This window comes from Urocitellus parryii, chromosome Y (genome assembly GCF_045843805.1).
Source record: "Urocitellus parryii isolate mUroPar1 chromosome Y, mUroPar1.hap1, whole genome shotgun sequence".
Classification (NCBI taxonomy): domain Eukaryota; kingdom Metazoa; phylum Chordata; class Mammalia; order Rodentia; family Sciuridae; genus Urocitellus; species Urocitellus parryii.
The window spans coordinates 20,625,894-20,770,072 of record NC_135548.1 but is presented as its reverse complement, the minus strand read 5'-3'; the positions used below and the strand labels follow the sequence as shown (position 1 = coordinate 20,770,072).

The following is a 144,179-nucleotide window of genomic DNA, read 5'->3' as shown; positions in this document are numbered from 1 at the left end:
GTTCCTTAGATATGATCTCTAAATAGATATAAATACATAAATACACACATTAGGTTTTCCTGATGTTGATAACAACCCCTTAATTAATTCATGATGGACACCTGTCATTGTTTTAGCTACCTAATACCTAATGCCCCTTTCCTGTGTCTGGGGAATTTTCCACATTCTAAGTTTTGAGGGAAGCCAACCTAACTATAACTACACATTGAAAATGTTTTTGTTCCAGCAACCCTGCCAGTTACAGCATGAGCATGTCTATTGGCCATTTCCACAAGAGATTTTAATTTTGGAGCTACTGGCACAAAAATAAGGAAAATTCTTTGTGTTGGCAGTAGCAGTTTTTTGCTTCCTTCTGGGCAGCAAACTCTTCAGAGTCACTGCAAAGGTCAGCCAGCATCTAGGCCACCTTCAATGGCAGAAATGGTTAGGATGCTATTTGTCAAGTGCCTCAGAAACGTGATTTTTATCCATGATTTCAACTTAGAGTCTCCCTTTGTGTCTGTCCACTTGAGCCTGGTTCCTCTGGATGCTTAGTGATTGTGTGAACTATCTGCTATTCTCTCACAAACTTCTTTTCATCCTCCTCTACACACTCCTTCTCCTCTCTCTCTTCCTCTTCTCTTCCTCCTCTTTTCTCAAATAAGCCAGAAGTTAATTTCTGTTGCTTGCAAATAATATCCCTGGCTGATACACCATTCTATTTATCTGCTTTATTCTCATGCCAGGCTCATCAAGAAATCTTCTGGTTAGTATTTCAAAAGCTTAAAACTAGGGCAGAAGGATGATAAACAAAGGGTGGATAAAAATATTGCAGTTTCAGCATTTAGAACATGATGGTCCCCACAATCAATCAATAGGTGCCTATTCTAGTTAAAATGTCTATTATGGCTGGGCACAGTGGTGAACACCTGTAATCCCAGCAGCTCAGGAGGTTGAGACAGGAGGATTGCAAGTTCAAGGCCAGCCTCAGCAACTTAGCAAGGTTCTCAGCAACTCAGCTAGACCCTGTCTCAAAATATAAAATAAAAAGGGCTGGAAATGTCACCCAGTTGTTAAGCACCCCTGCATTCAATCTCCAGTATAAAAAATAAAAATAAAATAACCTGTTATGAGTTTAATTCAAGTGTCGAGTAGAATTGTCCCTAAAAGACCATATATGGGTGCTCTAAAGGAATCTGGTCAATACCCAAAACACTAAGGACAGGACCCTGGAGACTGTGAAGACCAAGAAAGGTGACCCTAAGAAGGCTTTCCTACAACAATGAGAAATTGGCACTTCCAGACCACAATCCTCTCTAACCAGGGAACCTTCCTATGGGGCTTCACCTTCATGAGTACATCTCTGTCTTGTCTCTCACAGTATTAATTCATTGAAAAATGACTTTGACATTTGTATTCATTCATCCTTTTCAGACAAAAAATCATTTTGTAAGGTGTGGTTTTCTAGATCTATAAAATTGAGAGAAGTGAGAAGACTTACTAGAATTATCCATTAATTATTCCACTTCATATCCATTCCATCTCATATCTGCTAGTAATAATTTACCTATTACCTGATTCCAGAAAAACCAGCAGCAATTTACTGTGTCCTGGTCATGTAGATGTGTGCTGCATATTATACCCTCTGATATTTAATCCTAGAGACTAGAATACAAAACATTGAATCTAGAAAGTATATTCTTGAATGACTTGAATCCTAACCCCCACAGCCCTAGTGGCTTCTGGACAGAAAATTTCATTTTCTTAGGACAGCCATGAAAATAAATTAATTAGAAAACAATAAAAAACAAAGACATCTACATGTATATCTTAACTAAAGAGTATTAATTAAGCCAAGAACTCAGTGAGAATTAACCATCTTTGAGTCCCACATTTATATAGCTAATTTTAGCCATCCATATCAATACATCTGTATCCTTTCCTCAGACCCACTAGTGCATAATGTCTTTAGTCCTTCCCTCCTAGAGAGCAATGTTAGATCCCTGCTCTCAAGTGATCTAACATGAATTATTGACCAGGCAGATCCTTTGTGACAACTTAGGCATGACTCACAGTATAAACATGCATTGTAGTTGTACTAAAACCTGCTATATACTTCAGAACCCTCTAAACTAGCATTTTTAATTAATAGGAATAGAAAACTAGAACTCGTCTAGGAGGTATTAAAGTTATTAGAAGAATTGTTGTTAAAGTATGAATCATATAAATTGGTCAATAGTGAATTTCAGCAGAGGATGGCAGCATGAGGATTTTGTGATTTATATCTAGCCAATGTTCTATAAAGCAGTGGTTCTCAGCACTTGGATGTAAATTAGAATCATCTGAGTAATTCTTTAAAGTTCTAATGCCCAGTAGTTCCCAAGACCTATTAAATGAGAATTTTTGAGGATGAGATTTCAATTTGCAACCAAAGTTAAGAACATGTAGTCTAGATGAGGCATTGCTAAACTTTCAGCATGATGGCTAACTTGGACAGACATATTAAATTATATATTGTCAAAATTGCCTGGACACACCTCTTCCCATGAGGAATGAGGGCTCATCTCCTACCTCTACCTTATAGGATTTGGTATTGTGGCTTTGTGTGAATTGAATGCTATCTGGGTTACCTAAAAGTTTTTATTTCAGGTCAGCACTAGCTTTACAAGAAATAATGCAAAAGATCCCACTCTTCTTGTTAAGCATCATTCATAAAGAAATCATAGTCTGACAGCATCTCTGTGGTTTGGGTTTGGGAAATTTGAAAATTATATTTAATTCAAGCAGTCATTACTTGTTGCTTTATCATATTATCCCCTGTTCCTTCAACAGCAAAGACAACTTATATTTCATTTCCCTTAGTTTTAACTACATATTAAATAATTTCACCAGTGAAACAAATTTGCCCAAACACTCATTAATAGTTCAGGAAGAGCCAAGTGAGAGAGAGGGGTGAATGACCCCTCAGTCAAAAGTTCTTAGTAAGGTAAATCTGCTGAAAAGTTATGCTTGTATGTGTGAATCCAATGCCCTCCAGAGACATGAATAAATTATCCTTAGAGCTACAATAACATTCTATCTTGATTGATCTTTCATTTTCCTCCACTGGCATCAATAATCAATGGTTAAGCTATACTTGATAACTTACTTTTATAAATGTACCTTTTTTATACAATGGGCCCATTCTTAAGCATTTTTGTCCAAATTATATTTTATATGTATACTTTGTATCTTACATTTTAAAATGTTATTTTTAGATAATTGTAAATTTGTATACAGTTCCAGGATATAATACAGAAAAACCCCATGTATCCTTTACCTGGTACATAAATATTCAGTCACACAATGTGTGGTCACAAATATGTATATTCTTTACCCAGGGTCTTCCAATGGTTGCATCTTGCACAACTATAGTATTTCATCACAGCTAGGATATTTATGTAGGTAATAGTCAAGATATAGGACATTTTTATCACTAAGGATTCCTCATGTTGCCTTTATTCAGGCCTACTCACTTCCCTCTTGTTTCTTATCCCTATCCTTAGCCACTGACAACCACTTACCTATTTTCCATCCGCCCCCCTTTTTTTGTACTGGGTATTGAACCCAGGAATGCTTTACTACTAAGCCACATCCACAACCCTTTATATTTTTTATTTTGAGATATGGTCTCCCTAAATTTCTAGGGCTGGTCTCAAACTTGCAATCCTCCTGCCTCAGCCTATTGAATTGCTGTGAAAACAGGGTGTGCTACTGCATCAGGCTTAACCTGTTCTCCATTTCTATAATTTTGTGCACATGTCTTCAGAAAACCAGGTTCCAGTTCTCCTGGGTAAATAAGACTGAAATTGCTGAGTCATATAATAAGTGTATGTTTCGTTTTAAAATAAACTCTGAAACTTTACATTTCCACCAGCAATCCTCATAGATTTCTCAGCAGAACTGTCAAATTATATTTTATTTGTTTGCTTTGTTTATTTGCAGTACTAAGGATTAAGGATCTCACCAGTGCTAGGTGACCACTCTACCACTGAAGTACATCCCCAGGCAATCAGTTTTTATTTTAATTTTCATCTTAGAGGGTATATAGTAGTGTCTCATTGTGAGTATTAACTTGCCCTTCTCTGATGACTAATGATGTTGAGGATCTTTTTGTGTGATTTTTGACCATGTGCAACTGTTTTCTATTTGGTGGATTTTTTCTTTTTTCTTCTTTTTGGCTTCAGTGGAACAGTTCATATGGTTCCATTTTATCTCCTCTCTAGACATATCACTTATATATATTTTTTAAATTTTTTAGTGTTTGCCATAGGGTTTACAATATACATTTAAAAACAATCTAAGTCCACTGCCAAATAACACTGTAGTGCAGGTACCTTTTAAGTGAATACTCTCCATTCCTCCCACCCTTCCCTATTTACACAGCTGCCATTCATTTCACTTTTCCATATGCTATTATCAACCAATACGTAGTTACTATTTTGCTTTAAACAATTATCTTTTAGAGCAACAAAAAATAGTAATAGAGTTAATTTTACCTTCAGTTATTCTTTCTCTAATGCGCTTTTTAAAATGTAGACCTCAAATTCTGACCTATCTAATTTTCCTTCTGCTTGAACAACTGCTTTTAACATTTCTTGCAGGGGAAGTCTGTTGATGATGAATCTCCCAGGTTTTATCTAAGAAAGTCTGTATTCCACCTTCACTTTTTTTTTTTTTGGTGCTTCAGCAGCATTATTTTTTTAAGACCATGCATGTAATGAGAAAATTTCAAAGCAGCATTTTAAAAGAAAACAACCATGAATTCACTGTAAACAGCATTTAATTTCCTAAGGGAGGATAATCACTCAAACATGATAATTACCTAAAACATTGAAAAAAAATTAGCAATCACTAAAGGTCTCAAATAGATGGACAGGATCTAAATAGCATTAGAAATAATGAAAAACTTTCATAGTTGACATAACATTTTTATTATATAAATATTTCAAAATTCCACAAAAGGTTATAAAAATCAAAATGACAAATTATAAATACATAAACCTTAAAAGCATAAAAATACTTATCCATAATAATGATAATGGGAATGAAAAAATTTATACAATTTTCACTCAATATTTTTTGTTTTCTGGTCTATATATATTATCAAAATCAGAATAAATGAAGTCAAAAGCATTTCTGACCATTACCAAGAATCACATTAGGATTCCCACTTATTGCTTTCATTTCAAGTAAAAAGAATCTTGTATTTCTTCAATTCTACAGATCATTCTCAATCACATATTCTTTCTTCCCTTTGGAAGTTTAATTTCACTGGATGTAGAACTCAAGGATGATGGGTTTTGTTTTTTTCCAACACTTTAGAGATTTCACTTTGCACTCTCTTGCTTGCATGGTTTCTAATAAATCCACTATAATTCTTTTTAAAATTAGTTTTTAGATGTTGATGGACCTTTATTTTATTCATTTTATTTTTATGTGGTGCTGAGAATTAAACCCAGTGCCTCATACATGCTAGGCAAGCGCTCTACCTATCACTGAGCCACAACCACAGCCCCAAGTCCAATAATATTCTTATTTTTGTTCTTCTATAAAGTTTTTCTCCCACCACCCCTGGGCTTCCTTCAAGATCTTCACTTTGTCTTTGATTTTCTTCAGTTGGAATATGGCATTACTAGGTGTATTTTTGTTTTGTTTTGTTTTGGTTTGGTTGGGTTGGGTATTTATCTTGCTTGGTATTGTTGGAGATTCCTGGATCTGTGGTTTTGTGACTGTTATATTAATGATAAAATATTTGAAAAATTCATGACCATTATTACTTAAATATTTCTTCTGCCTATAACAGGTGTGTAGAGAAGCTGTCTTTGCCCAAAGCAGTGTCTCTTTACTTAGGCCTGCAGATTCCCCTTGGGTAACTAACTATAGGATAAAGCTTGGCATCTCTGCCTTCATTTTGTATCTGTCTCCTCTATTACCTCAAACTCTGTGACCTGCTCAGCCCTGCATATACACATGTTAGTCATTTAAGGAGTATTGATCTAAAAGTGGGTAATACGAGGTTTATTAGCCCAAAATTTACCTAACTTATCTTGGCCCTCTTCAAGTCTGAGGCAAAATTTGCAGGGATATTTACAACATCCTGTTTCAGCCCCCTGAAGTGGTACTTAGAAATTTCTAGTCATTGCTCTACCCCTTCCAGGAACAGCAAAGCCTTGCAGGCACATTACCACACACTGAGACTGCCCCCTTAAGCAGGAGCATATAGATTGTTCCTGCATCACTATTTTATTTTTATATTTAGTTCTGGTAAAGTATACATTAAAAATTACCATTATGTCCATTTTTTATTTTATTTTGAGACAGATCTTGCTAAGTTGCTTAGGTCCTCACTAAATTGCTGAGGTTGGCCTTGAACTTGCAATCTTTCTGCCTCAGTCTCCCAAGTTGCTGGGATTACAGGTCTGCATCACTGTGCCAGGCTCCTCATGACCAATTTTAAGTACAAAGTTCAATGGCATTAAGTAAGTTCACATTGTTATGCAACCAATCTCCAGAACTCTTTTCCTCTTACAAAACAGAAATTGTATACCCATTAAACCACAATTCCCCATTCCTCCTCTTCCCAAACCCTGGCAATTACCAGTCTACCTTCTATGTATAAATGTGATTATTCTAGGAACCCTATGTATTTATCTTTTCAGTTAGCCTTATATTCTGAAGGTTGATTCATGTTGTAGCATATGTCAGAATTTTCTATCCTTTTTAAGGTTGAATAATATTCCATTGAATGTATATACCACATTGTTTATCCATTCATCCATCAATAGACACTTCAGTTGCTCTTGGTTAATGTGAATAATGCTGCTATTAATAGCACCATTCTTCAAAAAGGCAATATTTTTACCCTGGAATTACTTTGACACTTTAGTTGAAAATAACAACACCACATACACATATGAGTCTATGTCTGGATTTTCTATTTTATTCAACTTATCTCTGTTTATACTAATGGCAATACCACACTGTCTACTGAAGCTTTACATAAGTTTTAAAATCAGAGAGTCTGAGTTTTCAACCCTGTTCTTCTTGTCAAAATTATTTTGGCTAATCTAGGGTTTTACATTTTCATATAATTTTTGGAATAAGCCCATTTATCCCAAAACACTTGCAGGGATTTTGACTGGGATTATATTAAATTTGTAGACTAATTTGGGGATGCCTCAGTCAATTGGGGCTGCTTATGACAAAATTCCTTAGACTGAGTAATTTATAAACAGAATTTTATGTCTCATAGTACCAGAGACTGGGAAGTCTAAGATCAAGGCACATGCAGATTTGATATCTGGTAAGGGTCTGTCCCTCATAGATGGCATAGGACATCTGAGTGTGTTCCTCTTATTATCACAAATGGATGCAGTTGCATTGTCTGGAGACAGGGACATTCAGAGGTAGAGAAATTCTTAGAAATTCTTTAATTGATAGCCTCTCCCACAAAACAACTTCGGGAATTACAATTAAAGTTAAAGACTTTCTTTTGCCTTGGCAAGTCAGAGAATGGAGAAGAGGGGAGGAAGGGGAGAAAGATATGAGCCAGCCTCTTGGATCAAGCACAGAAACCTTGCATCACACAAGGGCTAACTGAAAAATAGCAAAAAGCCATGAGAAAGATGTGGAGGCAATCCCAAAATGTATCATGTCCATTTTTTTTCTCCAAATAAGTCCCACATTAAGTAGACAACTTTTCTAATGGTGAAAAATGTCTGCAAAACCTAAGTGATCCATTAAAATAATTGTTATTATGTGAGGAAAGGGGAAAAAAATCTGAATTACTTTGATTATCCCTCTAACAGCTTAGAGAAATATTGTTAATGGCCTAATGGATCAACAAACTTGGAAAACATCCATTTGCTTGGAGTTGAGTTGTTTTACCTAGTTGCTATACTGAAACTACTGTGTCCCTAAAATGAAAGTTAATAAATTTCACAGGTCTTTTCACTGTACAATTTCTCAATATTTATGTTTTTCTTTGGCATCAATGATTTTCCAGAACCTAACACCATTCCTCAGCATTATTAATATACCTCCAGTTCTTTCAGGAGAAGAAATTACTGACACTGTCAAATCAGATTGCTTTTCCTTTGCCCTGTTCTCCTATCCACCTAAATCCATATTGTACCAGAGGAAAATAATATCAACACCAAATTATGTTCATTAAAAAATGTTTATTCAGCACTTAACACATATAAGAAACTGGTCTAGGCACAGGAGATGTCATCATTGAAGCAAAGTTTCTGTGCTTCAATTCTGCTGGAAAATAAAAAAAAAAAACAATAAACATAATATATGCCTTGATGGTGGGTATTATGAAGTAAACCAAAGCAGGGTAAAGGGAAACAGAGTGATGACTTGAGGGTTATAAAATTGATTATTTAAGTCAGGGGACTATTCTTCTTAGTAGCATTCATATACTAATTAATAATTCCATGAAAGCTGATACTGTCACAATTATCTTCATTTTCATAAATATAGAGAGAAGATCAGTGAAGTAGAAGTAGGAGAACAAGAGGGATGGAGTGAAGGAAAGGGAAAGAAATATGGAATGACTCTAACAAAATCATGTTATATATGTATATAAATGTACCAAAGTAAAATTCACCTTTTTGTATATGTAGAAAGTACCAATCAAAAATGAAAAGTAAAGGAGTGAAAGGAAGATCAGCAGAGGAGGGAGAAAAGGGGGAAGGGAGAAAAGGGGGAAGGGAGAAAAGGGGAAGGAAGAAGGGAAGAAAGCAGGGGATGGGGATCCAAATCAGATTCCTTGTATATATAAATTTATCAAAAGGAACCCAAATATTATGTATGATTATAATGCTCTAATTAAAAAATAAATTGAAAAAAAGTTGTCTTCAATTTTCACCTTGTTCCTGGCTTAGCACAAGATTCACAATGAATTCAACAGAAACAGTAGTATGCAAATATACTTACCTTCTACTCTTAAAAAAATTGTAGTTATAAATAGACAGAATGCCTTTATTTTATTTGTTTATTTTTATGTGGTGCTAAGGATCAAACCCAGTGCCTCACACATGCTAGGCAAGTGCTCTGCCACTGAGCTCCAGCCATTACCTTCTACTCTTGAATTTGGACATATGTTGACATCATGAGGATAGATTATGATTCTAGTCCAGATTTTGGAAGTGCAAAGTCCATACTTCACATTCCTTATTCAGAACTATTGATAGCTAATTATACATCAGGTAAAGCAAAGAATTAGGGGTGATGATCACAGGCAATCACTTTTCTTTAGGACCAAGCAGGCTACCATCTCCTCATCTGTTCCCTGGATTCATCTCAGGATTACATCAATCCAAAGCAACCCTGGATGTAGTCATCAATCACAGGGTTTCCACACCCAAGTTAACCAACAAATGCATGGCAAATGATGAGGGGCATGTACAAAATATTGCAGGGACTCATGTATTTTTAATAATCATTTTAAAGCAACTACTATTGTACCAAGAACTATTCAAGGGGTGGATTATTTCCCCTCAGTTCAAAATTTCTCAGCTACTTAAGATTTGGACAATCATATTGCTTACATATTTAGAGATAATCAGACTTTTGATGACAAACCACTTCACTGCAGCAGAATCACACATCCCTAGGCACAAGGGGTTGTTGAGCAGGGACTTTTAGCAGAGGGATTGAACAACAACAACAAAAATCCTGGCTATCTAGGCTGGTGCTATCCTGTGGTGTAGGATAGATAAAGGGTTCTGTATCCTCCCCTCCCTACTTTTCCAGCAAGGAATTCCAAGTCACTTGCCCTCCTAAGTCAATTTCAAGGTATATTTGTGGAGTTATGAAGATGGAATACACATACACACACATGTACAATCTGTTAGCATGATTTTGAAGTTTTAAATATCTAGACCCAGGATATATCAGCCTCCATTTATACTTTTGCTTTGACCTCACAAATGTCAGATGTAGGCCCAGATAGAGACATTCTGAATCATTGTAGAAAGGAATGAATTGGCATTTTTCTGCCCCCATTCCATTTTCTTTATAGTCATAATTAATCAGAATCTATCTGCTCACCTCTCTCATGCTCCCAAGGAAAAAAAAATCACCTACTATAACCAGGAATTAACCAAGAGAATAGATTGGCCAGGATTCTTCTTTTGGATGTGAGACAGGAAACATGGAAATATGATCAAACACACTGTGATTCTAAGAGATGACAACAGGAGGCAATTTCAAAACAAGCCTCTGTTGTTGAACCTTTGGGCCTCGATGACACAAGAGTGTTTTCCATTACTGAGAAGAGAAAACCAATGCAAATACAGTTGGCTCCCTATATTCACTTGTTCTGCATTCATGGATTCAACCAGCTGTGGATGGAAAATGTAATTATGCCTACAAGGCTTGTGTCTGTACTCAACATGTACAGACATTTTAGTTGTCATTATTCCCTAAACAATACAGTATAACAACTATTTACATATCATTTACATTGTATTAGAAATTATAAGTCATCTAGAGATGGTTTAAAGTTAATTGGAGAATGTACATAGGTTATGTGCAAATACTACACCATTTTACTTGAAGGACTTGAGCATCTGTAGATTTTGGAATCTGAGGAGGTCCTGGAACAATCCCCCATAGACACTGAAGGACAACTTAAAGGTGGATGATTTTTCCTGATGACTGAACCAGGCTTCGGTTAGTTTCAGAGAAACTTAATTTGAGTTGATTTATCTTTGCTGTGTGGAGCTGGTTTATCATTTGAATGGATCCAGTAGATCACTCTGGAGAAAATAATGTACCTAGGAGTTAGGCCTTTTTAGTTGACTATCTAGGATCCACCCTGGTATGTGGCTTACCTCTAAAGGCCAATCCTACCTCTCTAGGGGATAAGAATGAGGATGAAAAGCCACAGGAGGGAAGAAGGAAAAAAGTATCTGCTTATATCTGAAAATGGGGAAGAGCTATAGAGAACTGTGAGGAGAGATTTCATTCAAATAGAACATCCATTTCCTTGGACTACTCCATGTTTTTAAATTCAAGATCCATCAGGTTTCCTTCCTATTGCTCTCTCTACTCTCCCTCCCAGCCCCTGCTTAAGGATTATCTCCTAATAGTCCTTGTATTATTTGGAAGACTATGTGTATCAGTCCAAGTTCCAACATGGAAGCACAATGAACTGTGGAAGAAGGGATTTATCATAGGAATTAGTCCTGGAAAGAGGGGTGGGGGAATGGAGGGCCAGAAGGGAGTTGGAGGATAGGAGAAGCCACCCACCATTAGAAGCTCATAGCATCCAGCTACCCAAGTGGAAGAGGAAACCTGTAGGGAGACCTGTGGAGAGTTGCTCCTACTTCTAAGCCTGCAGCTAACTGTCCAGTGGTGGGCCTATGGCTGCTATTGGTCAAGAGGATCAGCAACTGGAAAGAAAATCTGGACACAGAATAAGAATAAGGACAAGCTGGGACTCAGTGTCACTTAGACCTCTGTTTGTCACCACACCTTACTACATAAACCTTGGGGAAGTAAGGACTCCTGCTTTCCCCTTCAGTACATGCAACTAACACAGGGCTTTAAGGGAAGGGGAGCCTGGGAAATGTGATTCCAGCTTACCAAGTTGGCACACTACATTCTACCACACTAGGAAACTCATAATGTATCTGCTAACAGAACTACCCTAGCAACTGGCATGGCACCTAGACAAAGATGGCACATGATGAATGGATAGACAGAAAGCCTAAAAAGTATCCATCAACTGATCAGAGCATATTTTATTATCCTGGATATTAGAATATAGGAGAAAATTACTAATAGTTTTCCCACTGGGATGAGGCCAAGGAAATCTTCACTTAGCTAAGATAAATTTAGATAGGTAGATGTCTTCATTCTCAGCTGAGGTAACAGTCAGCAACCAAAGTTCCCATAGCACTTTGGTGCAGCTAGATTTTTTTTAACCATCTTCATTTGGCTTTATTTTGTAACTCTAGAACCAGGCAACACTTCATTTCATCAAATAGAATATGTGTTCTATGGGTTGAGCTGTGGAGGTTGGTTTTATAGACAAGGAACTAGTATGCACAAAGTCCTCAGCACTGAAAAAAGAATATCCAAGCTGGGTTGGGTGGCATGTAAACCAAACTACTCTGGAATCTGTGGTAGGAGAATCACAAGTTCAAGGCCAGCCTGAGCAATACAGGGAGGTCGGTTTCAGAGGTCGATAGAGGGCTCCATTCCTTTGGGCTGGAGGTGAGGCAGGATATCATGGCTAGACAGTGTGGCAGAGGAAAGTAGATCATATCATGGTGAATAGGAGGCAGAGAGTGGTATAGCTAGATTTTAAAAGAATCTTTTTCTCAGAAAGGCTGCAGCACATGCATATTTAAAGAGTTCTTTTTCACATACCCAGAGTTATCTGAGGGGACATTACCTTAACAGAAATTATGAAGATTCCACATTGTTAAAATGCACAAATTCATTATCAGTGGTGCTTAGAATAACTCCTTGGAAGGAATAAAAATGTTTATTAGAATCAAAGTACATTTGAGTGATTTATTTTCTCCATCTTTATTTTCCTATTTAAAGAAAGTGCTGATTTGTATATTAACACTTCAAGGTTTTGACTACTTTCTTATCTTGGAAAAAAAAGAAAATGTTTGTCATTCCGAGAGCATAATCAATTGAGCCGGCACACAATGACATAGTTAATTCACCAACGGAATTTGTTGCCATAGCTCCAGCGAGGGACAGGGTAAATTAAACAATGGCCTTTTTCACAACTGCAGCTTTCACCACAACCTGCCTGTCCCCACACAACAGGCCATCATAGCGCCAGTCCAGAGCACAGCAATTGTCAATGAACAACAGTCCAGTGAGGACAAGAGGAGGCTTGTGGTAAATAAAGGAAGAGTGTCGGGCAACTTGAATCCCTGCTTATTCAATAACTGGACACTCCTAGTTCCTCCAAGCTCATCTTTAAGCACTGGGCATAGAGCGCTGGCTTGACCTTTGGTCAAGTGTTCCTGTCTAGAACAACAAAAATTTCACTTAGGGATTCATAAGATCTTGAAAGGGAAGAGGATCCTAGTGAAAAGGGAAAGAGATCAGAGGTAGACATGGTGGGCCACCAGGAATGCACCATGGAGGAGGACACCAAGAACAATTGCACTCCCAAACTCTGGTGCAAGGTAATAAATATGTAACCAATTTCTTATTGATTTTTGCCTTTGACATCAAAGTTAGTTCAAAGAGTAAAGTCTTCTGTATCTGCTAATATAACAGACCTGTACTAATTAATAGAGTCCCACTAAAAATGGAAATATATCCATCTTATTAAGGTGATAAAAAAGAAATACAAAATGTGGCTAATATTTCTTTATCCCCTTATGGAATGTGTAAGCTCCTTGTATAGAGTTAGGCAATAGGAGCCGACTCACTTTCTTAAAAAAATCAGGGGCTGGGAGTGTAGCTCAGTGGTAGAGTGTATGCTTAGCATATATGAGACCCTGGGTTTAATCCCAGCGCCAAAGCCAAAAATAAAGTCAATTTATCAATTAAATATGAAGAAATATAGGTAGCCCAAGGCAAAGAATGATGATGTGGGAGCCTGAGGACATTGGAGAAATGTTTTAACAAAATGTCCATTGTCTTATAAAATGAGGAATTCTCCTAATAAAAATGTTCCATTTTTTTTTAATTTTGTTTATTCTTTTTAATTATACATGACAGTTCCATGCTGTGTGACTATCACATAAATGAGTTTATCTTATGTGGTCTTTAATTTTGGGGATTGTCCAGAGGAATGTGTGTTTGAAGGGTAGCTTTGTTAAATGAAATAAGTTCTAGATGGAGAAAGTTTGGGCAGTGGGACAAAGTTTTAAGGAGAATCTAGATAATGTGAAGAAGAAATTTAAGGGGCTGGGGATGTGGCTCAAGCGGTAGTGTGCTCACCTGGCATGCGTGCGGCCCGGGTTCGATCCTCAGCACCACATACAAACAAAGATGTTGTGTCTGCCAAAAACTAAATAATAAATATTTGAAAAAAAAATAGATTTGAAATGGTATCAAAAAAACTAAATTCAGTTCTTCACTAGTGCAGATATAATCAATATGTTCTTTCCATGTTGGAATCATGTAGAATCAAATCTGTGCAAATACCACTTTGTACTCTCATACTGTTTATGAACTCAAAAATAGACAAAGGCCTCCAATTTCATGGTCACCCAATAGCATCACTTATCATAATAATGACTGGCATTTTTGGTCCTTAGGTGGCATGCCCTGTTCTAAGTACATTCTATGCCTTGCTTCATGTGATTACGTTCACTGAAAGGGCTCAAGCTCCTAGCCACTGGTCTATTTTGCTAATTTGTGCCTGAGTTCCTCCCTGATAAATGGAATGGGTTTATTTATCCTCCATGGGCAATCAAAATGGATTACATTGTTAATTGTAACAATATTAAAGGAGGGATTATATTAGCATTTTTATCATGTTTCTCAGTTCTCAATGTACTGTACTTTTCTCACACAGGTGATATCAACTTTTATAAAGTTAACTTTCTGTCAGGGTTTTTGTACACCATGCACTGTTATCCCACACTAACACATGACCATTTCTGGTTATTGCTAACGGTGTGGCTTATCAGCCAATAGTTACAAGCATCATTAAATATTGTATCTGAAAAGTGAGGATAACTATGAATTTAATAGTATTTTAGAGCTTTCTGAGAATGGAAACTCCCTTTAAGTGATAAAGTTGGTTATTTACATCCCACATATTTAAATTTGGTTAGCACTTATTTGGAAATAGGAGAATGCCCAAACATTATTCCAATTCCTCTTGCCCCAAATCCTGTGAAGTTGATATTATTCATAATCTCATTTTCAAGTGACAAAATTGGAGCTCATAGAAGTTAATTGTCCAAGGTAGTGCTGAAATTCAGGTTCCTCAAATTCAATTTCAATTTTTCTTTAAACCTGTGTTGTCAAATAAGGTGGACACTACCACATATGGCTATTGGGCACTACCACATATGGCTATTTAAATTTAAACAAAATTTGAAATTCTTTTCCTCAGTCACACTAGCCACATTTCAAGTGCTCAACAGCTACACATGACTAGTAACTACCTCATTTGGACAGTGCAATTACAGAATATTCCATAATCATGGAAATTTCTTTTAAACAATATTGCTCAAAATCATAATGTCTCTTTTAGATATGTTGACAAATGTCCTCAAAATATATTTAAGTTTTGTAACAAATAATATAGATTTAAAATCTTACATTAAAATCTCATTCATTTAAAATCTCCTCATTTGCATAGTACAAGTTAACTTTGGTCTGCAAATTAATAATATACATAAGAGTCAAGGAGACTGTTAAATGCATTTCAGAGACCAAAGATTTTTAAGCACCATCAAATAACTCCAGAAGCACTCACTTAGATGCAAGCAATTGATATGATAATTACACATCATTTTTATTTATTCATTAAAACAGGGATCCCCTAAGGTGACCTTGTAGGAAATAATGTGGCTACCCTACTTATTTCTAGTAACCCTTTTGCTATTTCTAAATTCTCTGTAAGATCGCTTTATGCTATTGATTTACCTTCCTCTCTTCCTTTGGATCATACAGTAAATTGGTAGCACAACATACTTCCACACTGAAATTTTGACTAGCTCAAGATCTAATTCCAAAACCTTCACTTCTCCCCCTATATTCTGTGATTCCTTGGAAGAGGTGCTCCTGTGGACCCAGTATAGTGCTTGGAACATAGTAGGATTGGCTAAATATCTGTTGATTGACAGTTCTTCCAAGATACTATTTACTGAAGTGGACTCGGATTTTCTACAGAGAATACATGAATCAAATGGAAAAATATCTTCTGTTTTTTTTTTTTCTTCCTCCTTTACCAGTCTTTGTTCCCAAGTCTTCATGGTAAGATAAGGACTTCCCATCTGTGAGAAAGAGATGACTTCTGGGCATTCAGGTGGGAAGGGAGGGGCATGTGATCTGGCCTATGGATTTGGAAACTACATCTGCCAGCTTTTTCAGAGGGGAGAGTGGGCATCAAATATGTTGCCTTCCCAAGGCACTAGTCATCAGTTAGCTCCATTAGTCCTAAAACACCATGTTGATTGCATTTGCTGGTACTGTGCTGGTTCTAGGTAATGAACATGATAGAAGAGAGAATTTCGACTTGTTTAGAGAAGAATGAAAGTGGGGCATGTAGCTCAGTTGGTAGAGTGCTTACCTCAAATGTACAAGGCCCTGGATTCAATCCCCAGCACCAAAAAAAAAAAAAAAAGATAGGAATGATACTTGTGGTTTTATTTGTTTCCAGTGCTGGGATCAAACCCAGGATCTTGGGTATAGTAGGTAAGCACTTTACCACTGAGCTACACCTCCAAACTGAAACTTACTTGTATGTCTAAATCCTTAGCTGAGGTGATTTCTTACAGCCTATTGAGATCCATCATACCAAACATTAATGCATTTTTAGCAAAAATAAAACCCAATTCCTCAGTTTAGTTATAAGTTTCAAAGAACATGATTTGTTGCTTTCTTGTCTTCCATAAGGAAAACTTCTAGCCTACAGGCCATAATCAGAGAAAGAAAAATTCATAGAAACAATGTAAATACACATTAAATATTTAAGATTTTATTTGAACAACTTAGAATGCTCAGATTTATGAAGCTGAGCATTTTTAAGCCACCTAAAGGAAAAGTAGTTGCATTTTTACTTTTTGTTCCAAAACATCATTAAACCTTCTTTCCTCTCATCTCTAATTCCTGACCATGAACCCTAATATTACAGGAACAGGCTTCTATTTGTACAGCCTTCACCTAACTCAACATAGTCTTTGTGTCCTTCTAAAGGATCACAAATCCTCTTAATTCAATTAGCAAATATATGATCACTGCCAGAGGTTTCTCTTCTGACACTTCTCCCCTCTGAATATGGACAGGTGGACACGACCTGCCCCAGGTTTTAGAACATTTTAAAATTCTGTGTCTTTCCATGAATGACAAATCACCCCACCCCCATATACCTGAGAGAGAAAGAGATAAAGAATTTTAAAAATTGGAAAGTATGGTCCAGGACCAAGAGAAACATAATATCTGTTTCAAATATGTTTTCCTTAGTTCCATTGATTCAAGTCATAAATAAAAGCACAGAGTAATTTACATGATAATTTCTTTTGAAAACAATGACCAACATACCTCGCATATATTTTTTATTTAATTTTTTTCATTGGTGTATACTTTGCTTTTGTTTTGAGGATGGAACTCAAGCCTTCCTGGATGCTAAACATGTGTTGTACAACTGAGCTACATCTGCTACCCTAAAGCAATCTTTTAAAAGTTTGTTCTACATATATATTCTTGTTCTAGATGTTCTTTTTTTTGAGAGAGAGAGAGAGAAAGAGAGAGAGAGAGAATGAGAATATGAATCTTTTTTGTAGATGGACACAACACAATGCCTTTATTTTTATGTGGTGCTGAGAATTGAACCCGGGTCCCGCCCGTCCTAGGGGAGCACTCTACCTCTGAGCCACAATTCCAGGCCCTCTAGATGTTCTTAAGAGTGGAAACTATCTCATTCATCTTGGATGCATGGCTCCTGGGGACGCTTAGTAAATGTTTTTTGAGTGAGTGAAAGGAATTTAAATCACTATTTATTCTGTATCTTTCTTGTCCAGGGAATCCTGATTTTGTCCATCTAGGATTACCTCCAGGTCATCTAGGAGAATGAATGAGTTTCAGTCTAGCCTTTGAAGCATGATTCAATGTTAGGTGGACCAACTTCAACTTGACTCCAGACTCTAAATTGATTAACATTGCCATTACCACTATAACAAAGATGTTGTGGTCACCATTTACAAGGCTCTCTTATTCAATCCCTGCCGGTCTTCTAGGATTGCTATAGGTTTGTGATATTTAATGACTGGGAAGGACTGGCTCAGAGATACAATAGATGGCAGGTTTACCTTTTACAACTGTTTTTCAGCTTATCCAGAGGGGCAGGAGCTGGACCCATCAAAGAGAGAAGGTTAGGACTTATACGTATTATCTGAATTCTTTCTCATGTGGCTACTACACCTTTATCTAAGGGTAAATTTAAGTACTAAGAGTGTCAATTTAATTACTTTCTTAAATATTACAAATAATTCAAGATAAAAAATGGAGAACTGGGCACAATAGTGCACACCTGTGATCCCAACAGCCTGGAAGGCTGAGTCAGAAGGATCACAAGTTCAAAGTCAGCCTCAGCAATGTAGTGAGACTTCAATCTTAAAATAATAAATAAAAAAGGCTGATGATGTGGCTCAGTGGTTGAGTGCCTGTAGGTTCAATCCCTAATACCAAAAATGGAGAATTAATAAAAGCTTTGTAATATTTTCTCTGTTGTTCATTGAAAAATAGAATTATTATAATAGAAATTCAATTAAAAATGATAAATACTACATTAAACATCTTATTTAAATATAAAATATATTACTAATTTGACAGTCCTTTGATTGGGGGCTACTGATTAGAGCTCTGTGTTATCTCTTTTCCTTTTCTTTTTTTTTTCTAGTACTGGGGATTGAACCCAGGACCTTGTGCATGATAGACAAACATTCTACCAATGAGCTACACCCCTAACTTTATTCATTAGGCATACAGAAACATATTGCCTATTAGTTCTGGTTTTATTCTAATTGGAATGAAAACTTAAGATACTTTCAAAACACTCTGCCTATAGAAGCCTAGATTTTTTTCCAGTTTAGTCTCCTAGCTTTTACAGTTGTCTTGACCTCAAAAAGCAATTCAACAGCAATTTTTGAAGGTCAAATAATTACATATTCTCTTTCTAAAACAATTTAGCTTCGTAAAACAAGACACATTTGAAAGACACAATTCACATTTAAGGTATACAAGTCAATATTTTTAGTGTATTCATGGGGTTATACAAATATCACCATGATTTTAGAATAGACTACTGTCATCATCCCATAGAAGAAACCTCATACCCACTACCAGTCACTCCCCACATACCTCCTCCTATGCTCCCAGCAGTAGGTAAACCACTAATCTACTTTCTGTTATAGGTATTTACCCATTCTGGATGTTTTGAAATCAAGGGAAAACCAGAATAAACCCTCTAGGCTAAACTTATTTGACCTGCTCTTTGTTAACTTCCAGTCACCTTTCATCATGCCTCAGAATATAAATATCCACAAGGCCAGATCTTGGTGGGTAGATTTGAGACTTGGGTCTCTTGTCTCTTCACAATTGGTTGCCTTGTGAATTAACTTTCTTTTTTGCAAATCTCTTTGTTTCATAGATTGGTATATTTCATGGTGAGTAAAATGACCTGGTTCAGTAACAATTTCATATAAGTACAATTATATAACATGTAGTCTTTTGTATTTGGCTTCTTTGACTTAGCATATGATTTTAATATTCATACATGTTGAGGCATGTATCAGTACTTGGTTCCCATTTATGGCCAAATAACATTCCATTGTGTTGATATATCACAATTTGTTTCCCCATTCATTAGTTGATGGACATTTTCCACTATTTACTTATCATGAATAATGCTTCTTACGATATTCACATACAAGTCTTGTTTGGGAACATATGTTCTTAATTCTCCTGGTGTAAAGCTAGGAATGGAATTAGTAGGTCTAATGGTAAATCTATTTTTTAACTTTTTGAGGAAGTGCCAAACTGCTTTCCAAAAAGGCTGCACTATTTTACATTCCCCTCCAGCAATCCATGAGAGTTCCAACTTTTCAATTCTCACCAATACTTGTTATTTTCCAGGGTTTGTTTGTTTTTGTACAGGGAATTGTACATAAGGGGTACTCTGCCACTGAGCAACATCTCCAGCCCTTTTTATTTTTTGAAACAGGATCTTTACAAGTTGCTTAGGGCCTTGCTAAATTGCTGAGGCTGACCTCGAACTTGTGATCCTCCTGCCTTAGCCTCATGAGTTGCTAGGATTGTGGGCATAAGCCATGGTGCCCAGCTACTTTCCAGATTTTAAAAATGTCCTAGTGGGGGCTGAGGTTGTAGCTCAGTGGTAAAGCACTTAAGCATGTATAAGGCATTTGGTTCAATCCTTTCCACTGCATAAAATTAAATTTAAAAATAAAGGTATGTGTCCATCTACAACTAATAAAATATTATTTTTTTTAAATGTCCTAGTGGGTGTGAAGTGATGTGTTATTGTGGTTTTGATTTGCATTTCCCTAATGGCTAATGATGAGCATTTTCATGTGGTTAATGGCCATTTGTACATCTTCTTTGGAGAAATGTCTACTTAAATCCTTTGCCTAGAGGGGTGCAATGGTACATGCCTGTAATCCCAGTGGCTCAGGAGGCAGATGAGTGCAGTGGTACATGCCTGTAATCTGAGTGGCTCAGGAGGCTGAGGCAGGGGGATCGCAAGTTCAAAGCCAGCCTCAGTAATGGCGAGGTGCTAAGCAATTCAGTGAGACCCTATCTCCAAATAGAAAGCAAAATAAAGCTATGGATGTGGCTCAGTGGCTGAGTGCCTCTGAGTTCAATCCCTGGTACCCCCTGCAAAAAAAAAATCCTTTAACTATTTTGACTTGTGTCATTTATCCCAAAGATCCATCTTGGTCCTAAAGCAGGATTTTTAAACCTCATCATTATTGATATTTTTAGTTGGACAATTCCTTGTGGAGGCTGGCTTGAGCAATGTAGGATGTTAAGTAGCATCCCTGGCCTCTATTCACCAGATGCTAGTAGCAATACCCACATAGTAATCAAATTATCTCCAGACATTGCAAAATAACTCTTGTGGTGTTTGTGGGGAAATCTTCTGTAATCAAGAACCACTGCTATAAATGATCCTTTTGAAAAACTTAGAAACATAACTCAGTTTTAGTTGAATAGTAGAGATAGAAGCCAGTCTGAGTGAGTTGGAGATGATTTAAAATGTAAAAAAGTGAATAGATCCTATGAATATGAACTGCCCTTCCCAAATCTGATTGTTCATGAGTTAACTAACCATATAAGAGATAAATATCAAGGCACAAATGAGAATAAGTTGATATTATAAAATAAACAATAGTTTAACACAACAAAATAAAGGAGTTATAACACAATATATGAAACAATCTAGAATGATATGGTTTCTAAGAAGGAAAATTCACTGTGAGCTGATCTTTGGGGGAGAACTTAACCCTCCCATGCATGAAGTACAAATAACTGTTAGGCAAGCTCTTGGTTTCATTTATCATGTTAGTCTCATCTCTTATTGGACACATCTGTATATCTATCTTAGACACAGATTTCATAGTTTCAAGGAATGGCACTCACTAAGTTAGCTCTTTCAGAAGGGTGATTTCCGGGGTGGAGAATGCAAAGGATTATCTTATAAAATCCACAGAAAGCTGAAAAGCATGCCTCCGCAAAAACAAGAATCAGGGCAGCTTTGAGAAGCCCTCAGAAGGGACATTCACTCCATTTATTCTAATACTCTGCCTACAGCTCAGCTCTTGACCCATTTAGCGTCCATCTGTTCTTCTTATTCTTTTTGTGTGTATGTGATACTGGGGACTAAATCCAGGAACATTCCACCTCCAAGCTATATCCCAGTCCATTTTTAAAAAAATTTATTTTGACATAGAGTCTCACTAAGTTGCCCAAGCTGGCCTCAAACTTGAGATCCTCTTGCTTCAGCTTCCTGAGTTGCTGGTATGCACCACTGCACCCCACTCTTATTCTTATTCATGAATGAAGAAATATGAAGATATTAGAAACCACTGAAAAAGCAATGACTTGGTGCTCTCCCTCTTTTGAGACCAGGTTTCACTATGTTGCCCAGGCAACATAGTGGTCTTAAACTGGTCTTAAACTCCTAGACTCAAGCAATCTTTTGACTTCAGCCTCCCAAGTAGCTGGGACTACAGGGACATGCCACAATGTCCAGGTTGACTCCCTTAATCAGGTGTCCCAACACAATTTTCCTGGGCTGTGGGGTAAAGCAGTTTTCATAAAAGGGGTATGGTGTGATGACAGAGAAATAAAGAAATAGGGCCATATCATAGATCCTTAAGAAATTCTAATTCCATAGAGATTTTCTCCATTCCCCACCCCCACCATTATCTTCTAAAATATTTATTTTACTGCCCCCCAAAACACACAAAACACCTCACAAAACACCTATGGTTTGCCATCTGAATACACAGTTATCACCATGAATCTCTTTCCTTCAGTCCACGTAGCACTGTGGGTTTTTATGTTTGTTTTGTTTTGTTTTTGGATACTGGGAATTGAATCCAGGACTCTACACATGCTAGGTAGGTGTTCTGTAACTGAACTATATCCCCAGCCCAACAGCACTGTGTTTTTGACTTCAAGTTCCCTGACTTCAGAAACAGGATGGAGGACAAATTGCACATAGTTGTTTCTATTTAATACTGATAGTAGGCAGACATCATCTAAATGGAGATGGGCTATTTTAATAAGAGAAATATAATCCATATGGGGAGTAGTGTCTGAATCTGCTTTATCCTAATCCTCCCCATAGTTGGGAACAAAGACTATATAGAGTTGTCAGGAGATGATACTTTTCACTAGTTAATAAAGAGATGCCCTGCCTTCGCAGTCTATTAATTAAGAAGATAATCAGTGCAAGCTTGGAGTTTGGTATTTGAAACTCAAAGGCAATAAGATCAGAACACTACTCAGTTTTTTTTTTTTCTTCATAAAGAAATGAATAACAAATTAGGGCCTCAGAATTAGAGTAATCACATTTTTGAATGATTTCTCCTGAGCATGCTTTTAATAACCTGTATGTGTTAGGTAAGAAGAACAAAGAAAGGCAAAGTTAATTACTCAGGAAAAACTTCATCAAGGAATTTTGGTCACCTTACCCTAGGGTTTCTCAACCTTGCTACTACTGATATTTTGGATTAGACAATTTTTTGTTGTAGGATTGTCCTGTGCATGGTAGGATGCTTAACAGCATTCTGGTCTCTAACCATTAGATACCAGTAGTGCCCCTCCAAGTTGTGACAAGCAAAAATGTCTCCAGACACTTAAAAATGTCCCCTGTGGGGAAAAATCACCATTATTGTAAACTACTGAATTAAATACTACCTTCCTTCTCACTCCCTAGCCTCTAGGGCCTTCTAGGTTTTGCTGTTTGAAACCCTCAGAACAAACCAGGTGAGATGGCACACACCTATAATCCCAGTAACCTGGGAGGCTGAGACAGGACAATTGCAAGTTTGAGACCAGCCTCAGCAAATTAGCAAGGCCCTCAGCATCTTAGTGAGACCCTGTCTCAACATTTAAAAAAAAAATAAAAAGGTGGCCGGGATGTAGCTCAGTGGCAAAGTGCCCCATGTTTAATCCCAGTACCTAAAATAAAATAAAATAAATCCTCAGAACAAAACATCTCATACTAATGCCCCCTATATTTTTCAGGGAATTATTTGAAAACAAATTGAGTGGATCAAAATTATTTATCTGGATAACAGAAGGGTCTCATTGCCTTTCTGTATTGAAAAGTAGTAGACAACAAGAACAAAGGAAGATCTAATGAAAGTATTTATTTGAGGCAAACATTTGACTTATATTTAATGTCCACAAAATCTTTAGGTGCATTATTAGCCTTATTTTATTATGGAGAAAACTGAGGCTAAAAGAGGTCAAAACATTTGCTCAAGAACACGGTTTTTTAATTTTGTGGTGGAGGTAGAAGCCTGACATCATGCATTTACACATATTGTCTGAGTTTAGGTACTTAAAGTGCCAGATGCCAAATAAACCAAGGTGACCACTTTTTTAAAAAAATATAATTTCTGGGGCTGGGGCTGTAGCTCAGTGGCAGAGCATTTGCCTAACATGTGTGAGGCACTGGGTTCAATCCTTAGCACCACATAAAAATGAAACAAATAAAGTAAAAGCATGCTGTCCATCTACAACCACAAAAAAATTATATATATATATATATATATATATATATATATATATATATATATATATATATTTTTTTTTTTTTTTTTTTTTTTTTTTTTCAGGGGTTGGGGTTGTGGCTCAGTGGTAGAGCACTGGCATGTGTGAGGCATTGGGTTCAATCCTCAGCACTACACAGAAATAAATAAAGGTATTGTGACTATATAAAACTAAAATAAATTTTTTTAAATATATAATTTTTCTTTTTTATAAATATAATTTTTCTTATGGAGAGTTTCAGACTGATACAAAATTAGACAAAATCATACATTGCCATTTGAACTACTCACATAACAACTCATGACCAATGTTGCCTCAACATTACTGACATTTGGGGTGGGATAATTTTTTGTTGTGACATGCACACACACAAGGCCAGGCCAGGCCAAGGTCTGACTGATTCGACTGGCAAAAGTACAACAAGTCACTTTTAGATTCAGACAGTTTATTACTTACATAGACAGCAAAAGAAACAGTAGCTAATGCTGCCAGTTTCTCATAGTCTTATCTTCACACATTGAAAAAGATAACACTGAAACAAAATGGGCCAGATGAGTCCCACACCCATCGCTCCGGGGCCCGCTATAGGCCACAAGTAAGTGGATTTCTATCTATAACTGTATACTGAGAGGAGCAGGGTAGGTACCCGCCTCTCCCAACAGAATAGAATTGGTGATTAGAAACTACCTCATAACAGCATTTCAAGGGAAATAAGGAAGGGTGTGAGAGATGGCCCTGGAACAACAGCTCACAGGCCTCCCATTCTTTCCTGTGCCAGGAGGATCACATTCTCCAGTACTCATATGAACTGTACCTCAAGCCTCTGCCTGCATGACCCAAAGTTGTCAGAGGACCAGGCAGGGCCATCCCCCTCTAGTGGAGGAGTGCCTTGTGCATTATAGGATGCTTAGCTGTGGCCTTCACTCACTAGATGCCTGGAGCACCATCCTCCAAGTTGTAAAAAACAAAAAATGTCTCCAGATATTACTAAATTTATTTTGAGGAAAAGTTGGACCCAATTGAGAATCACTGATCTAGAGCTATATCCACTGCCCACATCCAAACAATATATTTCATGTGCAAATACTACAGTATATACTTTTTTTTTCCAGTACTGGTGATTGAACCAAGGGATAGTCTACCAATGAGCTACATCCCTGGTCCTTTTAGTTTTTATTTATTTATTTATTTTGGTATGGGCTTGAATCCAGGGGTGCTTAACCACTGAGCCAAATCCCTAACATTTTTATTTTTTTAGTTTGAGACAGAGTCTCACTAAGTTACTGAGGCTGGTCCTGAACTTGAAATCCTTCTGCCTCTGTCTCCCGAGTCACTGGGATTACAGGTTTGTACCACTGTGCCTAACTACAGTATATACTTCTAAAAATTGAAAAATATAAACATAATACCATTATTATACCCCCAAATTAACAATTTATTCATGTATTCAGAAATTGTTCAGATTCTAATTGCCTCACAAATGATGTTTTTATACTGTTTGAAATGGGATACTAATAACATACCCACACATTATGACTAATTGATGGTTTTTAAATCTCAATCCACAGGTTTATTGCACTTTTTTTTTTTTTGGTTGAAGAAAAACAAAGTTTTTCCTATGGAGCTTCTCACAACTTTGATTTTACTGATTGCTTCCCCATTGTGTTAAAATATGTTTTATTCCTTCTGTATTTTTTGTAATTTAGTCTCAGATCAAGAGGTGGGATCAAAGCCAGGTTCTATTTACTTGAAAGGCATATTTCATACATAGTACAGAAGTCCAAAATATTTAGGGTGGTCTTTTTGTCATCTTATCAGTGGTTAATGCTCAGAGCATAGATCTAATCATTCATTGGGGGGTTAGGAAGCAGGGATAATTCATTTCATTCTTCATTATTTTCTTATCTTCTTCATTACTCATTCTGAGATACTCCTATTTAGACAGTTTGTATAGGAAAGGTAAGATGAATGTCTGATTCCTTCTCTGTAGTTTCCAGTTTTCAAAGTAATGCATTTGTTTTCTAGAACCCACCAAAATTTTAGGGGTTCTCCCCCACCTATAGTACTGTGAACTCATGGGCTTAAATATATATAATGGGTTTCAGTCCATTGCAGTTCTTATCCTTATTAATACCTAAACTTTCCATCTTTCACAGGAATCTCTTCAAGATGTCTCATAATTTTGACAATTTCTATCATTTTAAAAAAGTATATATATACACACACACACAAAATATTGTTATATCCACAGTCTTACTTGGTAAACCCCTGTACTTACTATAGTTTTATAATTTCTTTACAACGATATTAAAGCGTGAACCTCAGGCAACATCTGCCAACTTGATCAAAATTCATATTGAGGGACCTTACTTGACCTACTGAGTTAGATCCTCTGGGCCCCAGAAAACTATGGTTAACAAATGCTACAGGTGGTTTCTATGAACATTAAAGCTCTAAAACCTTTGCTCTACAATAATTTACTTCTGAGCCTAATTTTGGGTATCTAATGCTTTCCACTTTAAGACAGGGTCACAGGGATTATCTCATCCCCTTTAAGAATCTCCCACCACAATAGGCCACTCTCTGTTCTTATTGGCTATCACTAGTAGCATAATCATCTTGGAAGGAAGTGTTTCTGATATTTTTGAAACAACTATAAGTCAATGAATGTTTGACATGTTTATGACAAATCTAAATTATACCTAAAATTTAGATATGAGTATATAATAACTGGTTCTCAGTTATTGATTAGTTGTCATGATGGAAATTTCAAAAGACTTATTCCAAATGGTTTTTTGTTTGTTTGTTTGGTGGGGGAGAACCTGGGATTGAACTCAAGGGCACTCGACCACTGAGACACATCCCCAGCCCTATTTTGTATTTAGAGACAAGGTGTCACTGAGTTGCTTAGCACCTTGCTTTTGCAGAGGCTGACTTTGAACTCTCAATCCTCCCATCTCAGCCTCCCGAGCCACTGGGATTACAGGCACCTGGCCCAAATGTGTTTTGAACAATGATGATATTACATGTGCTAGGGACTGCTATGGTTCACTGTCATGGTTTTACTCCTTTTGAGTTTTTATGGTTGAGTGGTAGTATAAGTTTATTCAAACCATTTTGAATAAAGTATTATTTTTATTTGAAGCTGTGCTTATCTCATGCTGTCTTGATTACTTAGGAGAATATTTTACTATAAAAGGATGGTTTCTGTGGAGGCCCATTGGCTACATTACTCTCAAGCACCTGTGGGTGAGCCATTTGACATAGTCTCTCACCTGACACTTTAGTAGTAGACTAGGTGTGTAAAAGGATTGTATTTGGACATATTGAAGGTTTTTACCTAGCCAGTTTCTTGAGACACATACACGAATAAGGCTTCTCTTGATGCAAACAAAATTGTCTTGAAAAAAAGCATTATTTTGGGATCAAAATCCATATGTTAATAAAGCCTCTCATCTGTGCTTTACCACAGTGGTTCTGAACTTTTAAAAGTCCTGATGCTGAACCCCAGGTCAATCAGACCAGAATCTGTAGGGTGTAGAAACCAGGACTCAGCGATATTGAACTCACCAGGTAATTCTAATATACAATCAAGGTTGAGAAACGTAAGGAGTGAAGACAATAAGATCCTTCATTAAGACATACCAGACCCCCAAAGTATTAGATTCTCTTTTTTTCTAAAATAGGATATTTAGGCCTGGCCCAGTGTGGAATGTGCCTATAATCCCAGCTAATTGGGGGAGCTGAGGCAGGAGGATCTCAAATTGAGACCAGTTTGGACAACTTATTGAGACACTGTCTCCAAACGAAATTTAAAAGGCTGGAGATATAGCTCAGTGATAGAGTGCTTGACTAGCATGTGCCAGGACCTGGATTCAATCCCCAGCACCACATACAAAAATATGGTATTTGGTATACTTGTGGGCTTTTGGAAACATCATTTCTTGCCCGCATCACCCATTATTATTCAGAGATGTACATGTCACTCACAGAGAAGCAAACACAGTGAATCCAGTTCTGGTTACATTGCAGAGGAAGAATCCATCAATGCTACTTTTTGAAAGATTAAAGAATGTGAAAGCATTTGTTTTCTTCTGTTAGGGATGGAACCCAGGGCCTCAGGCATGCTAGATAAGCACTCCACCAATGTTCTACATCCCCAGCCGTGGCATCTTCTTAAGTGTGTTTTGTAATGACATTCTGCTTTGGCATCTACTGATTGAGTCAAATATTAAATTTATAGGGGCTTAATAAAAGCTTTTATCTAGCTAGGTTGTATCATTAAATGTCAAACAAACTAAATGAAAAGCTTTCAACATGAAGGCTATCCAGAGAGCAAAATGATTAGAGCATTGCAAATGTTGAGATACCAAAGCAGCAGGCAATGTACCTGGGCTTTGAAGTCCCACAGCCCTGAATTGGAAACTTGGCTGTTACTAACCATCTCTGTGACCTTGGGCAAATTATTTAACGTCTCTAAGTACCACTTGTTATCTGCAAATTGGGCATGATGCCTATATCTGACAAGGAGTAGGGATTCATAAATTACTAAGTATTAAAATCATAATCCACTTTTTGTTCAGAATATCTGGAGGTCCAGCTCATGCTAAGAAAGGTGTGGTAGGTTGAATAACAACCTCTCAAAGATGTCTGTTAATGGTCCCAAAGTTGTCTTTACATAGCTAAAGTGACTTTACAGACGTGATTCAGTTAAAGATCTTGAGGTGAGAGCAAGTGTCCTGGTGGGCCTAATGTAATCACAAGGGTCCTTTTAAGTGAAAAGAGGGAAACAGACAACTTAGAAGATGAGACTGTGAAAGATGGAAACAGACAACTTAGAAGATTAAGACTGTTGTAGCAAAGGCTAGAATGATGCAATTGCTGGTTTTGAAAATGGAAGAAAGTGGGACATGAGCCAAGTAATGTAGGCAGCCTCTAGAAGCTGGAAGGGAAATGGATTCTCCCTTAGAGCCTCCAGAAGAAATGCAATTGTGCCAATACATTGATTTTAGCTCACTGAGACCCATTTCAGACTTCTGACCCTGGTCCACACTTATGATAATAAACCTATGTTGCTTTTAGACACTGTTTGTAATAAATGGTTGCAGCAGCCATATGGACCTAATACAGAAGATTAAACCAAATCTTTCTGTGCATTCAAAGATTCTGAGTGCAGGTTTACAAGATGAAGAGTCACTTTGGAGACCAAATCTTCAAAATCTATTAGTACAAATCTAAGGATTATAATAATAGTTTAATTGTGAATAAATGTATCCATCCTGGCATTAGATAGTCTTCATTATTCAACTAGCCAGTTGAACTCATTGGTGTCACATTTGAAGGCTACAGACAAAATCCTTAGGATCCTGCAGTATTTGCTACAGTGCTAGGAAAGTGAGCCTAGTGGTTCAGCAAGAAGGAATAAAAGTGGATATGGCAGATCAATAACCAAGAAAGAAAACTGTTTAACAGTATATGAACAGGTGTAAATGTGATTAACATTCTGGAAGACATTTGATAATAGTATCAAAAAGCATGTACCAAAAGCTTTAAAAAGGCAAGTACTCTGAGTCAGCAACTCATAAGAAAATTCATCCTAGGGGAAAAACCTGGATTAATATGCATATCATTCACTTACTTAAAAAAATCCTTTCATGGTTCCTGTAATTGCTTATAGATTAACACCTGGGGATACTAAAGGGCAACAGCAGTATATCCATTTATGTTGAATAATTAAGACTGGCAGGTGTTCATAACCATAATAGCTTTGTATGGACTTGAACCTGGTTAGATTATTAACCTCTGAAGGTCCCTCAACCACTTTTGGTACATTTGGTCTTTTTTCATTAAAATCACTGTAAGAGTGATTGTTACTATCTGTTTCACTGTTAACTTGGTGCCTGGCCTTGTACTTTTATCACCCAATTTTGTGAGTTAAGTAAATTAATTTTTAATATATGTGTGAAATCAAGTCATTGTTAAAAATCACCTACAGTCTTACTTATCCACTGACATCAGATAGTATATTTGGCATGTTGTGAATTCAAAGAATGCTCAAAGACAAGTAAGAATCTTTATCCATTTTTTTTTCGGTTGCATTACGGGTTTGTCATATGTCTGGACCCAAACCCCAAGGAGGAGGAACCAAAATTTATACAGCATTCTTGAGTATGATGGCGGCTGCATTTGGAGTTTTGATTAAACTGTACTACATGTGTGATTATTACTTGTAAACAGATGATTAGATATTAATTAGACAATAAGTGATTGTAAAGCACTTAGAAAATAAAAGTGTTTATAAATACCACCAAGTAATAGCAACAATAATTCTTTACTGACTACACAGCTGCTAATGTCAGTTACACTGATTTATTCCAGCTAAGGGCAACTTTATTTTATGCCATCATATCTGTTTTGATACAGCAAAACAAAATATATTTATAACCATTTTATCATCAACATTTAGATAAATACATCTCATTTTGATTAGAAAAACATCTTTAAATACCTTTTCAAACACAGGTACAACCATTATAGTATGGTGTCCTTGAGTACTAAGAATTCGGGACCTCCTTATTGCTTGTCTTTCTTACGTCAAATATTTTAAATATTAGATGTAAAAATTTATTTTCATTTATGCAGTAAGTTTTTCATGTTGGGTCTGTTCAGTTTCTCCCCAGAACATTACAACTGTGCTTGGAATTGATAAATTTTGGTCAAATGGATGAGTGAAGGTCATTTTTATTTTGGCTATTATAAAAGTGGAAAAAGAATAAAATACATTTAAGAATGAAACAAAAACAGTTTCCATTTTGTCATTTTTTCCAAAAAAAAGTTTTGAAGCTCTATTATATCTCACCATTAATTTTTCTCCTAATGGCCATTATGGGTCATAGCTCTGTATACATCCAGTTCTTAATCCAGTGATGAATCCGGCAATGCTGCCTTGTTAATTTTTAAGTCATAAGTAAATGCAGGCACCTACAATGAATCCAGATGCTTGTATGCATGCACAGATTTGAAATGAACTAAATGAATAAAAGTGAAGAGTTCTTAATGTTTCATGCATTCAGAAGAAAAGAGGGGAGGGGTTATACTGAATGATGAGAAGTATATGAGTTAATAACCATGTTAATAAAGCAAACCTAACTACATTAAACAGTAGGGAGTGTAATATGGTGGAAAACTGTTCAACTTTGATTCGGGAGGCCTGGATCAGGTGATACTTCTATCACTCACTGTATGACATTGCCATGTCATTTTATATGAATTGGTTTATTCATCTGAAAATTTTTAGTATTAAAATTTGGCAATCTCAGTGTGCTAATCTGATATAATTTAATATGTAAAAGTGCCACATAAGAGGTGAAATTGTTTCCACTGCAAAATATTTTTTATTACCATGACTTTCCCAGAGTGAATGGAAAAGACATATGCACAAGTTTCATTACTTGGTATAATGGGGATTTTTCCAGACCATCAGGATTTCTTTTTCTTTAGATGGGATCTTGCTATATTGCTCAGGCTGGTCTTTAACTCTTGGGCTCAAGTGATCTTCTTGCCTCAGCCTCCCAAGGAGCTGAACTACAGGTTACAGGTGCACATCATCATGCCCAGCACACATTGTCAGGTCTTAGGCCCTAACTTTAAGCCACATCTGGAGAATGGGAGATGTGGCTCAAAAAATAAAAATTTGGGGCTCTGTATGTGGTTCAAGTGGTAGCGTGTTCACCTAGCATGCATGAGGTACAGGGTTCGATTCTTTTTTTTTTTTTATGGGGGAGAGAGGAGAGGGAGAGAGAGAGAGAGAGAAAGAGAGAGAGAGAGAGAGAGAGAGAGAGAGAGAGAGAATTTTAATATTTATTTATTCTTTTTTTTTTTTTTTTTTTTTTTTAGTTTTCGGCAGACACAACATCTTTGTTTGTATGTGGTGCTGAGGATCTAACCCGGGCTGCACGCATGCCAGGTGAGCATGCTACCGCTTGATCCACATCCCCAGCCCCAGGGTTCGATTCTTAGCACCACATAAAAATAAAGATATTGTATCCACCTAAAACTAAAAATTAAATATTTTTTTTTAAATAAAAATAAAATTTGGGGCTGGGGTTGTGGCTCAGTGGAAGAATGCTCACCAAGTATGTGTGAGGCCATGGGTTGGATCCTCAGCACCACATAAAGATAAATAAAGGTATTGTGTCCATGTATAACTAAAAAGTATTTAAAAAATAAAAATAAAAATTTTAAAAGATGAAAAAATAATGAAATTCCATAAGAGGTAATACTGGTTTCTGGAAATCTTAATTTCTTCTGTCAATTTTACCCTCTATTTTCCATCTTCCTCCCTTCTTTGTAATAAATTCCTTGTTTGGTAAACTTGAGACTGTGAGAAAAAAATGAAAAGTGGAAGAATAGTGGAATCAGGAGTGATGGTATTAGGGAAAGATTTGGAATAAATGTTTTACATGTGGCCTTAGTGATAAATTTTAAGAGCAGTATGGCATCTGGAATGGCATAAAGATCATAGCTAAATAATTTTAAATATTTGGTAGAATTGTCCTAACATTTTAAAACAATGTATGTAAAATCCCCAGCCTCATTACTAAAGATTGGAAAATAGAAAAGAATTAAAAAAAAAAAAACTTAAAATTAATGCATTTTAAAAGGCTAAAATATATTTATTAATTACCTTATGATTTGCTTTTATCCACAAGTGATGAGGATGTGAAAGGTATTTTACCATTAAAAATATTAAAGCCAGGTGCTGTGGTGTACTGTTTCATGCCGGTAATCCCAGTGACTTGGAGGCTGAGACAGGAAGATCATAAGTTCAAGGCCAGCCTCAACAATTTATCAAGATCCTAAGCAACTTAGTGAGACTCTGTCTCAAAAAATAAAGAGGGCCAGGGATGGTAAAGCACCCCTGGGTTAAATCCTCGGAACCCACCCCCCAAAAAAAAATTAGAACTTTACGATGGGGCACTGAAGTATCCTCTTAGTCTGAGAGGACCCAAAGGTAGACCCCAAGGGAAGGATTCAAGTTTACGTAGTTTATTTTGTAGGCAATCCCAGGAAACACCCACAGGAATGTGGGCAAGTGAGGCAAGGAAATACCCCTAAGAAGAGTCTTGTGTAAAGATGCTATCAGTCATTCACACCCTAGGATAAATTGCTGTATTCAGGCAATTCACGTTTATTACAGGCCTTCTGAGGGTCTGTGCCAGGCCTAGTGACAGTAGACACGCCTCTGAAGGGAATTAGACCTTTGTCATCACTTCCCTGGGCAACGCTGGACATGTTGACTCCTTTGGGGCTCGAGCTCCTATCTGCAAAAGGAAGACAGAGTCAGAGGGATGCTGTTTGGTCTCAGGATTTCATTCAGTGGGAATCATTTTCCACTGTGCTCTGTAGAAGCCATAAATCATTAGATAAGCAACTGCAAGATACCTTTGTTAAAGTCATTGGTAGAAATTATTGACCTGAGAAGGGCCAAGGTTGTATGTTTTGTGTCACCTCAAAAATGACCCTCCTTGGCAAGAGACAGACAAGAACCACCCCACCACTGTGCATGCTGCGTTCAACCAGAATTGAAGGATTTTCAGCTTCCCCTCTGAAAGGAGAAAGGGCTCTACCTACAGCAGCTCTTGACTGACTTCTGTGTATATTTGGCTTTCTGCAATTTTGCTTTTGAAGAAAAGTTTTCCAGCTTGAATAAGTGACCTGACGAGAAGATTTTAGAATATCTATGAACCTATCAGCTCTGATGGCTTTTAGTGTCTTGCAGTTTTCCCTGTTTTCTGTAGGTGCCTGGGCATGTTCCCAGGGACAGAGAGGTCTAGGCACAGGACTCTGGACCAAGGTGTTTCCATGAGCTGATCAGCCAGGCCTGGGCTGCTGTGTCCCAGCACCAGTGTGGTAGTGGAGGAGGTTCTGCGGAAGCATAGGGGCTGTTCCTCCAGTTTTCCCAGGGCTACTCCTAGGCTGATCAGAGCCTGTCCTACCTACTTGGTGGGAGAAAGCTTCCCCAGAAATGTAACCATCGTCCCTCCAGAATTATATTGTAAGAAGTGCATTCCTGGCCACTGTGCAGAAAGAGGTTCGGGGCTGCAGTAATTCCTCTGGTATCGCAGTGAAGCAAGCAAAATGTAGTTGAAAAAAGAAACCAAAGAGGAAGGGCCCGTCTGCACAGTGATCTCATTGATGTGAAGAAACTCTGAATATAAAACATCTGATGCCCTGTCACTTGCCCCCAGCCCCGAGTTGGAGCTGTTTCTGGGGTTGTTCCAAAACAAGTTTCTTAACAACGTCGAAAGAAATGTTAGGGCACACTCTCAACCTGCTTTCAGATACCAGGAAGTGCTAAAGTCACCAAGTGACTTGAGCTGACTGAGAGGGGGACAGCCTGCTGCTGGGCATCAGGGATGCTCAGACCCCACCTCCTCTTGGGGGGCGTGGGAATGGAGGGTGGGAGGCCGGCTGGAATGGTTTATGGAAGGCCACAGGCTTGAGAGCAAACACCCGCCCAGTCCTTTAAGCTCTGCACACTTAGGATCCCAAGATCTGGCAGGCACTTTTCCAAAGGCCACCAAGCAGCCACCACACAGGTGGGAAGCAGGGGTGGCCCTGGGCCTGGGACTCAGCATCTGCACGTGGTCCTGACTGCAGCAGAATATGGGCTTTGGGACTGAGACGTGACATGCTGGGAACACAGGGAGATCCGTAAAGCAGAAGGGCATTTCCTCTCAGCCTGGAGGGATGGAGGCAAAGCAGAGGTCAGTGAGCAGTGACGGTCAGGTGGCCACTAAGGCACAGTGCAGAGGAATTGGCCAGGGCCACGCCTTAGTGAGCTTTAAGACATCTCAGCTTGTGTGAGACTCTGGCCAAGCACAAGCTTAAATCTGAGGCACGTGGTAGGTATCAACCTCATTCACTGCCATTGTAACTGGGAGAAGAATACAAAGGAAATCAAGAGAATCCAGTGTCCAGGGAGTCCTAATTAGATAGATTGTGTTCCAACTGGGAGGATGAGGACAGACATGGTGTGAGGGACTTGGTTGGAGTGGCAGGTGGGCAGGACCAAGAAAGTCTTGTGGTGGTGACCAGGCTACCCAGCCGAGGCCACTGTGTCTCTTTGGTCTGTTATCCTGTGGCAGGTTCTAAACAGGCTCAGGCGTGGTCCTCTGCAGTGTCTAGGTGGTGTGTTTGCTGCTGCTTGGTGAGGAAGCTCAGAGGGTCTGCAGTGGGTAAGTGTTGGGGATTTATAATAGTTGCCATTCTGACCAGAGTGAGAGGAGATCTTAGAATGGTTTTGATTTGCATTTCTCTAATTGCTAGCGATGGTGAACATTTTTTCATTTATTTGTTGATTGATTGTACATCATCATCTGAGAAGTGTCTGTTAAGGTCCTTGGCCCATTTATTGACTGGGTTATTTGTTTTTTTTGTGTGTGAGTTTAGCTTTTAGAGTTCTTTATATACCCTAGAGATTAGTGCTCTGATGTGTGAGGGGTCAGAATGGCAGCTATTATGAATACAAACAACAATTAGTGTTGGCAAGGATGTGGGGGAAAAGGTACACTCATACATTGCTGGTAGGGCTGCAAACTGGTGCAGCCAATATGGAAAGTAGTATAGAGATTCCTTGGAAAACTGGGAATGGAACCACTATTTGACCCAGCTATACCCAAAGGACTTAAACAACATACTACAGGGACACAGCCACATCAGTGTTTATAGCAGCATAATTCACAATAGCTAAACTGAGGAGCCAACCTAGTTGCCCTTCAGTAGATGAATGGATAAAAAAATGTGGCGTATGTACATAATGGAATATTACTTGGCAATAAAAGAGAATAAAATCATGGCATTTCCAGGTAAATGGATGGAGTTAGAGAAGATAATGCTAAGTAAAGTTAGCCAATCCCAAAAAACCAAATGCTGAATGTTTTCTCTGATATAAGGAAGCTGATTCATGGTGGGGTAGGGAGGAGGGAGGTAGCATGGGAGGAACAGATGAACTTTAGATAGGGCAGAGGGGTAGGAGGGGTTAGAAATGATGGTGGAATATGATGGACATTACTATCCAAAGTACATGTATAAAGACACAAATTGGTGTGAATATACTTTGTATACAACCAGAGATATGAAAAATTGTGCTGTATATGTGCAGTAAGAATTGTAATGCATTCTGCTGTCATGTATAAATAATTTTTTTAAAGTGTTGGGAATTTCCCCCCAATGAGCCTACCAATTCTATCAGTTTAACTCTCTCTTTGTTGCTTGTTTCGAACAGGTAGAGCATGATGTTGCCTGGAAACTTTGGAATTTCTAAGGAAGCAGGCAATATTATTATAGGAACAAAGACAAGATCATGTTTATATTTTTTAAAGAGAGAGAGAGAGAGAGAATTTTTAATATTTATTTTTTAGTTTTCAGTGGACACAACATCTTTATTTTATTTTTATGTGGTGCTGAGGATCGAACCCAGAGCCCGGCACATGCCATGTGAGTGCGCTACCACTTGAGCCACATCCCCAGCCCAATGTGTTTATGTTTTCTAAATAATGCAGCATTTCACGGCAGTCGAGGCCTCTGGGCTGCCTCTGGTGGGGCTGTTTTAGATTCAGTTGCAGATGGTGAAGGAGCCCAGCCTGTGCCCTCCTGCAGAACAGGGAGGATGGCTGATCTCATGCCCTGTGGTTCCAGCACAGCTGCAGTGGGATCTCCCATCAAGGAAGCCTCAAGGGGAGCTCAGTTGGAACATTTTTTATTAACTTAGAAGATGCTAGATAAGAAAGATTTCAGAACACAGGACAGGTTTAATCAAAGCCAGAGAAGCCTGCACTGTGGGTTCAGAGGGAAGGAAGCATGGGGAGACTCTCGAATATCTTACCTGCTGCTCTGATGCTGGCCTCTGCTCAGGAAAACTGTGGGTCTCCAAAGTGAAGACAATCAAGCTGATCAGGGATCTGCCTGAGCAGGACGGACTCTGACCTGGGGAGAGCATCCACCCTCTAGGGAGCCTTGCCATGTCCTCTGTGTACATTGCATGACTAATATTGATTATAGAGCCATGTGATGGAATGGTGAGCAAAGGTGGCCACTGGTTACCTTGTGCCCGTCGCCATGGGACACTCCTCCTGTAGAATGTGATAGGGCTGGTCACCCTCAGAAGCCTGGGCATGCAGAGCCACAGCTTGTTGCATACAGTACACACTTACCTGGGCAAAAGGAGTCTCCCAATACTCTGCGCCACTCTGACTGCCTTCAATGGCTGCCAGGGAGGCCATGCCACTGTTTGCTGCTGTGAGTGAGGTCATGCCTCTGTTTGTTGTTCCTGGCATAGGCAGGGACCCAGTGTGACGCTGAGTGTCCACATTGAGTTGGGGTAACTGGAGGATCTCTACCCACAGATCTCGAGCCATGTTGCCCCATTTACTAGGATGGGGCAACTCAGTTAAGCACAACATTAACCACATGTTCTTGGTTATTTACAACTTTTGCTATGTGTATCCTTGCTTCCTCTTGGATTATCTGTATAAGTTTAGTAATTTGAGCCCTACTGATAACAAGCTGGGTTTTTCCACAAACAGGACAATCTCCTGGGCACAACGGGAAAAGAAATTTGCAGACAAAAATTCTGCCTTGACAAAGTTCTAAGACAGGTAGGATTTATTTACAATGGAAAGATGAATTGCCAGGTCTCTGTGGTTCATTTCCACGAAGCAGAAAATGGAAAGAAGATATGTGACTAGGCTGCCTTAGAGAAAGCATGAGCACATCCATGAGTTTAGAGCACATCACATGTCTTTCTGTGTTTCTAGAGAGGTGGAGAATGCCTACCACAGAAGTTATTTTTAAGTTTTTGTTTTTCTTTTTAAAATGATTACCCACTGCTCTACATAAGACATATATTTCAGAAATTTAGTTGCATGGTAAAATAAAAGTTGATTTTCCTGGATTAATAAATAAGGGGGCCTATTTATTTACCATAAGTTAATAGGAAATACTTATTTACCATAAGGTAATAGGAAATACTAAAGTAAGTTAGGTCCATAGGGATAGCAGCAGCTCTCCTTCCCTTTAGACCTCCTGGAAATACCATCCTGGCCGCAGTGGAGGCCAGGTTGATGGGGCCTGGCAGCAAGCAGGCCATGTAGGAGGGTATGGTGCTAATCCAAGTCAGAAGGGTGAGGGGTCCGATAGGGTGACATGATGCTCACCTTGATGGCTAGCTAGGAATAGGCGGAGGGATAGGAAAAGCTGAGGGTCTCTTTCTGAGTCTGAGTTTGGATCTTTGGTTAACATACAGCATATGAGAGGATGAACAGTTTTTCAAGGCAGACTGTGAGTTCGGCTAAGGTGACTGGGCAGTCAGATGGGAGAACCTCACTGGTGCTCATCAGACCAAGTCAGGGGCTGGTGGAGATGTGGCTGCTGACTCCACAGCAACTCTTCCTCTCCTCTCTGTGTGACTTGGGAAACTGACCTCATCTCAAGGTATGTCTGGTTGATTTTAAAGGAATAGGCATGTGCTCCTCTCCTAAAGGAGAGGCAATAAGATATTGGGGAGCCTTCTGGGAAAGGCAGGGTCCTCTTCTCTCCTTGAATTCAGGTGAAGAAGCCCCCAGTCACGGTGTGGAGGCCACAGGAGGAGGCCAACAGTGTGGCCTGCAGTGGAGAGCAAGAACCTGCTTCCTCGTGACACTGAGCTTGTGCATCACCATCACGGAAGCGAGGTACCTCTAGGCTGCCTCTTTTTTTTTTAAAGAGAGAGTGAGAGAGGAGAGAGAGAGAGAGAGAGAGAGAGAATTTTTAATATTTATTTATTTTTTTAGTTTTCAGTGGACACAACATCTTTGTTGGTATGTGGTGCTGAGGATCGAACCCGGGCCCCACACATGCCTGGCGAGCGTGCTACCGCTTGAGCCACATCCCCAGCCCCTCTTTTTTTTTTTTTTGAGAGAGAGAGAATTTTTTTTTTAGTATTTATTTTTTTTAGTTCTCGGCAGACACAACATCTTTTTTTTTGTATGTGGTGCTGAGGATCGAACCGGGCCGCACGCATGCCAGGAGAGCGCTCTACCACTTGAGCCACATCCCAGCCCCAAGGCTGCCTCTTATGTGAGCATTTCTGCACCCCTTATCATCTCGGGTAAAGATCTTGCAATTGTTGAAAGCATCCTAACTAAGACAGCCAGGAGGTTGCCAACCCAAGGGTGGCTGCTGAAGCCAGGAGGGAGAAGTTGCTTGGGAACAGAATTCTGGCAACTGTACACTTGTGATTGCTTCCAAGTCTGAAGCCTAAAATATGATGTTTTTAGGTCAACCTGAATCTCTCCAAGTCTATCCTTCAAAAGCAGCCTCTCAGCTCTACATATTTACAAGGCACTCGGCTGTTCTGTTTCCATGGTCTCAGTGGTGTGTGGTGGTGCATATCAGGCAATCTACATACATGCAGGTTTGGTGAACCTATTTGTATATGCACAAGGCACATATAATTGTGGGAGATCCTCTTAAAAATTGGGGAGAGAAGAGATAAATAAAAGGCCCTACAACCTCAATGAACATCCCCCTCTGTTTAACTTGGAGATTATAGTGTGGAGTGAATGAGATAAAGCATGTAGTGTGCTTGGCACATAGTAACTCTTCAAGAAAGTTTTGTTGGCATGATGGTGAATAATTTAATTCATAAATTATATATGAATAATAAATAATTTAACCATAAAGTCATGTATCAAGACATAATATCTGGTTGTGGAACTAGGCCAACCCTGTGCTGGTAAGTTCTTCCATCACTGGTGTTAGCTCAGCCCCTCCCTGATGAGAGGAATGCTCTTCCCTCCTGTGCTCACTCTGCCAAGGCCACCAACCAAGGGGCACAGTGGGACCTGAGCCTTGGACTTGTAGCATGTCCAGGAGCATATGAAAATGTTTTCATTTCCTTTAAAATCAGGAGTAAAAATATATACTTGCAGAATGAAGGTGTGTTCATCTTGGTTTCAATGCAGTCATAAAATCCAATTTTTAATATTTTTAATGGATGAATTGACCCACAAGGCAAAGGTGGCTAAGGCCCAGAAGTCAGAACGCAGCCCTGCTGTTCTGTCTCCCCTTTGAGTTGCTTTTTTTCTTTTCCCATCATTTCTCCATCTCCCTCTTCTCCAGACGTCCCTTCACCCTGGGACTCGTTCTCACTAACGTACTTGCAGCCTTTACCAGCCTGTACCCATAGGACTCTCTCATGACACGAGAAAAGAAAAACAAACCCGGTAGCAAAACTCTGGCGTTTTCCTGTATGAGCATCTTTTCCTGCCCCAGCTGCTTGGATCCTGGGGGCTCCAGTTTTGAAGGGAGACCCACGATCCCCTTTAGAAGGCGACACTCAGAACAGAGAGCCTTCAACATTCCTCCTGAAACACAGCCTCTGGGGGACTCTCAGCAAAGAGCATTGCCACTCCGCATTTTCCACAGTGAAGGAAGGGGACATTAATCAGGATTACTGCGCACAGAGGCTGGCTGAGCTGTGAGCACTCAGAAGAACGCCGCTTCACTTTTTGGATGCAATTCTGCAAGTGTGCATTGATTCTTGGGCTCAAGCCAAGTCACTTTGGATTGAGATGCAATCTATTCTTCTTAGGTCCTAGTAAGTAGGGGTATGGGCTATTATTTTAGGTTGGTGGTGGGTTTGGCTAATTTTAGATGATCAAGTTTCTTATTATGAACCTTCTTGAAAAACTAATGGGGAAACGTTATCATTTATAGCTGATGCTCATGGGACACTTAATGCTGAAGCACTGCTGGACCCAAGGAGACTGCATGCTTGGGTGATTTGGGGGGTTATATTGTTTCCCCATCTACTTGCCTGAGAATCCCTACTGCTTCTTAAATTTCACAAATAAACCAGTTAAAGGAAAAAAAAAAAGCACTCACACCAAAAGCAAACCAATACTAAACTTCCTCTTCCAGCAATCTCACTGTCCCCAGAGAGATGAACACAAAGTAAGAAATAAAGTGGCAAGGTTCCTTCTTCACAAAAGCCGTGGATGCCAATGATTTCTTCAAGGTGGATTTAAAACAAAGACTCCTCTGAATAATGTACAGAGCATCAAGACTGTGGTCTCTGAGGTCAAGCATGTAAGTCAGGCCTCTGACTTGCCATAAGAACTCACACTGACTCTCCAGGATGGTTTCCAGATGCTTACTCTCTGCATGTAATTAAATTTTGGTAGAAATTATAACTTATTCACCTGTTTTTTTTTTTTTTTTTTTTTAAGAATAGCTCTCAACAGATACTCTACGGTTTTCCCTGAGTTGTTTTGCTCTCATGGGAAGTGTGCCTCTCATGAAAGAAATCTCCTCCTTCCAAAATCTCATCCTTACTCAAGCCCAGTCCAAAGTTGAATCAGGGGAGAGAGAGTGGAGGTGAGAGCTGTGATGGACTAGTCAGGTCAAACCCAGGATCTGGGAGGAAATTGCCCCAGAATTTGCACAACAGGGTAGAAAATTGATACAAATCAAATCATTGTGACTGAGTTCACAGGCCTGAAAAGGAACAAGAAAAAGACTACAACCGGTAGTAAATTAAATCTTCCGGGAGAAACAATATATCTCAGTAAAACAGGATCCAAGCATCGCCTTCTTATGTGTTAGAAATTGAAATGATAAGTTTGTGAAAATATGTGTATCCAACGTGCATCCACTGGGACGCGGGAGCTGGAGAAGAGGCAGGTACCACAAGATGAGGAAGGGAACAAAGTTAGGGTCACAAGACCAGAGCACAGAGACGCCAACTGAGCAGAAATCATTAAAATACATTAGCAGAAGGAGATGGTAAAACAATCAAACATGGGGTGATAAAGCAGAGGGGAACCCCGAGGAGGGAGGAATGATTTGACAAAGGGGACGGGACGAGAGTTAGAAGGAGAGCAAGCGGTTCCACAGTGACCTGTTCCTCATGAAAAATGCATTGTCCTCAGAGGGGTTCTTTGATTTGTGTCTACAGCTCACCCAGCCCACTGGGACGCCTCGATGGGTTCAAAGCCTCCAGGATGATCAACCAGAGACTGGCATCCGGCAGACGCCTAAGGCAGCACATCATTAAGTTCCAGGGCAAGGCAACCTCCTCCTTGGGGGCACTCTCAGGTGACAAGTGTGTGGCATTCTTGCAGAAGTGGAGTTCTCAACAGGGAAGCAGAAACCCGAATTGAACCAGATGATGACCTGGTGAGATGGGCTCGGAAGGGACCAAGGCCACCAAGCCTGGAAGTCCTCCGTTTTTGGAACAATGGATTTTTTTTTTTTTTTTTTGCAAATCTGATAGAAGCCCCAGATCTCTAAGGAGGAAACCAAATGTTGGTGTATACAAATGAAATTCTGCTTTAGTCAAGAGGTTTGTGGGTCCCCTGAGGTTCAACTGTGGACCCTCAGCTTAAGACCTTAGATTGAGCATTGAATTGAATGGAGATGTGTTTTTGTTTTTTTTTTTTTTTTTTTTTATAGGCACAGTTACAACCTCATGAATTACTGGAACTATTGAATTTAACTCAAGAGTGGGGAATAGAAGTTTTCCTTCCGGGAAATCTTTAATAAACCTCCGATGGAGTTTAAGTTTTTGGTTAGTTTACATATATAACTTGCAATGCTCTAGAAAAAAATGCATATAATACAAAAATAAATATTTGAGGGAGTCAGACTGAAAAGAAAATATTGGTTAAAAAGCCCAATTCCAGAGACAAAACCGAGAAGACCCTATCGTGTCATGGTAGACAAGTCACAACTTTGTAACTTGGCCACAGATAAGAAGGTGCCGGCTTAATTACAAGACTCATAACACTCCATAAAATAAAGATGAATTGAAGTTTGGACTCCGTAGGCTGCGGGTAATGGACAGCCAGCAGGAGTGGGCTGTGTGGCTGGTGGTTGCTCCCACAGGGAGAAGGTCAGGGGGTTGGCATGGCCAGGCCTTCTCCACCTGTCTTCCGCGCTGTCTTCGGGGCCTGGCTCTCATCACATCTGCAGCTCTGTGGCCTCAGGTGAGTGACTGTGACTCCCAGCCTTGCATCTCTGGTGGAGGCAGGGTGGGGACAGAAGGCACTGGAGGCGCATCTCCATCTGTATCTTTACCAGGTTGTGGTTGCCAACCTAGAAGCTCCCTCATAGGATCCAAGGGCCACCTCTTGCTCAGGAGACCAGACAACTGAGTCTCTGCCTTTGGGGCCTTCTGAGAGAGGGGCGAAGGATAACCTTGGAAATGGCTGTGGCTGAGTGTCTTCCACTTATGAATGGCTCTTCCTCATGTCAAGTGACCGTACCTTTAGGTGTCCTCAAAATGAGGCTACTGTGCCCTGAATGTCAACCCTCCTGCACCCACAGAAGTGAGTTCCAGCTCACGTCCCCTCTGTAGGCAGATGGCTCGGGCTGAGATGCAGCTGTGGAAAAGAGAGGTCCACAAGAATGTAAGCAGTCCACTCAAGTCCACAGCCCCGTCACAATCTGGTTTAATTTGAAGGTGACATTTAGCTTATCTAGAGTAATGTGTGGATAGCAATACACAAGAACCACCCATCTGTACAGCTGTCCCTCACAACTGGAATGGGAATCTGGGACAAGAATAGGACCACATGGAACTAGAGGCTGAACACATCTGGACCACATGGCCTGCCCTGCTGGTGTGGACAGACTATGCTTTGGCGGCCAGCCAGGGCTCCTGATAAAAATTCAAAAGCATAATCAAGACAAGTGCCCCATGGATGACCCTTTCTTGACTGGTGTTTGAGCCTCAAGAAATCACTGTTCTTTTTGCTCTAGTCCCCCCTACATTTCTTCTGTTTCAGTGACCGTGTGTATAGCCCACAGCTCCGTGGTTTCATTGCTGGACGAACCTGCTCATTTTGTGGCCTCAGATTCTCTTGGACAACAGACGTAGATCTGACTAGAAATCTTCAGAGAACATTTCTTCTTTTTTTAAATATTTATTTTTTAATTAAAAATGGACACAATAACTTTATTTTATTTTATGTGGTAATAAGGATTGAACCCAGTGCCTCATGCACGCCAGGTGAGCGCTCTGCCTCTGAGCCACAGCCCTATTCAGTGGTGGGTATAGAGGCTCAGGTGGTCTCTGGAGGGACAGCTTCACACAGTGAAATCAATGACAACTTCTTTCATGCTACTTTCAGTTGTAATTGCTTGGAATCAAGATATTAAGCTTTAGAGTCCCCGCTGCTTGAGGACCCGTGTAGTGGAGGCAATAGACTGAGCACTAGAGGACAAAGGCTCAAGGGAAGGAGGACAGGTGCACCCCACTGAAGAAGCTGGGGACCGGTGGGGAAGGGGCACAGGGAACACGGAGAAAGGAAAGCAGAGCGTTTTAAACATCCTGGTCTTAATAGGCTTAGATGGGGTAAAGCCCACATCTGCAAGGAAAGTTACAATTTAATTATAATTTTTTTTGTCTAATTCTGTTTAAGGTCTTTTGCTTTGATGAAAAGAACTAAGGCCTAGGACTTGTTTTATAATGAGAAGTGTTAATAGATGAAGGATCTGGTGAATGCAAAATTTTAATATATACCTGAGTATATTCTCCATCACCTGTGAGTATATTCTCCATCACTGACCCAACTTCTATACTCATGGTTGGTTTAAATACAACTTACTAATTGTTGTTTTTATTGCTAGAGGCATAAGGAGGTTTCCCCGTCTTATTTACAATTTAGTAACAAATGAAAATGAGTATGATACACATTACACACTTATTTGCAAGAATAACAGAAAATGAAAGTTTAACAAGATGTGGGGAGAACCACCCCCCAAAACTTACTGTCACAGAAAGTTAAAGAATTAAGAGATGGGATGTCAGTCATCTGGGTAGAATGAAATTCTGGACAAAGAATTCTAGATAGTCTATGCTAAGAAACAGAGAGTGAAGATGCTCCTTTTATTCCTGCTATTCAATTATAAATTCACTGAGGGTAAAAACTATTTTCCAATTTTACATCTATTCATTCAATCAACACTACTGTCTCCAGGCAATGCCACTCCCTGGGAGCAAGGCCCTGGCCCCAGCTCCTTACCTAAACAGGTGGAGATGCTTTTCAGGGAAATCTTAAGCTTACCCTGGTTCAGTTTAACAGCTGATCTCTGTGAGTGCTCCAGTACACAGAGGGTCTTCTGGACCCGCAGTGGGTAGTGTGGGTCGCTGTATCGAGCAACATTCAAATCTCAGTGGCTTCAAACCAAAAAGGTTGATTTCTTGCCTCTGCTACTTGTCCCATGATGCAGTTGAGGCCCCAGACCGAGTGAGGGTCCCATTTTAGTCATTTCCTGCATCTCTGTGGCCAAAATACCTGACGAGAACCACTTGGAGGAGGGCAAGTTTATCTGGGCCCATGATTTCAGACTGTTCAGTCCACAGAAGGCCACTCCATGGCTCTGAGCCACAGGGAGGCAGCACGTCATGAGCAAGGACCCACAGAACACAGCTGCTCAGCCCACAGGGGTATCGGACGCGGGGGTTGGTAGGGAGGTCTCCACTGGACAGGTGCACCAGTGACCCCTCTCCTCCAGCCACCCACACCCCTCCAATCACCACCCAGAGAGTCCATTCAACTGGACAGACTGAATAGGTTCCATCTCACCATCTGAGCCTTTCGCCTCTCAACCTCTTTGTGCTTCAGAGGAAATGGCTTTCATTATGGTTTCGCTCCTAATTATTCTGGAATCCTCTCAAATTGTTCCTGCTTCAAAGTGAAATGTTCCGACAGCCCTGGTGCCAAGACCCAGGTGGCCTCCCTTCCTTGTGAACGTATTCCTCTTAGCACTTGGTTGTCCTTGGGAGTCTGCCCCCGCCCTCTGCCAGCCCAGCCCCCATCTCTGGGGGGGGGATGGCTTGCCTCACTTCTCAGTGGTGGCAGCGGCCGGACACCTGGTGGCTTGACAGGAATGGCTTCCGGCCTGCCAGAGGCACAGAGCAATGTCCAGCCAGACCTCCCCTCACAGGGAGCTGCGGCTCCCTGCCCCGTGCAGCCTGCTCAGGGCTCCACAGGCCCAAGGGCCCCTGGTGTCCTCGCCAGCTGCTTTATGCACGGGACACTCCTGTTCTCTGACACCTGGTGCTCAGGGCACTCCGTGTCTGGGCTCAACTCCTTGAACACAGCAGAAGGCCGAGTGCCTAAAACGTCAGTGATTAGGAAAATCCACAAGAAACATTTGTTCTCAGCTCGATCTGAGTAAGAGGACAGATGCTGCACCTGCTCCAGATCCCTGAGAAGGCCCAGGAAAAAGCACAAGGAGGAAAACTTACCCAGGAAGAGGGCAGGGTGTGCAGGAGCAGCGGGGGACTTTGGCACTGTGGCTGTGATGGCCACTGGCTTCTGGGCGCTTCTAGCTCTGCCTCAGGATCAGCGTTGGAATTCGCATTCTGTGGCTTTAAGGAAGAAGAAACTTCTGCTTTGCAAGAAGGTGAGGAAAAGGTGGAATGGGGTCCGGCTGGGTGGATGGGTGGGGGGACGGGTATAGAAACTGGAGAAAAGTGGTCAAGCTTCCGTTCAGACCCTGGAAAAGTGTCCGGGAAGGTAGGGCCAGCAGCACTGCAGCCTGTGGCTAGAGGGCAGTGTCAAGTGTGGGGAGGGCCAGCAGGGGCTCAGTCTCCCCAAGTCATTGTGTTGAGTTCAAGAGAATGGACAGTGAGGAGATGGCAGGGGCCTGGTCGAGCCGTGGCAGACCAGGTCTCAAGTGGGCTGTGGGGTCTGGCACTCTGCAAGGCAGGACCTGTGGGCAGGTGGGCAGCATCCCCAAGCACTGCAGGAGTGGTGTGGTGACTTCAGCCCTTTGACTGAGGTCTTCCACTGCAGCCAACCCTCTACACTTCCCAGCATGGGAGTGACCAGGGGAAGAGACCACAGGGCCCAGGCAAGGCAGAAGGCTCATGTTGGGGGATGGGGAACACTCGGTGACTTCTTGCTTTCCAAGCACATGGTGTGCTAAACCCAGGGCCAGTGGGGAGAGCTCAGGCATCCCAGGAGGGGGACACAGGACACCTATGGACTCTCACCGACCCTACGGCAAGGTTCACAGCACGTAGACTTTGTTGCTCGCAGAGCTGCAGGTTCCTGGACTGCACTGGCTATGGCAGAGGTCTGGAAATACCTTTGCCTTCATCACCGCTTGGCAGTCATGGTAGTTTTTAAGGTCTGTCCCTACACTTTGTTGTCTAGCGGTGTTCACAGTCTTCATAGGAGCACATGTTACTAGGCCACAGATTTTAATAGATGTTTTGAGAGCAATATGTTAATAATTGGATTTTATGATCCTATGCATTTTATTTTACAGTTAATGGCACTGCTCTGAGAAGGGTTTTATAGACTTTATCTACTATCAATGGGGTCCCTGCAGCAGGAAAGTTCATGAGCATTGGGTTGCTGATGGCTTCCATGTCACCAGGTCCTGTGTCCCTGTCCCATGCCCTATGGGTTCAGAATGACAGAGCTGCTCACTATCATTCTGGGTGAGACAGCTGCAAAATTTCTTGCCACAGTCTGTTCTGGTAATCCCAGGGTGCATCAGCCTTTGAAAGCTGGCGATATTACAAAATGTGACAGGAAGGATCTGTCGCTTGGCTTCGTTATTAAAATGCAGACTGATGGGGAGTTTGTGACATTTCTCTTAAGAGGGACATCTTCATGTGTCTCCTGCAACTTGACACTCCTCAGGGATCTGGCACTCCATGCAAAAGGAAATCAGTTTCTTCAAGCTGACTTGGCAAATAAATGTTCACACTTACCATCAAGCAAAAAAAAAAAAATGAAGTTTGAAAACATGAAGTCACCAGACTGTACTTCTCCAATAAGCCAAAGCTTTTAAAGATGATCATGTCAAGATTGGTCAGATACAATGAAACAGATATTTTGTTTTTTCTTCTGTTGGTTGTGTGTGTGTTTCTGGGAATGGAACCCAGGGGTACTCTACCACTGAGCTACATCCTCAGCTGCTTTTTGTTTTTTAATTTTGAGACAAGGTCTCACTAAGTTGCCCAGACTGCCCGTGAAGTCATGCTTCTTGCTTCAGCCTCCTGAGTTGCTGGGATTACAGGCGTGTGCCATTGTGCCTGGCTTAAATAAATATTTTCATAAGCTTCCCACAAGGTCAAGACCTGGAACAACTTCTCTAGATGGAGTTCTGGGCTTTAAGTTTTGAGTGTTTTTCACCCAGTAATTTCACTTCTAGGAATTTATCTCACAGGCAGAATTACAAGGGTATTATTTCCAGGATATTCTTCTAAAATTATTTGCAACAGTAAAAAAAAATTAGAGACAACACAGATGCCAAAAAAAAAAAATACCTGCAAAAATTTGGTAAAATATGTTATGCTACCTCTTTTTGAATGAACTGTTATGTAGCTAATTAAAAAGAAAAAAGGTATTCTGAGAATATGTAATGATAAAGAAATGCATAATGTTGGAACTGAAACGCAGGACATAAAACTACATGCTTAAAACCATTATGTTTTTAGTTTTAAATTATTGGTTGCACTTCCTTGTAATCTTATCCACATACCATGCATGTCCAGGAAAGCAACTGGAAGGAGGTATGCAAGCATCAGTACTGGCAGTCTTTGGATAGAGGTATTGTAATGGTTCTTAGTTACTGCTTTGAATGGGTTTGTTCTTCTAACATTAGATGAGCAATATGACATTGCTTTAAAAAGATGAGCTGGAGCCACAGGAGCCCTTGCCTGTTCCTGTTGCTGTAGACAGAAATTCGTTTTTCTGGTTGCTACTGGGAATCACTTTTCTCCTGACCTTTGCTCTCCTCATCGCTCTTGGCTTCCAGATGTCTGGGTGAGCCAGGCCCAGGGTACTCAGCTCTCGGGCATTCTCCCCTCTGCTGGAACAGAAAACTCAGCATCAGCAGGAGGCTGTTCATGTGATGTCCAGCAACCTGGCTGTCCACCCAGCTTCTTGGCATCAGGAAAAAGAGCTCAGGGGGAATTTGAGGCTTTTGTAGTCAAAATTGGGGGCTGAAATTGAATCAGGAGAAAATTTGAAAAGGCATCAGGCCCCCTTCTTTCTCCACCTGGGCTTCTGGTTGGCCCTTGTGGGTCCCCAGAGCAGATGGCAATGAGAACTCACTCTAGAACCACTTAACCTTCACTGACATTAGATTGAAAGTCATGAATTTCCAACTTTCAGCAATTATTCAGAATAAGGTATATAATTGGATGGGAAAAGAACTCTGTTTGTATAGATGAAAACACATTTTCTATTGATTTTACCTTGAAAGTGACTACTAGGAAGGCAGCCTTTTCTGTTTGTGAATTTTGTTTTAAGGTTCTGTTACTCGTACTGCCATTTAGGATTTTGGAAACACTGGCATCTGTGTATCATTTCTGCTCCCTTTCTTAAACTTGGATCAATTTTCTCCTGGGTGAAGTTTAAAATAATAAAAACTGGGAAACCATTTTCTCAATGTCTCCTGTTGCATGGCAATCCAAACAAACAGGCCCCTTTCCTCTGTAAGAACTTCCAATAAAACAAATAACAAAGGTTATGTTTAAAAATATGATTTCCAAACAACATTTATTTCCCTTTAACTTGCTAAAAAAAAAAAAAAAACTCAATGGACTTTTCATGACTCACTTCTCAGCTGCTGCAGGGTTAGGAAATCTAACTTCTGGGGAGGCCCAAGGAGCAGAGCTGGACATGGAACGCAAAGCCAGTCAGGGCCGGAGGACAATGGACAAGAGTCACCAGCAAGCCCCGGGCTGCCCAGCGTCTCCTCTCCCTGCATTTTCCCTTCTGGGAGACCTTCCCCTCACCCCAGCCCTCTGCCCTTTTCGGCCCTCTCCCTGCCCAGGGAAGGTTGTCCCTGTGGACTGCAGACAACGGCTCCCTTGCCCAGGGGCACTGGCCGCAGAGCAGAGGGAAGGGGCTAGGCGGGTGTTCATCTTCCTGGCTCCCTCCCTGTTGGTCACTGGGAGGCCCCTGTGTCCCTTCATCAGCAGTTTCAGAGCTTCCCGCCCCTCCCCAGACAGCTGCCCTCCCTGGGCTCCAGAATTGCTCCTGTCCCTTCAGCCTGGAGGTGGAAACAGCGCCCTGCTATCTCCCACTGCACAGCCAAGTGAACTCCCACAGTCACGTCAGCTTGTTAGGAAACCTGACGGCATGGCTTTGCCCCATGCCCTCTCCTGTCTCAGAGACATTATTTATATTTTAACTTATTTGTCTTTTCAGAATCATGGGCTTCAGCACTAAATAGTCTGGGTCTTGACTGCAAACTGTCAACATCGAAAACTTGGACAAATTATTAATTGGGCAGAAAATCCTTGTATCAAAACATGGAAGCCTATATGCCAGCCTCCAGAGGAATCATGACAACTTGGTTAATGCACAAAAAGGCAAGGCCTCACAGAGGCGTGTCCACCTACTCCTCTCTCCTTTTTCCTTGTGCCAAGTGAACCCAGCTGACTTTACCTGTGTGCTCATTATGCAGGTAAGTATTTTACGTGCACTTTATCTCTTTATACGAGCCAATTACTGTTATTCTCCTTGTTTTGCAGGTGAAATAACTGCAGTATCCAGAGGGTGAGAGGGTTGCTGGGGTCTGCCGGACTGAAGCTGCAGCGCTCAGGACCAATGGGGACTGTCAGGCAAAGACCCACCACATACCACATCCGTCCTGTTTTTCACAGGGCCTACCAAATTGTCAGCCATACAGTAGGTGTTCAGTAAATGCTGACTTGGTTCCCAGAGTGCAGCACTTCCGCCGGTGTTGCAACACGCAGGCGGCCAGGAGGTCCACGTGGTGCAGGCAACCGCTGCCCGTGAGCCTCAGTGACAAGGAGGAGGCTGCTGGAAGGGCAGCCCGAGGGGCAAGGAGGGCAGCACGAGCTTGAGCTGGGAGGCCAGTGGCAGAGGACAGCTGGGCACAGAAGCCTGGACTCCTTCTCTGCCACCTGCTGGCCAGGAGGGTCTCCTCCAGCCTGCGGTGGAGCAGCCCCACATTGAGGTGCCCTTTCCTGGGGCCTTTTGCACCTGGCCAGGAACCTTGGTGTTTGCTGGGGTTTATGTTAAAACCCGAGGTCCCAGGGAACCCTTTCCCCCAACACAACTGTCACTCTACCAAGCGAGGGACGTGTGACAAAGCATCTGGGAGGGCCCATTGGCCAGGAGGGCTGGCAGGTGGTAAGGGATCCATGATTTCACAGTGCCCTCCAATCCTCTTGGCGAAGGACAACACAGTACCTGCAGCACTTGAAGCAGCTTCAGTGGGCCAGAGCCCACCCCGAGGTGCTCATTGCCATTCCCTGAAGGTCCCTCTAACACCCTGGGCCGTCAGGCACACAGACGGCGCTGCAGACTCAAACCAGTGCCCGGCTGTCCCCATTCTTCACTGAAACTGAAGGTGACCTACCCTGACTGATGGCCTCCCACCCACCTGGGTTTCCCAGGCTCCAGGAGAGCGAGAGGGCCGGGCAGCTCTGAGTCGGACTTGGCTCTGGAGGAGTAGTTTCTGGTAGACTCTGCAGAGGAGGGCCGCCTTGGTGTCAGCCTCTCTCCCAAGTCCCCTTGCTCCTGGAGCTCACCAACTCAGCAATTCCCCAGAGCCACTGGGAGTTTGCTGCTGTTTTTTTTTAAAACATGAGTTTACCAAGATGTTACTGAAGAATCTAAAGCTTTCAACTTCTAAAAATTACGTTGACTTGGCCAGCTGGGATCAATCCAAGGGAATTATTCATAATTTTATTAGAGATCTTATTCCAGGGAAATTTTTTTGTATCTGATTATCACCATGACGGAAATTGAAAGTTTCTACCAAGAATTCAACCTCTGCATGTGACTTTTGCCCCCTGAAAAAATAGAATATGTAAAGCTGTTCCCAGCAGACACCATGGATGTCCACAGTTCCCAAAGTCCGCAATTACAACAGGAATTCCTCATCTAATTTAGGGTCCCAGTAGGAGGAAAACCCTGTCTAAGTGCCTGTAAATCAGATTTCATAGTGATACACGTCCACCACAACTTATATGGATCATAAATGTGACACCACTATAAACAATCCAGTTTCTTTGAGGATGTATTTGAGGATTCTTTTATTAGCTTTGAGAAGTCACAGAACCACCATCAGAAAAGTTTTTCATCGGCTGTTATAGTTTATTGCCTGTCTTTTCTGTAGTTTATACAAAATGTCTATTTTTTCCTCTTCTAACATTTGCCTGGGCTAGCCAAGTACAAGTCCATGCTCTCCCTGGGCTGGGGTATCACAACCCAGGTGAAGACTCAGGCTGCCTCCCCCCACTCCACTCCACAGCCCAGACTTCTCATGCCACTGAAATTTCTTTCTTTCCTTTTTTTTTTTTTTTGCCCACAAGTAAAGTCCTCTCTCTCCCTGATTCTCTCAAAGTTACCCATTCCTGAATTTTACTCTTTACCACAGTGGAGGGTGGGAGGAGCTGAGGTCAGGAAATATGGAGAGAATGTTAACAATTTACCACTAAAACATACACTAAGAATATTTTGGGTGAGTGTAATCTCCACGTTGAACTTCTAAACCCAGGGTTCTCTCATCATGTGACCACCTTCACATTACCCGCACCCCTCTCAGCCTCTCTCCTCCCTTCCTAAATGAACTCTCTGTGAAAGGTTGGCCTGAAGAAAAGCTGACAATCAGGTTTCCTGTCCCTGTCACATCACCTTCGGCCACACTGATGACAAACACTGAAGGCAAATCACAAGCCATTCCACCACACAGGTTCATTAACAAAAGAGAGCTTTACTCCAAGGTCTTCTTTCTTGTATTTAATAAATCACTTGGTTTTCGAAGCTTAATGCCCAAAGCTAAATAATATATAGAGAAAAGTTGAAGAAGACAGTGACCTTCAAGTTACTGTAGTAAGTCACTGAAAAAAGGGGCACAGAGAAAAGGGGAGGAAATAGGCCTAAGGGATGTTCACTGATGAAGAAATAATATATCGAGGTCATCATAACAAGAAGCCGGTGTGGGGTGTGGCCAAGGACATCATTATCACCTTCCATGCCTCAACCCCAAGGTAGCTTCAGCTGCAGAGAGGGACCCAGAACTCCATGCCCACCACAGAGAATCTGCCCTGAAGTCTAAGCCTCAGTCTTGTCGCTGATTAGCCAAAGCAGAGCAGCTGAGAAGCACAGCGGCATTCAGCAGGCCACGGCTCGGAAGGGCTGCCATACAGCAGGCCACGGCTGGGCAGGGCCACCAGGGGGGTTCTGAGAGGCAGCCACACAGCAGGCCAGGCTGGGCAGGGCAGCCACACAGCAGGCCACAGCTAAGCAGGGCCGCCAGGGGGGCTCTGAGAGGTGGCCACACAACAGGCCACCACTGGGCAGAGCTGCCAGGGGGGCTCTTGATGGATGGACATCTGGAAATCCCACTGGTGGCAGATTTAGCCCAGTGTGTACATCTGGGAGGCACAGGCCTGAGCCCTGGGAGACGTGCATCCATCTTGGACCACGACGGCCACTTTATGCCAACTTGAGACACGACAAAGGAAGAATGGACAAAGATAGGCGGTTACCAGCTGTCCCCCTGCCCCAGGGTAGGGGGCAAAGAAGTAGGACATTTGCCAGAAGACACAAACGTAGTCCTTGGAGGGGCTCTAATTTGATGTTTGGATTGGGAACCTAGTGCCTACATTTGAATCCTGCCTTTACCACTTTACTTCAGGCAAGTTACTTCCTCTCTGTGCCTCAGTTTATTATCTATCTGCAAATGGGAATGACACATCCCTGCACTGGTACAAGATCTTAACAAGGTAATGCATATACACTGGCATAGCAATTATTGTGTGTCCATAGGAAGTGAGGCAACTAGGTAAAGGACCCAGGCCCCTCTAAGTGCACCAGCCCATTCTCCATTGCTGTAATAAAGTGCCTGAGGCTGGGTAATTTACAGAGAAAAATTTATTCAACTCCAGAGTTTGGAAGTTGAAAGTCTTAAGTCAGACTGCCATGTTGGTTCGGCCTCCAGAAAAACCCTCCTGACAGATGTGACCACAACGGTGGGTGTGTCCAAGAGAGAGAGGTCCTGGGGGCAGAGAGAGTGGAGAGGCCACTCTTGACTTTTCATACCAACCCTCTGTGGGATCTAACCAGAGCCCCTCAGAGCTACCTCAGTCCCTTGCCAGGGCAGAGTCTCCAGTGACCTAACCACCTCCGTGATGCCCACTTCTTCCAGCTCCCGCCACCCTCTTTTCCTCTCAGATGCTGTATTTTTGTTTATCTTTAAGAGCATATAGTTCCTGCTCCTGCTCGTGGGAGTTGGTGTGGTATTGCCACACATGCCTGCAGAACACAGCGGCCACACCCGGGCACGCTGGTGCCCTCACAACCCCACCCTGCCCAGCCCCTTTCGGTACCTCGTGCTCACCACTCTGCTCTCAGGCTGACTTTTCCTCCCAGGTGACAGAGAACATGGTAACTGTCTTGCTGTGTCTGGCTTTCTTCTCATATCACCATGTCCTTGGGTCCCCATGGTGCCCACTGAGGACCACGTCTCAGCACACGAACCCTGGGGACACACGCACAGCACATGCAAACTGTGGCACTGATGCCCACCTTGTGTGACGGTCTTTAACCGTCCAAGGCAGGGTCCTTCTATTCCTATTGTTCTTACACCATCTAGACGTTTAGCCCTTAGGTCGCTATTGGCAGATTGAAGGCATCACCTGTGCATGGACATGCTCGTCTGTTTGCCTGCCTGTTAAAATCCCTGGTGGTATTTATGTGCTGGCCTGTGGGAAGGAGAGGATTCTAACCTCACCCTTCAGTGTTTGTCATCAGTGTGGCCGAAGGTGATGTGACAGGGACAGGAAACCTGATTGTCAGCTTTTCTTCAGGCCAACCTTTCACAGAGAGTTCATTTAGGAAGGGAGGAGAGAGGCTGAGAGGGGTGCAGGTAATGTGAAGGTGGTCACATGATGAGAGAACCCTGGGTTTAGAAGCTCAACGTGGAGATTACACTCACCCAAAATATTCTTAGTGTATGTTTTAGTGGTAAATTGTTAACATTCTCTCCATATTTCCTGACCTCAGCTCCTCCCACCCTCCACTGTGGTAAAGGGATCCATTATACCCAGCTTCCTCCTGGATTTGCCCTCATGGTGTGAGATCTTAGAAGTAAGTCCAAATACCTCCTTCCCACTCCAGAAGCTGGGGGGAAAAGTCCTTGTCCCATGGGGTTGTCACGTACATTCACTGAGTTAATTCAGAAGCAGTGCCTGGAGCTCATGGTGGCTGCTCGGATCACCTCTTCTACTTGCTCTTATCCTTCAACCAGTCCCTGTTTGCCTTCTGGTTTCATTATTGCTCTCAGTATTCCTCTCTGTTGACAGCCAGACACAGGGACATTTGGCTTGAACTTGGACCCTCAGACTCTTTCTTCTGGTGTATCAAATGTTGTATGTTTGGTACAAGGACAGAAGTTTCTTTTTAAAAAATTGTGAACTATAACCACACTAAGTGTGCATAAAACTACATGAAAGATTTATAAATAATTGAAAGCACGTGCCCATGTCACACCATTGTTGAGATTATTACCGACCCCCTCCCCCTCCCCCCCACGTTTCCTGAGTGCCCTTCACCAGTAGAAACCCTCCCCAATCCTCAGAGACAGCATCATGGGCCTGTGACCTGTGCAGTTGCAACGGGGTTCTATCCTCAGAGGCCCCGTTTTGTTTAAGAGGCTGTAATCACCTTTTGGAACTCTTATAACTTTTGAATTAGTGGGCCTGCATTTCAATTTTGCTCCGAAGCCCACAAATTCTATAGCTAATCCAACTTTCACTTTGAAGATGACCACCATCATGACTGTTCTGATTATGAGCTTCTTGCTTCTCTTTATAATTTTGCTGCTCATGCATGAATCTGGAGCTCTTTCTTCTCAATGGTGTGCTCTGACCTACTGTTCCTGCAATAAGCCCTCTCAGTCCCATGGTTCCTGCTTCATGGGTCCCATGCCCTGGACCCTATTGGTTTCCTTATGGTATTCTCCCAGTGTAGTCTATTTTGCTTACATTTGTAGGAATTGACTTCTGTTGCTTGCAACTAGAGAAGCATAGCTATGATGATCTGCTACTAAAAGACTCTTGGCGGTGTTGGATAGCTCTTCTTTCTTTATTTCTTTCTGCACCTACTCCAAAGTATGATGAACATTCCATAGATGTAAGATAGTTAGAAATCAGCCAACCTGACAAACTCTTAATTTGCAGCAGAGATAGTTGATGTGTGAAGCTGTGAAAGTAATTAAACGTATTTAAGAAAAGGTTACCTCCAAGACAGGCCATCAGGCTCAAAGTTCCTGCCAACGACCTTGTTTCTTAGAAAAGTTGCTATAGGCTGCTAACAGATGGTCACTTTCTTGAAGAATTCCTCCTCATGACATGGACTTGAGGTTGGACCCCAAGTCCCTACTTATATGTGTAACCCCATTCTCCTGACCTCAGTTATTAGTGCAGGGACAGGTAAAGTAATGAAACAGGACATTAACAATCCTCCTGCATCACCCAGCTTTTCACTGCTGTGACCAAACTTAGAAATCAGCTTACAATTGGAAAAGGTCATTTTGGCTCACAGTTTCAGAGGTTCCAGTCCATAGTCAGCTGTCTCCATTGCTTTTAGGGTTAGAGAGGAAGAAACATCATGGTCAAGTAAATCTGCTCATCTCATGGTAGCCAGAAAGAGAGGATGAGCAGGGGACAGGACAGAGTCCCCAAAGGTACTTTCCCAAGGACCCACTCCCTTCAACTAGGTTTTTGTCTCTTACAATTTCCATCACCTCCCAGTAGTCCTTTCAGCTATGAATCCTTTAATACTTTAATCCATTGATGAGGTCAGAACCCTTAAGATTCCAATCACTTCCCCAAATCCCCATCTCTGAATGTTGTTGGGGACCAAGCCCTTCACACATGGGTCTTTGGGGGAAACGACTTCATATTCAAACCGTAACACCTCCCTAGGAGGTGTATACTCACTCTATTAGGGAGGATGATCTCTGGGTTTTGGGATGAGGGCCTAGTGTTGTAACAGTGTAGGGAGACTCTTCCTACAACAGTGGAGACTGAAACTCTACAGAACACACACAAGGCAATAAGCAGGAGCCAGCAGGCAGTAGGAGCAAGGAGCATCTCGGGATTTTGTACTCAATGGTGACACAAGAGCAAAGAGGAAAAGAACTGACAACTACCAGACTGCTCTTGAGCCTCTGGGGACACTGTGGTGTCTTGAGGGACATTTCAGCACTCCAAGACGCTTGGCATTACCACTGTCCAAATGGTTTACTCTGCTTCATTCCCCCCTGTGCATCCTAAAATAAACTCCCAACACCTGTCTCAGTCTTTGCCACCAGAATTGGAGCCTAAAAATGAAACATAAAGTACTTACAAACCCTGGACTTATTAGTTCAATGGAAGATTCTAAAGAAAACTCCTCTGTAGACTCGCACTGTACCTAACAAACCATTCTTCTTACTAACAATGGAGCTTCTCTGTCCTCAGTACCTGCAACTCAAAGGTAGGTGAAACAGCTCAAGGCAAGCAACGTGAAAATGGCAACCCAATGAAGGGGACCCAGTAGAACCTGCCTGCCATGCTCCACTGCGAATCTGGAGGCTCTGGATTACGTTTTCTCCCCCTCTGCTCTCTTGATCATATTCAGGCCACCAGAATGCTTCCATAGCATTGAGACTGTGTCCCTGCTTGTGATCTTGTTCCTCTCAATACTCCACAAAGCAGCCAAAGCAATAATGACAAGATTGATCATAAAGTGACAGCCTGTGGCTCTCGGCACATGGCCCAAGTTCTGCATACACATTTGAGATTGTTATGATGTGGCTCTTGCTTACTTTCCCAATCTTATTCTCCCTTTTCTTTCCCTATTCTCCCTTTTCTTCCCTATATGACGCTTTACATTCTCTCCTTTGTCCACTTACTTTTTGCATGAATTTTCTTCTGTCTCAAATACTCCCTCTAAGCCTCTCTTTTGATTTATCCCACTCCTCTTTAAGGTTTTTAACTGAAATGTCTCTTCCTCCTGGAATTTTCTCCTGAAGACCAGGGTTCATAATCATGTACTTTGTGGAGTTCTCTCTTTAAATTAAAATTATCCTTTGGAATATAATGATAAGGGGATGAAGGAAATAGTCCATGCAAATGGTCTTTGAGAAAGAAGAATGGGCCCTTGAAGAGTAAGTAGTGGTTGAAACTAAAAAAGAATCAAAACTGTGTATGGTAGAGCCATACTGAGAAGTCCGAAGTCCAGGGCATCTGGGAGATGGCTGACTAGAGGCACTTCCTCTCCCAAAGAAAAGCTGAAACAGTCAGAGTTTTTAAGGGAGCAAGAAGATGAATGGAGAAACTGGAAAACGAAGACTCAGGGGGGCCTTGTAATGAACATCACAAAGCTCCCTACAGGGACCACCTCACTGATCCAGTCCAGGCCAGGGTGGACACGTGAGAGTCTTTCATTGAGAGGAAAATGGTAAACATTAGACCCACAGCAGCTTCTAGTGATGACACGAACACCTGAAAACTTTGCTGTTGGGAATTCTGCAGCCTTTTCAGACACCAAGCCCAGCTTGGATGCTAAAGAGCGTGCCCCCAGATGCTAAAGAACATGCACCCAAGAGAGGGAGTGTGATCCAGGCCATGTCCTCCCTCACCAGGACCCTGCTGTGTAGCATTTTGAGATCATACCCACTGAAACCCCACGGGGCCAGAAGGGCTCCCCATCCCCACAGCCTGTGCCTGGTATCTGGCCCCTACTGCACAAGTGTGTGCACTTGGGGCCCATTTAAGCTGTACACTCATGGAAGTTGATGGGTGCCGGGTTTCTGTTCTCATGACTAAAATGCTCAGGGGTTACTCCAGTTGAACTGGGCTAACTGGCCTGCATGAAACAACCACACAAGAGACACAAATACCTTTTTCATTGGGATCACTGTGACAGCTCCTCTGACCTTAAATGTCCACAGGAAGAGAGAGAGCAAGAGCACGTGTTGACCCCTTTCTACTGTTAGCAGGTTGACTAACATCTGGGTAGGCCACACCCAAAGGCACAGTAAAAGGAGGGGACACACACAAGGCACTTCCATGGAAGAGTCTATCCTAATCAGGGCAGGGGGTTATATTACAAAGGAACAGGTGAGCATAGCTTCACCCATGGGGCTGTAGCAAGACACACCCATGCATGAAACACCAACCCTCAAAGCCAAGAAGGGTGAGGAAAGCTCTGTGACATTTCTGTGACCCAGCGCATCAGCATCCAGCTGGGGAATGTGACTCAGTCATGTGCAAGGTTGATCTCCCACAGATGGGCACCTCACTCTCACTACCAGACACATCACATTATGCCCACAGCCAGGAGACAGCTGTATCTCAGCTGGCAGAGCAACGCTGCAAACCCTGGCAGACTAGGCTACTGAGACACACACAACCCATCATTGATATTGCTAAAGAAGCTACGTGGATACTACACAGCTGTGCCACCTGGAACCAAAGCCAAGGAAGCCTGCCCAGTCACCAGGAGAATGTCTTTTACCATGAAATCCACCCTGTAAAGTTAGTAGTGGCAACTGATCCAACAGAATCAGTTGTGCAAACATCTACACAGTAACACAAGAAGTGTGAAAAATCAGAGTAACCTGATGCCCCCAGAGGAAGACAATAACTCTCCAGCAACAGACTTCAAAGAAAGAAAAACAGGGAATTTTCTGAAACAACAATATCAACAACAAAACACCAGAAAAACAACTTGAAGAAAACTCAGTGAGATGCAAGAGAATACAGACATACAGTTCAACAAAATTAGGAAAACAATTTGCAGTCTGAGAAATTCAGCAAAGAGATAATATCATAAAAAAACCAAATGACAACTTAGAGCTGAAGAATACAATAAATGAAATAAGAAATATAGGTGAGAGTCTTGTCAATGGACTATATCAAGCAGATGGAAGAATTTATGAGCTTAAAGACAGATCTTTGGAAATAACCAAGTCAAAAAATAAAACAAAGGGAAATACACTAATTAATAACCAGAAAAAAGAATGAAGAAAGCCTACAAGACTTAAGTAACATCATTAAGCAAACAAATATTCACATCATGTGTATTTCAGAAAGAGAAGAGAGAAAAAAAAATCCATAGAAAATCTGTCTAAGAAAATAAGAGATGAAAACTTCACAAATCTTGGGAAAGATATGGACATCTATATCCAGAAAGCTCAAAGGGCCCAGTTAGATTTAACCAAAAAAGTCTCTCCAAGGTACAGTATTGTCAAACTGTCAAAAGATACAGACAGAGAATTATAGAGATAGTAATAGGAAAGCATCATGTCACATACAAGGGACTCCCCATTAGACTAACAACACCTCTCTCCACAGCATCCTTGCAGGCTAACATAGAATAAGACATATTAAATGTGTGTTCTGGGGGAGGGACTGCCAAAAATACTATTCCCAGCAAAGCTGTCCTTAAGAAATTAAGAATAAATGAAGTCTCTCAAAGACAGACAACACTGAGGAAATCCATGCCCCCCAGACTGGCCTTATGAGATGTGCTTAAGGGACGAACACACCTAGAAGTCAAAGGATGACTCAAAAAAGTACAGAACTCACAACCAGAGCAGGTAAGAACAGAACCAAGCACTACCAATGCAGAAACCGCCAAACCTCAAAGATAAGCAAGAAGAGAGGAAGAAAGAAACAAAGGATATACGAATCAACCAGAAAAAAGAAACTGACGGAAGTTCATACCTACCAATGAAAACCTTGAATGCAAATGTATTGAACTTCTGAATTTAAAATCTTTAGACAGACTGAACAGTTTTTTTTTAAGTAAACACAGCAATATGCTGCCTCACTTCACTGACAAAGGCACATATAGACTAAAAGTGCCCAGATGGAAGGAAGATTCCCAAGCAAACATGGACCAAAGTGAGCAGAAGCAGCTATACCTACCTCAGACACCTTAGATGTTATACCCCAGACTGTGAGGAGAGACAGAGGGACACCAAATAGTAAGAAAGGGATCAGTGTAACTGGAGGAAATAACAATTGTAAATATATATGCACCTAATGTCAGAGCACCTGATTATATAAAGAAAATATTCTTAGATTGAAAGGGAGAGCCAGGCTTCAATACGACAATATTTAGGGACTTCAGTACCCACTTTCATCAATAGACTGATCATACAGACCAAAAAATAAAATAAAAATCCATCAAGTAACTTGGAGTTAAACTATACTATAGACCAAATGGATTTAGCAGACATTTATAGACCGCTCCATCTAACAGCTACAGAGTACATATTCTTCTCATCGGTAGGTACATGGGACATTCTCTAGGATAGACCATGAATTAGGTCACAAAAAAGTCTCAACAAGTGGTTTTTTTAAAAAAACTAATTGAAATCATATCATGCATCTTCTCTGACCACAGTGGAATAAAACTAGAAATAAACAAGATGAACATTAGAAATTGTAAAATACTTGAAGTGAAACATCATGATCTTTAATGACCAAGGAGTCAATGAGAAAATCAAAAGATTTTCTTGAATTAAAACATTTCTTGAAACAAATAAAAACAGAAATATAACACACCAAAATGCATTGGATGGACACAGCAAAACAGTACTAAGAGGACAATTTATAGCAAAAGCACTTACTTAAATAAACAGAGATTACAATTAAACAACCTAAGGGTATAACTAGAAAAACTAGAAAAGTAGAGCCAATCCCAAAATTAGTAGAAGGAAAAAACAAAGATTAGAGTAGAGATAAATGAAACAGTTTTTAAAACACATACAGGTGCACATGTATACACATGCACAAACTAACAAAACAAAGAGTGGTTTTTTGGAAAGAAAAACAAAGTCAACAAGCCTTTAACTAGGTTAGCCATGAAAAAGACCCAAATAAAATAAAATCATAAGTGAAAAAGGAGACTTACAACTGATACTACAAAAATACCATGGATCACTAGGGATTATTATGAATTACTATATGCCAACAAATTGGGCAACCTAGAAGAATGGTTAAGTTTCTGGACATATATAACTGCCAAAACTGAACTTATAAGGAGAAAAAAAACTTAACAAACCAATAATGAAAAATGAGATTGGATCAATAATAAAAAGTCCTTCAACAAAGAAAATTCCAGAACTGAATTGTTTTACTACTGAATTCTACCAAGAAATATTTACACCAATTATTCTCAAACTATACCCCCAAAGTTCCAAACTCATTCTGTGAGGCCTTACAACAGTACTCTAATGCCAAAACCAGAGGAGGATATAGTAAAAAAAAAAAAAAAAAAAAGGAAACTGCAAACTAGTACCCCTGATGAATATAGACACAAAAATTCCAATCCAAAAAATGAGCAAGTTGAATGCATTAGCATATTAAAAAGGTAAGACAGCATGATCAAGTGGTATTTATCCCAGAGACACAAGGATGTTTCAACATATGCAAATCAACAAATGCAATAAGTCATATAAACAGAATGAAGGACAAAACACATATTATCATCTAAATAAATTCAGAAAAAAACACTTAATACAATTCACTATCCCTTCAAAAGTAAAAAGTCCTCATCAAATTAGAAAATATCTATCTCAGAACAATAAAGGCTATAGATATCAAACACATAGCCAACATCATACATGTTCATGGATTCGGAGGATTAGTATTGTTAAAATGTCATACTGAGGAAAAGATGAAAGTGTTTTCCTCCAACATCTGGAATAAGAAAACCATGCCCACTTTCACTACTTTTATTCAACAGAATACTAAAAATTTTAGCCAGAGCAATTAGGAAACAGAAAAAAATAAAGACCATCTAAATAGGAAAGGAGGAGGTCAAATGTAAATGATATGATTCACATGTAGAAAACCTAAACACACACACACACACACACACACACACAAACACACACATAACAAAACACTTGTTCAGGACTTAAAATGAATTTGGTAAAGTTCCAGGATATAAAACTCAAAATACAAAAATTAATTGTATTTTTACACATCAATAATAAACTTGCTCAGTAAGAAGTCAAGAAAACAATATCATTCACAACACACACATAAACCCTGAAATTAATTTGACAAAGGAAATGAATTATTTCCACAGTGAAAAATCACAAAACACTGATGAAACAAATTAAAGAAGATGGAAAAATGTGAAAGATATTCCATATTCATGGATTGGGAGGATTAGTATTGTTAAAATGTCCAGATCACTCAAAGTGATTTATAAATTTAATAAATTCAATATAATCTCTGTCATGATCTATTTCTGGGAAGAATGCCCCAAAATAGAAAAAAAAAATCCTAAAATTCATTTGGAACTGTAAAAGATACCAAATAACCAAAGCAATCTCAAGCAAAAAGAACAAACTGAATCTGCTAACCCTTGATGTCAAAACATACTATAAAATATTAGTAATAAGAACAGATTGGTCCTGGCATAAAAATAGACACACAGACCAATGGAGCAGAATAAAGAACCAGAAATGAATAGATGCCTCTACAGCTAATTGGTCTGTGATAAAAACACCAAAAACTTACACTGGAGAAAGGAGTGTCTTCAATAAATTTTGCTGGGAAATTTGGATATCCATGTGCAAAAGAATGAAACGAGGTTCCTACCTCTCACTATTTATAAAAATAAACTCAAAATGAGCCTAAGATCTAAGTGGAAGACCCAACGTATGAAACAATGAAGAAAAATACTTCAAGGCATTGTGGTAAGCAATGATTTTTACATGTAATTCCCAAAGGCACAGACAACAGAAGCAAAAGTAGCCCAATGAGAGTCTATGAAACTAGGAAGCTTCTGCACAGAACATGGTCCAAGCAGCAGGGTGCAGGGGCAGCTTGCAGGAAGGGACACGAGGTTTACATACTATGAATCTGATGAGGAATTAACATCCAGAATAGTAAGGAACTCAACAAACAACCCAACTTAAAATGGGCAAATGATGTGAAAGGCACTTTTCCAAAGAAAACATACAAATGGTCAAAAATATATATTAATGTTCCACATCACTAATCATCAGGGAAATGCAAATCAAAACCACAGTGAGGAGTCAACTCACCCCAGTGGGAATGGTTATAATTAAAAAGACAAAAAAAAAATAACAAATGCTGGCAAGAAGTCAGAGACAGGGGGACGTTTACACACTGTTGGTGGGAATGTAAATTAGGGCAGCCACCATGGAAAACAGTATGGAGTTTCCTCAAAAAGCTGAAAACAGAACTACCATACGATCCAGCTACCCCACTACTGGGCCTCTATCCAGAGGAAATGAAATTCGTATATTAAAGAGATACCTGCACTTCCATGCTTATTGCAGAACTATTCATAGACAAGATACAGAATCAACAGAGGTGTTCATCCATGCATGAAGGAATAAAGAGAACATGGTGCATGTACAGCCTGGAATATTATCCAGCCACAAGATAAAATGAAATCCTGTCATTTGAGGCAGTGCAGATAGAACCGGAGAACATTGTGTTAAGTGAGACAAGTCAAGCATGGAAAGGTAAGTATAGCATACTGTCACTCATCTGTGGAAGCTCAAAGGTGACTGCATAGAGACGGAGAGTAGACTGGCAGAGCCAGTCTAGGGAAGGTTGGAGAGGGAGGAGGGAAAGAAGTTGGGTGCCAGATTCCAAAACACAGGTGGACGGGTGGCATAAAATCCAGCTTCTGCAGACCAGTGGGGCAGCTACAGTTTACAACCATTATTATGTATTTACAAAGAACTAGAAGAAAGGAGTTTTGTGGTTCTCAAAAAAAAAATAATGTCTAAGGAAATGGATATGCTAATAACTGGTTTGATCACCATACCTTGTGCACATATATCCAATTACCACCCTGCACCCCCAAGTAGGTACAATTATTATGTGTTGATTAAAAACTTTTTAAAAATCTGATGATCAGGGGGAAAAATATCCTCTGTCTTGTCTGTCTTTAGCTTGGTTGTAAATTCCTTAGGATGCTGGGTGCAGAGCAGGTGCACAAAGGTGCTTCCCCACCTATGGCCAACATCCAGGGCTGCAGTGTTCATGAGAGAGGTCAGAAGATTGGGTGAGATTCTGGGCAATACACGGGGCCAGATAGGCCAACCACTGCTGAAGCAAGAGCCTAGGAACTAGGGGTCCCCATAGCAAGCCGCCCTCCTAAAATTTGAGCTCTAGGCAATCCCCCCAAGGCCCACCCCACTTCTTTCATCTATTTTAACTGGAAGCAAAAATCACTTCTTCTCCACTGGTCCATACCTAACATGTACACCAACTTGCCTGCTTCATGATTTCTCAAAATAAAAACAAAAACAACCCAGGTAGGACACCAAGTAAGTTTCAGTGAGAAGGGTGAGTGTCCGTAATTGGAACTGTTTGGACGGCAGAAGGATAAAGTGCCAATGGTTAAGCAGACTCTTTAACTTCCACTAAAACAAAAGGAGATAAGAAAACCAGAAAGGTCACCTCCATCCTGGCCAGTGGGAAATGGTGACCCACACTATGCTTTTAATCCATAAGGGAAGTTTGATTTGTTTTCTCTTTTCTTTTTGGAAGACCTTTTTGGACACAATACCCTTATTTTATTTGTTTTTATTTTCATGTGGTGCCAGGAATCGAACCCAGTGCCTCACACATGCTAAGCAAGTGCTCTAGCACTAAGCCACAATCCCAGCTCACAGAAGACTGTTTCTTTAGGAGACCTTAATGTGAGTAAGCAGAAGGTGGAACAGCCGAGTTGAGGGACTGGAAGGGCATAGAACTGACCACAGCACTCTGGGTAAGTCACTGGGCTTCTCAGAACTCCAGTTTCTCCTCTGCAAAACAGGAATCTAGATAACAACCCAGTCTCACCCGTGGGGAGGCACCAGGGAAGATACAGTTGAGTAAGAGCTGGCCTGCAGGGGAAGCAAGGCCAGGGACTCTGGGCCAGCAAGTGTTCCACGTGAGAGACGTGTTCCTGAGCAGAAAACATGAGGTCCAACTTCACGTGATACCAGTGAGCAGGAAGGAGCACGGGAGGCCCGTTTGCTTTGATCAAAATAATTGTTCTGAATAAACACTCTCTCATCAATGTGCTGTCATGTTTTGGGCGTCCTACACAGTCTATACCACTTCATGCTGGGTTTCACGCTCGTCTTTAAATCAGTAAGTGGGCAAAATACTTCACCAGGGCTGAGGTTCCCCTTCCTGTCAATACTGAGAGGGGATCAGGAAGGGTGTCCAGGACGGATCTGTAGGGTCTCAGGGAAAGGCGGCCACTGGCAGGACTCAGGGCTGAGGGTTATGGGACCCGCACACAGCTATATCCACCATGGCAGGCTCCAGCAACGGGTCCCTGTGGCTTGTCCCACCTTGCCCTGGAGAGGCCTCAACCTTCCCAGCAGAGTGGCCAGCCAGGGTGAAGTCCATCTATCGCTCATTTGGGCACTGATCAGAAGCCAGGACTTCACAGTGACGCTGTTAAACAGCTATAGGATGTGGTAATGTCCAGCCAGGAAATTAAGCCAGCAACCTCCCAGGGCCATAACTCAAACCTATCAGTTTCAGAACACTCATCAGTTGCATTTCATTAAAACAAGGAAAACAGGGTAGCAGAGAGAAACCAAAATGCCTGGATTGTAATTCCAGAGAAGTCCCTGTCTTCTCCCAGCCACATAGGCTAGCGGATCCTGAGTGGCATCCCCACTGAGCAGGAGGGGAGAAACCCGACACGCCTGGGGGGTATTTATACAGCAGGGCTTCCTCCTCAGCCTATTTGGTTAGGAGGAGCTCAAGAGCTGAGGCTGAATCTCAGGAATGTGTAAATAAAGTGACATTGACACAGACCTTTAGGAGCATTCACCACCCCACTTAGGGCAGAGCTTCTTACTAGTTATTGGGCCTGGATGTCTTTGGTAGCCTAGGAACATTCAGGCACCCCTCCCAGGATACTGTAAGGCAGTAAAAAATACACTGCATTATAAAGGAAACCGAGTACACTGAAATAGAATTATGCAAATATTTTTAAAATGTGATAGATCTTTCTTTTTCACAGTACTGGGGATTGAACCCCGGGTGCTCTACCACTGACCCACATCCCCATCCATTTTTATTTTTTATTTTGAAACAGGGTCTCATTAAGTTGCTGAGGCTCACCTCCAACTTGCAATCCTCCTGCCTCAGCCTTCTGAGTTGCTGGGAATCTCTGTGGCGTTTGCCACATAGGTTTTTGGGAATGTTCTTATTTTAGTAAACATTCAACACTGCAGGTTAAATAGCTTCCATAATTTTGCGAGGGTGATGAGGGCAAATATTTTGAGATCTCTGGGACAACCGTAGGTTATATGAGTTATCTAGGCTTCCTATCAGTGATTAAGTCGCAGGAACCAACACAGTGCTGCAGTCTTTTTTGCCACATTTAGAATGGAAAAGTGGTTCAATCTCAGAGAAATGTTGGTGAAATAATGATGGGTCTCTGCAGCCTTCAGCTAGATCACGAGCTCTCATGGAACTCCATCTAGTTAAAACCTTGGACTTCAACACATTTGGCCCCGGGAACAGCTGGGACGTCGTGGGAACAAGCTTCCCCTAGCTCTGCATTCAGAGGACAGCCCATGAAGAAGAGGGCCCGGTGTGGACTGCTTTGCTCTGGCGAGAGGCCCTTGTTCCCTTCCTCAGGCTCAGTTGACACATGTCCTCAGGCCTCTTGAGGATGTCAGGAAGCCAGGCCAAGTGACTTGATCTATTAACCAGACAGTCGATAAGACCGCCAGGGCTGGTTTCCAGGCCTGTCACTCAAGTTTCTATCTCTGACTCAAGAAGAGGCTCCGGCTCTCACTAGTTCTGACAAAGGTCCAGGAAAGGACTCTTTCCTGCCATCAGGGACTTCTCGTGGTCTCGTTGGTTGGTCGGGGACACAAGTGCCCAGCTCAGGACTTTCCTGCACCATCTGTAGGGAGTCACTGAAAAAAATCAGACGTGGGAGGTGTGTGCACAGGGAGGTGTGAGTAAGAGGAGATGTTCTGAAAATATTGCCACTGGGTAACTTAAATTCACTTTAGAGTTTAGCTTATATTCTTCATGACAGCATTAAGGTTGGTTGATGAGTTTAAAGTTATTTATTTATTTATTTTTGATACTGGGGACTGAACCCAGGGGTGCTCTACAACTGAGCCACATCTCCAAACCTTTTCATCTTTTATTTTGAGAGAGGGTCTTGCTGAGTTGCCCAGGCTGGCCCTGAACTTGAGAGCCTCCTGCCTCAGCCTCCCAAGTCACTGGGATTACTAATCATTTACTTTAATTGCACTTTTACTTCTGTATGTGTTCATAGAAGATCATAAGAAGTCTCCCTAGAGTTACTGGATATGAAAAAAATAGCACCTGAGAGTCCATCAAATAACCCTTCCCTAGGAACATAGCACCAGAAGAGCCGCCCACTGCTGCCCCCTGCTGGAGTGCTGTGGTCCCCTCATTTGGCAATATTCATGACAAGAGGTGTAGAATTGAACTCGGGGGCATCTTGTTCTCTCCTAGATTTAGGAGAGGGCCCAGAAGGCAGGAATGTGAAAGCAATGAGCAGAGACAACATCACAGGTCTCTTTTGAGGAGCTTTGCATTTCTGTCCAATTGCTTTTCCCTCCCACTTAAAAAAAATCCTCATGGAATACACACTTAGGTAAAATCACAAACACTGCAGAAGCAAGCTGAATAAAAGGTGGAAATCCCTCCCTGTGCTGTGCTGCATGCCACTCCGCAACTGAGGAGTGCCATATCTCTCCAGAACTTTCCCCATGTGCTTGTACATGGAACATATGTGAACACACACACAGGAATGCAAGTACATGCACACACTTCTTTAAACCAGTGGAAACACATGTGCTAGACAGTTTTCCTGTAACTTACTTCTTTATTTCACTATATTTCTCAGATGCCTCTCAATGTTTGTACACACAGAACTATCTTATTTTTTTTTTCTTTTTCTGTGCTGGGGATTGAACTCAGGGGCACTTTACCACTGAGCCACATCCCCAGCCTTTATTTTATTTTATTTTATTTTTTAAACTTTGAGACAAGCTCTTACTAAGTTGAGGAGGGCTTTGCTAAGTTGCTGAGGCTGGCCTCGAACTTGTGACCCTCCTGTCACAGCCTCCAGAGTCACTGAAGTTACAGTTGCATGCCACCACACCCCACCCTTATCTTATTCTTTTAAAGGGCTACATACGATTCCACAATATATATGAATGTGTAATCTTCCTTTAACCTTTTTCATACTGATGGACATTTAGATTGCTTGCAGGTTGAGTTTTTTGTCTGTTTTGTTAGTATTAGAAATAGCACTCAATATTATCCCACCTCCTTTAAGCTTCTAAAAGCCATCGCTGAGTGTGGTTTTCTTCCCTGCCACTGGAATAAGAGTGAAGGCAAGGAGAAGAGGAAAGGGAGAGGATGCTCTCTCTTTTCCTTGTTGAAAGGTGGGACCTGTAAGAGGTAGCTGGGTCACCAGGCCTGGCCTGAGCTCCTGGAGAGTGGACGTCACTGCAGGAGTGGATTTGTTGCCCTCCCCCTGCGTGTGCCTCCATCCCCATCACCATGTGGCACCTTCTGCCAGGTCACACAGGGAGCGGGCGCTCCCCAGACTCAGGCAGGAGAATAAAGCAAAAACTGTGAGAAATAACTGTTTGGTCTTCATGAACCACCCAGTCTGAGGCATTCCATCACAGAGCACAAAAAACAGACAAGGGCAATCAGAGGCAGCATCATGACACCCCCAACAGAGGGACACCCCCATAGTCATGCCTTTCTGTGCCTTTCATGGATGTGTTAAATCAGGCTCATCAGCGGCCCCCGGGACAGAGTGGGAGTTGTTCACTATCGAAGCCCACTAGTGCACATCGTCAGTCAGTGTCTCACGCTCAAGTGTGATCAAAAATTAATTTAAAGAGATTTAACTTCAAAAAAGGACATCGATGCAATGTGCATAAATCAATGAACTAAATATCAGCCCTCGTAAGTGTTATGAAGTCAGCTAATGATCTCTTCTGCAGGAATGCAATTCATAAGCATTAACACCAATACAAACAGCCTCTTGAAATTCCTCAGTCAACACATCACAACACACAACATTCATTTTCTAAGCAATCGTGAAAAAATAAGGACATACTAGGAATTGAAAACTGCCACAGGTTCCTAACTTCCTGGTGTTGCCTTGAAACTAGGGTCACGTGATACCTGGTGGTTCTCAACCTTCAGTGTGGGTCAGATTCACCAGCAGGGCCCACCACCCAAGTTTCTGATTTAGTGTGGATTGAGAACTTGGATTTCTTTACTACCCTTCAGTGAAGCTGATGTTATTGTTCCAGGGACCACACTCTGGAAACCCTGCTCTACAGAGGAGTCCACAATCCTCCCATAAAAAGCCAAATGGACAAACCTGGCTGCACAGCTGCACCACCTCACTGCAAGCTCCAGCCTTGCTCCAGCTAGGGAGAGCAGCATCCTGCCACGTGCAGAGTGTGTGGCTATGCTCCAGGAGCGAGGGACAAACACAGGCAGCTGGCTGGATTTGGTCTTGAGCCATGGGTTACTGACTCCTCTAGAAAGGATGAAGGAGTCTCTTCAAAAGGCTCGCCTTGGCTTGAGCAACTGGAAGGGATAAGGGGCGTACGAGCTAACCCCCACAGCCCCCGCCACCCTGACTGAAGCAGAAGTGCCATGATGCCCGGCTTGGCTTTGAAAATGTGTCCCAGGAACGGGAGCCAATATTTGTACAGAAACAACACAGCATGTTAACATTGCAGAGCCTCAGAAACCGGGGGATTATTCAGCTGTGCAGCTTGTATAACAGGAAAATAACAGAGCCTGCCTCTGTCACTTGTCACCAAGCACAGCGTGGGCCTCCAGCAAGAAAGCTGAGATCTCATCAACTCGGTATTTTACAGGGAGCAAGGAGCTGGTGGCCAGGGGCTTGGGGAGGCATGGACTTGCACAAGCGAAGGTGAAGGGTTCCCTTCTTGACCAGTAAGACAGGGTTGGAGAAGAGGAGCATCCTTATCTGTTGACATCAAATTCCAGGAAAGTCTGATAGGCAGGATCCATGACTTAGGTGCATCTGGATAGATTCAGTGTGGCTTGAGACTTCCAGGCAGAGGGGCTCCTCTTTCTGATCCCTGGGTTCTAAGTGTTCTATCCACGTTGGCTTGTTGATCAGCACCCAGCAAGGTCATTCACAGCATGGCCTCTGCACTCCAGCAGTTGAGGCCAGCACATGACATGTTCTTTGAATCAGAATGGCCACCCAGAGAGGGGGACAGGCACAGCAGAGTGCAGTAGCCGGGGTTCTCCAGAGAAACAACTGCTTTGGGTGTTTGTGGGTAAGGAGAGGCAGATATGGGGACACAGATGGACAGAGAGACAGAATGATTGATTGTAAGGAATTGGTTTTGTGGGATTGTGGAAGCTGTAATTGTTATATATATATATATATATATATATATATATATATATATATATATATATATATAAATTTTTTTTAAAGGTCCTCAACTGATCAGGTGAGGCCCAATCACATTACAAAGGGTCATCTACTTTACTCAGAGGGAAAGAGAAAGGGGGAATGACAACAAGCAGCCTTTAGGGACAAAGGAACCGTAAATAAGCCCAGCCCAGTCTGCTCATGAGCCAGTCCTCAGTGCTGCCACTGAGGGGCGCCAAGGCTTCTTCCACCATGAGTGGCCTCACTTTGGGGCCAAGAGCCGCTGGGCCAAGCAATCACAGACTGAAGCCTCTGAAACTGTGAGTGGAAATCAATCTCCCTCCTTTTGAGGGGTTTGTCTCAGGTGTTTGTTCACAGCCATGGAAAGTGACCAACAAAAGGTCATTGCTTTTGTATTTTCCTGTGAAAGTGTGCTCATAAAAAGCTCTTCCTTAGCCCAAACACCACGTGTCCCACCGCGAGAAAGCACAAGAGGGCGCTGTGGGGAAAACACGGCTGGCAGACTCCATCCCTCAATTAGGGGCCTGTGGAAACAGCCCTGGGGGAAATGGATCCCTTAACACTGTAGACCCTGAGGTTGCCCAAGCCACTGTCCCTGAGGCAGAACAGCACAGAATGGGGGCCCCATGGGTCCAGAGATGCTGTGGTGTAGGGAAGCCTTTCTCTGGGGGACAAGGCCCAGGTGCCCCCCAGTATCTGTGGGTGTCCAGGAGAGGGGAGCACCAAGCCCCACCTGCTGACCAGGCCACTGGGGCTGCACCAGCTCACACTGCAGGCCCAGCCTGTCATGTTGCCATGGTGCTGATGACCCCACCCTCTCCACTGTGGTGGTCACATTACTAATCCAGATTTTTAAAATTTTGTATCTTCTATCAATAAGTATCTAAGGAATGTCTAGGACAGCGGTTCTCAAAGTGTGTTAGGAGGAACACTGGAGGTTCCCTAAGCCCATTCAGGGGATCTGGGAGGTTCAAATTAGGTGGTTTTTTTTTGTCCTTCTGTTGTTGTAATAGTTATGCATGACAGTAGAATGCACTTTGACACACCATGCACAAATGCAGTATAACTTCTCATTTTTCTGATTGTACCTGGTGTAGAATCCCACCAGTCATGTAATCATATATGCTCACAGGGTAATAATGTCTGATTGATTCTACTATCCTTCCATCTCCCATACCCCTTCCCCTTCCTTCACTCCCTTCTGCCTAATCCAAAATACCTCTATTCTTTCTTAGCTGCCCCCCCTTGTTGTAAGTTAGCATCTGCATATCAGAGAAACCTTCAGCCTTTGGTTTTGGGGGATTGGCTTATTTTGCCTAGCATGATTGTCTCCAGTTCCATCCATTTACCAGAAAATGCCATAATTTCATTCTTCTTCAAGGCTGAGTAATATTGCATTGTGCATATAAACCACATTTTTTATCCCATTCATCTATTGAAGGGCACCTAGGTTGGTTCCATAGTTTAGCTCTTATGAATTGAGCTTTGATAAACACTGATGTGGCTGCATCACTGTAGCATGCTGATTTTAAGTCATTTGGGTATAAACCAAGAAGTGGGATAGCTGGGTCAAATGGTGGCTCCATTCCAAGTTTTCTGAGGCATCTCCATACTGCTTTCCAGAGTGGCTGCACCAAACTGAAGTCGTAATTATGTTTTTAAATATTATTTGTTGCTTCTCACTCTTCTTCTCTCTCCAGTGTGCAGTGGAATTTTCCTGTGGTTCCAGGCAAGAGAATGAAGGCCACACAGGTAAGGGACCCCTGCCTTCCCTTCAGACTGACCCAGAAGGAGCTCTGCTGCCTGCAGGTCTTCTGGGGCCAGGCTCCGTCCCCACCTCCATGCCTTCCCTCTGCTCTCCTTCTTCTGAATACTTCCATCTCCTGCCAAGGGGAAAGTCTCAGGTCCATCTCCTGCCATGGCATCGGCTCATCCTCACCCTTCCTCCCCACACAGCACCAGTGAGACCCTTCCTAGAATACCATCACATTCTGCCTCATATTCTATTTCACTTTGCTGTTTCTCTAAAATCTCTCACCAACAAGCAATGTGCTTCTTGTAGATTTATTTATTTCCTTCAGGTTGACAAAGAATTCTGAGCACTATCACCTGTGCCTCTTGTAACCATCCTAGGTGGGCATTACTCTCCTTGCATGGAGACAGCAGCTCTGAGACTCGGAGAGGATGGAGTATTCTGGAAGGCTGAGTCTCAGCCCTAGGTCCAGACACCTAGGTCAGTCATTTGCAAGCTCTCTTTCCAGATGGAGCCCATGAGAAAAGTCTGAGAAGAGCCTCTCGGGCTTGAGAAGGCAGATAAGCAGCCCTTCTGCTGTTTCTATGGTGCCCCCAGATATGACACACTGACCCCTCAAGAGCCTTTTGAAAGGTTTCATGTTTTGTTTTGTTGAAGGAAGGAGGGATTAGAAAAAAAAATGTCCCCATGCTGCTGCCTCCTAGATAGAATCTTTCTAAAAACTGGAGTAGGTAATAAAACATGTTATTCTTCAATTTCAAAATTCAGGCTCCCTGGAGATTATTTTGTCTTGCTGAAAGCCTCTTTATTTTTGATGTCTTTATCATGTTTATTTTTTAACTTATAGAAATTCATATACCCTTGTAAGAAATTTCATACAAGGAGATAAATGCTAAGACATAATATTGAATAACTATTTGAATCCCTAAGTAAGATAAGTTTTATTGCCTCCAGTGCAGAATTATAATCATAGAATATGTAAGGAGCTTGCACAGGGTCAAAGAATGACTCAGAGGAAGAGCCAGAAATACAATATATCCCTCTTCTTCCCTCCCCTAGTTTCTCACTAAGACACACTTTTCATAAATAACTCTCAACCGTTTGGAAATTCGGTGGGAAATCAGTATTCATGGTTGCATTACTGTCATCTTTTTTCAGTTTCTATTTTCTAACTTCCAAATAAATATAAGAGGGATATTTTGCCAAGGTTCAGATTGGATATTTTTTTCCTTCAAATATCTTTTACTAATATAAAACTTCATATATGACTAAAATTGATCTCTGTGTTCTTTATTAGCTGATGAACTTCTTTTGAAAAGTTCCCCAAAGTGTTTCTCAATTACCCTGTGACCAAATGACAATGAAACCTCCAGAGATTCCTCATGTGGGGGGGCAAGATATGTGATATGTGAAGCTCTATAATTTTTATTTGGCTTTGGGACAGAAGGTGTGTATCCTCTTCAAGTATTCTAGTGTAGATGTGCATATGCCAAATAAATTATATTTAAATTGATTTTATTTAAAGCCTCTGTAATATATTATAAAAAGTATCCTGCCTGTCAGACTGGAATGTTGCTCAGTGGTAAAGCACTTGCCTAATATGCACAAGGCCCTGGGTTCAATCCCCATCACAAAAAAGAAGGAGGAGGGGGAGGAGGAGGAGGAGAAGGAGGAGGAGAAAAAAGAAAGAAAAATAACATCATTCTGGATGTTACAAAGCAAAGTCGAAAATGACTGTTGCCCTCACTTTATGAGAGAAATCAATAGTGGGAGAGATTCTGTGTAAGGATTAACAATGTAAAAGTTCTCATCCACCAGACAGCAGCACTAGAAGACAGAAAGTGGGTCGAACCTGGAAAAAGAATGCAAGGTTCATGGAACTGTTTGATGCATGCGGTCATTATAATATGACATGTGACAATTCATGCGTTTTATGAAGGCTGGTGAAAATCTACCACTGCAGTACTAACAGGACGTTCTCTAGGACAGTATGGTTTGCAGCATGAGGTGGGAATGGTGGCAAAAGCAGACTCTCTAGGGCCTTCCCACTAAGGTACCAATACTACCCTTCACAGGATCATTTTCTCCATCAAGAAGGCCAGAGATGTCACCATGCCTCAGGAACCCATGAGCAGTAATGGGATAACACAGAGATAGGTGCATTGATCCAAAGCCCTGAACTCTCCATTCCTGGGGAGGTCCTACACTTTCATTTGGAATGTCCCCAAAAGCCCATGTGGTAAAGGCTTGGTGCCCAGTTGGGGGCTATTGGGAGGTGATCAAAACTTTAAGAGGTGGCTTCTGGTGAGAGGCTTTCAGGCTACTGGGGGCATGTTCTTAGGGATGATGGAACCTCAGAACACAGTGTGAATGGTTTCACTCCACCATGCACCCCCACCATGATGTGCTGCTTCACCACAGACCCTAAAGCAATGAAGTCAATCCCTCATGAACTAGAACCTCCAAAAATATGAGCCAACATGAAGATTTTTCTCTATTTTTTAAACTTTTTATTATTGATTGATTGATTTTTACAATGCTGGACATCAAACTCAAGGCCTCAGGCATGCTGGTAAGTGCTATCTTCCAAAACCCAACCTTTTTTTATATATGTATAAATTAATTTATCACAGGTTTTTGTTGTAGTGGTGGAAAGCTGACTAGCACAAGAGATATTCAAGTTCATGTCTTGATATAACCAAGGTTACAAAGTATACACATGGAAAAGAGAATCTGTAATTCTGTTTCTTCTTCAAACACTCTTCCCAGTGCTTACATTACTTCCATTAAGGAGTATCAGATTGGATGCCATTGTTTCAAAACAACATAAGACCAGAGAAAAACCTACTTAGAAGGTAGAACAGTGATGCACACATCTGAGTAATCTCAGACACTCAGGAGGCTGAGGGAGAAAGAGCACAAGTGTGAGGCCAATTGTAGCAACTTAATGAGGCCCTGTCTCAAATTTTCTAAAAACTGCTGGGAATGGTAGCTCAGGGCAGCACACTGGCAAGTCCCTGGTTATAATCTACAGTAGCACATGGGAGAGAGAGAGAGAGAGAAAGAGAGAGAGAGAGAGAGAGAGAGAGAGAGAGAGAGAGAGAGAGAGAGAGAGAGATATGAAGGAAGGGAGAGAGGGAGGGAAAGAAAGAGAGGAAGAAAGGGAGAGAAGAGAAAAGCAAAGCAAGGCAGGCAGGCACACACTTCCCTTGTTTACAGTGAAGGTAAATATCAGGAAAGATTAGAGGCATTTGCCTTTTGATTCTGGGCATCCTCCTCATTCCCTATGCAGTCCTCCTGTGTTCCCTTCATTCAGGTAAACTGTTGGAAGAAATCCTGTGTTTGTGCTCCAGAATTATGAGGAGAAGATACTACTGAACACTGCTGTGGTGCCCACCATGGCTTTGGGAGCTGGGACACAGGAGCACGCCAGATGGACAAGGTCTATCCCTTCATGGGGATGACCTTGTCATCAATGGAGAAAGACAGTGGGTTAGCAGACAGTTACATGGGGGATTTAAGACAAGGATAAAAAGCTATTCAAATCAGTAAAAGTGGTATCACTTGAGCTTCTGGGTGGCTTCTTCACAGGAAATGTTTCAAGATAAGGACTCAGGAAACTGATTACAAAACAGGAAGGAGTTGATCACACAGGATATGGAGAGATGGTTCTTAGTGGTGGAAATGGTTGATGTTAAGGCTTGAAGGGAAGAATCAGCTTGTCCCACTAAAGGAGCATCACGTGAAACAGTGTGTCCACTGGAGCCAGGAGAGATGAGCTGACAGCTGGGCAGGGACCCATCGTGCTATGCCTGGTGGGCTGTAAAGGCTCTAGCTTGCATCTGGCCATCCACACAGCCTCCAAGCACAAGGACTCCATATAACAGGGACTTGTTTTCAAGTCCCATGTGCTTTGGCCTTGTGCCCTGCCATCCTCCACGTGTGGTTTTCAAGCCTTTGGCTGCCTCAAGGTGATAACTCATTTGTTATGTTATCAAAATACCTGATGGGAAAGATTTATTTTGGTTCATGGCTTCAGAGCTCTCAGTCAGTGGTCAGTGGCTCAAAGTCTCCATGGCCTTGGGCAGGAGGTGAGGCAGAACACCGTTGCAGAGTGGAGAAAAACTGCTTGGCTCATGGCCACAGTGAAGAGAGGGGATGGGTCAGGATGGAAGAAAGACCACTCCAGGGAAGACCCCAGTGACCTTCTTCCTCCAACAAGGTCCCACCTCCCTATGGTCCACTTGGCTTCAATGGCTTTGATGAGGTCACTTCTCAAAAGTCTCATCTCTTAAATCCTGGGAGGCATTCCAGATCCAAACCAGGACACTGCCCTCTGCTTTCCCCCCACAGATTCAAGGTACATTTCAGTGGTCAGAAATGCGACACCTCAACACCCCCTGCAAGGGAGGTTGAAAATCTGTGTTTTTAAAGCTAAGTTCAATTCCTCCTTAAATGACAGTGTCTTCCTCAGCAGGAATGCTGCCCAGTTGGCACACTGCTGGAGTAGCTTAGCCCCTGCTCCAGAGAGGAAGCTATTGGTGGGTAAGTAGGTGACCAGGAACTCTGCTCTGAACATGTGGTACTGTACATGCTGTTACACTAGAGGGCCCCATCAGTCTAGTCCTCTCAGACCTCAGGCCATCCCATTGGTGTCTGTGGCCCCCAGACACTTGGGTCACTCTGCTCTTTCCTCAGAAAGCTCCTCCTTTTACCCCAGCATTCCCTAACAATCCTGTTCATTATTGAGTCTGAGATGCCACAGCTTATGCCTGCTACTTTATGTGCCAAAAAGGGGGAAACATTGCCAATTAAACTTTAATACAATATTTTCTTTCAAACTAAAGTTTTTATTTTGTATTTCTTAGAAATAATTATTTTACAGTTGTTAAGACTTGAATTTTTAGTCATATAGATACAGAAAAAGGAAAATATTAATAAAATTGTTTAGGTATTCTTAAATCTTCTCAGTTCAAAATCCAAAGCACTGTCTTTGGATTCTCTCTGTTCCTTCAAAGGCGTTAGTGAAAAGAGCACTTTGGGGCTGGGTTGGTAGAATGCCTGTCTAGTATGTGCAAGGCTTTGGATTTGATCCCCAATACTACAGAGGAGAAAAGTGCTTCACTGTTATTCCAGGATTTCCTTCTAAGCTGTTCTTACTGGTTTGCAACTTCTGATGTGAATGCAAGACAATGACAATGTATCACAATCAGCAGGTGGCCCATAGCCATTAGTGAAACATGGAGGGTGAGTGCAAGATCAGCATATGGCCAGCATCAGTGTGTGTGACCTGACACAAAGAACTGGGCAGCCCTGAAGGAGCCATCTTCTTTGATGGAGTTTCAGAGCCAGTGGAATGTATCAGTCAAGAGATCAAGGAAACAGAAATAGATTTGCAGGCCTGGGATCTGTAAGCATGTGGATGAAAGTCATACTCGTGGGGTTGCCTGTGATAGAAGGCATCCAAGATGTCCTATGGTTTGACATGTTCCTCCAAGGTTCAAGTGTTGAACTTAACCCTGAATGCAACAATGCAGGAGATGTGGGCTTAATAGGAAGTTATTAAATCATGAGAGTTCTTCCCCTATGAATCAAGTTTGCTTTTACGGGGTCTCCCTTACAGTGAATTCATTAGGAGAGTTCAGCCCTCTTCCTCACCCTTTTACTTTTCACTCTGAGGTGTTGCTGCACCAAGGCCTCACCAATATGCCATCATTGTGCCTTTGAACTTCTCAGCCTTCAGAACCAGTAGCCAAAGAAATCTCTGCTCTTTAACCCCCTTCTCAGATTTTGTTGTATCAGCAGAACACAGACAAAGACACCATCTAAGCCTAGGGAAAGGGGCACGGGGGCGGGAGGCAATGTTGAGGCTTGGGACACTCAAATATTTAGAAATCTAGACTGTACATCCAGGGTGGCCCCAAAACTGCAAGATGAGGCACTAACATGGCATCCCTGAAGCTGAACAGGAGGATGGATGGCTTCTTCAAAGTACTGCTAAGAGGTCAAGTAGAATCAATGGAAGAGTGACCATTGGATTTGGCAGCATGGAGGTCATGTGTGATCTTGTCTAAGGGATGTCCCCGCAATTGGGGGAAGACACAGGGGAGCTGACTGAAAACCAGGTTGACTGCTGGTAAGAAGGTGAGAGGTGCCTGACCACTTTGAACACTTCTGTCATCACAGACAAACATACAGCCAAGAGAGGTGACGGTGTTTCCTTCCAAGGTCTTGGGCATGTCTGATTGCTAATCCAGCCACGGAGAAGGCGAGCCTGGTGTCCCTGGAGCTGCAGGGCGCTGGGGAGACCCTCGAGCCCCCGCAGCAAGGAGACCACGGCTCTGAGGCCGCACCCACGCAGCCGCTGGAGAACTCGCCATTTCCTGCGCTGCCTTTCTCTCCCGGGGAGCAGGCTCATCCTTTGCGTCGTCTCCAAACAAAATCCAACCCCGGGTCCCATCAGGGCGGGGGGGGGGGGACGGGAGGCAATGTTGAGGCTTGGGACACTCAAATATTTAGAAATCTAGACTGTGCAGCCAGGGTGGCCCCAAAACTGCAAGACGAGGCACTAACATGACATCCCTGAAGCTGAACAGGAGGATGGACTTCAGGACGAGACCTCAGCTCCCCACCGCGTCGCCGTCCACTTGAGGACACTGGCGGGCGGAGCGGTTTCGTGGAGGAGGGAGTGTTCTCAAGCTGGGCCCTTTTTAGTCACCCGCTACTCTCCCGGTCCTCAGAAGCAAAGACCCCTACTTCCCCTAAAACCAAACGCCACGCCCTCCTTCCCGTTAGCTCCTCCCCAAGATCCCCAACGTGGCACAGCCAGCTGCGCATGCTCTATAAGCGCGCGCAGGAGGCCGGTGGGGCGCGGTGGCCGCAGTGAAGTTGGCGAGCCCGGTGCGGAAGGAGGGAGCGTGCCACGTCGACGCTCATCGGCCACGCCCCCTGCAGGGCGGAGGCGCGCCCTCCTGGCTGGCTCCCCCCTGCGCATACTCTCGCTCTCGCACTCGCACTCCCTTCAGGTCCGCCAGCTGCGGCGCCACCGCCGCCCAGCCCCACGGAACTCCTTTGGCACCATGTCTTCGCCTCCTGAAGAGAAACTAGAGACTAAAGCTACCCGCCCGCAGGTACTGACTCGTTTCCGCTTACTCTCGGGGGCGCCGGGTGGGGGAGGCCCCGGAGGAACCGCGTGCCCTGATGCCAGGGCGCCCGGGGGCTTGCGGTCTGCCGGCCTGTGCGGGATTCCACCGCTGCACCACTCCCTGCGGTTGGCAGACCCGGGCCCCAGCCCGCCAAGACCCGCTGTCATGAGGAGTGCGACACGTAGTCCACCTGTGACAGTTGCTTGCCAATGACAACGGCCTAATCCCAGTTGCACAAATTTACAAAAGACAAAGTTTGCTCTGTTATTGTTTACTAAGAATGTACAGGGTTTTTTCCTTTCTTTCTTTCTTTTTTCTTTTTTAAAAAGTAACAAGAGTCTGTGTTTTTAATATCGGGATGATTAATTGTAGCCCGACAGCATTGGGTACTGATAAAAGAACCAAGGGGTGTAAATCATTTCCATCATTAATCACTCAATACTTACCCCACTTTCTTTCACATTCAGCTTTTTTTCAAAGGTACTTTAAAAAAAAAAGAAAGAAAATGCTAAACTTCTGAGCCAAACAAGCTAAACCCAGGAAAGAGCCATCTTTCTTAGAATATAGGAATTTAAGCAGCCTTTGAGTTCACTGGGGCCTTCTCTCTCTCTCCTCACAGTTCTGTTTGCTCTGATATTGTCCATACTGGTCGATTTCCATTTCTGCTGCCCTTTCAAGGGACAGTGGATCCCTATGGAAAGACACTTGGTGAGCAGATCAAATTACTTAGGTGACAGAAGACAGGTCACATTGAGGTTTGGGGTTCTTTTAGGGTCTTAATTGCAAACGTCAGTACTAGAACTCAATCTTTCTCTGACAAATCCTTGGAGGACTGACGCTTTTTTTGTGGCATATCTATGCCATCTAATAGTGAAGAATTCGTAATCTGTCTCCCACTGTAGGACACAAATTATCTGCCTCATTACAGGGAATAGGGACAATTCTTTAAATATGTTACAGTGCAGAGGAGGAATATACTTCACTAGTGACAGCCTCCCAACAGCAACAACTTGCGCTAGAGTGAAAAAAAAATGGCTGACTGTTCCAAGAGGACTTATCAAGACCTGTGTTAGAAAAGTGTCCCATTGTAATGGAAATGGCATTGGGAGCTATTGCTCATAACAACAAAAACAAAGAGCTAAGGTGTTGTTAAGTGATAGAGTACCTGGTGCCTTGAGTGCTACTGGTAGCACAGAAAAACAAAATACAAAACACAAGCAAAACCACCCTTGAAGGGATTTCCTTTAAGGATAGCTCTGATCTTTAATTTCTACAGCAAGGTGTCCCTGCCCAGCTGCCTGTAGCTCTGTGCTTCTGTGTTGGGAGGAACACCTTTATTTACCCTCATGGCAGGGTTGACACCCCAGAACCTTGCAGCAGCAGTCTTCCTGAGACTGTACACTCTCCCAGGGTAGTGAATTCATTCAAGTATATTTGCTGGAATGATACCAAATCAAAGTAGCAGTAATTAAATTGCATATATAGACATATCCATATGGAGATTTTTAAGATCAGAATGATCAACTGTACATGTTAACTCTCGGAGAAATTTTCATGCAGAATTCTAATTTTTCTTGAATTGTAAATTACAAGGCTTTTCAGTTTAAAAAAATTAATGATTTATTTATGCCTAACAAGAGAAGAGGCAATTTATTTGCACCTATGTAACAGTGAAATTGGGTTCCAAGTTTGGAGACAGGCCACTCCATTTCTCTGGGACTCAGATTTCCTCATCTGTGAAATCCCAGAATGGCATGAAGATCTTCCTTTGGATAAGTCCCAGCACAGAGCCTTTGCTGCTGTGACTCTTCCAAGCTCTCAGCTGCCCTCCTCAAGATCAAAGCCCCCAGGTCAGTTAATCACATTAAACTCTAGGGATTTCAGGGCACAGCTCTTAACTGTGGGGGCCCAAGTCTAGCAGGCGTGCTTTGGGTAGCTGTCACTGTCACACAGCATTTTCAAGGCCAATAAGACTTGGCCAGAGTTGAAGGAAAGGCCCTGGGCTCTGAACCCAGAGGCCTAGGTAGACAGGTACTTGGAAGGTACAGTAGTTGGAAATTACAGTATTGGCTCTGCAGTGCTCCTGGGAGGCATGCTTTCCCCAGTTTACAGAGGACCTGTGTGCAAGCCTCTTCAGTCTGGTGTTGCCAGAGAGTAAGCCATTCTGCCAGCCACTATAATAATTATCAAAGATAGCCAAGAGCATAATTCATAAATTAAAATAATTGCCTTAAAAACTTTTATTAAGTGCTTAAATTGGATAACAGACTTGTGCTTAAATCCTTAATCAGAAATCATAAAATTCTCTTACAGTGACTGTCTTGCTATTCTTTTTGTGTTTTCTCTTTATTGCTCTCTGGATCAGGTCCCCTCTTCCCTCTCCCCACAGTAGTCCCATTTTCTTTATTGCACTTACCTCCCCCTGTCTGCCTCTCTTCTCCTGGCTTCCAGGGCTGGGTCTTATTGATATCTTTAAATCCCAGGGGTCTCACTGTGCCTGGCATGAGATACTCCACAAACAGCTTTCTCCTGGGAGTTACTTCAGGCCCTTTCTCACCTTCTATTCCCCAAAGCATGGTAAGCCTCCAACTTCCCTGTGTGAGACCTCTCCATTGTGTGCTAATGGTGCAAGCCGTTCCCTTCCCTCATTTAGGTTGTGGAATGCAGGAAATGGCAACTGTAATTTGCTGGGTGAATACTGTGCCAGCATAGTTCTAAGCACTTGGCACTTCATTAAATTAGTAGTCACCTTAACTTTGGGACCCTGAGGACAGTGTCATTTAAAAAACTGTCTAAACTGTTTGGAGTATGTCTTTCTGACTCCTCTGAGCCAGTGACCAGGGGACCAGCCTGAAGGGCCTTTGCTGCTTACAGCCAGACAGGGGACCCTGTCACTTGCCAGGTACTGCCTCTGAAGGTATGATATTATTGGGGCAGTTTGTAAAGGCTTCTGGTTAGTGTGAAAAGAAGGTTCTGTGCAGATACAAAGTATCGTCACTTGAGAGTGATGGATGACCTATACCACATTCTGCCAACTCTTTGCAGAAGAAATCCATTTAGTGACTGGAGACCCCACCACTGTTCTCTACTACAAAATATTTGTAGAGAAATGGGGTTAAGAATGCTTATTTTATGAGAAGTTTTGCAAAACTGGATTAGCAAAGTTAAAAGTAGTGAGATTCCTTGCTATTTCCCCAAACAGCAGTAATAGCCTTCCACAGCAGAAAGGAGGACGTGATTATAAGCCATACTCTTACTCATCTCTGCCAGTCTCTGTGGGTTTTGGCAATGATGTGAATAAATACATATTGCTGGCCACATTCCCCTGCCCCCATTTCTCAGAGGAGCCAAAACCATGTGTCAGTGAGGTCTCATAAGTCTGATATGATAGCATTGAATGTTACTAATGTTATATAGTTTTTTTTTCAAAAAGTAGGTGGCACCCCCCCACACATATAGAACTAAGTCAAGTGAACATAAGAATATGAACCAGTTGGTCAGTCATGAGTTAAGGTAGAATTTATAAGGTTGTGGGTAACATTTCTTCATGAATTATCTTCCTGCAGGAGGGTTTTCAAGTTATCCAGGCCATTCTACTGATAGAAATGCGAAGCCCCGTTGTCTTTTATTGTATTAAGCATATAGTCACAGACTGCCCAAGAGCGTCCTCATGTTGTCAGCTAGATGCAGGTCAGAGGTGTGCTTTTGGTTCCAGGATGTCAAGGGGAAAATATCCTTCAGTTATTGTGTGGTTGTTTTGTTATTGTTGTTGTTGTTGTTTTGTTTTTTGTTTTTTTAAGAAGCTTATGGTCAGGCTGGACCACAGCCTTTCTAGATTTTGCTGTTGTTCCCTAGCCACCTTTGGTTATTTTCCCCTTCTAACTTCTTCTATGTGTGTCCTTTTCATTTCAGCCAATGCTCTGTGCATTCTGACTTGGTTTTATGAATAGTTTCCCCTTCTCAACCTCAGAAGTTTTGTATTTATAAAAAGGGTATTCACTTTTGTAAAAAGTACAATAAATGAGCTGAAAAAAATTAAGGTTTATTTGTTTCCTGGGCGACCCTCTACAAGAAACAGTACAGAGGCCCAGACCCCTCTTGCTACAGGACACTGCTGTTTCAAGGCAAAGCCACTACAGAGGGGGATAAGTGTGGGTCAGCATGCTTGGGGCCCGCAAGTGGCATGCTTCACTGGGTTAGTTTTTATGACTACTGTAGCAAAACACAATAACCTTGGAAGTTTAAACCACTATAAACTTAAAATCATTACACAAGAGTGTATTTATTTAAAGTCAAATGGGAAAGAGGCCACTGTGTTTGTTTTAGTAACTGCAAAATAATTCACTTCTTTATTATTTTATGATTCTGGAGGTGAGAAGTCCAAAATGAGTCAAGGTGTCAGCTGGGCTGGTCCTTCTGGAGGCTTTGGGGGAGAACGGTTCCCCTGCCCCTTCCAGAGTCCAGAGGCACCCACTCGCCTGTGGCCCCTGCTCCATCTGCAGAGGCTACAGTGGCTGCTTACATTCTCCTTCCATCACAGCCCCCAATCCTGACTCTTTCTCTACCTCCTGCATGTTTGAAGACCCTTGTGATCACATGGGCCATGTGGATAATGCAGGCAATATCCTCATGTTCAGATCAGCTGATCAGCCTCTTAACTCCCAGCCTTGATTCTCCCTTACCTCATAGCACATCTAAGGTCCTGAGATGAACAACACTATGCTGCCCACCAGTCACTTTTCCTATTCCTTTGTCTAGAACCCAGTTAAATGGCCCCAAACCAACTGCAAGGGACACTGGGTGTTGGATAGGCAAATACCTGACAGTCCCTGCCTCAGCCAACAATCCTCACTGCCAGGCTTCTCCTGAGCACCTCCAGGCAATGGATCCTACTTTCCCCTGGCATTTTTAGAACTAATTTCTTTCCCTAAATTCAAGGTTCCCTACACTGCTGACCCCCACATTTCTCAGCTTGAAGGGGACATGGTTATCTGCCCACCAGGGTCCCCTTCCAGTTCCCCATCCAGTTTGTCCTTGAGGTCAAAGCTGTGTTCTGAATGGATTACACAGCTATGGAAGACACACCCAGCCCTTCTAGCTGAGACAAAGCCCTCAGGGCCACACCACATCTCTGGAAAGTGAAAGGGGTGACCCTCTGTGGCCTGAGTGCCTTAGAACCTTCACAATAGATTCTCGGTGCTCAGAAGCACTTTCCCTTCCTTCCACCTGGGGTGCAAGTTCAGCAGCGTATTGGGGGCTCAAGTTTTAGCACTTCTACCTGTGTGTATGTACGTACCAGAAAGCCCCTGTCCCTCCCTACAGTATGAGGTCCCCCACAGCTAGTGTGCTCTCAGTCCAGATGTCAGAACCCAGTGCCCCACAGCTTCTCTCTGCCTCTGGCCTCTTATCCTTTCCACTTGGTCTTTACAAGATTCCCACCCTGGGGTGATGAGCTTCCATTGAACGAAGTTCTTTTTCTTGATAAGTGGTTCTCTCCTAATAGAGCCATTTTTCTTGACTAAAATAGATGGCATCCCTTGCCCTGTGCCTCTCAGGAGGCTCACCCTCCAATCTCACATACCAGAAGAGAGGTACGATTCCAAGTACTTATCTGCCACCACAATGCCCTAGCCATCAGGTCTAATCCTAACCTACACACACTGCTTGTTTTCTATTTTGTTTTCTTTTGTTCTTCCTACCAGAATGATCCTGGGAATCTTCATTTCTTGTAGTGGATTAGCGTCCCTTTGAATAACGTTTCAATAGCCCTTCTCAGGCAAGAACAAAGGCAGCAAAACTTCTAAGTCACGCTCCAGTCTCCACAGTCAGTGCTTTGGGGACATTTGTGTGCATCCACAGCCCTTCCTCTTCTTTGCTGGGCACCACACTGGGGCTCACAGGGCTCCTCAGGTACTGAGTGACCCTGGAAAGACCCTTCTCTTTTCCCACTCCATCTTCCTGCTATAGATTTTTCTAGCCAGCTATTGAGCATTGCCAATAGCTAGCTGCCAGTGACTTCCTCTCACAGTTCCCTCCTGGAGGGGATAGAGTACTCTGGACCTACCTGTAGGCCCCAGCCTACATCACTGAAGAGCCTCCATGCTTTGCATCTTGGAATGATCTCCAGCGTAGGAAGATCTGATTGGGGAGCAAATCCTGGGTCTCATCCTGCTTTACTGCTGTCTGCTTGTGCATGGTGGCTGCTGCTTCAGGCTCTGCCCCATGGGGAGCTGATGAAGTGGGACCATGCACAGGAATGCCCAGGGCAGTGCCTGCACAGTGATAGCAAAGAAAGCAGAAAGTGGGAGGATTGTCTAGGATCCCAGAGTCTCTGGAAGCTTCCCTGCTTAGGTGGTGAGGTAGTGGTAACTACCTGGTGGTGGTCAGCTGGCTACATGATCAGCAGCAGCACAGTGGCCAAGCACTTTGCAGGCCTCTCCTTCATTCCTCAATGACCCAGAGGTCATAGGTTGATGCTGTCACCACAGGGAGGAGACATTCAGGCACCAAGGATTTGAGAACTGTAGAGGTCTCTAAGCATGCAATTCTAATTTGTAAAACCTGCTGTCATGGTTTAGTTGGGAGGTTTCCTCCAAAAGCTCGTGTGAGGTAATGCAAGACAGTTTAGAGGTGAAATGACAAGGCATCAACCCCCTAATAGAGATTAAGTAGGTGTTGACTGCAGGAAGGTAGGGTATGGCTGGGGGAGGTGGGTGGCTGGAGGAGTTGCGTGGCTGGAGGGTGTGCCTTTGGGCACTATATTTTGTCCATGAGGGGGGAGCACACGTGTTCACTCTCTCTCTCTCCACCCCCCGCCCCCCCTCCCTCCTCTCCTCCTTGCTGGTCATGTCCTGAACTGCTCTCTTCCACAACACCCATCTGCCATGGTGTGCTGCCTTGCCTTGGGCCCTGACGGCACTGAGGAATGGAGTTGGCCATCTAGGGACTGAGACCTCTAAAACTGTGAGCCTCAAATAAACTTTTCCTCCTCTAAACTTGTTCTTGTCAGGTGCTTTGGTCACAGAAATGAAAAGCTGACTGAGACCCCGGGTGGTGAGACAAGCTAACAGCTACGCACCTCTGTGTACCAGGCCTGCTGGAGGTATTTCCAGGGTGCCAGTTCACATAGTCCTCAGCTGTCTGTGGGAGGAGAAATACTGACTCTCTCTTCACAGAGGCGGATCTTGAGGCACAGAGAGCTTTGACAGCTTGCTAGGCACATTCACACACGTGCAGATGCCTGTGCACCCACATGCACATACATGCACACAAACACACAGGCAGGGGCAGAAGTGAGCCCGAGGGTCTGGCCCCAGGATCATGCACTTCTCTTCTGCATAGCACTTATGCTGAGAGGTATGTAGTTCTTCCTTAAATTAGAAGCTCTTGTTTGAATAACAACCACCACTACAAAAATTCGAGTTTTTTTCCTAATGTTTCACAAAAATATCTAGATTGACAAATAATTCTGCAAAGATTTCTGAGAAAATAATTCTGCCATTATAGTTTTACCAATGGAAAGTTCTTGAGACATGGATACAACAATCACAATAAATTTGTGCTGTCATATTTTGGGGCAGGATTGCAATTTAAAATTAGTCTGTTTCAGCCTTGGATTATTATTATTGTCACTTCTTATTGCTGCATTAATCACCAAACATACTGAGAGAGATTAATGAAGTTAATTGTATTTAGAAACAGAATTAAATGCAAGTGCTAATGTTGGGTGCCCTTATTTCAATAGAATAATGGACAGGCCTTTCCACAGTGCTTCCAGAGACTTGATTGTTTCAAATGTCACGTTGATGCTAAGTATCAATTTTCTTTGTAGTTGGTTTCACAGCCCTTTTTACTTTTAGTTAGTTTATGGAATACATCTGTGAGTTACAGTTCAAAGGTTTTATGTCTGCCAAGTAGAAATAATTCAGAGATTATTTTTAAATGGGCACCTGAATGAGTTTGCTAGAGATGCCATAACAGAATACGAAGACCTTTTTTCCTCACAGTTCTGGAGGTTGCAAGTCCAGGATCAAGGTGTGGGTAGGTGTGGTTTCTCCTGAGGCTTCTCTTTGGCTGGCAGTTGGCTATTCTCTCTGCCTTTTTTTCTGTGCATATGCATTCCCTGCATCTCTTCCTTTTTGGGAGAGGGGTACTGGGGATTAGGAGCACTTAATCACTGAGCCACATCCCCAGCCCTTTTTATGTTTTTATTTAGAGACAAAGTCTTGCTGAGTTGCTTAGGGCCTCATTAAGTTGCTGAGGCTGGCTCTGAACTCACAATCCTCCTGCCTCAGCCTCCTAAGTCACTGGGATTATAGGCATTCACCACTGTACCCACTTCTTATAAGGACATCAATGTTATTGGATCAGGATCTGACCTAGTTTTAACTTAATTTCCTCTTTAAAGACACACTACTTAAGGTGTTAAGACTTCAACATATGCATTTTGGTGGAACATAACAAAATCTCTAATCAATTTCTGAAAAGTATGGGATCAAGGTGTGAGAAAAGGAAAATGTATTGTGAAAAAACATTTCATGGGGGCTGGGGCTATAGCTCAGTGGAAGAGTACTTGCCTAGCTTGTGTGAGGCACTGGGTTCAATCCTCAGCACCACATAAAAATAAGTAAATAAAATAAAAGGCATGCTGTCTGTGTACAACTATGAAAAGAATTTTAAAAAGAAAAAAAAATCATGGGATGGTTCTAGGCTCTTCTTTTGGTCAAAAACATAATTCTCAAATTCCACATTTCAAGAGAGTGGAAAGTCATTTACTGTACTGCAGAATTTTATTTTCAAACTCCATTTCTAATGGAGTACTATACAGGCTGGGAAATCTTAAATTTAAAAGCTGTCCACTAATAGTAGATCTCTCTCTCTCTCTCTCTCTCTCTCTCTCTCTCTCTCTCTCTCTCTCATCAGATATTGAACTCAGTGAAACTTAACCCCTGAGCCACATTCCCAGCCCTTTTATTGTATTTTATTTTGAGACAGGGTCTCACTGAGTTGCTTATCATCTCACTAAGTTGCTGAGGCTGGCTTTGAACTTGTGATCCTCTTTCATCAGCCTCCTGTACTCAACTATCTTTTTTTAAAATCTGAATTTAAAGTGAGGAAAATCTTTAGAAACCAAAAACAAGGAACTGAAATTCAGACAGCATGATAGTTGGCTCACAGACCCCAGACTCCAGCATAATGCTTCATGCTCAGAAGCCAAACCCTGGGGAGTCATGGCAGAGGGGACCCTCCCCAGAAACACAGTGGAATGGCAAGGAAGGGCCCCTGAAGCCTTGGATGTCAGCATGGGCTCTGAATGGAGGCACAAATCTCCTTGAGAATTGGTAAATAAAGCCAGCTTCTATGAGTGGGGTTCAGATTACACTGTCTGGTCTGGCTATTCCAGTCTAAGAAATCCTTGGTAATGACTTTCAGGCACCTTCCTCTTGATCTAGTAGAAACAGAAGCAGAATTTCTTGAAAGAATTGCTGTCTACACCATGGGCCCCATAAGATCTTCCTGACAGGCCTGGTGAAGTCAAGGGTGTGATCCATAGTTGCCTGCACGAGAGCAAGAAGTACCAGACAAAAACCAACAGGAGGACTGACTCCCAGGGCCCCAGGTGACAAAATATCTGCATATACAACTCTAAGTGCACATACAAGTGTGCCCAAATGGTTAAGTTTATTATAATGGGAAACATTAGAAAAGAAGCAGAGCCTATCAAGTAAAGACCTGATGAGTTGGAGACCACAAGGCATAAGCTCTCACAGTCAGATGCAAAATGATTAGAAATGAATTCCTAGGATAAAAAGTGGATCACTAAACAGGATCCTATTTATTTCTTTCCAAAGTAGAATGCCCCCACTCCATGAAAAAAGTGGTGGGGCACAGGGAGATTATGGTTCCAATCCCAGACCAGCATGGGCACTGTTTAAACTGTTTAAACACAACCCTTTATTTTACTTGATGCCTGTTTTGCCCTCATCTGAGGGACAGCTGCTAGGGTACCATTGTCCCTGAGAAGCAAGTGTCATTGTCTTCCTGAAGTCTGAGAAATTGAAGACTAATCAACTTGGAGCATTTGAGGCTGAGGTGACTTCACAGTCTCTTCCTGTTCATCAGCATCATCAACTTGCCTTGGACTTTTGTAAACCAGCAAGGTCCACCCAGATTTGGGACTCCGGAGGATCTGGAGTGACAAATGGATGGTACTGTGGGATGTGGCTGCTTCATGGCCGAAGACCCAGTAGCTGCCCTGAGTAGGGCAAGGGTGGGACTCCCTAAGGCCTGCATCAAGAACCTGGGGTAAATGCAAACAACAACATAAAAAACAAAAACAAAAACAAAAACAAAACAGCCCTTCTTTCCATCAAGCTCTCCCCTCCTTGAGAGTTGGTAAATGAGGCCTGTGGTGTAAACTGCTGTTCCCTCCTTTGAATGTCTCCATCTTGGAGTTTTCTTCCCTTTATGCAGATGAAGCCACCATTGTCCATGTAAAATAACAACTGTGCTTTAAAGTAAACAAGAAAATAGTTTATCCTAAGCCAAACAGGAGTGACTATGGTCTGGGAAGTGGCATTGTATGACATACTCCACCATGCAACTTTTACAGCCACAAAACAAGGGAAGTCCTAATCAATACATTTAGCAAACATTTGGTAGGTCATTAGGTAGGTTGGCTATAAGCAGAGGGAGAAAATCTTTCCTGTAGTTTTAGCCATTACCTTAAACATGCTTAGCTTGGTGGATGCTTATAGGTCTGCAAAGCTTAGTGGTTTATTCTGAGAGTTTTATCTGAAGTTATAATGGCAGATACAGGAGTTGTGGCTACTAAAGAGCCTAAGAAATACCAAGATGCTTGGGATCCCGATCTGAAATCTTCCATCTCTCCACAATCGCAGTCCTCTTGCTCAGCCAGTCAAGCAGTCTGCAAGATCTTCTATATGGGTGCAGCTTCTTCAGAGACCCTCAGCTCTACACCACCATGTGAGGTCAGCTTTTTGGATATATGGCTAGTATTTCCTAAACTCTATTCCATGGGACACTATGGTTCTAAAAGATGATAACAGCATTACTGCAAAAACCAAAAATAGATCAAAACAGAAACTGAGTCAAATACATCTGGGGCCAGGCACACCAGTAATCCTAGCAACCTGGTAGGCTGAAGCAGGGGGATCACAAGTTTGAGGCCAGCCTGGACAATTTAGTGAGATCCTGTCTCAAAATTTAAAAAAGGTTTGGGGATGTTGCTCAATGGTAAAGCTCCCCTGGGTTCAATCCCCAGTGCGTCCGTACATACACACACACACACACACACACACACACATACACAGAAAAAAAAAGAAAAAGAAACATCTAGGGGATACTGCATGCTCCATGCCCCTCATAAAACTTCATGTTGCACATTAGTATGCTAAAGGGCCCCAAAATCTCTCTAGAAGAAGCCCATTTGCTTTTGTTCAGCCTAGTATTTCCTACACCCATAAGATCCTGGGTCCCATGTCCCAATCTCTTCCTCCTTGTAAGATAGTATTAACATGTTGTGTTTGGCAAATGTGAATCAAACTACTATGAAATAGCACATCACACCCACTAGAACAGGTATAATTAAATATACAATAACAAGCATGGGCACATGTGCAGAAATCTTCACAGCGGTGAGAATGGAAAATGGCGCACAACTGAAAAGCAATCCTGGTTCCTCGCAAGTGTAATGCGAGTCAATATGTGACCCAGCCATTCATTCCTAGGTACAAACCTAAGAAAATGAAAATATGTACAAAGAAAAAGTCACATAAATGTGTTCAAAGCTTATTATCCGTAACAGCTGAAAAGTGGAAACAACCCATATATCCACCATGTGATGAACAGAGGAATGGAACGTGGTGAGTCTGTGTGATGGAGTGTTTTGTCCTTGAGAAGGATGGAGCCCTCACACTGCAGCACAGGCGAACCTGAACATGTGCTGTCTGAAAGGAACCAGCCACCTAAGCCCATATGTTTTAAGATTCCATTTCTATTCCAAGTGTCCAGAAGAGACCAGCCCAAGTAACTGTTGTAACTGGTTGCTGGGAGTTGGGAGACAGGTGAATAGGGAACAATTGTTCATGGGTGTGGGATGTTCTGCTTGAGTGACAGAAATTTATTGTAGTGATGGTTGCATAACTTTTAATTCACTCAAACCACTGAATTATATAATTTACATGAATGAATTGTACATAAATTAGATCTTGATGAAGCTTTTGGTGGGGGAGATTGAACCCAATGTGAAGAATGTGAACCCAAGGGCACTTAACCACGGAGCCACATTCCCATCCATTTTTTATGTTTTATTTAGAGACAGGGTCTCACTAGGTTGCTTAGGGCCTTTCCAAGTTCCTGAGGCTGGCTTGAACTCACAATCCTCCTGCCTCAGCTGCTGGATTACACGCATGTACCACCATACCCAACTCAATGAGGCTGTTTTCCTAAAAACAGAATGAACATCTACCAATAGGAGGGTTTCACAGCAAAGCCTGGGAAGGGCTGCTGTGGACATCTTTGCCACTCCTGACTAGGCACTGTGACTAACATAGTAGCTGTTCTGTGTCATCTGTAGCTATGTCACCTATCAAAAGCATCACTGGTATTTGAGAAAATAATGCTCATAGGCTAGGACAGGGTTTAGGGAGCTCCTATATCAATAAGATGTGCAGAACTAAGCAGCCACTGCTCCGCATGCTTCACACTTTGGTTATGTTACTGTTCTTACAAAATACGTGAGAGGTAACCAAAAAGAGTCTTGTAAAGTTTCTAACATCTGGAGTAAGAGATAGCATTGCACAGGTAACACATTGAATCTCCTCCAAACAACACTACCCCCTACCCCCAGTTAATGATTTTTACTGCCAGGGTCTCCAAACTGACTTGTGGCCACTGGGAAAACCTCCAAGGCAGTTTCCCATCTGTATTAATCATACTTGCCTTTTGTTTTTCATTTCAGTGAAAGCTGGTGGAATGTGGATCATGTAGAAACACCCACATTCTGGAGACACCAAGGAAGAAAGAGACAAGGATGACCAGGAATGGGAAATCCCCAGGTGGGAGACCTCTGGTGACTCTTAACAAACTTTGCAAATAACAATCATTCTGTTAAACATTAATGTTTGTCCTTTCTCTGTTCTGATAACTCCTGGGCAGCTGGACCTGTGCTGTGTATTCTTGCGTTCCCTGTCAATGATGTAGAGTTCTTTGCCACTTGGGCAGGAGACAGGGCATGTAAAGTGCACCATTTTCTCTGTTGGCAACTCATGAGCCCAGGCAGGTGCAGGGACTGCACGGATTTTGGCAGGCACAGGCATCCTCTCTGTGCCCTGGCTAAGTCAGGGCCCCTCCCTTCCTGCAAGCCAAGGGGCTGTGCCAGCAGGAGCAGGAGACCCTGGAGAAGCTTACTGTGGCCCCAGGGTCTCCAGGGGGTGGGGAAGACAAAGCCACAATCATTTCCCTCCAGGCCCGAGTGGAGGAAATAGGTTAATTCTTGGGACTGCAGGTCCTTTACACTCTAGGTTTCAGTTTACTATTCCATAGATGTGTGCACTAACAATCTGTGGACTGCAGTTCTCCACTGGAGCTACAGTTCTGAAACCCCTGGGAACCCTGAGATACTACACTAGTTGAATCTTGGCCATATGCGCAGCTGGGATGGAGAATTTCTGGTTTAAGAAATGTTTATGGGAAAACCTTACGTGACATCTCTGCTCCCTTTGGGTCTTGGAATCTCTCTGCTTACCTTTCTGTTGGGCACCTCTTTTCCTTGGAGGTTCTGAGTTCAAGCTTGGCTCAAGGGCCTCGTCCTTTGCTGTGGTTGACCTTGCTATGTACAAGCAGGCACCACAGACACATGCACCTCTCTAGGTGTCCATGAGGAAGAATGTGAACATCCAATTTTCTGATTATAACTTGTTTCCAGACAGCAGAGGAGGAAACAAAGGGTGGGAGGGAAGGATGGTGTGGACAGCAGTGAGCTCTTGCTCCTGTGGGCCAGGCACACAGTCTGACTTCATTTTTCTCCTGTAGTGCTAAGCAGCAGGTAGTATTCTCCCTGATTTACACACAAGGAAATGGGATCCCACATTGTGCTCCTTCCCAGTTAATAGAGCAGTCATTTAAATGCAGTCTAACGGGGTTCAGAGAAGGCCAGGTTTCCAAAAGGGGACTCCTGGGAGTGCACACCAACAGGAAAGCAGGTATACTTGGTACCATGTGTCTGGTGGCAGGTATTCCCTGCTGGGCATTTTCCATAAGCCTTGTATGGGTGCTTCAGATTCTAGCCTCTTGTTCACCCAAAAGATTGCTGTCTCTGTGTGTAGACCTAAGGTTTTTAAGGAAGGTGACCACAGAGTACAGACCCAGTCAAGTTCTACTTGAGGGGAAGATATTTGCATGAAGTTTCTGTGCAATCATTTCCCATTTTGAATTGAGTCAGCAATGTCAAAGAAAGTTCAGCCTAAGTCCTGGTTTTATTTATTTTTTAAGTCTTTTTGTCCATTTGTTTGATGCTGGGGTTGAACTCTGAGCCCTGCACATGCTAAGCATATACCTGAATTGTGGTTTAAAAGAAGAAAGTAGTTTAAAGAAAATTCCACAATTATTTCTCACTGACTATTTTCCAGAGTTGAATATGGGTTGCAAGGGCAGTGGTAACTCCTCCAGGTCCACACCCTAGGGCCCAGGAAGTCTCAGGCTTCATAAAGTTTGGGGTTTTAGAGAGTAATGCACATGTGATGCAGTAATGCACACACCATCCAGCTGCCAGGGCACAGGCACCTATCACAAGCTGCTCACTGCCCTCCAGCCAGGTGGGTGAATGGTCACCTGTAGGCACCTGTAAATAGTGCAGGTGAAGTTTTGCCTCCATAGGGGACCTAGGGAAACACAATTTCAGAACATTCCAGAATAGAGGGCAGGAGGATATGGCCTGCATTGGTGTCCTCCTCCGGGACATCTGCTGCTGCTGTCCTTCCTCAAGATGCAGGAAGAGGTTAAGAGAGAGAAGGTGCTGCTGGAGTGAGGTCCTGTATGGATAGGGAAAGTGCCTTTCTGAATGTCCCTGGGGCAAGGACACATGGCTTGTCCCCTGCCCAGTCAAGTGCCAAGAAGCCAGATATGCATGCTTAGAAATAAGGGCAGAATGGTTTCTCAGTTTTATTTCTACTGATTTTTCCCTGAAATCAAATACAGCGTATATGGAACATGAGCAGTTTAAATAACCATGCCAGAGGATGAACAGTGGAAACAGAAAAGGTGGCTCTTCCCAGCACTTCAGATCTATCTCCTTCACCAGAAAGATCACTCTCTCTCTCTGTGTAGACCTGAGGTTTTAAAGCAAGCTGACTACAGATTACAGGCCACAGCTGACTGCTGGTTATCCAACCCAGTGACAGTTGGCCCGTCAGTGCCCTGACCAGGACCGCCTCCCGGGTCTGTCTTGACTTAGCTGCTGTGTTGAGTCTGCAGACACAGTTGGGGGCTTTGCTTGTCAGTCTCTGCAGCTGAGTTGCAGTGTGTCACTCTTGTCCTCTTCACCCTGGCTGGCTCCTGTCCAGCATGGTTTAAACCACGTGACACAGAACACACGGAGTGCAGGGAGCTGTGCTCTTTTGCTTCTGACCTGTGTTGTCAACACAGCTCCTAAAACCCCGCATCAGGCCATGGATCCTGCATAACTGTTTACTTCTACTACCAGGCCCACTCCATTTTCCTGTTGGTAGTTGAATAATTGGTAATCATTGCTAGCTCTTTTGGAGAGCAGGGAATCTGCCAGTTCTAAGTGCTCTGTCCCCCTTAATTCATTGAATTCTCATAACTGCTCTGTTATTTTCACTATTTCAAAGATGATTAGTGATTATTATCTTCATTTTAGATTCTAATCTTTTTTTGGTGGCTCAGAGAGTAAGTGAGTTTTCTAAGGTCACACAGCAAGTAAGTGGCAGAGTGCTGGCAGCTGGGTCCAGATTCTTCACTCTTAGCCATGAAGCTGTGCCTGCCGATTCCCATTTCACTTACACCTTGGTGTTAATATGCCCCTCATAGAGATAAAGAAGGAAGGCTTAGGGTAGTTATCCAACCTCGTGATAGGTAGCTGGTCACTGGCCTGGCCAGGATTGATTCCTGAGTCAGTCTTGACTTAGAAGCTTTGTTAGTCAACTTTCCACTGTGAAAAAATACCTGAGAGAAACAACTCAAAAGAGGAAAGACTTATTTGGCTCATAGTTTCTGACTTTTCAATACATGGGCAGCTGGTTCTGTTGCTCTGGGCCTAAGGTGAGGCAGAACACCATGGCAGAAGAGCACCGCAGAGGGATGATGCTCATCTCATGACAGCCAGGAAGCAGGTAGGGGTTGGGGGGCATTGTGAGGAAAGGGCCAGGACAAGAGGGCCCCACCCCATCAACAACCCCACCCCAAAATGCCATGAAATTACGAACACATAGGTGATTAATCACTTCCCAAAGGCCCTGCTCTGAACACTACTGCACTGGGGACCCAGCCTTCAACACATGAGCCTTTGGGCTCCAGAACTAAACTATAACTGAAGCCAAATCTCAGGTTGTTACAGAAGCCCCTGATCAACATAGCCTGCAGTCTGGATCCTTTCTCAACCTCATCATTCTGAGGTTACCTATGACTTTGTCTGTGCTTCTGAAACTCATAATCCTACCCATCTTTAGCCTCCCCATCCAGAGATGGTCTAATTGTCAGTTTACAACAAGGTTTCAGAGGGTTGGTTTTATTTTACATATAGGAAGATCTTTTTATTTGCAGAATTTGTAAAACATGAAATGATCCTCTTGGAAATGTCATATGGCCTATGACTCAGTCATATCCCAATCCTAAAGTTTTGTGTTTTGATGCAAAGGTCTTCAGATATGATGATAAGTGCATTGTGTTGGGTGCCAATTTGCTCTTTCAACATAGATCTACATTTAGAAACTCTTTATTTTCTTTCCCAAATATTTACAACTGTTCTTAATTTACCAACTCATTTCTGGTGGCTTCCTTCCCCACTCATTAAGAAATCATACACTGATTACAGAGAAAATGAAAACGTGGAGCATTGAAAAGGTTATTATGTGACCAATAGAAATCCCAAGACCTTTACTAGTAATTACTTTTGTTTTGCAAATATTTGTGCAATTCTTGCTCCCTTTAATCTTGTAATTTTCCAGAAATTTAAAAATAATCTCATGTTGCTAAGTTGTTTTGAGATACTATGTTTTTTTTAAAGGAGAAGACAGTGGCCAGAATGTGAAAATGTTGCCCAAGAATTCCCATCAGGCTGTGTTCTAGCCATCTATGAGTCTTCACATCCAAGGAGAGTACTTGTGCTCTCCTGAGTGGCTGCTAGATTCCATCTCATAAATGACCCAATTGATAAAAGCAGAGGTTGTCCTCAGAGCCTTTTGTTGGGCATAATAAAATGATGTTCCCAGCTTCACTGTAAACAGGAGAAACTGCTGGTGTGGGATGGGCTCCAAGAGTCAGGATTCACTGTAGGAAATGATTAATGTTGAGTATTGTGGAGGACCTACTATGAACCAGGCTTAATACAAGACATTAAAAAGCAATGAGTGTCAGAAAGAGTAAGCCAGAAATGAATGCACTGTTTACTTTGTTGTTGTTTGGGGTTTGGGTTCAGAGACTGAATCCAGTGCCACTTTACCACTGAGCCACATCCCCAGCCCTTTTTTAAATTTTTTCTCACTAATTTGCTTAGGGCCTCTCTAAGTTGCTGAGGTTGGCTTTAAACTTGTGATCCTCCTGCTTTAGCCTCCCCAGTCACTGGTATTACAGGTGTGGGCCACCATGTGCAGCAAATGAATGCATTTTGTTGCCACCAGGATTTGGGAGGATAAAGAGTAGTAAGAATGATGGGATGGAATGAGCAGTCAGGATCGGGAGGGAGTAAGCAGCTCCTCACTGATCTTGGATTTTCATGTCCCTCTGAGCTAGAACCATGGTATTGTTCCACACAGCCCAGAAATAAGCAAACCATTCACATCAACCAAATGCAGGATTGGGGGATCCAACCTGCATACAAACAGTAACAGATGAGGCTGACTGTACTACAATTGATTAATATGACCACATGGAAGGGAGTAGGAGGTTACCTAAGTAACTTTGTAAAACAACATTTTGGTTGGATACTGTAAGGCTGAAGATAAAAAAGCATCACACTCCAATGTCGTACTACAGTTAGTAAACAGTTTTCCCACAGGGGGTTGGGGTAGCTCTAAGTATATACTAGAATTGAACAAGTTGGTAAATATGCTGTAGATCAAGTTTCTCAATGCTAGAACAAGAGGTCACAAATAGAGCGAGGACTGAAATGGACTTTGTGCTGATTGATGGAGGGTGGAGGTAACTGTCAGAACTGATGGTTTTAGATGGGTGGGTGGATGGAAGATGCATTTATATACATACATAGGCACCAAAATAAATGAAGATGAGGGGTTAGTATACATACAAGTATTTCCTGCTTCTATGTCCTGCCTCTCTTCACTGAGGGGACCTAAAAACCAACATCCATGCAGCCATAAGCACCTAGGGCTGACATCTTGGTTTCTACACAGTATTCCTAGTCATGGGAACAGGTCCCTTGGAGAAGTTGTGGATTCCAGGATCGTAGCAAGGAAAGGACTAGATTAGCCCAGAGCATTTGTAATGCCAGAACATAAGGAAGTGCTTCAGAAAGGCCCAGGCATGGCAGAACACACAGAGGCCCACTCACAGGGTCTCTTAATGCCAAAGTTGAAACAGTCTGCCAAAAAATATACAGCCGCCACAGCAAAATTAATATCCACAAGTCCACGCTGACATGAACAATGAAGGAAGGGATAATACAGCTCTTATTTACTGAATAATTCCAATTAATAAAAAAAGAAGGAGGGAAGTAGAATATCAACAGTAGGCAAACATTACAGTAATTTTTAAAAATATTTTTGTAGTTGTTGATGTAGATAGTATTTTTATTTATTTATTTATTTATTTATTTATTTATTTATTTATTTATTTATTTTATATGGTGCCAAGGATCGAACCCAGTGCCTCACACATGCTAAGCAAATGCTCTACCACTGAATAACAACCCCAACCCAGTATACTTATTTTATAATCAAAATTCACCAGTGGAAATTAGGATTTGTGGGTGTAAATTTGGGAATGACAAGAATATTTGCATAGTCTCAAAGTATTTTCCTCAACATATTTATTAGCTACAAGACAACACAGAGAGAGTGTCTTTACAGTAGAAACCATGAAGAGGACATGTGTTTACAGGATGAAGAAGGCAAGGGTTACCTGCGCGACCCCAGCTGGGGAAGTGCATATTGAGACTGAGTTCTGCTGCTTGTGTGAACATCTGTGAGTGACCCTGTGAGCACCTCCAGGGTTTGCAAGTAGGCAAGTGCGTAGTAACAGGGATCTGTGAGCAGAGAATGTGGACCACTCACTTACTCTGTGGCCCTTTTAGAAAAGTTTGCCAGCCCCTATTTTAATTTAGTCTACCTTCAAAAAATATTGTATTTCATAAACAATTAAGAACCTTACAACTGTATACTTCTAATTTCCTCTTCTCCACTTTGTGCTGTTGTCAGATTCCTTACTTCTACCTATACTCCAAAGAATAATGTGCAGATAACTACTTCACCACTCACTCTACAGCAGCACAAAAGCCCTGATCTGTGGCAGTTACTATCTTTATGGTGTAAAACCTCCCACCATGGTCAGTTTTAAGTGAGGAACATGACGTTACTAAACATGAACTTGTGAAGAGATGCTTTGAGTCAGCTCTGGCACACTAGTGGCTACAACCAGTTATTATTTTTTGTTTTAAAGATCAATTGTATTTTAAAGAGATTTAAAGAAATATGTGAAGTATTTGTAAAGGTCTGTTATGTATTTCCACAAAAACATCTCATAGTGTAGGCGCTCTGATTTGGCTGTGGCTTGAGTGTGTCTCCCAAGGGTTCATGTGTTGAGATTTAATTTCCAGTGTGAGGTATTAGGAGGGTGATAAGTTAATATGACTATGGTGTTTAGAGGTGAGGCTTCTAGGAGGCAATTAGGAGTAGATAAGGTCATGAGGGTGGAGCCTCCATAATTGATTCTGGTGGTTTTTTAAGAAGGGGTAGGGAGACCAGAGGAGACCCCCATACATCTACACTCTGTTCTTGCCATTTGATGCCCTGCACCACCTTGGAACTCTGCCAGCAGGAACATCTTTATTGGATGAAGACCCAGGACCTTGGATAGAACCATGAGCCAAAATGAAACCTCTTTCTGTTAAAGTTATTCTGCCTTAGATTGCATTATAGTAACAGAAAATGTACCAGTACAGTGTAAGAAGGTACTCATCTGCTAGGGATGAATTCTTTCTGCTTGTCTCTGTCTGAAAATGAATTTATTTTGCTTTAACTTTGAAAAGATGTTTTAACTATTGAATTCCTAATTATGTTTTTTCTTCTAATACTTTAAATGTGACTTTCCATTATCTTCTGGACCCCATTGTATACAGTGAGAAATCAGTGGTGTTTCTTATCATTTGTTCCTTTGTGTAATAATTCTGTTTACCTTTGGTACCTTTCAAGATTTTCTCTTTGTTTTTGTTTTTCAATAGTTTGTGATACAAGAAGCATGATTTTCTTTGTATTTGTCTTATTTAAAGTTCTCTGAGCTTCTTGGGTTTATGATTTAATATTATCCATTTAGAAAAATTGTTAGCCATTAACTATTTAAAAATTGTTTCTGCTTCACTCTCCTTTTCTAAGACTCCAGTTGCTTCATTAAACCAATGGTGTACCCTCAGCTCTCAGATGCTCTGTCCTTTTTCTGTGCCCTGACTCTTTCATCTTCGTATTTCTGATTAATTTCCATTAGCCTGTAGTCATGACTACCAATTCCCTCCTCTGTTGTACCCAGTCTCATTCTAAGTCCCTCAAAAAGATTCTTCATTTCTGATATCCTGTTTTTCATTTCTAACATTTAAATTTTTAAAAAAATTCTTTAAAAATTTAGAGTTAAAATTCAGAGTTAACTTATATTTTTCCTTTTCCATTATTCTTTTTTTATTTATACATGACAGCAGAATGCATTACAATTCTTATTACACATATAGAGCACAATTTTTCATATCTCTAGTTGTATACTAAATTTTTTAAAATTCTTAAAACTAAAATTTAAAAATTTAATTTAAAAATTATATCATTTTCATTTCTCTGCTGAAATTTCCTATCTATTCAAACTTTTATCATAGTTATTTTTAGATTTATACCTGATGAATCCAACATCTGGGCCATGTTTTCTGCTTCTGTTTTCAGGTCTGTTTTCTAAAGAAATAAACTTACTGTTACAGTGGATCACATCATCTTTTCATGTGTCCAATAACTTAGTTAAAGTAATAACTCATATGTGAAAGAATGGCAGTGGCAGAAGTAAGAACACTGGAGACTGATGTAAATGATTTTTACTCTAGTCCAGAAAATAGTATGCCTTTCTGATTAAGCTCATTATTGTGTGTGTGTGTGTGTGTGTGTGTGTGTGTGTGTGTGCGCGCGCGTGTGCACACTGAGCCAATCTAATGTCTCTACTGGGCCAGGGCTGTGTCATTTGTCTAGTTGGATTCAAGTGGCCACAAATTTCAAGTTAAGATTTGAAGGTGGGATCAAAACCTTCCCACTACTTATGGTCTAGATTTTCAGTGCTGAGATTTGTGTCTGTTTTCCTGACCTGGTCTCAGACATCAGCAGGCCCCTTGTGTGATACTGACATGCCGTGGAAGGTTCTCTGCTCCCCTGCCTCTCCTACCTTGCCAGGCCTCTCCATGGTACTCTGGGTGAGGTTTGGAATGCTGGCAGGAATTATATTTTAAATATATATTAATGCTTCAAACCATTTCAGGTATTCAACAAAGGATAATCATTATTATTATTATCATTATTTTAGAGAGAGAGAAAGAGAGAGAATTTTTTAATATTTTTTTTTCGTTCTCAGCATACACAACATCTTTGTTTGTATGTGTGCTGAGGATCGAACCCGGGCTGCACGCATGCCAGGTGAGCGTGCTGCCACTTGAGCCACATCCCCGGCCCAGATAATCATTATTTATTATTTTGACATAATTTTAGACCTACAGGAAAGTTGCAAAAAAAAAAGTACCAAAAAAATCTCATCTACTCCTCACCACACTTCCTGCATGAAAAGATTTCTACCTTGTTTGCTTCTGTTTCTTACTATTGTATACATCCAGATCTTCATCTGTCTGCATTAACTCTCCCCTGAATCATTTCAAAGTGAATTCCAGATATCAAACCTTTTACTTTTGAATGCTTCAACTGCCTTTCTTAAAACAAGTATCCCATGAGCATTAAAATCAGGAAATTAGCATCAAAACAGTAATTATCTAATCTGCAGACTTTTTAAGATTTTATCAATGTCCCCGGCTCAGACTTCTATCCAGGATAAAAACTTCATTTAGTTATATCTGTTTAGTCTTTTCCAATCTAGAGCTGTCCTCCAGCCTTTTTACAACCTTCCATAACCTCACTGTGTTTGAAGAGTGCAAGTCATTTATTTTGTAGAATGTCCCTCAACTTCACTTTTCTGATGTTTCTCCATGATGGTGTCCAGGTCGTGTTGGGCAGGGATACCACATCTATAGGATGCATCAAATCAGAAGGCACATGATGTCTTCATGTCCCTCTCCTGGCAGTGTCCACTTCATCAACCTGAGTAAGGTGGGTTTTTGCCAAGATTCTCCTCTGTAAACTTCCCATTTTTCCCTTTGTTATCAGTATTTGTCTTGTGGGGAAATAACTCTGAGGCTATCTAAATGTTCTAATTCTCATCAAACTTTGACATGCTATGTTAGCATTTACTGATGATTTTGCCTAAAACAATTGTTACTGTCAAGGTATGTTTTTTTAGATTTCTGGGGCTGCATTAACAAAATATCTTAAACTGGATAGTACGTCAATATTCTTGGGGCTGGAAATCTGAAGTGGAGGTATCAACAGCATGAGTTCATCTGAAGGCTCGGAGGGACCCATTCCTGGCCTCTTCCTGGTGCTGTAGTCCGGCTAGGCTGCCCAAGTCTGGCTAGGCAAAATAACCGAGAGGTGACAAGCAACTTGAATGTTGAAGCAGGAACTACTTTATTGCCAGTGAACTCAGCAGGAACTGAGAACTCAAAGTAGTGGGTAGCAGGAGCCACCTCTCTGCCAGACTGCAGAGGTTCTTATACCCAACTAATTACACACAGCTTAACTTAATTGACATCATCTTGACACAGCAGTCAGTCATTAAGTAATCCTCATCATCTTAATGGCTTGCTGGCATTACTTCACAAACCACTCCTTTTGGCATACTGCCAGGCGCCATCTTAACTTGGTTGTGGCTCTCATCACCCTGGTTTCTGGGGACTTACTAGCTGTCTGGCATTGCTTGGCCTACAGATGCATCCCTAGGATCCTCTGCCTGTACTCAGTGCTCTTCCTCTGTCTTTCTCAACATTTTCCCTCTGTGTGTCTCTGTGTCCAAATTTCTGCTTTTTATTGGATCACGGCCCACTCTGATGACTTCATTTTAACTGATTACATCTGAGAAGTCCCTATTTACAAGTAAGGTCATATTTTGATGGCTTGGAGGTTTAGGACTTCAACACTTTTTTTTGGAAGATACAAGTGAACCTGAAACAGATGCCATGTTATGATCCATGGCATTTTTTAAAGGTTCTCTTGATAAAATTACTAGGTAAGAAATAAAATATGAAGATCTCTGAAGCTGAAAAGTGGCACAGCTATGAGCCAGCTGGGATCTTATGGCCTACCTGCCTGGGAATGCTATGGTCTACAGGTGTGACTTTAATGGCTCCTTGTGGCGAACCAATGTCCATATCCCCCACAAGTCCCAATGTCATATTTTGTATTCAGGCTGGTTGTTGGCTGCCTTTTTAAAGAGTACATCCTTCTCCCGTGGTATCTGCAGAGATGCCAGTTGAGCAAGGATACTGAGCACTAGCCAGCACCAAGTCCAGGGTTGCTTTGGATCCCCTACAACAAGGCAGCAACAGCCAGCCCAGGTGTGGTGTATAGGGGCCACAGAACCCTGTCCTGCCAAAGGCAGCCTTTCCATGTATTCAGTGTCTTGTATAACATACTGTGTCCTTATGAGGTAGCTAATTGGTTGTCCCCTGTTTGTGGACTTACGTGCCTCAGTAATGAAGGTATCAGAAGGCACAGCGAGATGCTCAGATCCAAAGCATTTGAAAGGTAAATTTTATGGCAGCACAAAATGGTAATAAATATCTGGTCTGCCCTGGTAAGAAAAATTGGAAACGTAGTGGCTATTAGGTGGCTCTTCCATTGGAACTGTCCACGTGAGCCTCAGAATTAATGCTGTAACTCTGTAGGCAGAGGGGGCATTGCTGAAGTGAGCAGTTTTCATACCAGCCAGGGAGCAGTGCAGGTCATCATTTGCCTGTGGTAACCTGGGCAGTGAAAGGTGGGCAGAGCCAGCTCAGGCCCCGCATCCCTTGCCAGAGCCCAGGTCCGCTGGGAGCATCAACTGCACACTACGTACCTCTGAGGTGGCATCACCAGAGGCCATGGAGGGAGGTTTAGTGACGTCTGCCTTAACCCCACAGTCTGACCTAGGAGCCACATCTCTCCATTGCCCTGAAGAGGCTCAGACTGTCTCGTTCTAATTGCCAGCAGTCTGCAGTGGGCTTCCAGGGACTACCCTAGTAACGTGCCACAAACTGGGTGGCTTAAATGGAATTTGTTTATTCACAGTTCTGGAGGCCTGATGTTTGAAGGTAGCAGCAGGACTGCACTCCTCCTGGAGATGCTGAGGAGGGTCTGCTCCAGGGCCCTTTCTTAGCCACCTTAGTTCCTTGAATGTGGCCACAGAACTCTAGTCTTCTGTTTCTCCCTGTGCACATGTCTGTTTCAAATGCCCCTTTTCAGAAGGAGAGCTGGCCTATTGCATATACCCTACTTCAGAATCCTCTCCTCCTAACTTATTACATCTGCAACAACCTTATTTCCAAATATGGTCACATTTTGAAGTTCTGGAGGATTAGGACTTCTGACATACTTTTTTTTTTTTCCTTTAGGGCACATTCCTGCTGTAGGCATTGGTTGGCAGTGCCCTGCTCCCCCGTCCTTTGACATCCCAAGGGTAATGAATGGCTGCACAATAATTTATTTTTATTTATTTATTTTTTATTTTTTACTTTAGAATGTGTTTATTTAACTCTTAAATAAAATTTTACATTGAATTCTGAGTGCAAAATGCACACCCAACAAAAACTGACAAAGTCTTGTAATCATCATGCAGGTTTTCAAAACAGAATGTTGTCACTCTGCAAACTTTCCTTGTGTCACCTCCCAGTTCCCAAGTCCCTCTTCCCCAAATATAATTTCTATCATCATAGAGTGGTTTTGCCTATTTGAATGTTGTATAAATGATATCCTTTAGTCTATACTCTTCATACTTGGTGCTCAACATTTTTTTTTTTTTTTTGGTACAAGGTATTGAACTCAGGGATACTCGAACACTGAGCCACATCCCCGGCCCTACTTTTTGTATTTTATTTAGAGATAAGGTCTCACTGAGTTGCTTAACACCTCACTTTTTGCTGAAGCTGGCTTTGAACTCGAGATCCTCCTGTCTCAGCCTCGATAGCTGCTGGAATTACAGGCATTCGCCACTGCACCCAGCTCATCATTCATTTTTTTTCTGTATCTTTTATTGATTTTTTATTGGTTGTTGAAAACATTACAAAGCTCATGATATATCATCTTTCATACATTTGACTCAATTGGGTTATGAACTCCCATTTTTACCCCAAATACAAATTGCAGAATCACATTGGTTACACACTCACATTTTTACATAATGGCATATTAGTGACTGTTGTATTCTGCTACGTTTCCTATCACCTATTATCCCCCCTCCCCTCCCATCTTCCCTCTCTACCTCATCTGTTGTTGTTCAATTCTCTCCTTGTCCCCCCCCTTTCCCCTCAGAACCTCTTATATGTAATTTTGTGTAACATTGAGGGTCTCCTACCATTTCCATATGCTTTCCTTTCTCTCTCCCTTTCTCTCCCCCGACTTGTCTTTGTTTAATATTAATCTTTTCCTCATGCTCTTCCTCCATGTTCAGTTCTTAGTTGCTCTCTTTATATCAAAGAAGACATTTGGTATTTGTTTTTTAAGGATTGGCTAGCTTCGCTTAGCATAATCTGCTCTAATGCCATCCATTTTTCTGCAAATTCTATGATTTTGTCATTTTTTAGTGCTGCGTAATACTCCATTATGTATAGATGCCACATTTTTTTTTCCATTCATCTATTGAAGGGCATCTAGTTTGGTTCCACAGTCTAGCTATTGGTAATTGTGCCGCTATGATCATTGATGTGGCAGTATCCCTATAGTACGTTCTTTTAAGATCCTCAGGGAATAGTCTGAGAAGGGCGATAGCTGGGTCAAATGGTGGATCCATTCCCAGCTTTCCAAGAAATCTCCATACTGCTTTCCAAATTGGCCTCACAAATTTGCAGTCCCACCAGCAGTGTACAAGTGTACCCTTTTCCCCACATCCTCGCCAACACTTATTGTTGTTTGACTTCATAATGGCTGCCAATCTTACTGGAGTGAGATGGTATCTTTGGGTGGTTTTGATTTGCATTTCTCTGACTGCTAGAGATGGTGAGCATTTTTTCATGTACTTGTTGATTGATTGTGTGTCCTCCTCTGTGAAGTGTCTGTTTAGATCCTTGGCCCATTGGTTGATTGGGTTATTTGTTATTTTATTGTTTAATTTTTTGAGTTCTTTGTATATTCTGGATAGTAGGCCTCTATCTGAAGTGTGAGGGGTAAAAATTTGTTCCCAGGATGTAGGCTCTCTATTTACCTCTCTTATTGTTTCTCTTGCTGAGAAAAAACTTTTTAGTTTAAGTAAGTCCCATTTGTTTATTCTTGTTATTAACTCTTGGGCTATGGGCATCCTATTAAGGAATTTGGAGCCCGACCCCACAGTATGTAGATCATAGCCAACTTTTTCTTCTATCAGAAGCAGTGTCTCTGATTTGATATCTAGCTCCTTGTTCCATTTTGAGTTAACTTTTCTGCATGGCGAAAGAAAGGGATTCAATTTCATTTTGTTGAATATGGATTTCCAATTTTCCCAGCACCATTTGTTGAAGATGCTATCCTTCCTCCATTGCATGTTTTTAGCCCCTTTATCAAATATAAGAAAGTTGTAATTTTGTGGATTGGTTTCTGTGTCCTCTATTCTGTACGATTGGTCCACCTGCATGTTTTGGTACCAGTACCACAATGTTTATGTTACTATTGCTTTGTAGTACAGTTTGAAGTCTGGTATCGCTATACCTCCAGATTCACACTTCCTGCTTAGAATTGCTTTTGCTATTCTGGGTCTTTTATTTTTTCATATGAATTTCATGATTGCTTTATCTATTTCTACAAGAAATGCTGTTGGGATTTTGATTGTCGTCGCATTAAACCTGTAGAGCACTTTTGGTAATATCGCCATTTTGATGATGTTAATTCTGCCTATCCATGAACAGGGTACATTTTTCCATCTTCTAAGATCTTCTTCTATCTCTCTCTTTAGGGTTCTGTAGTTTTCTTTGTATAAATCTTTCACCTCTTTTGTTAGGTTGATTCCCAAGTGTCTTATTTTCTTTGAGGATATTGTGAATGGAGTGGTTTTCCTCATTTCCATTTCAGAAGTTTTGTTGCTGATATACAGGAATGCCTTTGATTTATGCATGTTGATTTTATATCCTGTCACTTTGCTGAATTCATTTATTAACTCTAGCAGTTTCTTTGTAGACCCTTTTGGGTCTGTTAAATATATTATCATGTCATCCGCAAATAGGGATAATTTAAGCTCTTCTTTTTCTATTTTTATGCCTTTAATTTCTTTTGTCTAATTGCTCTGGCTAGTATTTCAAGAACTAAATTGAATAGAAGTGGTGATAGAGGGCATCCCTGTCTTTTTCCAGATTTTAGAGGGAATGCCTTCAGTTTTTCTCCATTTAGGATGATGCTAGCCTGAGGCTTAGCATATATAGCTTTTACACTGTTGAGGTAAGTTCCTGTTATCCCTAGTTTTTCTAGTGTTTTGAACATAAAGGGATGCTGTACTTTGTCGAATGCTTTTTCTGTGTCTATCGAGATGATCATATGGTTCTTATTTTTAAGTCTATTGATGTGGTGAATAGCATTTATTGATTTCCATGTATTGATCCAGCCTTGCATCCCAGGGATGAATCCTACTTGTTCATGGTGCATAATTTTTTTGATATGCTTTTGTATTCGATTTGCCAGGATTTTATTGAGAATTTTTGCATCCAACTTCATTAGAGATATTGGTCTGTAGTTTTCTTTCTTTGAAGTGTCTTTGTCTGGTTTCGGGATCAGGGTGATGTTGGCCTCATAGAATGAATTTGGAAGAGCTCCTTCTTTTTCTATTTCTTAAAATAGCTTGAAAAGTATTGATATTAATTCTTCTTTGAAGGTTTTGTAGAACTCCACTGTATACCCGTCCAGTCCAGGGTTTTTTTCTTGGTTGGTAGTCTTTTGATGCCTTCTTCTATTTCTTCCTTTGTTATTGGTCTGTTTAAATTGTGTGTGTCTTCCTAACTCAATCTGGGCAGATCGTATGACTTAAGAAATTTATCCATATCTTCACTATCTTCTATTTTGTTAGAATATAGGGTTTCAAAATACTTTCTAATTATCTTCTGTATTTCTGTAGTGTCTGTTGTGATATTGCCTTTTTCATCCCGTATGTTAGTAATTTGAGTTCTCTTCTTTTCTTCGTTAGCATGGCTAAGGGCCTGTCGATCTCTTTTATTTTTTCAAAGAACCAAATTTTAGTTTTATCAATTTTTTCAATGGTTTTTTTTTGTTTCAATTTCGTTGATTTCTGCTCTAATTTTAATTATTTCTTGTCTTATACTACATTTGCTGTTGTTTTGCTCTTCCTTTTCTACGTTTTTGAGGTGTAGTGTGAGTTCATTTAATTGTTGGTTCTTTCTTTTTTTGAGGAAAGAACTCCAAGAAATGAATTTCCCTCTCACAACTGCTTTCATTGTGTCCTATAGATTCTGGTATGTTGTGTCTGTATTGTCATTTGTCTCTAAGTATTCTTTTATCTCCTCCTTTATGTCTTCTGTAACCCATTGATCATTCAGTAACATATTGTTCATTTTCCATGTGATGTAGGATTTTTCCTTCCTTCTTTTATCATTGATTTCCACTTTCATTCCATTATGATCAGATATGGTGCATGATATTATCTCCATGCCTTTATATTTACTAAGAATTGCCCTATGGCATAATATATGGTCTATCTTTGAGTAGGATCCATGTGCTGCTGAGAAGAACATATATCCACTTGATGATGGTTGATACATTCTATATATGTCGGTTAAGTCTAGGTTATTGATTGTGCTGTTGAGTTCTCTAGTTTCTTTATTCAGTTTTTGTCTAGAGGATCTGTCTAATGGCGAGAGTGGTGTGTTGAAGTCACCTATAATTATTGTGTTGTGGTCTATTTGACTCTTCAACTTGAGGAGAGTTTGTTTTATGAACATTGCAGCTCCATTGTTTGGTGCATACAAATTGAGAATTGTTATGTCTTGTTGGTGGATGGTTCCTTTTAACAGTATATAGTGTCCTTCTTTATCCCTTTTAATTAACTTAGGTTTGAAGTTGATTTTATTCGATATGAGTATGGCCACTCCTGCTTGATTCCGAGGGCCATGTGAGTGGTATGATTTTTTCCAACCTTTTACCTTCAGGCTGTGTATATCTTTTCCTAGCATATAAGTCTCCTGAAGGCAGCATATTGTTGGATTTGTTTTTTTTTTTTTTTTTTTGATCCAGGTTACTAGCCTATGTCTCCTGATTCGTTAGTTTAGGCCATTAACATTTAAGGTTACAATTGAAATATGATTTGTACTTCCAGTCATGTTTATTTATTTATTTATTTTCGTTTGGCTAGTTTTTATTTTTGGTTATTTTCCTCCCCCTTTACTGAGATACCTCCCAATGTTAGTTTGGGGCACTATTTTTCAATTCCTCTTCTTGTAGTATTTTGCTCAAAATGCTTTGCAGTGCTGGTTTTCTGGCTGTGAATTCTTTTAGCTTTTGTTTATCGTGAAAGATTATAATTTCATTGTCAAATCTGAAGCTTAATTTTGCTGGATACAGTATTCTTGGTTGGAATCCATTATTTTTCAGCGTGTGAAATACATTGTTCCAGGATCTTCTCGCTTTCAACATCTGTGATGAAAAGTCAGTTGTTAACCTAATTGGTTTACCCCTGAATGTAATATGCCTCCTTTCTCTCGTAGCTTTTAATATTCTTTCCTTGTTCTGTATATTGGCTATCTTCATAATTATATGTGTTGGAGTTGGTCTATTACGGTTTTGAATGTCTGGGGTCCTGTACTGTAGGCTTCCAGGATTTGGCAATCCATTCCATCTTTCATCTCTGGGAAGTTTTCTAGAATTATTTCATTTAATATGTTGTCCATTTCTTTGATTTGAATCTCTATGCCTTCTTCTATCCAGATGACTCTCAAATTTTGTTTTTTATGACATCCCATATCTCTTGAATAGATTGCTCATGGGATTTAAGCATCTTTTCTGTGTTGACTAAATTCTTTTCAAGTTGATAAACTTTGTCTTCGTTATCTGATGTTCTGACTTCTACTTGATCTAATCTATTTGTAATATTCTCGTTTGAGTTTTTAATTTGGTTTATACTTTCCTGCATTTCTAGGATTACTGTTTGAATTTTTTTAAGATCTCTATCTCCTGGTAAAGCTCGTTCTTTGCCATTTGAATTTGTATGTTTAATTCTTTTTCAAAATATACTTTTATTGCTTGGACTTGCTGTCTCATGTCTTCTCTAATATTCCTTTCCATCTGAGTTAGGTATGCCTTGAGTTCTTTCCCTATCCATGCTTCTGATGCTTCTAGGTCCTCCTGTAGAATTAAGTTGTCCTGCATTGTTTGTACTCCTTTTTCCCCTTTTTTTTCATGATGTTCACGTTACTTTCCAGCTCTATTTGATTGCTGTGTTTCTGCTCTCTTCTATAGATTAGTTTTTGTTTTGTATATCTCTGTTGTCTCTCCTTTGTGTTGGTAGACTATGCCTGCTAAAGTGGATTCCGCTGGGAAGGAATTCCAACGGCTGAGCTCCAGTGATGTCACCTCTCTGCTATGGCAGGCCCCAGGCTCCTTGCCAGGGTGTCCGAATGTGGGGGTGGTACTGGACTGTCTCTGGTTGGATTCAGCTCCTGGTTGCCGGCAGGCAGGCGGTCTCCAGCCACCCAGTCACACGGGCAGTGAGTGGGCTGTCGCCAGTGGGCGGGCAATCTTTAGCCGCCCAGTCACTCGGTCGCTCGCCAGCAGGTGGGCGATCTCCAGCCGCCCAGTCGCGCAGGCAGTGGCCGGGTGATCGGTCACCGGCAGCCAGGCGGTCTCCAGCCGCACAGTTGCGTAGTCGGTCGCCAGCAGGCGGACAGTCTCCAACTGCCCAGTCGCATAGGCAGCGGGTGGGCTGTTGCCAGCGGGCAGGCGATCTCTATCCGCCCAGAGTCGCAGTCGGTTGCCGGCAGGCGGGCGTTCTCCAGCCGCCCTGTCACGCGGGCGTGCGGTCTCCAGCCGCCCAGTCTCGAGGGCCTGGCCACTAGTCCCCTGGTTTCTCCTGCTAGTCCTGGTTTCTCCTGCTAGAGCAGATTTCCCCTGAGTGATGCCTCTCAGCAGTTCAAACTGTACTCTGGGTCTGCGGTTTGCTGGGTGTGGACGGTGGCTATTGGGAACCCTGGCACTCTTTTGTTTTGATTTTTTCCGCTTGCCCCTCCCCCAGCGCTGGCTAGACAGGTTTCATTTTCGCCTCTGATGGGAGGGGGAGTTGAAGGTCAGGTGTCTCTAGTTTTCCCCGTGTCTTTATGCAGGCTCGCTCTGATAATCCCTCCCCTGGAAAGCCTAGGAAAGATTTTATGCAATTTCCCTGCTGTATGGGAGATGAGCTGAGTAACACACACCTGTTTTATTGTTGCAATCTGTCATAGAGTGGCGGTGGGTACTGCAGCTCTCCAAGATGGTGGCCGCTGGTTTCCTTGGTGTAGTTTCCGTTGTGGGGGATAGAACTGTACCGCTTCCTTCCCCATCTGAAATCCTGAACTCAGTCTGGGGCTCAGTGAGGGCTAAGCCGGCAGGATTCCACATTATCAGCAGCAACGTTTCCTCCCTGCTTGCTGGTCGCTTCTCGGTGGCACTCCACTGTCTGTAGCCGCAGGGCGAGCCGCGCGAATTAGTCAGCCCAGATCTCCAGTCGCACAGTTCACAATAATTTATTAACTGAGGTCTACTTGGCAAACAAGTCCCTCTTCCTCCTGGGCCATCACTTTCCATTGAGCAATGCGGCATCCTGCCTTCCAAATCAGGCAGATGCTCTGCCGATCCATTAGCCTGCCTGTCAAGTTAAAAGGAATGTGCTCCGAATTCATCTACAACATACATGCGTATGTAAATTACACATGTGTAGGTTGTAATATGTATACAAAAATGGATGGTGACATGTTACAGGAGAAATAAGCAGTATTTTCAATGTGTTGCTAAGCACTGTGACTTCATACTCTCATTAGCTAAGATCACAAAGTCCAAATACTCTTGAGGTGAAGATTCTCATTAATGATTCAGGATGTGAATCTGAATTTCTAACCATCTTCCGGTAATTCGCGAGGGCCTGGGTGCTCCTTTTCAGGTCTCATTAGATCCCTGGTGTCTGTGCTGCTGTTGATGAGAGGAGGTGTGAGCTCATTCCTCTCGTACTGTTCACTGTGCTGTATACAGATCAACTTCAGCATCCAGCATCCAGAGTGTCTTTTTGCAAGAATTTTTCTTTCTTTCTTTTTTTTTTTTTTTGGTACCACAGAATGAACCCAAGTGTGCTTAACCACTGAGCAACATCCCCAGTTCTTTTGTATATTTTATTTAGAGACAGGGTTCTCTAAGTGGCTTAGGTCCTCACTAAGTTGCTGAGGCTGGCTTGGAACTCGCAATCCTCCTGCCTCAGCCTCTGAAGCTGCTGGGATCACCAGCATGTGCCACCACACCTGGCTTTCAGGAATTTTTTAATCCACTTGTCCGTTTTATATGTTAGTTTAAATTCATTTATAATGTAACATTTGGGCATAATTCTTGTACTTGGGATACATTGAAGATAGAACCAGAGAATTCAATCACTCTATCCCTCAGACACTGAGAGTAATTATTGGGACACAGAGCCTGAGGGTGGTGACCCCAGATCTTCCTCAGGAGCCCTTAGGACCATGGAGCCAGCTGAGGGACAGGTTTCCTGTGGACAATTTTTATAGTGCACATAGTAAACAGTGATAAAACACAATTTGTCTTGTTTCTTTGGATTAAAAATATTGTGAACAGAACATATTTTCATGTTAATTCAATTTCCCATCTAAATTATAGCCTTCTTAAGCAGGAGGAATTGCCTTAGCCATTGCTTGCCTCCTGATGATCCCAATACAGTTTCATTGTTGTGCATGGTAGAAATTAAACATTTCATTCCAAAACCTGCAGGCACATATGTTTTAGCACAATCAACAGGAGTGCGATATGTGTGTTTTAAGAAGCTTCGCCCAGCATCGCCTGTGAGTACAGATCAGGATGTACAGGATGCAGACACTTATTTCTCCTCTAACATGTCACCATGTACTAGAAGTCATGGCTTCTGTGCTGTCAGAATCTCCGTCTCTGATTCCTCCTCTTGCTGGATGAGCAACAGAGGAAGACCCAGGTCTGGCAGGTTCCACTGCTCTGCAGCCATGGAGCATATGGGCACCCATATGTCCCAGGATCTGGGCTGGACTCCTCGCATCTGGGGGAAGGAAAGGCCAGCAGGCCAGCTTCTTTTCCACCCTGGTGCTGGCAAGAGGCTTCATGGCAGTGTTTGTACAACATCTGATTGCATGAGAGGGGTGGAAACCAGGTGTGATTTACTAGCTTCTGAGCCTCCTCACACCAGGAGAGCCCTTCTTGTCAGATGGGAAGAGACAGATAGGAGATGCAGCCCAGGGCTTTCCCTCCCAGACCCTGCTCTGCATATCTGTGCTGGAGTCGGCCTCACCCAACATGTGATGCTTTTGTGCTTCTGTTGTATGGTGGCTATCAGGAATGTTCCATGTAAATGTGTGAGCCAGATTCAAATCAGTGGTCTAGCAACTGGATTTTATGGGGTGAAATACATAATAACTACATAGAAACAAGAGCCCTCTGTTGAGCTTATTACATCAAAATTACTTTGCTTGAAACTTAAGCATCTAAGCAAACCCCATTGACTTCAACTGTGTAGGAACACACAGCACTCTGAAAATGCTTAGCACATCAGTGTCAATTAGCTTAGACTTTGATTCTTTGGCAGTTATGTAACTTAATAGCATAATAACTTTTTACTTTCCAGCTGTGAAAATGGGTGAATGGGGCAGTGTCAGTGTTGGAGAAGAAAATTCTTAGTCTTTTTAGCTACATTTTGCAGGCTCTCTGTTCTCTCTAGGCAGTGTGTTTACTTGATTTTTGGTTGTGTACATCAGACTGGGCTACAGTCATGAATATAGAAATGATGTAGACTGAAGGAGGTAATGTGGAGGGCTGTAGGTGGAGTTATACCCAGAGACTGCTTGTAGACTCATCAGATTCAGAGATAAACCCACCTGAGGGATCCCCAGACCTAGCGCTCTCAAATGGGATCCCCAAGGGGCAAAATCCAAGACTTTGCTGAAGATCCAGAAGGATTCAGACACCAAAAGCAAAATGTGTCAGGTAAGTGTCTTATCAGCTTTCTGCATGGCTACAACTAAAAGACCCAACCAGCACAATTGTGGAAGAGGAGAAGTTTCTTTGGGGGTTCACAGTTTCAGAGGTCTCAGTCCATAGACAGCAGATTTCATTCCTCGGGGCTCAAGATGAGGCAGGACATCATAGCAGCAGAGTTGGGCAGAGTAAAGCAGCTCAGATAATTATAAGTAAGCAGAGACACTCCATTAAACAGATAAAAAGTAAACCATACCTCTAGGGACCCACCTCCTCCAGCCACACCTGCCTTCAGCTACCACTCAGTCAATCCCTATCAGGAGATTAATCCACTGATTGGATTAAGGTTCTTATAATCCAATCATTTCTCCTCTAAACCTTGCATTGTCTCACACATATGCTTTTGGGGAACACCACAATTAAACCATAACAGTAAGGACCCACAGAGTTCTTTCATGCTAAAAGCAAACCCCCACCCACTTCTGAGTAGGTATCCTAATGAAAGGTCTCCTACATTCAAAGATGCACTGTGTGCATAGTGAAGAGCAGGTTGCAGCCACATGTCCATTGACAGATGTGGGTAAACAAAGGAAATCCTGCCACAGGCTGCAGCATGGGTGAGGCACGAGGTTGTGGAGCTGATTGAGAGAAGCCAGTCACCAAGGGACAAATACTGTATAATTCTCCTTATGAGACATATAAAGTGGCCACATCACAGATTAGGAAGTAGGGCAGTGGCTACAGAGGGCTGGGCAAGGGGTGGGGAGTTAGCATTTCATATATCCAGAGTTCCAGATTCACAAGACTGAGAAGTTTTGGTGCTCAGTTACATAACCATGTCAATAGACCTGACACTATGGAAGGGTACACTTTAAAAGTGTTTAAGATGATAAGTTTTATTATATACTTTTATCACTTTAAAAATAATTTTAAATTATTAAAAAATAATTTTAAAATACAACAAAGAAGCACTGACTGCTATTGTAAATGGCTACTAAAAGAGCTAAAGAGCATTCACATATGACCAACAAATCTACCTCTAGGTTTTACCCAAGAGAATTGAAAATAAATGTTCAAAACAAATGTGTTGTTGAATGTTTATCATCTTACTATTGACAATAGCCAGAAAATGGAAACAAGCCACACATCCATCAAATGATGAATGGGTAAACCATAGGTCTATGCATGCAGTGGAATATTATTCAGCCACAAAAAGGAATGAAGTGCTGACTGCTGTCACAGCCTCAGATGGACCTTGAAAAATATTAGGCTAAGTAAAAGAAGGTAGACCCTACTGCTCACAGGTTAATTGATTCCACTTATGTTAAATGTCCAGAAGAAGCAAATCTATAAAAACAGAAAGCAGATCAGTAGTTACCAGTGGCTGGGTAGTGCCTGTGTATGGCTCCTTCTGAGAGCAGAGAAAGTGTCCAGGATCAGATAGTGATGACCAGTCATTATCTAATAGTGAATGCAAAATTTAAGATGGTTAAAATGGTGAATTCCATGTCCTATGAATATTTTCTCCCAAAACAAAAGGCTTTATGTATAAAGAGTCTTTGGTCCAGCCCAAGTTTTTTAGCTGGGAAAGTGGAAGCTCACTTCTGGGGGCCATGGCGTTCTGGGGGCCATGGCCACAGTCCCCAAGACACCAGGGCGCTCCTGGGGGAGATGGGAAGCAAGGCATCCTCGTGCAGCAAGGCCAGATGCTCAGGTGGTGCGGGCATGCCGGGTTCTGTGAAGAAGGGCTAGCGTGGCATTGGCTGCAGCAGAAGTGGGGTCCCTGGGATCCTCCTGGAGTTGCTTCCCAGCTACAGGGGCTCGCCACAGCCAGTCCAGGCTCACACCCAGACAAGTGGGATCCAAAAGACAAAACAGGCATCTCTTACATCTCTGTTTAGGAGCAAGACAAGCTTTGCTGGAAGCTCCCTGGCAAAGCCATCCGCCACAATTGGGACACGTGACTCCCTAAGTCCAATGAGGCTGACAGGCTTAGGCCCACAGTGTGCAGTGGAGAGCTTGGGGGGAAGTTAGACACAAAGACCAGTCCCACAAGCCAGGCATCAGGCAGAGGCCAGGCCAGGAACATCAACGTCATGTGGACCTGTGGGATAAGCAGGTACTCCAGATAAGCAGACAAGGAGTGAAGTCCAGGAAAAAGAACGTGGGAACAGGGTTCCATACCAGGGCTCAGGATCCTACCCTGTGTGGCTGGCAGCAAGAGGTCAGCATCCCAGCCAGGACTCTGAGAACAACTGGCTTCCAGCAAAAAACTGCAGAAAGATTCCCTTCCCAATGTCCCCAGTAGAGCCTCGAAGAAAGTCAGACCTTTCCCCAGAATGCACACACTTGAACCCATAGGTCGAAACAGCAGTGCCCAGGCACACAGAGTGGAAAACCGGGGCTTCTGAGGAAAGCCAAACCATTTTAAAGTTAAGTCCCTGCATGCACCATCAGCACAGAATAGAGATGCCTGGGTGCGTTCCTAGAATCCTCTGTCCCCCACTGTCCAGTAGACAGGAATGGGACAGAGAGGTCAGGTCACTAATTTCTCAGCAGCAGCTGTTACCTATTTTCCAGGGTGCACACATCCACGTGGCCCACTCTGCAGTCCTTGACCATTGGCTTGTCCCCTGGCCCCTGTACACACCTGCTATCCACTAGGCACTCTTCTACACAGTGGGGACATGTTTGTGGACAAATAAAACCCATCCCTCTTTTCCCAGACCTTAAAGTCCAGTGGGGGTGATACGCATACACATGATTGAATTTGTGCCATGGCAAGTGAAGTTATCAGTGCTGCAAAAAAACCAGAGCAGGCAGAGGGCACTGGGTGCTTCAACTCCTAAGAAAACTGCACAGGAAAACGGCCTGATGGAGTGCTCTTAACCACCATGATGACAGCCAAGGCCTCTGCAGAATGCATGTGGGAAGAGAGAAATGAAGACGGATGCTGAGCAGATGTCCCAGACGTGGCCGCGCAGGCAGTGTCTGTGGGCCCAGGAGCCAGCGGGAGCTCTCTGAGCCATGCTCTTGCTGCGTGCCAGGATGACAGTGCGCTTCCACCCTGCTGTTGACTTGGACACCACAAAGATGAGTTTTCTGCTAACAGAAAGCCAGAATGCAATCTTATGGGCATGGCTTCAGGACCGATGGCAGGTCGGAGGCCAAGGATTTTGCCAATAACACACAGTCACATCAGAGTTGTTTGGTGCTCTGGTCTGAGTTTGGTTGGCTGCTGCCTCCCTGGTATTCCACAAGACAAATCCCCAAGTGGAAAACCACAGAGCACCAGAGAAAGAGCACCATCTTCAGTGTGCCAAGAATTAGTCAAAAAACCTGGACTCCCACCACTAACTAGATAACTTGGAATTTATTCACGCTGAGAATAAGAAGATTGTGAATGACATCTGCTAGGTGTTCCTTTGTAGCAGTTCCTCCCAGAGCGATGATGAAGGCATTCAGGCAACTTCAGGCAGCCTGACTACTACTGAGAAAAGTAATGGCTGCTCACTCATTGAGGGTCAGGACAGCAAGAAAGGAGAGGAAGGGGAGAGAAGGGAGAGGAAGAAATGCCAACATGATGCAGCAGAAATCACACATTCTGAGGCAGGGGCCTATTTTGAAAGATGATGGTCCAGGATAAAGTTTATTTCACTTACAAGCACTAACTCATTCTTTTCATCTAGCATTCCCACCTATGGATTAGCAACATCATGACCTCTGTAGGGAAGATTAACTTGCAGCTACATAGGGATTCAGCATAAACCAGACATGAGGGGATTGTTTTGACAGTTTTGAAATCTATATACTTTGTGGGGAAAAACACTGTTGAAATCCTGCTGTATTAAGCCGTTTTGCATTACTTTCACTAATTACCTCAGGTTGGATAAATTTATCAAGAAAAAAGGTTTATTTTGTCTCCTGGTTTCAAAGATCCAAGGCCAAGGGGCCATATCTAGTGATATCCTTCTTGCAAGCAGAATTCCAAAGCTGTGCATGGTATCACATGGCAAGAACAAGGAGTGTACACATGTATGTGCCTCTTCTGGTCTCTGCCCCTCTCTTTATAAAGCCACCAGGATTCAGTCATGGGGCCCCCACCCCACTGACCTTATCTATTCCTAATCGCCCAGAGGCACCACTGTGGTGTGATGAAGTCTCGAACCTCTAAAACCTCAAGGTGGCAACTAGATTTCAACACGTGACCCCTTCGAGACACACGCCAACCATATCCAACCACAGCACCTGGAATATTAAGTAAGTTCTGTGCATTGAGAGAAAAACTCAGACAGTTAACATTAGTCACTAACTAATAAGCGATTTAACTTATATGGGAAAAGTGATTCTCTCTGAACCTAGATGCACACGTAGAATTTTGGTAGGTTGCTACACAGGCAGTCTGTGCTAGTCAAGAGACAGCACATCCATGGACTTTTTGAAAAAGGCAGAATCTTTGGTGCTGATGCTGGAGAGAGGATGGGGCTGCCTCCTTCCCTTCCCCTCTCATCTCTCTCTTATCTCTCTTTCTCTCTCTCCCCCTCCCTCCCTCCCTTTTTCTCTCTGCCCCTCCATATTTCTCCCTCCCTCCTCTCTTTCTCCTTCTCTCTCTCCCTTCCTCCTTGTCTTTCTCTACCGTCCCTTTCTCTCTCCTTCCCTCTCTTTCTCTCTTTTCCTCCTTCCCCCTCCCTTCATCTCTCCATCCCTCCCTTCTTTTCTCCTTCCCCCTCCCTCCCTTTCTCCCTTTCTCCCTCCTTCCCTCCTCCCTTTCTCCCTTTCTCCCTCCTTCCCTCCTCTCTTTCTCCCCCTTTCTCTCCCTTCCTCCCTCTTTCTCTCTCTCTCCCTCCCCCTCCCCCTCTCTCATAAGGGTATCATGGGGGCATATTTCTCCCCAAGGCTTCAGTGACTGATAGGGGCCCCTGGCCCAAGTGCTGTGTGGGCCGCAGTCAAACAGTTGCATTTTGGAACAAGATAGGTTTTCCTGGTTTGCCATGAATTGGAACATAGGAGTTTGAGGACTCTCCACACCTAGACTTACTGGCAGGCCAAGTTTCTAAAGAACACTCAGAATCGGTAAGATCATAAATCTGTATCACTGCTTTACCTCCTTAACCTGAGGATCTGCAGCTCTGTACATCTATCTGTATCTCCTTTCCCTGAAGCTCTGAAGAGTAGGGCAGAAGACTGTGGTTGTAGGCCACCAGGCCACCCCCGTGTCTTTCTTGCCTGTACCTGGGTAAGTCTAAGTCTTCCCCCGGTGTTTTAAGTAGCTCCATACTTATCTTCTTAAAAGTAAGCATGATAGGGGCTGGGGATGTGGCTCAAGCGGTAGCACGCTCGCCTGCCATGCGTGCGGCCCGGGTTCGATCCTCAGCACCGTATACCAACAAAGATGTTGTGTCCGCCGAGAACTAAAAAAAAATAAATATTAAAAAAATTCTCTCTCTCTCTCTCTCCTCTCTCACTCTCTCTTAAAAAAAGTAAGCATGATAATTAAAACCCAATACAGACTGTCCGAATGAATGGGAAGTTTATACAAATGAATAATAAATAAATCAAACTCCCAACAGATTAAAAAGAACACAGACAATTCACAAGAGTAAATATTTATAAATAAATACTATTAGTGAATAAACAAAAAATAAATAAAACTTCACTCTCCCTGGCATCTAGAAAAAGAGCTTACCTCCTTGATGTTGTATCTTGTTCTTACTAATCATAGTCAGATCTGCTCTCAGTCTATAAGCCCTGCCATTTCTCCCTCTCACTTCTCTCTCCTCATGGGTTTTCAGACCCTTGTTGGGTTCTCATTTCTGAGTTAACCACACCAGGATCAGGAAATTGGTGTTTATTTCTCCTTCTTCCCATTCCCCCATGACCAGAACCTCAGAATAAACCAGGTCCTTGGGCATCAATATCGAGGCTGCAGCCCCCTCCTGTGTACCTCTCACACCTGTCTGTCCTGCCATTCTGAACACTGAGCTCAGCTGGGAGTCAACAGCCCTGGGGACCCTTCCCAAACAGCATCTCCCCTACCTCCCTGGGCTGAGGATGGGCGAGGCAGGCTTTGGTGGCCTGGTGTTCCCAAGGATACCTGGGACTTCTCCTCTCCCAGCAGGGCCACTTGAATTTGGCACCCTCTGCTACTAGCTCCTGGGGCAGAGCAGTGTTGTCCCCTGCTGTGTTCCAGCCACCTGTCATCTGGACACAGACACACCAGGCATCAGTTCTCCACAGACATCTCTTGTTCCTGCACTCCAGATTCTCTGAGCAAAGAGAGACCCAGCTGGGTTAACAGTGTTCCTGTAAGGGGAATTTCAGACCAGGGAAGCTAAGAGAGCCTTCCCTCCCCAGAGATAACCCAGAGCAGTAACCCTCTCCCTGCCACCTCCCAGGACAATTGCATACTTTCTGCCCCATCTAGTCCCTGTCTCTCCAGACAAGAGGGAGGGAGGACAGCAGATCCCTGGGTAAGATGAGGATTCCCTAATTTCAGATCCCTCTCCTGTGAGGGTGCCCTGCATGCACAGTTGACCCCCTGTCACTGTCACTGTGGGAACAAGTGTTCCAGTAGAAGAAGGGTCTCACAGAGCTTGTAGGACCTCTGCAGTGTCTTAGGTGTGGCCCTCCTTTCCCTCTCTTCTAAAGTAGGAACTGGGCTACTATCTCTTAGCGAGAGGGAATGCCAAGTACCAATGAGATGTTGGGGGAAGCAGAGACGTAGGGATGGTCGGCTAGTCATTAGTTGGTTCCCCCGCCTGGTTCCTGGGTGCCCTGGGTTCTACTTTTGGATGTGTTGGAGGTGATCTGTCCTTATGTCTTGGGTACATTTTATAGTAAAACATGCATGTCTAAACTCCTATCAGGTCTCCTCTGATTTTCTGTGACATCAGACAACTTTCCTAAGGTCTGGATTTCTGTGGAGCTCTGATGGTTCTGAGCCCCATGTGTACCTCCTCTGAGGAAAGAACCTGCGTCTTCATGTAAGAGGCTCTTGGCAAATCTGCTCTCTGCCAGTCTAAATTAATTTTCTCCATTGCAAATAGGGAGGGAAAACACACATGCAGACTGGTGGGATTTTCCCCAGATGATGAGGGGTCCCTGATACCCTTCCTTAGGCTTCTGTGGATGATGAAGTTAAAGGCTCCATACCGACCCCTATGGGAGACTGTCCACCTCCCAGAGCAGCTGTAGGTACCATGGCCATGCTGAGTCCTGGTTCTGCCCAGCCCTCACTGCACCTTTCAATGTGCAGAGGAGTGTAACCCTGTCCTCTGCTCTGTCCTCAAGCCTGGAAGCATGTACCCATGGTAGTATTTCTTTCATGTTTAAAGATTTTGAATATTCAAGGGGTTGAGTCCCACATTCACTCATGTTTAACCAATGCCCTCAGTTGCTCCTGATCAGCCACATGACATTTCCTCTCTGTCCCTTGTCCTCTCACACATGCTCAGAGGGATCTCCTTTCAACTTCAGCTTTCCAGGCAGTGCATCTGTAGAGAGCCCCATGTGCATCTCACACCTATTACTGCCCTGCGGCAGCACATTGCTGGATACGCCCCAACATGCATGCCCAAGACATCTTGCTAGGATTGTCCCCAACCAAATTCCATTTGCCTCTCCTCCATACCCACTTCTCATTTGCCCCACTGTCCCCTCAACATGAACCCACACGTTCATGCGCATGCACACACACACACACACACACACACACACACACACACACCCCACTGTATGTGAGCGCCTGCAGCCCCGTGTGTAGGGGATTCTTGTGCCTGTGATAAAAAGTCTAGATGTTTGTAGCCAAAGTCACAGTCTGGTGACTCAAGTAAGCCTCACAGCATGTGCTCTGCGGTTCCTTTAGTGGGAATTTCCATTCCTGAGCTGGTTACTCATCTTCATTCCTCTTCGGCCTGTGTGCACTCTGGGGCCCCTGTGGGGTGGGAGCCACTGGGGACACTGGGGCCTCAGTGGGCCTCAGCCATCATGTGTCTCCAGCCCTGGCACAGGACCATTTCACAACGGGTAAAATGCGCAAGCCTTCCCCTTCCCACCTCCTGACCCCAACTCCTCCTGACCTCCTCCTCATCATACAGCACCGGGCGCTCCCACCAGGGTGACAAACCCCTTCCTGGCTTCCCTGAAGCATTGAGTATCCTTTAAGCCTGGGTGTGCTGACAGGTGTGTTTTAACCTACCTCCCCGCCACAGAGTTCCCACCACAGAGACCTCGCCAGCTTTGGCATAGGTCAGGTGAAGCCATGAGACGGGTGGACAAGGGCTGTGCTCTGCAGCAGGCCACCTGTCCTCAGGGGTCATGTGTGTCACCCTGGGAGGGGCTGGATCTGGGACACTGGCCATCCAACCTGGGCATTTTCCCCAGGGCAGGGCCCAGGTTCCCGTGGAATCCATCAGCTGCCCATACCCAGCCATGCCAGGCTTAGGCTGCAGAGTAAGCCCACCCACTGCCACTATTGTCCTCAGAAGGCTGCGTGCATTTGTCCTCCCTGGAGATGCCTCTCTGGCCTCACTCTCTATATGCTGCCTGGCCACTGGCCCGTCCTCCAGGTTGGTCCCTCTCTCCCTTCCTCTCTGAGCTTTCCCGTGCTCCCTTCTATCCAACTAGGTGTCCAGACCCAGTGACAAAGACAGCCTGACTGCACACAGAGCCATCGGCCACCCTCATCCCCCTAAGAATCTCCCACAGTCCCTTCGGTGTTGTCTGGTGTTGTGACCATGGACCTGATTCCCAGGAGGACCATGGTGCAGTGGGCTAAGTGTAGGGCGAGAGCAGGGGCCTGCTCATGTCTGCCATGGCTGCTGGGTGGTGTTTGCCAAATAAACTCTACCCGGAGAGTCTGCAATGCTCTGAGCCTTGTCATGTCCTCCCATACGATTTTCCATGATCGAGGCTGGCCAAGGCCTCTCTGTGAGTGGCAGCTGGCCAGCAGCAGTCTCTGAAACACATTTGCTCAGCTCCACCAAAGGCCTCAGGACTGGATTTCTCTAGAAAGGGCTGGGAGAGAGGGCATCTAAAAAGCACTTCCTTGTTTTTCTCATTGCCCGGCCCTGAGTACTGGCTTTTCCCTTATTTGTTTCTAAAGTTGGAAGTGGTAGAGGCCGCCCAGGACTGCCCCTTCCTGTGGGCACTAGACCCTCCAAGCAGAGCCATATTCTCAACCTTGGGCCACACCAGCATCACCAGGGGCTGGCTCAAAGCAGATCATTGGCCCCCAAGATTCCAAAGGAGGTGTCTGGGTGTGGCTTCAGAATATGCATTTCTGTTTTCCTGGGTGAATTAGTGCTGTGCCTAAGTCCTGCGGCTCTGCTTTGACCTACTGCCCTAATGAATAAGAGAGAAATGCTGATGAATTTGGGGCAGCAGACCTTACTGTTCCCTTTGAGGCATCGCCTGGGACATGGTACACACAGGTGACTCTCAGCTTTCTTTAACACAGCCCTGTCACCGCTTTGTGGAGTATGGGCATGTTCTTTGTTGTGTGACATCTTTCTTAGCCATTTATGTCAAGCACTCTGATGAAGAGTTCCGGCGAGGGGTCACAGACACAGATCCTCCCATGGCTGCCACTGGGGAATTCACAGCCCATCCTAGCTTAGAACTCATCTTAAGCCTGAGAGTAGGCCGCACACCCTGTTTGACCCACACCTGCCAAACCCACCTGACCATGAAGCAGCCCAGAGGAATGTTTATGAGCCCACCTGGGCTACAAGACCCTCATCAAACCTCTCCAATGGGGCTGATTTACCTCTTTCCTGCTTCCCTCGTGTGCTGGGTTGGGGTCTTGTGCACAGGCCGGAGCTGCACCTTGCCCACTGGGTGCTGGGATTGGGCTCCTGTTTGTCTTCCATGGCAGACAATTGCTAGGGCTCTTTATGGGACACTTGTGTGTATTCTGAATAGCAAACATAGAAACGTTTATGAAGTATGCCCTTGTCCTGTAGAACCTCGGCATCTTGTATTAATTATAGTGAATGATAGTTTGATCTGCTTTCTAAAAATCCAAATTATAAAATATTTATAAGAAAATGTGGTGTTACTTTCAGATCACACCATGGCTCAGACTTGTCTAGCAGAGGGGCCCAGTAAATTCCTCTTACAGGATGCATGATTCAATGTACAAATAGAATTATTTGTAATAAGCACGTCAGTTATTTGTGTGTAAGCTTTCACTACAGAATATTGTTGGGTTTTCCCAACCTTGTTTTCTTGGGGGATTTTAATATTCTTCCATCTTGTTTGTGTTGTCTATGGCCCTTAACCAATGAGCACAAACTTCACATTGGTGAAATTCAGCTAAATAAGGCTTGAGTCTGTTGGAGAAATGATTCCCCTATGAGAAGTACATGTGATCCCCTGTGCTCCCAATGTGTCTTGTCACAGGTTCTTAGAACCTGTGATGGTGGTCACTGTCGACTGTTGTCCCAAACCCCATTCCTGCGACAGACCTGCAGCATAGGAACTGACCTGAAGAGCCATAGTGTCATCACCCACTGCTTGTGGTTACATAGGAAATGGAAGCTCCTTTAACCCGTTCCTTCAAACTAGGTTGTCACCCACTGGCAGTCCATGAAGTGAGTAGAGATCAGCACTTTCAAAACAGGAAACAGGATCAAGCAGAAGCTCATAGAGTGCACGCTACACTATAGGAAACATCACACAGCAAGGCCTTGCTCTGCCCCCTGCCACAGGCTCCCTGGCACCCCTGCACCCGGGCTGCTGGGTAGAGAAGCAGTTGGCCCATGCCCCAGGAAGCTGACTACACCAAAGCAGCAATGCTTTATGAAACCTAAGAATCTCGTTTTACTAGTCCATTATGAATTATTGAATCACCATTGCATATTTATAGCAACATCTTAATAGTTTAATAATTTATTTATCCCTTGTGGGTCCTTTTGTCTATTTCTTTTAATTGATAAAGGAAAGAGTTTTTTTGGAGCTAAGTTTAATGGGCTACTCCCTTGAAATGATGCTTCCAGAATTCAAAATAAATTCCTGCACATTTGTCCCTGAGTTGAAGTCACCTAGTGTACAGTAAATAGACCTACTCACAGGAATCAGAGGGGCCCCTGTCCTCCCCTGGGCTGCCAGAGCTCTGTGGAAGACAGCCAGTCTCAGGTCTCAGACTGAAAATTAATAGCCACCTGTTTTCCATGAATTACAGCAGCTTAGAGACCTGGGAAAACCCTACTGTGTCCACCAAGGGCGCCCTCTACTTGAGGAGCATCTTTCATAAGTGGCCTTCAGCTCCAGAGTCATTCCCATAGGCTCTGGGTGCCTCGCTCCTGTTAGCTGTGCTCGTGGAGAAAAGGAAGTCATGGGAAATAGCCTGTTTCCTAGTAGTTACACGTGATGACCTGGCTGGCCCTGGATAAGGAGAACTTTTCAAAACTAAGGTGTGCATCCTTCAGGCTGAAGAAGCCGAGGTGGTCCTGACTAGGGGTGAGTCTTGTGGTAGGAGGTCTTAGTCCTGTGAGAATGCCCGGGGGCTGTGGTCCCTTTTGCATTGAGTTGGGTTGTTTGTCATGAGTGACATCACACACTGAGAACACATTGAGCTCTTTACAGGACGAGCTGCCTTTAAGTCTGCCCCTGTATCTTCTGGACCATTCCAGATGTTTGGGAAATATGGCAAGAGTCCTGCCAAGGAATGTTGTGCTGTCATCACTGCCTGGAGTTGCCACATGGAAAGCGGTTGGAGTTTTTCCCCCATTAAATGTACTCATTCAGTCTCTTGGAAGGGGTCTTTGATAAGGTGCACACCCTCTTTCCCTACCTGCCCCCAGGTAAGCGACCTCATTGGTTAAGATTGAACTTGGTTCCATCATAATTCTCAAGTTTAACTTGAGACTGTTTGAAGAAGTACATCTTAGCCTGGGCTCCCTCTTAAGAGGGAGAAAAACTGTTGGAAATCTTCAAGGTCCAACAAAAGCTGCAGGAAGAGCCCTTTTTCTTGGGAAATCCAAGGCAGTGCCCCATCACCAGTGGATCCAGCTCAGCCAGATTGTTAGTCAATAGAAATAAACCCACATACATCTGATGAGTCTCTTGCAGCACTTTCAGGCTCACTGTGCACAAGGAGTTTCATTTCTAAGAAGGGAGCTACAAAGGGCTCAGGTTAGCCATCCTGGTGAATTCACCCCCTGGCCGCTGTTGCAAATTTATACCAAGCTAAGACTCGCTGGCCAGTCATGCTCATGGTGCTAACAGCATTTGTTGGGCATCTGTCAGGTAGGATGCTAGGCATACAGCAAACTCCACCCTGTCCTTGACCTTGAAGTGGAGCCAGGCAAGCAGGAGTAGGAAGTTCCTGTAGCCACACAGCTGGGAACTTTCCCAGGGGAGGGTCAGGGGAGACTGTGGAAAGTTAAGAAGTGAGCCAGCCTTTGGAGCTGGTGCCCCAGCTGCCTCAAACATTAAGATTGTGCCAGGCAGAGGGAATGCCAACATTTCTCCCACCAGAAGTGAAACTCTTGAGAGCCCTGGTAAAGTTGAGGATCATTGTGGAATTGTCTCAACCTGGAGTGACTGCAACAGCATATGTAGTCTGGAATACCTTTGAGAGAGAAAGAAGGCACTATCAGTAATTATACCAGGACAGAGGACAGATACCTGAACCCAGCTACTCTGGGAATTGGGATCCTATGACCAACCTGCAGATCACTTGAGGCCTATATCTGTCTCCTTGAGTGAAGTGTCTTCCTCTACTGGTCAGAGGAGAAACAACAGGTAATTTGTTGCTGCTTTTTTTTTTTTTTGTTGTTGTTGTTGTTGTTTTTAAGAAAAGGGTGGAAGACAAATACAAATGCCATCTGCCATTACAATGGCAGAAAATGTTTGTACTTGTGTCCCTGATAACCATTTTAGGACTGTCGTTAAGCCCTGTTACTGAATCATAAAGATGCTGGTGTTTTCTTTATATTCAAATTGGTACCTTTTGAAGCAAATGCTCATGAAAAGCAACAAATTGAATCTTGAACTTGAAAAGAACTTCTGGTTTGACTTGCGCTCTTCGTGCATGACAGAAATCACTGCCTTTACACAGTATTCAAGCTAGCCTTGTTTTCCCTCCTCACCTTCCCTGCAGAACAAGCAGCAGAGATATAAACAGCTTCTCTAGGGGCTTTGCCCAGGTAGCTCATTTTAGACACAATGCCCTTTATTTTCTTGGAAAAAGAAGTCTTCATCAAAAACAGACACTTCAGGTGTTTGCCATGCACCCAGGTGCCCCAGCCAGACTCCCTGATTTTCCTCCTGGGGTTGCCTCTACCTGGATCCTTCCCTGGATGCTCAAAACAGTGCAGCAGAGGCACAGCCTACTACTCCAGAGCTCGGGCCACACATCAGGTTTTCTGGGACAGTGCTAGTCTCTGCATTCTCTCCTGTTATCTACACAAGGACTGGTAGATGGCAGGCAGTGTGTTCTGGTCCTGGATGGCAGAATGCAAGACAGTAACATTACCTGAAAAGTAGCATGTGATCCAGAGACACGGGAGCCTCGGTGAGTAGGCAGAGCAGGTCAGGGCTGCCCTGAATCCACACCACTGTGGATCCCAGCACCCTGCTCTAGTTAGGCTCCAGGAGGGCAGGCCCATCTGTGTTGACAGCTACTGAGCCTGCAGCACTTAGCTCTGTGGCAGGCCCGGGGGCTGCTTGGTGACGGTATCTGATGGGCAGGCACAGCATAGGTGATGGCGGGCACAGGTTTCTCTCATGCTGATTGTTGTGTCCTGGGCTCCACAGTGCCAGGCAGGGCATGCCACTGAAAATGATCTTCCCCAACACAACCTCCTGCCTCCTTCCAGCTCCTCTGTTGGCCCCAAACTTAGTTTACATTCTAGGCCTGTCATCTTTGTGGCCTTGGCTGGTGATAGCTAGTGGTTATTCCAAACTTCTCTGAAAAGCAGCCGTACTGTTCTTGCACTCCCCCCTGCTCAAAATAGCCAGGCTGGGAGTGGGACAGTGGGTCTTCTGGCCCATGCCTGATGACCAGGAGAGTTTCCAGTGTTGGGGTCTCAACACGCACACGATCTCAAAGTGAGATCTATAAGTTCTCCTCCGACTTCTTAACTGTGAGTGTATACCTAGCCCTGTTGTTCCCTGGAAGCAAGTCATGTCCAGCCTCCAGGTCCCCTCTCTGTGCTGTGTCAGGGTGCATTTCAGATCCTTGAGTGTCCTGCAGGGCCCTGCTCATCCCATCCTGCCTGTAGAGCAATGGGAAGTTTCACCCTGTGGCCCCAGAGCCTGAGTGAAAACTGAGAGCATCCTTAACACCTAAGAACAGTGCCTGTCTACTCTGACATTTGTACCCTGCATCCTGTCCTGCTGTCCCTACACTCTCATCCCACCTCTACAACTGCTTCCACTGACATGTCACTTACTAACTTGTCTCTTCCTGAGTCACACTGCATATGCTACAAACCTAATGCTTGGGAGCTCATTTGACCTTCCCCAAACTCCTTACTGCAAGCTCCAAAGGAGATTCTTGGCTCCTTGTTTCAGAAAGGAAACAAAAGTTCCAGGAGTTCCAGTCTGGCTCTGGGTTAGAACACTCATCTTTTGTCTCCTAGCCCTGGTCTCATGTCCCCCTGTGGGACTGCCCCTACAGCTCTCATCTGCCTCCTCACTTTGTAGATAACAAGGTAGGTTGACTGTCCCATGGGTAAGATGGGACCCGACTGTCCTCTGGGAAGCATGGAGAGGCCCCAGGGCAGCCCCTCAGGGAGCGTGGGGAAGCAGGAAGGTTGAGGCCCTAGGCCACAGCCTACAAGTTGTGCATGGCTTGATGCCTGCTCTGCCCATGACCTGCTCCTTCGCTCCTCCCCTGAAACCCTCATTTGAGAAGTTTAAAGAGATGCTGTGGTTCCCTGGATGTCCCAGGGAACTGGAGGGAATTAACTCTCAACAGAGGCTTGGACTTGTGGAAGTTCTTCCCACCCATAAGGACAGTTTCCTCTTGGTTGTGACAGATGCTGTCCACACTGACACAGGGATAACCCTGTTCCCAGAAAATCCTGATGACCTGTTTCCCACGCCAGCTTCTGGCAAACCTCACAGCTGTCCCACTGGCCTCTAAAAGGGTCTTTCAGGACCAATCTATGTCCTCACCCCAGCCCTGAGCCCAGAATCCTGTATGGTGTTTGATCACCAAACACTTGTTAGTGCAGAGGACAGAGGTACTAACTGACCCGTGCTGACTCAGCATCAGAGCATCAGGGGGTAGAGACTTTATTCAGGCTCCAAGTGCGCTCAGACCCCACAGCTGAAGTGGCCTGGTGCTAGTCTGCCTGCAGTCCATTCTGCTGTGCTCCGCCATCACTGCTTGCTCTGAACATCCAAGGTAAGTGGGCTCCTGGATGAAACAGAAGTCCTCCCCACCAGCTGCTGTGAAAAGGAAGCAGAATTGGTAGGGTTTGATTTCCTTCATATTTGACTCTGCTCCCCTTCTGCTAATTCCAGAAAAGGCTTGAGCACTGAGTGTGGTCTGAGGTGGTCCCCAGAACTGGCCTTTCCAATCAGACAGCTGTTGGATTTGCACATCCTGAGACCACTGCTGTCAGCAGCTCATCTGCGATCTGGGCAGAGCTGCTCTCCCAGGTCACCAAGCCCCTACCACAGGCACATGGAAGGGGGGTTAAAGGTACAGTTCCCGTGGATCCAGCAACAGGAAAGCCAGAAAGCTCTCTCCATTGCTCATTTGGCCCAGCTGAGCTTCACCCTCCCCGACTGAGCTTCACCCTTGCTAAATGCACACTCCTGCCACCAGGAGAGCAGCTGAAGGCACACGAGAGCAGGGAAATTGCTTTTCTCTTCTTTTATTTCTGAGTTCTGTGCAAAAACCTAGTGACAGCAGTCCCATTTAAAGCCAGCCACCTGTACTTCTGGGGATGGGATGAGATGCAGAGAATGAGATTCTCAGTGTCTATATTTGATTATCATGTCCTTTCTAATAGGAATTTTATTAGCAGTTTTCTTGTGAAATTTTTCTACTTACATAATTCTTCTCCTTTTTAAGCCATAATAGCTATCTTGTACCAACCACACACTTTGCATTCTGAACCAGGGATACCCTCCTCCCTAAAACCATTGTAAAACATGACCCTTGAACCTGAATCTCACATTTCAAGATGGAGCGATTAATGCTCTGATTTTCACCAGCTGTCTAATAAGCACGGCTTATTCACTGGCACTTCCTCATAATTGAAATTCAAAGGAAGGAGCCTAAAACATCAATGTGTTCAGAATAAAAGATGGAATCACTTTAATTGTGGTACTTACTGAAATCTAGTAACTTTGTAAAGTTTTAATACATGTAACATGGTCATACAGACTGTCCAACGACCACACAACTTGTTCCTCGCTGTGTGATGAGCAGGCGCTTCCCAGCCAGGCCTGGGAGCTTTCCCCAGCATCCCAGACACGTGCAGGCTGGGGGCTGGCGGCCACTGGCAGGGGTCTTCCAGCATCTTAGCAGTGGAGCAGAGCAGCAGGGGGCTCCCCACCCCACCCCCAGCATCTACCATCTTCTTTCTGCACTGCCACTTTGTAAAACACATGCACAAAATGGCTTCATTTTTAAACAGGTGCCTTGCCTTTGATGTTAGCCTCCCTAACAGCTCCCTAAAAATGATCCTCTCTGGCACATTTACTGAGGCTGTTGCCTTGTGCTAGTGGGGATATATTGTTAGGGATACACAGGATGGAGGTGGAGACAGAGGAATCCACATTCTGTGTCACTGGGGGATCTTTTCTGACTGTAACACCTCAAGTCCCACCCTGTAGTACCCATGGTGCTTAGAACAAAAGAGAGAAAACTCAATGTGAGGAACCTAGTGTTCCTCAGAGATGCTTTAAGAAACCCAAAAATTCTTTAGCCACCCCAGGAAGACAGGGAGGGAGAAAAGGAAGTAGGAAGGAAGAAAAGAAAAGAAAGGAGAAAAAAATTATTCTCAAATTATAATTTAGAAGAAAAATTAGCAACTTCAAGACTTTTTTGTCCAATATTGGAAATTGAACCAAGAGGCTCTAAACCACTGAATTCCCTCACCAGCCCTTTTGATTTATTTTATTTTATTTTATTGAGAGAGGATCTTGTTAAATTTCCAGGGCTGGCCTTAGAAAACTTGGAATCCCTCTGCCTCAGCCCCCGAGTGGCTAGGATTACAGGCATGTACCACCATGCCCTGCTCTAGACTGACTTTATACAGTCAGTTAATTCAGTTATTACCACTAAATATGAGCTTGTCAATAGAGGTGCATTCTAAGCAAAGTAAAAATGTTATTTCATTAAAACTCCCAAATATTCTATGAAATTGGTGTTGTTTCCATTTTTACAGATGGACACTGAGCACAGAGGAGCTTCTTGTGTGGACCCAGGGCTCTCTGTCTCCAAAGTCCAGGCTCTGAAACGTACCACTGCATGGGACTTTCCTCTGTGCTTCAGATGCTCTGTGCTCTGCAGGGGCAGCAGCAGAACTGCTGGGCACAAGCCTTTACACCCTCACCTGTCAGGACGTCCTCTCCTCCGTATAGGGATGGAGGTAGAGGCCCACAGTGGCCCTGGACCATCACTGTGTATTAAATCTGTGAGATGCAAGATACGTAACCAGAACCCCTACTGTGATCATTTGTCTTCTTTGCATCCAGGGAAGGAGGGACTAGGTGACAGCAGAGGGAAGAAGGAGTGGGAAAAGCCCAAGTCAAATTCTCTGGTTATCAACAGAGAAAGCAGCTGTGGAACTATATCCATGGGTACAATGAAGATCCCAGCATTTGTTAAAACAGCTAGCGACCTCCTCCTCACCCTGGGGAGGAAATTTAACCAAGAGGCTCTATACCACTTAATTGCCTCGCCAGCCCTTTTGCTTTATTTTATTTTATTGCATGCAAGCTGTGAACACTCCATACTCAGGAGTGGGGGTTCAAGCCTTCTCTAGCTGCAGAAGGGGACCGGTGAGGTTTCAAGGTGTCCATCAACAGCTAGCCAAGCACCTGGGAGTAGTGTTTTAGAACCCAGGCAAGAACTGTTCTCCCAGTGGCAACTGGCCCTGCTCATCTGGAGACACTCAGGGAAACAGCAGGGTTAGACTTTGTGTATTTGCAGCCCTGAAGAGGGAGGCAGCCTCTACCCCCTCTTCAGGAGGGAGTGGATCACTAAGAAAGCAGAGCTGGTTTGCTGAGTCACGGGCCCTTCACTGGAGGATTTGAAGACTGGGATTTTGGTGTCATGAAGCACCATCTTCTCATTGGAAATCCAATGTCATTGAACCAGACTGAACAGGAGCTCACAAGCTCCACCCCAGCCAAGTTCTTTTGCTAGGGCTCTTTTGAACAAAACTATAAATTCCACATACCAAAGGAATTGGGTTCCAGAGTCTTTTTTCCTGGGGTTAGAATTGTACTTAAAGCATTTATACAGAGGTTTTGTTTTTGCTTTTTACCTTCAGTCAGACTCACTTGACAATTAAGGGACTCCTTAGAGAGAAAGGACATGCTTGCCAGCAGGGGACACCTGGTTCCTGTCATCTTGGGGGTAACATGGAGCCTTGAGGTCCCTGAGAGGACCAGCGGTGCCATCTTGTGGGGGTAATGATCTCAGCACCTAAAGTCAGGCCACAGGAATGAAGCCCTTGACTGTCAGGCTTTGAAGAATGACAGGGCAGAGGGACGTAAGTGGAGCAAAGCTTTCCCTCTGCTCACCAGCCACACTTGTTGTTATTTTGGTGTCCAGAAAATTAAAAAGCCCAGTAAAGTAAGACCATGTCGGGAAGATATTTCAAGAACTAAAAATATCAGGAAAGCATTTGTTTTCTGGCTGTTTACTAGAAAGTGTTTGTGAAAGCCCCTCAGCTGGGAATACACTTTTCCATAAATTTCATGAAAACACAAAGCCACATGTTCAGAGCAAAGTCAAAGAAGAGTTTCAGAATTTGTTTCTGCCCCTTGCCCTAGGCCCCCCGGCAGCTCTCAGGGTGCTCTGCCACCGTGCCACTTGCATTTGTTTCTTCTTGTCTTCAGTGGGCTCGGAAGCTAAATTGCTGCCTAAACCATGTCAAACGATCAAGCCAAACAGAAGAAGGGCCTGGAGACATTTTCCTCAAGTGCCTTAAGAGCCCACACTTCCATTAGGAGGATGAGTAGAAGGAAGGCTTTCCAGAAAATGGCCACAAGAGCAGGCCCTACCACACCCACTCACCCAACTAGGTGCCACATGAGCCCCCCCAGCCCACCCCCGACCTCATTCACTCAGCACTGGTGAATACTAATTAAAACATGCCCTTCATCCTGAAAATGAGCTCTCTGTTCTTACACAGATATGCACACTCATGTGCACAAATGCAGAGCTCAGTGGCCATGTCTGGGTCTGCATGGACTCCCCCAGCAGGTGCCTGCCCCTTGCCCTAGGCGCTCAGCACCTCTATTGTGAAGAGGCACTTGGAGTCCTTGGTGGACTTTAATTGTCCCCATCTGTTCTGCCTGGTGCAGAGGAGGACGTGGTGCTGTCAACTGAAGCATGGGTGTGATTTTGAAGTCCCCACAGAGATGATCACATTCTTTCCAGCCATGCTCACCCGGGAGTGGGAACACACTGGGAGTGTCCATTAGTTGGACTGGATCTGGTTTGACAGCAGCCTCTCCCCCCTTTGTTGACATGGCACAGATACCCTCATGGGCTTCCTAGTCTTGGAGCAGCCTGATGCTCCTCCCAAGCATACTTCTGGTGAACTAGGGCTTTGCTATGGGTTTGGCCTCAGATAAGCACCTTTCCATGAAACTGAGTGGCTTTGCTTTAGAAAGTGAAATTGAAACTCTGCACATAGCTTCATACCCTGCCCCTGGCTCACTGGGCAACTTGGACTTGCAGAGAGATTTTAGGGGAATATCCTTTCTGAATACTGACTACTTTTGTACCAGGAAGAGAGGGAAGTGGCACATGATGGGCCCCTTCCCAGCTCCCGATGGCACTATGCACCACTGACCACTGTCAACAGTGGTGGTGTTCCTTCTGTCCCTGTTTCATGGACAGCACCAGAGGTGGGAGTGGAGGAGGAGCTGGTGGTCCATCCCTGATGGCCCCTCACCCTCTCCTCCAGCCCTCTTCCCCAGGACCCCCAAGCAGCTCTCAGGGTGCTCGGCCACTATGCCACTTGCATTTGTTTCTTCTTGTCTTCAGTGGGCTCGGAAGCTAAATTGCTGCCTAAACCATGTCAAACGCTCGAGCCAAACAGAAGAAGGGCCTGGAGATATTTTCCTCAAGTCCAGTCCAGCAATTGTGAGGCCCTTTCTTTGCTTACTTTGGAAACCCTTCTGTTCCAGAGAAGCAGTAACCACACCTGGCCATAGGATCCATAGTGAAGCAAAGCTGGACCCGTCATGAATGAGTGGAAGTGCACGGCAGTGTGCATGGGATGGGTGGGGATGTGTTGTCATTGACATTGTCATTGTCACCATCCACAGCTAACATTGATGAAATGCTTTCTGTGTACTAAGCAGTGTGTGTGTGTGTGTGTGTGTGTGTATTCATAAGCATATAGTCACCTGGTAAGGTCTGCTGCTAGCCCATTCCACAGAGGAGGAAACCTGGCCTCAAAAAGGCCAAGCACCCGCCCACCAGCTGGTCCCTGGCAGACTCAGATTTGAACATAGATGTCTGACAGCAGAGCCCACCTGGAAGGTGTGGGTTTGCCACCTTTCCTCCTGTCCTTCCATATGAACCTGACCACTGCATCTTGACTGGTCAGTTAGGAACGCACTGTATTCCTGAAGCCTGAGAACAGAGACCTATGAGGTGGGTAGAGTGTGGCCTGAGGTCCTCAAAGCTCTGCCCCTGGGACCTTGAACACATTTACAATGCCCTCTGACCCTCCATTTCCTCCTTCAAATAGAAATCACACCTGCTGCATTCCAATTAAGTGCTACAGACATAAATGATAGTTTTTATGAAAAAAACTTAATTTCACAATAGAAAATGAAAGTTTAGATAGACTTAATGTACTAGCTGGTTGAACAAGAGATTCTTATATTGCATTTAGATGAACTCTAATTCATAGACAGAAGACAGACCTATAATTTGAGGTCCCTTAAAATGAGGAGGTGGGGCTCCTGGCCACACTTATGTACACTGAATGGGCTTTGTCCCATGTCTGGCTCCCAGCACTTAGCTATTGTGTAGCTTTCAGGAAAATTATTGACCATCTCTGATTTATCATCATTATCTGGAAAATGGAGAGGTGAACCCTCCCTGCTGTGCAAAATCCTGTTTGGGGTGGTGGAGGGCTTTGCATTTTTCCAAGGGTGGAACAGCACACCCCAGAGTGAAAGAGGATCTCACACCACAGGATTGAGTAGATTAGATGCAATAATTCTAAATAATGCACTTCACTCTAAGCCTGGCCCATAGTAAATTATCAATAAGTAGTAGCTAATATCACCTAAGATCTCCCTATCCTTGAGAAAAGACTATAGAACTATGAATTAATGCTCCGTGTTGGACTGGGGATGTAGCTCAGTGGTAAAGTGCATGCCTAGCATACTCTAGGCTCCCACCACACAAAAAAAAATGAAAGAAAAGAGTGTAACAATGTCTGATCTATCTTCTATAGAAACACATCCACTGGCTCTTTTAGAAGGTGTCCATGTGAATAGGAAAAAGCATTTGCAGAAAATAAACCCATGTCAAAACTACTAACCTGAAAATGGTTCTGCCCGTACTGCCATCTCGGCCTTCCCTAGGACCAGTGCTGCGACTGGGTTTCCAGGCTTACTGATGTGCATTCGTGCATGGTATGCATCTCCCCCTCCCCAAATCCTCTCACACGGTAGCACCCTGACCCCAGTCCTTATCAGCAAGCTTGGGAAGGACAGGCTGACCAATCGGAAGGGCAGTGAACCCTCCTTGCTATGCAGAATCCTGTTTGGGGTAGTGAGGGCCTTGCATTTTTCCAAGGGCAGTGCAGCACACCCAAGGGTGCGGGAGGACCTCACACCACTGGCTTAGGGGAAGAGGGCACTGGATAGGTTGCTCTGAGCACAGCTGCCTAGCAGTAGCCATGCTGTGTGACAATTATCAGCCATGGGTCCCTTCATAATCATTTGCCCAGGGAGAGCAGTGTCAAAGTCGGTGCCCTGTGAGGACTGGGTGGGTACCTGTGGGGCAATGGGGAGGTTCTGGGCAAAGCTGGAAACCACACTGGAATGCATTAGGGAGGGGCCTGCTGGAGTGAAGGAATTTGAAGTCACCCCTGAGCCTTGGAGGGGATGTCCCAGAGGCCATGGTAGACTTCCTCAAATTTGGCAGGGCTGTCCCACTGAAGAGGGTAGACCTGGGAAGGGCCTCTGGACAGAGTACAGGAGCCCTAATTCATGTCACCAGAGACCCTTGGCTGGCAGAACAAAAGAGCACCCCTGTCAGCCCTAAGTTCCCACCTGGCCCTTAAGGCCAGAGGTGTGGCTTGAACCTCTCAGAGGTGGGGCAGAAATGCCGTGTTGTTGGGGACCCCCACTGACAAGGAAGTCCTGAAGTCCTAGAACACTCAAAAAGAACCTGTCTTCCTGGTGATTTATCTATTAATCACATGTTGAGAGTGTATTAAGTGAGGTATGAATACAGTGTGTTGGAATTGACTTCAGTCATTGCTGCTTTGGAGTCCAGCCGAGTTTAAGGATGTGAATTCAGGTTCTCAGCCTTTGGGGCTCTAGGGGAACTGAGTCCCTGAGCTCAGTCTTGATGACAGCTGCTCTCTGGGGTGGGAGGGTGCCACTCCCTAAGCGCTGTTTCTGGCACTTCATCCTGTCTGTCTGTGGGTTCTTAAAATGCCAAGCTTTACTCACCAAGGAAATTTAGAGAATGAGGAACAGGGAATTGTGTCAAGACCATTTACCCTGTTGAGGGTTTGATGTGGTCATTATCAGGTGAGCCGTGGAGACACAGGACTGGGCTCAGCAGCTGCCTCGTCCCCACTGTGGCACAGCTTCAATTCCTGCTGATGTTGGGAAGTGTCCCCAGGACTCCAATCCAGACTGACTGACTCACAGTGCCTTGGAGTTCAGTGAGTGTGTTTGGTGAGACTGACAAGGCCTGAGGGTGCGGGGAACCAGGGAGGACAGTCTTCCTTGTCTCCATTTCCTGAGAGAGAATAATGGTGCATCTTCAAAACAACACCTGTCAGAAAGATCTCATCAGATTACATAAATCCTCAAAGCAGCTCTCACACTGTATAGAACCTGGAAAGTAGGTTACCCTGGGCATGGGCCCTGATGGAATCTAATGTACCAGTGTTTCCCAAGCACGGTGGTGCACCCGACTCTTTATCAGGGGTCCTTGTTTAAACTACCCCCCAGTCTCCTCCTCATGGCTAGAAGGCTCTGCACGTGCAAGCATGATTCTTAATTTTTGAAGTATCATCTTAAAGTAAAAGCCTTGTCTGTGAGCATGCCTCATATTCAGGAGTTAGCCTCATTTCTTTTACTACTTTATTTCTGACTGGAACCAAACAGAGGCACTGGAGAAGAACAACACAGGATGGAGCCCTACCCTTGAGCCTGCTAGTCTAATAGAATGCACAGTGTTTAGGTCACACCCAAAGTCTGCTCTGCACACATCTCATCCCCCAATCCCATCACTGTCCCTTCTACAGGCCAGAATCAGCCCTCAGGGGAGCATATAAGTTAGGTCCACACCCTTTCTGTTTTTCATCTTTCAACTGTGGCCATCAGGTCCTGAGTCATGCCGACCATTCCTCAGTCTCAAACACCAACCCCAACAGGGTGAATGGGGCCTGCTGTGGCTGCAACACTGAAACACAGAGTTGATGTGGCCGCAGCCACTTTCTGAGCCACTGTGGCAGACACCGTGCACATAGCTGCCTTCTCTCCAGTTCACTAGACTCCCTGGAGCCCCAGTGGGCTCCAGTGATGGGAGAGCTTGCATGATGCTCTTGATGCATGCCCATCGCTACCGATGGGTGCCCATAGGCTGTGTTCATTTTAAAACATATATACCCAAAGTAGGATTGAAAGGTGATACTTGAATTTTTACTTCTTTATTCATTTAAAAATATTTAATGATAATTCAATATAAAAATTTAATATTTACTTCTGTGGTGCTTAATATTTACCATTTCTGGTTTCCTTTCCAAAGGGCTATCCCCACCCTGTGGGAGGCCACTGCTGTGGGAACCCTGTTATCTGTCCCCTCCTCTCTTCCCTAACCCAGAAGTGTCCATCAATTTCAGGTATAATTATCCAGAAATTCCCTCCCCTGAAGCCTAACTAGCCACATTGTGCAGAACATAACACAAAGCTGGCCACACCCAGCGAACCTGCACCCCATGGAGCCTCCCTCTCCACTGTCACCCAATTGTTGTCAGAGCATGTTCTTTACTCTGAGTTCCTTACACATTTCACTGACTGTCTCCCTTAATGAGCAAGAGCCAACAGGCAGCTAAACCTCAGCAGGTGAGCAGGGGTGTATTGGCTGGGCTAGAGGCCCAAGGAGTGGCCTCCTGTGGGTGCTCAGAATCCACAGACAGCACTGGGATGACTGGACTGAGGTCATTCTTACTGCTAAGTTCTGCTTCAGCCCTAAGTCTGAAGGCCACTAAGCAGCCATGATGGGACCATCTCATTGAGAGGCTCCCAGAGCAGCTGGAGGCTCAAATTATTAAGAAAAGCATGTGCATCTGTCCACAGACATGGACTACATGTTAACAGTGGTCATCACCAACACGCTTTGGTTTGTCTCCTCTTCAAAAAGGATCATATGCTACTAGGGTGCCATATTCTGCCCTCTCAAAACCGTTGACAGTTTGGGAGGATGGGTATTAATTTACAGGTGAAAAAGTGACAGCTGCCATGATGCTTGGTGGTCCACTGGTGCTAGGAGTTTGCATCAGTTGTGGGGTCTCACTGGTTAGAAGTTTCTGGAACTCATGGACTCCATGGGGACACTGGGCAGGGAAGCCCCTGGTTGGGAGGGAAGGAAATTCACCCCAGAGTGAACCTACTTCCCTGTTTCCACAATCCCACCAAAGAAGAACTGCCCAGCTTCCTCACAGTGAGAATTTAATGACTGATGGAAAAACAAGCCAAAAGAAGTTCTTTGGGGCTGTGTCTTCTGCCACCAGTTTTCCTCTATCATACTTTGCTTAGACTCACTTCAGAGCAAAGCTTCCTAGTGGCCTTTCCAGACTTAGAGGCCCACCGCCTGGTACTTGTGGACACCAGCACCCAGGGAAGGGTCTGCTCCCATACTCCTTGGGCCTCTTCAGTCCCGAAGCCTGAAGCCTCCATTGTTCCAGCTTTCTGTGGCTGCCTGTTAAACCTGCCTTTCCCTCCTTGTTTTCCATCCCACCTAAGCCGAACTTGTTCATCTCCAGAGTCATTGCCTGGGTAAGCTCACCCACCCATCCGCCCTGTGGCTCCTGCAGCATCTGCAGCGCCCGCTTCAGATGGGAGCATCGCACCACATCCCGATGCAGGTTCTTGGGAACCCCTCCTAGACTAACCTGCAGTGCTGTGCACCCCTGCCCCCCCCACACACCTGGGGCCTGTGACTTTCTTTTTTGTCTCGTTTCCTTCCCAGAGCCCATTTCTGCCGCTGAGGGGGACCTGGCTGCCCCATGGTCAGGAACACCTGCCTCTGCCCCTGCCCTATGCAGACAGTCAGGGCTCCACAAACCAAGCCCTGGGGCAGGCGCTGTTCAGTGACCTCAGCTAAAAGTGTTTTCACATTTTTAAATGACTTAAAACATCAACATAAGAATCATGTCATGACACAAGAGAATTTAAGAAATACAACTTAGTGTCCATGAATAGCTTTAGTAGCACATAGCCATGCCCGTCCACTATGTCCTAGTGATGGCTCTTTCTTCTGCCCTCTGCCGAGTTAAACCCATGGTTTAGTTGCACCCTAACCCTTTGAATCCTCCTCATCTGGGAGACTACACTCTGCCTGTTTGCAAGCTCTCTCCATAATGCCACCTGGGCTCTGCTGCTCTCCGCACATCCAGGTCCTGATCACGCCATGCCTAAAGAAAGGGCTACTAGTGAGGATGGCTCTGTGATGGAGCTGTAGCCACAGCCATCCAGACATCCTGGGACAGACATATCTGCCACACCAGCACAAGTGTGAGGCCACCCCATGGCCATGGCTTCACCAAGCCACCGGGGCTCTCGCCCACCCCAACCTCGTCACAGCCCACTGTTGGTACAAGAAGCCAACTGACCCCCCCAACCCCTGGAAAACAGCCAGGCCCCTTCTCTTGTGCCTTTCCTTCCCCACCAGCACCCAGGCCGGGCCCACAGTCATGATGGCAAATCTGAGGCTCAGGTTTTGTTCCTTTCACCCCTAAAGTGGATATGATCACAAAGATCTAGCAGGGGAAGCTGCCAGCACCCAGCTCAGGGCAGAGCAAGTCCTGCTGTGCATCTGTCTTGTGGCCTGGGGCAGAGCCAGCAAACAAAGTCCCTGTGGAGCCCTCCCCCACCCGGCCCCTGGTTCTGAGGCCCCCTGAGAGCCTCCACCCCCAGCCACAGAAGAGGGGCTCCTCGCTGCTCAGAAGTCATTGCCCCATTGCCCCTCAGTCCATGCTTTCCCTACAGAAAACCAGTGGACGCTGGGTGTGGGCCCTAGCACCTAGCCTACCCTTTCACAGTGGCTCATTTGTGTCTCCTGACAGAGTGACAAGGACTTCCCCCCAGCGGCTGCACAGGTGGCTCACCAGAAGCCTCACGCCTCCATAGACAAGCACTCTTCCCCCAGGACCCAGCACATCCAGCAGCCTTGCAAGTGAAGGAGCACCTGCACCCCGACACCCTGGCAGTCCTGGCTTCGCTTCCCTGTGACATCCCCCATGGACACCCAGCACCTTCTCCAAGAGCTGCTCAATCTGGTAAATCTAAGACAAAGCCAAGCACCTCTTCCTTTGTCTTAAATTTCCATATTTAAAATTAGAAACATTCAAACCCCAAATGTGTCCTTGGAGTCTTGGCGGGATGTCATTGAAAGATCCTCGCACCCTCCCTCAGAAGTGCCATTAGCAGAATTTGCTGAAACCCAAGTAAAATACAGTCCTTCAAGCTTTAGCCTAATTCTGTCTCCACAATGTTCTGAAGTCCTGCCTGTAGTCCTGAGAACAAGAGGGCACAGTGTGGCAAGATTCAATAAGGTTAAGGAAAAGCGCAACCATTTCATGCCTTTTAGTAAGTAAAAACATAACAGTCTGCATGGCCATGGGAGGGTATGACATAGGGCTGGGATGGCAGATCCAAGGGAGGATCTTTGAGCAGTCACTTTACACTGAATCCTCTCCCTGGGCAACAGGGGGTCTCAGTACCAGGTACCCAAGCATCACAGGACGCAAAGGAAAGTGGTAGGCTCTGAAAAGGCTCTTTCTTTCCAGAGGCCATTGTGCTGAGGACGTGGGCAGGGGGATCCCAGGAGCACTTGCTGAGTGAGATCAGCATCATCTCAGTCCAGGATCTGGGAAGAAGGAGACAGACCGCAGGTTCAGCAGTCACCTCTAGGGCTGCTCTGGCCTTCTGGAGGTGACCACTGCCCAGGGTAGAGAAGGACACAGCTAGCTCTGGGGTGCTTCACACAAGAGTTGAAAGCATGAGAGACGGGGTCGAGGCCTGCCCTTTGCCTCCCCAGGGATCACCATGTCCCCCCAAGCATGGTCTGTCTCCCCGTGACCAGAATCCCTCCTACCCAGGCACACATCCACCCGCACCCACCCACACATGGGCACATCAGATTGTGCAGTTTCTACATGTGTCTCCTGCCCCGAGATGCCCTAGATTAGTCCTTGTCTTGAGGCTATGGTGTGCTCTACTTTTCCAGAAAAGCAAAAAAAATTAGAAGTTTCTTGAGCGCTGCTCAGGAGAGGGTGTGCCTGACCATCCCACCCACCAGCAGTGGAGTCTGCTGCAGGTCCAGGTGGCACTGTGGCATCGTTCATATGACCAGCCTTTCTGGTACCTTCTCCAGGCTTGTGTTCCAGGTGGCAAAACCAAGGCAAGCTGGTCAGGGTCAGCTTGTCCTCTTCCCTGAGGGCGAAGCCCAGCACCACATTGATGGGCAGAATTGGTTTCCTGGGATGCCAGGGCATAACCCTCAAGGCCCATGTTTCATATTTCTTAATCGCTGAAATGTAGGTATGAACAGAGGGTGTCTCTAGAGACCCAGACTAGGCTGGAAGTAGTGTCATTGAACACGCCACAGGAGTAGCCTGCCCCTGTTTTGTTGAAAGGACCTCCTGATGCCAGAGGCATGCCAGTTTTTCCAGAGGCACATTCTGTAAACTTCAAGCTAGATTGCACATGTGACTGTGGACTCTAGATCCCTGAAAGCAAGTGCTTTTCTGAATGAGTTTATCAATCGCCTACTGCAAGAATAATAGAGATTCTAATAAACTCCTGCATCAATTCTCATGTCTTGTTTCTCTCACATCTCAGATATTCCCTTTTACATTTTCCTGGGGTTTCCAGGTGGTTTCAGTAGAAATACAAATGTACATATGTGATGAATATTTTTCAAAAAATCATTTCCCAGTCACAGATCTGAACTGTTGAACACCTGGCAACTGGAGCATAATCATCTACTGAGATTGGCAAAAAAAAAAAAAATGGAAAAGCTTAATATAGTTGGTCGAAATGTATTACTTGGGCCCAGCTTCTGGGCTGGCCCTGTGCTGAGCAGGCCCATTGGGAACAGATTTTAAAGAGAAGTACTCGTAGTAAGCCTAGGGGTGGTAGTCCCGTAGGTAGTTCTGCATGAGAAGGTGTCCCAGAGGAAATCAGGAGGCAGACAACCCAGAGGTGCAGGACCAAATCC

At 43.4% G+C, this 144,179-nt stretch overlaps 1 long non-coding RNA gene across 1 annotated transcript; it reads left to right on the top strand.

The window, feature by feature from the left end:
- Positions 1 to 80,251: 80,251 nt before the first annotated feature.
- On the top strand, positions 80,252 to 143,178 carry LOC144251068 (uncharacterized). The gene is made up of 3 exons (XR_013342619.1): positions 80,252 to 80,396; positions 93,394 to 93,490; positions 142,024 to 143,178. It is a non-coding gene; the product is annotated as an uncharacterized LOC144251068 (long non-coding RNA).
- Positions 143,179 to 144,179: the final 1,001 nt, after the last annotated feature.